This window comes from Cricetulus griseus (genome assembly GCF_003668045.3).
Source record: "Cricetulus griseus strain 17A/GY chromosome 1 unlocalized genomic scaffold, alternate assembly CriGri-PICRH-1.0 chr1_0, whole genome shotgun sequence".
Classification (NCBI taxonomy): Eukaryota; Metazoa; Chordata; class Mammalia; order Rodentia; family Cricetidae; genus Cricetulus; species Cricetulus griseus.
In genome coordinates, this window is record NW_023276806.1 from 59540298 (window position 1) to 59684476 (window position 144179).

A 144179-nucleotide genomic window follows, 5' to 3' on the forward strand; every position below is an offset into this window, starting at 1 on the left:
CCCTCTCAGGAGGAGCACATTGCACTTCTTACTAGTCAAAGAAAGAGAAAAGGTTCTGAAGGGAAGGAAAGGGGATTGAGGAAAAAATGGGGGAAACAGTAGACGTAGCAGAATGGAACTGAAGGACTGTGTGCAACATCCCTGGAATGTTTTTAAATGTCTACTTGGATTGTGGAAATAAATGAATGCTCCCAACCAAGGGATTTCTGAATCACTCTTTTACCCTGGAAATTCCACCAGGATATGAGTGCAAGAAAGTGAGAGCCAGTAACTGCCACAAAATGTTGCCCAAACCAGTGAGGCTGTGATGGGTTGCACGTGTGTTCCCTCTGGCTAACTGTGCTGGCTAGTTGTTTCATAGATCTAATTAATTTGACCCTTCATGTTTTATTATCAAATTTTCTCACCCTACTTAATTAAGGGTCAGCAGAATTTTATTAATATTCATTGCAACTAATATGCTTTCAAGGAACTTATATTTTATTGAAGGTACCTGTCAAATTAGGCAAAATACCACCACCAAAGAAACAAGGGGTCATTTGTTCTTTTTCTTCTATATTTTTTTTTCAGAAAACTAGAATGATCACACTAACTGCAAGTATCCATACAAGTTGATCAAGAATAATGTAGCATAGATCTTTGTTAGACCAGCAAATGACTTTATTAAAACGAATGCATCCGCCACCTTCCTCTACTAAGGCACTAGCTTTTTTCTCTGATTGTATTTAGCATTAAATAATAGTGTAGCACTTATACTTTTCATTGTTCTTGAGTTAAAGTTAGGGGCAAATAAAGTCTATGCTTAAACTAAGTTAATTATCTCCTAAGTAGGTATAAACATGAACTCCACTTGACTATGCCAGTGGGAAAAAAAGACCAGTTAGTTTGGGGACATTATGAAAACCATTAAACTTAAAGCTAACACAAAAGAGAAAAAAGTTCCCTTTGGGACTAAAGCTATTCTGTTTCCGAGAATAGAAGAAATGAAAGCATGGAGAATCATATTGTTACAAATGTAATATTCTAAGAGGCAGCTGGAGAGGACTAGGAGGAGCCTGTCAGGTTGGTCTCTTGATGGTTAATGCTGTGTCATCTTGATTGGGTTGATGGATGCCCATCTTACTCATAAAATATGCCTGGGTGTGTCTGGGAAGGTTTTATGGGAAAAAATTAACATTTCAATCAATAGACTGGGTGAAGACAACCTGCCCTTCCCAGCGTGGGTGGACATCATCTAATCTACTGAGACCTGAGTGGAAAAAATTAGAGAAAAGGTGAATTCTCCCCCTCTCTTACACTCATTGTATCCGGTCAGTTCTATAAACCCTAGAAGCTATGCTCCACCCCACTCCCTAGCCACACCCCACACCCCACACCCCACACCCACACCCCCACCCCACACCCCACACCCCACACCCCACACTCCACACCCCACACCCACACCCCACACCCCACACCCTGTCTGAGGCCACTCAGCCAGAGACTAGAAGTTATACCATCAGCTTCTGTAGCTCTCAGATCTTTGGACTTGAGCTAAGGAACTCTACCGGGTTTCCAACATCTATCATCACATGAGCGGGTTCCTGTAATAAGCCTCCCCATACTTATCTGTCTGTGTGTCTGTCTGCTTATCTACCTATCTAACCACCTACTTATCTGTCCATCCTACTAGTTCTGTTTCTCTGAAAAACCCTCATTAAGATAATTTCTCCAGCCAGGCAGTGGTGGCGCACGCTTTTAATCCCAGCACTCGGGAGGCAGAGGAAGGCGGATCTCTGTGAGTTCAAGACCAGCCTGGTCTATAAGAGCTAGTTCCAGGATAGGCTCCAAAGTCACAGGGAAACTCTGTCTCGAAAACCCTGTCTCCGACCTGGGACAGTTCACCCCTCCTTAGGCAACCTGGTGTCCACCTTACCAACCCTCCCCACCCCCTGGCTCCCAGCCCCCCCACCCTCCGCTCCCGGAAGGTTACCACCATATTGATGCCAAACTTAGTGTAGACACTTGATCAGCATAGCGCACTACAGCCCAGAACTCCTGGACTCAAGAGATCCTCCTGTCTCAGCCTCACAGGTAGCTGGGACTAGATAGATCCATGCCTATCACCATACACAAAACTGAAGTCCAAATGAATCAAAGACCTCAACATAAATCCAGCCGCACTGAACCTATTAGAAGAGAAAGTGGGAAATACCCTTGAAGGAATTGATGAAGGGGACCACTTCCTAAATGTAACACCAGTAGCACAGACACTGAAATCAACAGTCAATAGATGGGACCTCCTGAAATTGAGAAGCTTCTGTAAGGCAAAGGACACAGTCAACAAGACAAAATGGCAGCCCACATTCACCAACCCCACATCCGACAGAGGGCTGATCTCCAAAATTTACAAAGAACTCAAGAAGCTAGTCTCCAAAAGACCAATAATCCAATTAAAAAGTGGGGTTTAGAACTAAATAGACATTTCTCAATAGAGGAATCTAAAATGGCTGAAAGACACATAAGAAAGTGTTCAACATCCTTAGCCATCAGGGAAATGCAAATCAAAACAACTCTGAGATACCATCTTACTCCTGTCAGAATGGCTAAAATCAAAAACACCAATGACAGTTTATGCTGGAGAGGATGTGGAGAAAGGGGAACACTCCTCGACTGCTGGTGGGAGTGCCAACTTGTACAGCCACTTTGGAAATCAGTATCGTGACTCCTCAGGAAAATGGGAATCAGTCTACCACAAGATCCAGCAATTCTACTCCTAGGCATATACCCAAAAGAAGCACATTCATACAACAAGGACATCTGTTCAACTATGTTCATAGTAGCATTATTATAACAGCCAGAACCTGGAAACAACCTAGATGCCCCCAACTGAAGAATGGATAGAGAAAATGTGGTACATTTATACAATGGAGTACTACTCAGTGAAAAAAAAAACAATGGAATCTTGAAATTCACAGGCAAATGGATGGAACTATAAGAAACCATTCTAAGCAAGGTTACCCAGTCACAAAAAGACAAACATGGTGTGCACTCACTCATATGTGGATTTTAGACAGAGTAAAAGATTACCAGTCCACAATCCACACTGTCAGAGAAGCTAGGAAATAAGGAGGACTCTAAGAGAGACATACATGGTCCCCCAGAGAAGGAAAAAGGGACAAGATCTCCTGAGCAAATTGGGATCACGGGAAGAGGGGGGAGGGAGCTAGGAGAATGAGAAGGGGAGAAGAGGAGGGGTGAGGAGGATATGAGGGAGCAGGAAGTTTGAGTTGGGGGAAGAATAGAGGAGAGCAAGATAGATACCATAATACAAGGAGCCATTATAGGTTTAAAGAGAAATCAGGTGCTAGGGAAAGGTTTGGAGATCTACAACGATGACACCAGCTAACAATCTAAGTAACAGAGGAGAGGCCACTTTAAATGCCCTCCCCTGATAACGAGATTGATGACTGACTTATATGCCATCCTATAGCTTTCACCCAGCAGCTGGTGGAAGTAGAAACAGACACCCACAGCTAAACACTGAACTGAACTGGAATCCAGTTGCAGAGAAGGACGAGTGAAGACGAAAGGGGTCCAGACCAGGCTGGTGAAACCCACAGAAACAGCTGACCTGAACAAGGAGGAACTCTTGGTCCCCAGACTGATAGCTGGGAAACCAGCATGGAACAGATCCAGACCCCATGAATGTGGGTGTCAGTGAGGAGACCTCGGAAATCTATGGGGCCTTTTGTAGTGGATCAATACTTATCCCTAGCATAGGAATAGACTTTGGGAGCCTATTCCACATAGAGGGATACTCCCTGAGCCTAGACACATGGGGGTGGGCCTAGGCCCTATCCTAAAGGATATGACAGACTCTGAAGACCCCCTATGAAAGGCCTCACCCTCCCTGGGGAGCAGAAAGGGTATGGGATAGGTAGGGTGTTAGTTGGGGCGGGGGGACAGGCAGGGGAGGAGGGGAGGCAGAGGGAACTGGGATTGACATATAAAATAATCTTGTTTTTAATTTAAATAAAAAATGGAGAGAAAGAAAAAAAAGATAATTTCTCACAGAGATTGAAATCCAAAGCCACCAGACACTAAGAATCCCAATGTCCTCACCTTGTTCCTTCTATACAGTTCTCTCACCTCCTCTTCTCCCAGTACACTTCAGCAGTCAACAAGACAGCAGCCAGCTGGCTTTGTTAGCATGAAATTTCCAACCCCAGGAATGGTTACAATAGGCTCTCCAAAATGCAATTTTAAAGCATACATTTCTATGGAGAAACATGAAAGGAACTGGGTTATGAATAAACCATAACACATATCTGCCAGGGTCCTCTCTCTCTCTTAAAAGGTTGGCTCTAATTACACAGGGGGGCATAAAGGTGACAGAGACGGTGGAAATGACCTGCAGAAGTTCACACCACCAAAACCAAGGGAGGGGGGCTGAAGGGGGATGTTGGTGTTTCTCTAAAAAGAAAAGGTTCCAGTGTGGCGATGAGTTTTGTGTCTCCCTTCTCTGTGACCCTGTAGGTCTTGGTCCTTTTGTGCTTTTCCATATTTGCCAGTGTTGGTACGTCAGCTCCTTTTCTACATGAGCTCTTCAGACTGATTCCAGTTTAACTGTAATGACCACATGAAGGTGCAAATCTCCACACACACACCCTTCCAGAGAAGACATCTTATTTACCATTGTCTCATTTCAAGACCCATGAAGTTAAAAAAAAATGTTGAATTAAAAATAAGATTGAAGGGCTAGAGAGATGGTTTGGCAACTAAGAACACTTGCTGCTCTGTCAGAGGGCCCAGGCTCAGTTCCCAGCACTTACAGGTGACTCGCCACATCTGTAACTCCAGTTCTGCAGGATCTGACCCACACCTCCCACCTCTGCAGGTACCAGGAATGCGCATGATGAGCATATATGCCTGCAAACAAAACACTCATACACATAAAATAAAATAGGAAAATGAGGCTAAGACCCACTTCTACTAATTCCTAGTTTGCAACCCATTGTGGACCCTTTCCTTCTTTCCCTGTCTCTTTATTAAGAGTGAAGCAAGTTCCCAGGCTCTTGGCCTCCATCTGCTGTTTCTCTCTCCACTTGTAAAGGCAAGTACAGAACAGAACACATACAGGGTTTATAGTTTCAGTGGGCCTGGGCAGAAATCCTGATTCTCAAACTTTTTTTTTTTTTTTTTTTGCAGATTTTTTTTATTTGAATTAGAAACAAGATTGTTTTACATGACAATCCCAGTTCCATCTCCCTCCCCTCCACCCTTATCACCCCCCCAACTAAAACCCTAGCTATCATATATCCTTTCTGCTCCCCCTAGATGGTGAGGTCTTCCATAAGGTGTCATCAGAGTCTATCGTGTCCTTTGGGATACGGCCGAGGCCCACCCCCATGTGTCTTGGCTCAGGGAGTATCCCTCTATGTGGAATGGGCTCCCAAAGTCCACACCTATGCTTGGGATAAGTATTGATTTACTTACTACAGGAGGTCCCGTAGAATTCTGAGGTTTCCTCACCGAAACCCATGTTCCTGGGATCTGGATTAGTCCCATGCTGGTATCCCAGCTATCAGTCTGGGGAGCAAGAGCTCCCCCTTATTCAGGTCAGCTGTTTCTGTGGGTTTCACCAGCCTGGTCTGGACCCCTTTGCTCTTCACTCGTCCTTCTCTGCAACTGGATGCCAGTTCAGTTCGGTGATTAGTTGTGGGTGTCTGCTTCTACTTCCACCAGCTGCTGGATGAGGGCTATAGGATGGTATATAAGTCAGTCATCAATCTCATTATCAGGGGAGGGCATTTAAGGTAGCCTCTCCTCTGTTGCTTAGATTGTTAGCTGGTGTCATCTTTGTAGATCTCCAGACATTTCCCTAGTGCCTGATTTCTCTGTAAACCTAAAATGTCTCCCTCTATTATGGTATCTCCATTCTTGTTATCTTCTATACTTCCCCTGACTCAACCTTTCTGCTCCCTCATGTCCTCTGCATCCCTCCTCTTCTCCCCTTCTCATTCTCCTAGCCCCCTCCCCCCTCTTCCCGTGCTCCCAATTTGCTCAGGAGATCTTGTCCCTTTCCCCTTCTCCTGATTCTCACACTTCTTAACACAGTGACCTTGGACCAATGACTTGGTAGATTTACTCCAGAGCTGGCCATACATAGCAGTGACAGAGAGCTTACATAGCACATGAGCAATCATTTTAATTCTAACAGCTGCCACCTATCTCCATTAAGCTGTAATTGACTAGTGAGAAATAGACTGTGGGTCCCTGATAGCGTGGCATAGATAGTAGCCCACCTTCCTGCTTTATAATTTTGATCAATAAATTGTACTTGGTAACACTACCACTCATCAGCAGCTGATGCATTCACAGAGCTGTGTTGATCCCTCTGGTCCAGACAGTTCTCAAACTACTTCCACCACCCAGGAGCCCTTCTCACTCTTCAGGAAGAGTCTGGAGAGGGAAGCTGTCCACCTTCAACAGAGAAACTGTCACATTTCCTCATTCCCATCTTTCTCTTCCTGCCAGCTTCCCGTGACTGTCATTCCCTCTCTGCTTCTGAATTCCACTTGGGTAGATTCCACATTATAAGCAAGTCCATGCAGTATTTGTCTTTCTGTGCTTGGCTTATTTCAATTAATACAATGTCCTCCAGATTGACCTTTGTTGTAACAAATGATGGGATATTAACCCACATAAGGCTACATAGTGTTCTGTTGTGTCTATATTATAGCTTTCTCTTTTTGCTGTTTTTGAGATTGTGTCTTGTTGTGTTGTCCAAGGGAAAATTACCCTTCCACTTTTGCCTCCTGAGTAGCTGGGACTACAGATATGCACTTCCATGCTCAGCATATTCCACATTTTCTTTGGCTCATTCACTGATGGACATTTAGGTTGTTTCCATATCTTGACTATGATCAAAAGGTAGAAAGCTTCACAGAGATGGAAGTTTTCAAGACCTGTTGCACAGTTGCTTGACTACAGATAATAATACAGTATGGTCTAGGCCGTCTCAACTCAAAGATTTCAAATGATCATCAGGAAATACAATAGGGAAGATGAATGTGTTAATTGGCTTGATTAATATTGCCAGAATGCATAGATACAGCAAAACATAGTATCATACTCTATAAACATATATAATTATGGTTTGTCAACCAAGAAGTAATGTTAATCAATATTTAAAATAACTAATTTTAAAGAGAGGGGAAATAGAGGCAGACACGGTGTTCCAGGTTTTACATAGAGGCAAACTGATGCTCACTCAGAGACTAACCCAAATCCAGACATGGATGGTATAAAGGATTATTCAGTCTTTTGAGGAGCACATCAAATAGAAGTGCCTTCATATTACACACACACATATACACACATGCACGCACGCACCAGACAAGGTCAACTTTTCATTCTATGCACATTTGGCACTCTGTTTATCTCCTAAGCAGATGATGTTTTATGTGTGTTTATTGTTTCTTAAGTGACTGTTTACAGGAGGACAGGACCTATGTTTCACTCTTTGACCATTGTATTTCAAGCCAGTGCCTCTACAAGCACCAAATAAATATCTGCTGAATAAAAAGAAGGTATGGTGAGTGTATACTCAACACTAATAAAACATTTTAATAGATATAAAAAGTTTAGCTGGGAAATTAATCTACTGCCAAAACAAGCATCACAACACTTTCCAAAGCCCAAAGTAAATATTGTTTTGAATAATCCTGACAACTACTTCATAAATAATCAGAAAAGGACCATGAACATCTCTAACCCTCCTTGCTAATGAATCTGCTTCCCATTTAGGACATCAGCAGAATATTTTCTTCCTGACTCCAGATTGCCAGATTCACTTAGACAAGTGTTGTACCACAAGCTTTGTTTCAAGTTGGAACTGAAACTCCCCCCTCCCACTGAATAACTTTCATGATGCTTAAAGGTGCTAGGCAGGCTACTGGCGAAGAAAGTCAGCAACGATGCTACATTACCAAGCTACCAGGCAAGATATGCCGCTGGAGCAATAGTGGTATGACTGTTATGGGTGTAACCAAATCACTTTCTGATTGTGTTTAAAACCCATTCCACAGCTGGGAATTCATATCTGGTATGTAAACATGGTCAACATTTTGTGGCTGGGAAAGTCATACACCCTATGGGGGGCAGGGGCAGGGATCTATTATGGTTGTTTTGATAAATAGATATGTGCTCATCAAGTTATCTTCTAGATATTTATGTTTGTGGCTATAGATTACTCCTGGTGTCAGGTTTGGTCAGAGAACCTTCTTTTTATAGCAGGTAGCAGTAAGTGACTGTAGAATACACAGACCTAAAGGGAATATGTGTAACACATACCCCACTCTAAGGCTCAGAGGACATCACAGAAAGAGGGGGTGAAAAGAAGTTGAATGGAGTGATATGGAGCACTGCCTTCCGTCATGCCATGGTCATCACATTCATGAACTACCAGCACAAGGTCGGTCCTTCCATTTTGGGAGAGGCGCTCATAAGGTTGTACCCCTTCCTGAAGATCTATAAGCAGTTAATGGTTTCTGGAGGAAGGAGACTCATTTTCTTCAGTGGTGTAGCACCTAGTAAGTCTCCCATGATTCTGTGAATAACCCCTTGTCCATGCTTCTATAAGCAAGCCAATGAAACCCACTGGGCCAAAGAGGAGAAAAGACACAAAAGTATAAAGAGATCTAGCTGGGAAGAAGGAGGGGGCTAGTGGGGGGAGGAGTGAGACAAGCGAGAGTAACTGGAATTTAATGTGATAGAAATGCATTATGTACATGTGTAAAAATGTCATAACAAAACCCACTATTATGTATAATTAATTTATAATAATTAAAGTTAACTATGATCATTCCTCCAGATTAATTTTCTTCACATTTCTAGAATTAACAGCATGCTATCCTTATTCCAATAATTTTATTCTTAATGCTTCTCCCAGAAGACAGACATTTTCTTTCTTTTCTTATTTTTTTTTGTCTTCAAATTTTCTTGGCAGTGACTCTAAAAATAGTCAGAGATACGCAATGCAAACCCTGAGATGGGCTCTATTCTTGGCCTTACTCTAGATTCACTGCAGCTGTGCCCACGGCATCCAGCAGGGTCAGACGGCATGTCAAACACACCGTCTATAACCTGTCCTGGCAGTGGATGCCAGAAGCTTCTTTGGTCAACTTTTATTTTCTATGCAGTTAGTGTATGAGCATAGAGCCTTTCCTTGTGACCTTAGTGTAGGACACAGAATCTGTCTCTTTCATCTCTTTCAACACCTGAAGAAGAAATGGTGTGGTAATAAGGTCTTTCTAAGTTGGTGTGCTATAAAAGATAAACTATTCAGGACCGCTGTTGAAATGGCACCACACAAGCTCCTTAAAATATTTTTATGCTTTGAACTGTATAGCATATCTTGTGTTTCTATCAGGTATCCTTGACCTGGCTTTTGAGCCCCTGCACCCAGTATCAACCAGTTGTCCAAATAACAAATACAGGTTCTGTAAGTGTTACAGCTCTGAAGGGAAAGGCATCCTGGCTATCAGAAGCCAGGTGATCCCTACAGCTCTGTTCTGGTGGCATGGTTTCCCCACGGGAATGTAGCGGTCCTGCTCTGCTCTGGGGAGAGCCATTTCAGATCTCCTCTCCTCTCCTCTCCTCTCCTCTCCTCTCCTCTCCTCTCCTCTCCTCTCCTCTCCTCTCCTCTCCTCTCCTCTCCTCTCCTCACCTCTCCTCTCCTCTGCTCTGCTCTGCTGTGCTAAGGGAGTTTCCCTGCAGAGAGGTAGCATTCTGCTCTTCACGGGCTATCATTACTACTCTGCCTGGCAAAAATTGTTACTTCTCTGCCCGGCTCCGCTTGGGCAAAAGAACATTATTTCCCAAACCTCACTCAAGAGACGTATTGGGGGGGAGGGTATCCAGGGGGAGAGCTGCCTCTGCCAGGGTGAAAGGGGGCAACTCCAAAATGAACAGGTACAGGGTTTATAGAGGGTTTCTTAGAGGCAGAGTTTTTCCAGGGTGAAGATTTTCAGGGTGGGAATTGGTCAGATTTCAATCGACTGGATTGGTTGGTTTTCATGCTCAGGGATTGGTTGGTTTTCATGCTGCGTTAGTGAGGGTAGGGTATGTTTCTTTAGCTCTCTCGGGGTCAGGGTGTGTTTCTTTCATTGGTCCCTTTAAATCCTTTTGGCTCTGGTCTCAGGGCCAGTGAATTGGTTCTGGTCTCAGGGGCAGAGTGTGTTTCTTTGGCTCTGGTCTCAGGGGCAGGGTGTGTTTCTTTGGCTCTGGTCTCCTAGGGGACAGAGTGTGTTTCTTTGGCTCTGGTCTTGGGTGCGGGGGTGTTTCTTTGGCTGGCCCTTTTACCCTTCAGGTTCACCTTAGTACAAAATGAAAGGAAAAACTAACTGTCCTGCTAAGCACACATCATGTCTCTCCAGAGCTAAGCACAGATCCTTTTGGATAATCCAGGCTACAGCTCCACAGGTAGTAAGGAAGTCCTCCTTGGGTACTTACTATGTGCCTGGAACTGCTTCTGATACCCTATACATGCTGCCTATGTGGTCATCTCAAGTATGTTATGGTGTGTGAGTGCTACAACTGAATAGTTTTAATTTTTTCTTCGTATGTGTGAGTGTTTGTGCATATGCACTCGCAGGTGCCCATGGAGGTCAGAAGAAGGGTCTTCTTGGTTACTTTTTGTGGTTGTGAAGAGACACCATGACCAAGGCAACTTATATAAGACAGGGTCTATTTGGGGTTTACAATGTCAGTGTGAGTCCACGACCATCATGGCCTGGAGCATGGCCGAAGGCAGGTAGGCACAGCACTGGGCAGTAGCTGAGAGCTTACACCTTGATCTACAAGCACAAGACAGAGAGAGCTATCTGGGAATTGTCTGGGCTTTTGAACCACCCCAGTGATACACCTCGTCCAACAAGGCCACACCCCCTACTCCTTCCCAAACAGTTTAAGTAACTGGGAAGCAAGCATTCAGATACATGGAACTATGGGGATCATCCTCATTCAAACCACCACACAGGGCGTCAGATCCCTTGGAGCTAGAGTTACAAGCATTTGTGAGCTTCCCTACGTAGGTACTGGGATCCAAACTCCAGACCTCATGATAAAGCAGCAAGTCTTAACCACTGAGCTGTCCTTCCAGCCCCTAGCTTAAATGTAATGCTGCAGATTGAGCCCCAAGCAAGCCCTGTGCGTGCTAAGCACAGTCTTCACCAACACGTTCTCTCTCCAGACCCTAAACTGTATCACATCCATAAAGAAACTAAGGCGCATAAACCCCATCAGCTTTCCTGAGGTCACACAGCAAAGATGGTAAAGTGCAGATGTGAATTAGCTGGCTTAGCCATTATCCTCACAGTACTCTTAAGTCTCCCTGGGGTCGAGAGATGGCTCAGCAGTTGAGAGCACTTGCTACTCTTGCAGAGAACCCAGGTTTGTTTCCCAGCACCCACATGGTGCCTCACAACCATTCCTAACTCCAGTTACAGGAGATCTGAACCCTTCTTCTGGCCTCTGCAGGCACCAAGCATGCACATGGTACATACATATATATATATATACATGCAGGCAAAACATACATAAATTTCAAAAAGTTTTAAGTATTTGGGTGTGGGTGGGTGAGTATGTGTACAAGCATTCACATCCATGTGAGCTACATGTGAGTGCAGGCATGTGCTTGACACAGTACTCCCCAGGAAGTCAGATGAAGACAATCTCAAATACCAGTCCTCACTTTCTCCATTGTTTGAGACAGGGTCTCTTGTTCCCTGCCTCCTACACCAGGTTGGCTGGCTTGCAAACTCCCAAGGATTCTGTTTCCACCTCCCATCATGACTTAGGAGTGCCATGATTACCTCTGCATGTACCCAGCTTTACATGGGTGCTGAGGATCCAAACTCAGGTCTCCACCCTTACAAAGCAAGCACTCTACCCACTGAGCCATCTCCCCAGCCCCTACACTCACTGTATGCTGGGAAAGTGGCAGTCGGCATTTAAAAGCCAAGTTCTTTACGTTAAGGCCCCAAACAGGCATCCTCACCTCAAATGGCAAAAACATATTTAAAAGGATGAACTTGCCAAATTCCTTATAGTTAAATAGGCTCCGAGCCTGTTGACAGAGCCTTAGAATACAGAAAGTACTAAGCCGTGTTGGTAGCCACCCTTGCACTCTAACCAACCACAGTCTTCCGTGAGGACTCTTTCACCATAAAGTTGTAGCTGCTGGATCCAGGATAGAAGTTCCTCCGGACTCTCCACTATTCAGGATTTTGCAGATAGACCAAGAGAAGAATGGCGCCTGCCCGGGAACTTGACATCTCTGTTGGTTCAGCTATCCTACCAGATAGTGCCCAGGAATGGGGCTCTGGGGGGGGGGGGGGCAGGCCCAGCACGACAGCTCGCAGCTGCTTCCCACCGTGCTAGAACTCCACCAGCCCTGGCTACAGCAACAGAGGCTTCGGTAGCCAGGTCTGTCTCTGATTTGTGGGTCTGTGAGTTAAATTCACACAATCCCAGGCGTAACTCTTAGAATAGATCCTGAACAACGCTAACCAAAACATCCCCAGAGTGTGTCTGTCTCCTGCTCCCTAGTCTCAGCGGTTTCTACCTTTGCTTTTCTGTCACATAAACCTACACACACTACATTTTCTTCTGCACTTTCATGATTAACTGTTACCTCGGATGCAGGCAGGGGCTCAGCAGAACTGTGTAGGACCAGTAGGAGGGCAGGCAGGTCTAGGAGAGGTATTGGGGGTGTGGCAGAGGATACTAGACTTGGATTTGATCTTTTGGAACTTGGGGGGCAGTAGACAAAGATTCCAGTCATGAGAAGGGCTTTGAGAGAGGAGGAGGGAAGAGGGAAAAGGGAAAGAGGAGGAGGAAGAGGAGGAGGTGGAGGAGGAGGAGAGGAGGAGGAGGAGGAGGAGGAGGAGGAGGAGGAGGAGGAGGAGGGACAACAACCACAACCTTCCGTGAGTCGTCTGAGCCCACCAGTATAGTGGGCCATTGGAAGACCATCGCAAAAATGTTGGCCATTGAATAAAAGTTTACTACCACCACCACTCTGCCCCACGCTGCCGTCTATCTTCCTGCCTTGCATTCCCTGTCTCTTCCGCTCCTCCTGTGAGCCCATGCCCATTTATTCTGGTGTGATTCAAGAATCACCTGCCGCTCTCAGGCTCTAATGACAGCCTACAGCTGTGGGAAGCAAAAGAGAACCAGCATCGCCCCCTAGTGGTCCAGGCTCACACCACTGTGCCAGGCGGTCCTTTGCTGAATTACTCACGCAGGAGGTAAGAGCGTGCTGTTGATGCTGACATGATTTCCTGGTTTCCTTGGAAATTCTGGCTGTTACACGACTAAGGTCAGAATGATGAGGTCCAAATGGCATCGCCTCACTCCCTCTACCTTCTCAGCTAGTTTTACACACAGACAAGCTATAGCTACCTACAATGCTACGATGTGATTTGTTGCGGTGGCTTTTAAGATATATTTCTTTTTATTTTATGCATGTTGAGTGCCTTGCCTGCAAGTATGTAAGTGCACTAGGTGTGTGCTTGGTACTTGTGGAGGCCAGAAGCGGGCACCGGGTCCCCTGTAGCTAAAGTTTTAGATGGATATAACTACGTAGGAGTGGAACCAAACCCAGGTCCTCTGCAAGAGCAGTAGATGCTCTTAAGTAGTGACTTCTCTCCAGCCCGATACAATGCATTTTGATGACAAATAGTCCCTGGGAGGATTTTTTGTTTTTGTTTTTTTTAATCCTCATGGTTTAGTAATTCAGTAGACCAGCTCTGAACAGGAAAAGAAAAATCTATCTTTGTTCCCATTTGAGGCCAGTCAGCCAAGTTGATGCAGGCTGATTTTCATTCATCTTAAACCCAAATAAATAAATAAACCTCTTAACTCAAGCCCCATCACAGACAGACCCCTAAAGAATAATTAATATGGCAGAAGAGAAAAAACCCAGAAAAATCGCTGCCAGGTATAGGACGGGGGTGAGGGGTGGGGGTTAACTGCGCAAACCAGGTAACTTCTCAAGAGCCAAGACAGGAGAATAGAGACCCTGTGGTCAAGTTAGGGCAATCTCTGCCAAGCTCCCATTTGCTTTCCTGTGCGTATGCAGGCAAATCATCGTCATAGCAATCGTGTCTGTACTCCTGAAGCTTCACCACCTGTAAGGTCACTGTCCCCACAGTTCCTCCCCTGCTTCTGTGACGAGAAAGTAAGAAACAGGTGGACACAGGAGAGTGGTCTGGGCACAGACACAGCCCCAACATCTGAGGGCAGGGCCTGAAGTCTAGACCTATCCTGGTCACCACAGAGGCTGGGAGTGAGACAGGCAAAAGGGAGCTAGGAGCCAGCCCGTTTCCATAGATACCGATTTCACTTGCATTTTATGACAGCTGTGCCAGGCTGCCTGGAGAGGCATTGTTTGGATGCCTGGGGACAGGCTCAGAAGAAAAATACAGTAAGAATGATTTCTTTTAAAATCTTATGCTTTCCCATCCCATCTCAGGCCAAGAGCTCCCTTGATCTCTGCTGATCTTGTGGCAGGGAGCACCCCAAAGACCTTTGCCTTCACCTAAGCCGCTGTGGAACCTGGTCACCAGACACCACAAGGACCAGTCAAAGTGGCCTTTACAAGCAAGCCACTTTCAGGACCTCTCAACCCTGAGCCCAGTGTGACAGTGTCACCGGGGCTTAAGGTGAAGAGTCTCACCCTGGTCTCCTGCAGGGATTCCAGGAAATCCTTGGAAAAGTTCCCCTGGGCCCGGCTCGAGCCATTGGCTCCCCCAGAGTGCTCACTGTCCTCTCTCACTTGTCCATCTTCCTCTGCGTCTCATCTACCTAGACACCCCTTCTCTGCCTTCCAGGCACACCATCAGTTTCTCCCCTTGCCAGGACGTCAGAAAATAGACTGAGATGCATCTCCTGTGCTCAGCAATCTCGGGACTAAAGGGGTGCAGGGGGCAGACACATAGACAAGCTATTAAAATAAACAAGAGGAGTCAGAGGACACTTTCTGGAGAAACTAAAGTTCAAATGAGGCCCCAACAGACAAGCTGGGAACTTGTCAACATAGGGGAACATTACCTGGGGCCTCCCAACAGAGACTTAATTGATAACAAGCCAGAGAGGTTTGGGTATAGGAAGGACATGGCCAGATTTGTGTTTCAAAACACTGTTCTGAGTGCCAGACCCCCACTTCCAGTCATTCCCAAGACCAGTCTACTTAGCCTTGGACAAGTTCTGACAGTAATACAGTTTACATTTAAAAAAAAAAAAAAAAGAGGCTCTAGTTGCCTGCTCTGGGGGTAGGAGGGAAGCTCCCCCAGCCCTCACCATGGCATGAGAGAACTGGCCCCACCCCTCATCTGAGTAGGATTGTCCAGCAGCCTGGACTGACCAACTCAGCTGCCACCCAGGCACACATCCAGGACTTTGGGTTGGCACACTCCAACATCTACCCCATCTATGACCTGCTAGAGGGTGTGAAGGGACTGATCTGTGGAACCATAGCCACAGGGTCTCCATGACCCAGGGCAGCAGCAGGATATCAGAGAGGAATGTCAGTGGGGGTTCAGTATTGATGGTGCACCAATGCTGGAGGCCTTGAACCTGACCCACCTCACATTACACAATGAACATTTGCAGGTAAAGCTGTTTGGACCAAACAGCTTTATATACTACATGATACACAGCAGCTCCCAGTGCCACCAAGATGAATGAAGAGTCCTTTGGCAGGAGGGCGGAGGAGCGAAGTGTTTTTTTTGGTTTGCTTTTTTGTTTGCCTTTTTTTATCCATGTTTTTATTTTATTTTTATTATTTCTTTTTAAATTTCCTTTGAGGATATGTTACAAGGGTGAAGGGCAGATACTGAGGGTCTGGGAGATGAGTGCAATTGTGGTGCATGATGTAAAATTCCCAAAGAATCAATAAAAATTGTTTAAAAATAAATTAAAAACAAGACATATCAGCGCTTTCCTGGATGTGTGAGACCCTGGGTTTATCACTAATACCACACCAAAAAAAAAAAAAAAAAAAAAGGAGGAAAAAGAAAACTTCCTTGTAACATCTACAGGTACTGTTACATTTCCCTTATCCAGAGACCTCCCACCTTGGCTTCTGGAGTCATTTATTCTCTGGCTGTGTTGATGGTGCCATCTAGTGGTAGAACTGTGGCTTGACCTCAAGCTAGCTTCCAAAAAAAATTACCTAAAATCTTGTATTAACTTGTTTAAGCCCTCAAACAACTCAGTGTCTCAGAATCATTTCCATATTAAAGGCTAGAATCCCGAGGAATAGTACAGTTTTCTTGGAGTCTCCTGGGGCTTAGATACTACATTCACTGAGTCCCCATTATCCCCTCTTCAAAGGTGAAGAAACTGAAGCCCCGATGATTGGCAGACTAACTAAATTGAGCCATAGGCATCAATTCTTCCTGCACCCATTTCTTTCTTTCCAGAAAAATGTTGTCACATTCAAAACATTAATTTGAGTCAAAATGAAATGAAACAGTAAAGGAAGAAGACAGGCTTCTTCCTTCCTTTTCTTTTCTCCTTCCTTCCTTCCAAGACAACTGGCCCAGGCTGCAGTTATTTTTGTTGTAATGAATGTCAGCCAAGGTACAGCTGTAGGCTAGACTTGAGTGTAATTATAAGGGGGATAATTGCAACCAGAATATTTGAGGCTGCATGAGCCTGATGCCAATCAGCAGTTAAACAAGTTTTGTTTCTGTAGACTGTGGGGCTGTCTACAAAATGCTTCTGAGGATCAGAGAAAAAATGTGGGATTGTAGCCCAGGAATCACAAGTGTGTGTCTACAGTGGTCACATCTGCAGCAGGATTAGTTCAATCCTGTCAAGTTCCACGTTTATTGTGATAGGTCCTGATTGCTGCTACATCGAGTCGTCACAAATTCAGTAGCTCAAAACACTGAATATTGTTACCTCACAAATGTTTAGGTTACAAGTCTGAAGTAAAACTCTCACTGGGATAAAAATCAAAGCCTCCTCGGCCTTTGCTCCTGTCTGGAGGCTGGAGGGCACCATTTTTCCTGCCTTCCCCAGCTTCTGGGAGCTGCTCACATCCTCTGACTTCAGCCTATCATCAAAGTCAACAATGACCACTTTTGTGCTTCTCTCTGTGGTCTCCAAGTCTCTCCATCTCTCTTTGTCTCTGGTTGTCTAAGGACTTCTGGAATCATATCAGTTTCAGCTATCCTATAAGAATAATAGCCTGGGACTTGGGAGATGGCTCAGTGGGTAACGTGCCTGCCCCAGTGTACCAGAGTTCAGACCCCCCCAATATAAAACTGGGTGTAATGGCCCTTGTCTGTAACCCTGAAGCTTTCGGGCAGTCTAGTCAATTACTGAGCACCAAGTTCAGTGAGATTGTCTCAAAAGATGAACGGCAGAGAGGGATAATAGAATATACCTAATGTCGACTTCTAACCTTTGCGTGTCCACACTGGTACACATCCATCCATGCACACGTGTGTATATACTGAGTCACACACACAGGATGGGGGCGGGAGAGAATAATATAGCCAGGGCTGAGTTCAGGCATACAGCTGGATGTGCACATTTGTTTGCTTTGCAAGCATAAGAACCTGAGTTTGATCCCCAAACAAAGGTCTGTGTGTTTGTAACCCCAGCACCAGGAAGGCAAATACAGGAAGATCCCAAGACTTGTTGACCTGGACTCATTAGAAAGCCCCAGGTCAAGTGACAGACTCTGACTCAATAAACATGGCAATGGCTGCTGAGGAATAACACCCACAGCTGGCCTCTGAGGTCCCCATGAATGTGTACATACGTGTGCATTCCCTCCATGCTCACGTAGAAGTGCGCACGTGTACATACAAGTAAATTCACAAAAGAATGCTGTCCCTGTGCCAAGGTCAGCAAGTTATCAGCATACTCACAGGGTCCAGGGGGCAGAGTGTAGCTATCTTTGGGGTCCATTTTTTCTGCTATCCACATACACTGAGAAGTAAAAGATGGAGTCCATACAAAGGGGGTCAACTGAAGTCACATATGGCAGTACACACCTGTAACCCAGCACTTGGGAGGTGGAGAAGAGGGAGATTAGGCATTCAAGGTCATCCTTGGCTACATAGTGAGTTCAAAACCAATTACATGAGACTCAAAAAAAAAAAAAAAAAAAAAAAAAAGGAGGGGCCAAGGGTAACGTTACATGCCTTTCACTCCAGCACTGGGGCAGGAGAGGCAATTGGACTTCTGTGAGGCCAGCCTGGCCTACATAGCCAGTTTCAGACCAGTCAGAGATACATGGAGACCCCACCTAAAAAGAAAAAGATGGTCAGCCTAACTGCTCAGCTGTGCAGTGGGAAGCATAGTGTCGCGCTCCTCAGTGACAACTTTAGAGATAACAAGGCAATTTTAAAGGGAAAAGAAGGAGTAAAAATCTTGCAAAGCTCCTTCTTTGTAGAAAGGGTAGAAAATATGCCTTCAAAGAAGAAAACATCGCCCCCCCTCCCCCGCAGCCTCTGTGAAACAAGTGTAACTCAAACATCTAGAGTGACAGAAACAACGCATCGCAAGCATCAGGCACAGGCGCCCCCAAGTTCAATGTTCTTATTTGCAAGGAGGAAGGAGCCGATGCAAGAGGTGATGATGATGGAATCTGTTGCCAAATGAATTTGGTGAGATGATAAATAAAATATGCATCCCTGTTGAAAAAGAAGGCTGATTTGCAGGGAGAGACACTCTTAACGGCTCTAAAACATTCGGCTATTTTGTTTTGTTTTAAGATACAGGCTGAACTGATGGACAGGAGCTGCTCTGACAAGTCTCCTAACTGAACTTCCTGAATTTTAACGACATATGAAGGCCTTTCTATGCCAGGCACACAGTCAAGAAACCATAAATTTTTAAAAGATGGGTTTGAATTGATAAAAATATAAACTCTCTGAACAGCAAAACACACTAAAAGCAAAGTTACAAGATGAGTAATCAGTTGGAAGTTTTACAACACGTCTAAAGAGGAGAAGTAGCCATGGCCCATAAAAAGGGTTTATAAATCAACAAGGGCGAGTGCGCGCACACGCGCGCGCACACACACACACACACACACACACACACACACACACACACACACACACGCAAAGCCAGGAGTAAACAATTCCAAGGAAAAGAAATAGAAATAATTAATGAACATTATAGAAGTAAATTCATCTCTCAAGTAATCAGGAAAAATGCAAATTAATAGGCACTTCCCTGCCCATCTATTGGAAAACTGAGATGGACAACGCCAGTGACAGTCAGAACACAGCTGAGGTCCCCTCCGGTAAACTGCCATGTTGTCAGGGAGTCTGTTTGAAGAGCAATTGCTGTTCTCAGCAACTTTTCAATTCCTTCTCTTCTGAAAAGTTAATTCTGCCTTGAGAAGTTTTCCTCCATCAGCTCAAAACAGATTCACACACACACACACACACACACACACACACACACACACACACACACACACACAAAATAGTATTTTAAAAGTTTGTAACAGAGAAGAAAAATGCAGGTGTCCAAAGTGAAATAGATTACAGTACTTAGCAAAGTGTTCACAGTGGTGTTGGTTTTTAAAAACAATAGCAAAAAAAAAAAAAGAAAAGAAAAGAAAGAAAGAAAAAAGAAAGAGGAGGGGGAAGAAAAGGAAGAGGAAGGGGGAGGAAGAGCTGAGTGGGTGGGGAGAGAGAATCACAACTCTAAATGGCCTTCACAACAGGCTGAGTAAACTGCCAAGATGGACCTTATCCTAGAACATTATTTGGGGCATTGGGCAAACGAGGCTGATTGGCATATGCTGCAAAGATCCGCAGGATTTAAGTGAGAAAGGCGAGGACACAGCCATGTGCGGCACACTGGTGTCGTCTACGTTTACGTCCATATGCGTGCCCGCAGAAATCGGGCTGCAGCTCACAGCAAACTGCTTTGGGTGCTCGCAGTAGTGGATGAAGAGCCCCTCACTGTTGAATGGTTTCACCTGTATATTCGGCTTTTTTCCCCAGTGTATAATATTTGTACCTTATGCTTGTCCACTTGAAAATATAGGTATTCAAAGTGAAATAGCCTGCAGTATTTAGAAAATGTCCACAGTAATGCTGGTTTTTGCAGAACAACAACAAAATTTCAACCTTTCAAATGTTAACTGACAATCACAGAGATGGGGGACCCCAGATACTAGGAAAGGTCAGAGGCAAATCGTCTAATTAAAGGAGACAGCAAGGGCAGCCTGGAGCAAAAACATGGGCTCCGAGTCAGCCCTGGAACTGCCCTTCCTTCCTGTGCCCAGGACCTAGACCTTGCCGAGTCTCGGCAAAGTGGAGAGAGAAGTGTGTGCCCCTTGGTCTTTGATGGCCGTATCATGTTTCCACTCCTCCCTGAGTAAGTGGTAAGTGCACACGGTAAGTACATGCTAAGTGTGGGGTGAATTAATGCAGCACCTGGGAAACTTCAGGCAAGTCATTACAAGAACTTCTCCCTGTTTGGAAGAACCAAAAAGAAAAAAGGACAGAAAAAAGTTTCTAGGGCTTATCTGGACAGTCTAGGCATGCTGGCAGTATGGAGAAGGCAGGATAAGACAGATTCCAGGATGAACCCAGAAGTGAGTGATGGCCAGCAGAGGACCCAGCATTTTCATGCTTTAGAGTCTTGGGAAGGGCTTGTAATCAAGGTTTCCACCCTGGGTTTCTAATTCCTCGAGATCTAGGGTAGATCTCGGGGGGTTATCACAGATGAAACTGCAGATATAGTGACCACGCTTTAAGACCCGCTGACCTGAACAACAAAGTGACATGGCCTCTTTCTTTACCTCTCCCTGAAACTTTGATCTAGTATTCTCTCTACACACCCCCAAGCACTAGGGATTCTGACCAGAGGCCAGCTACTGTCGCCTGAGCCAACTCTGTCCCAGGTGGTGATGGGGCAGTTAAGAGAACCCAAGATTTTGAGTCTGGGATAATTCTGCGAGCCAGACCCATCTCTGGCCTGGGTCCTGCATGGGTTACGTGCTCAGCACAAGGACAGGAAGTGTGTCCCCCTTCTGTCTAAGCAGATTGGAAAAGATAACTTTGTTAGCAGAAGGCTGGGCTGAGGGGTCGTGTTCTATAGAATTGGCATGGTCTGCTCTCATGCATGAACTGCTCTGTTCAATAGAGGGCCTGCCTTGTCCTGACAACTGTCTGGGCTGGAAATCCTCTCTAGAGTGAGAGTGCCCCCCTACTCCCCCTCCAGCCCTCCCTGTGTCCCCCAGGGCATGGGAGCCCTTGAATTTCAGCCAAATGGTCTGATAATGAAGAATCTAGCTTAGGAACAAATAAGCCAGGGAAGAAGGACTCAGAGGCAAAGCTCGAAGCCTGGTCCTCTCCAGGAGGCACAACCTAGAAAAAGCAAGCATTGAGCCCCATGCTGGTGAAGCAAAGAACCTTTGATCTCTCCAAGAGGTGCCCTGACCTTCTTCCTAGCAATGGCAAGGATAGCAGTTAACATTTATCAAGTGATACCTGGCCAGTACTGGGCTCAGTTTTACACATTGTTTTATTTAATCGCTGCAACTGTAAGGTTAGTCCTGTTCCCTTGGGGTTCAAAAGGGAAGTCTCTTCAAGATCAGGCAGCTGCCTGGTGCCGGGATGAGACCACTCACTGCGAATCTTCACATCCACCAGTTTGCTGTTCAGGTTTCTGTAAAATGACAGGCAGGTCTAGGGTTCAGCACCCAAAGGGTTTTCTATGTGTGAGCCCTCTTTGCACACTCCATGTACTAGAGGCATCACACCAGGAACCATGCTGGCATCCCCGGCAAAGTGGCTGCTTAACAAAATCCATGGTGGAAAGGAATGGGCCTGTCACATGTTGGATGTGGTGGAGTATCTCATTTCTTGATGACGGCAGGCTTTGGAACATACACCAGTAAGAAACTGTACACGGATTTAAAAAAAAATCAAGGAATTTAAAAATTACACTTCTCAATGGTTTTGCCCTTGCCACTCACTCTGTCTCAGCCACTCCAGGCTTTTTGTGGGGTGGAGCCTTCACCCTGGATTGCCCATGCCCTCATGGACCCAAATCTTACACTGTCAATGACATCTATCTGAGCACTACCCTCCCCTACCAGCCCTCCCAATCCCACTCAACTCAAGGGTGAGTCCTCAATAGACACTGAGTATCCAGGCCCTGCTCACTAAGTCTCTAAGAAATATTCAAGAAAGTGATCCAATTTGCACACAGCCCTCTGTGGTATTTCTCGGCTTCTTGCCTCCTTGCACACAGCCGAATCTGAGAACTTGTTCATCTTCCATTCCCAGTCTCCAGCAGGATGGACTGAGGGTGGTTCTCGGGCCCCTACATCTTTGTGCTATCTGCTTCTGCCGAAAGAGCTCTGTAACTTAAGTGACTCTAGCCTACATGTAGGGACACCAGAACCACAGAGAGAACATAGGCTCAGCCTGTATCCCAGTATTCTTCCCAGTCCAAACCTTGGTTCCCTTATCTGAAAAATGAGGGGATTGAAGTTGGTAATGTCCTCCTGACTTTCCCATCTCTGAATTCTCCCCATAGGAGTGGGACAGGCATGATCTCAGCCAAGATGGACTTGGGAACAAAACAAGTCTGAGCACAGGACAGCAAACATGACCAACAGGGGGCAAGTGGATCCCCCCTGTACCCAAAGCCACAGAGGTGGTAAGAAAAGAGACGCTGGGAGGAGCTGAATGACTCTACCAACCACTAGACAGCCAGGCTCACAGCTTCAAACTCCATGGTCTTTCTACACATATCTGCCTCGGTGCTTCCAAAAGCAGAAGGCCAGCGGATTACCCAAGATGCCATGGTCTAATAATCTAGATGGTTTCAGAATTTAAAGTTGAAATTTGCCTTTAAATTTAGATTATGCCTGGTGGTTTTTGAGATTTAGTAATGCAATAGGGTGCCAAGTGTGGTTTAATCCCAGCACTCAGGGGACAGAAACAACTGGACAAATCCCTGTTTGCTAGAAGACCACCTGGTCTTCCTATCGAGCTGCTCTCAGCCATCCAGGACTACACAGTGAGACTGCATCTCCAAAGAAAACAAAACCAAAGCAATGCAGCCTCCGTGAGAAGACTTTTCATTTCCCACAGAATGAACTACAAGATCAATTCTGACTCCTGGCAGACATAGACACGTCTTCTTCTCAGAAAGGCTAAGGTGAGCCTCACTTCCCATCTCTCTCCAAACTTTTGTCTGGAAGGTATGAGATTGGTGCTAATATTTTCAAGGGCTTGTTTGCTGCAAATAAAACCAGCAACAAAAATCAATTATCAGGAGAGGTGGTACACGACTATCATCATACTACATGGGGTTGCTGAGGCTGAAGGCTCTGAAGTTCCAGAGCAGCCTAGGCTACAGGGCAAGCAAGAACTCATCTCAAAAACAAACAGAATGGGAAAAACAATCAATTAACTTGGCCTTGTTAGTAGAGTGTTCTTCTGTGTCAACCAAGTACATAAGCAAAGAAAGTACTAAATTAGAAAGCTAAGCAGACATAGTGACTTTAGTCCTAGCACTCAGGAGTGGGAGGCAGGAGGACTGCCATTAGTTGGAGGCCAGCCTGGGCTACATAATGGGTTCCAGGCAACCTGGGCTACAGAAGAGACCTTTCTTAAAGAAAATGAATGGGAGGGGAGGGCAAGGGAGGGCAGGGGAGAGCAGGGGATAGGAGGGACGGGAAGGGAGGGGAGTGCAGGGGAGGGGAGGGAAATGGAGGGGAGGGGAGGAAGTTTGGAGAGAGAAAGGAGGAAAGGAAAATATGTCCCAAACCTATGAGACTATGATCCGAGAGCTATTTGTCATCCTGCCCATCTGTGCTCAAACACATCCTCTACAAATGTCCTCACAAAGTGGCACTTGATACCACCCACCACATTAGCCAAGGTCATATGGTCACCCCTAGATGGGTGGGTCATTTTTGACAACAATCACTATAGGTTCTGGAATTTCTTAAAGAAAGCAAAACTTCATGAGTGAACATGTGAGCCAACCTTCTCAAAAGGGTGATGTTCCCCTCCCTCTTCTGGCTCCTCACCTCATTGACACCGAGGGAACAGTCTTGACCACCCACTGTCAATGGAAGGGTTCCCTGGAAGGCATTGTCCAAGTGCATGTGGGCCCTCACTCAACACTTGGGAGCTCAGAAGTGTGACGTAGAGAAGGTTGTGGGTAAGTGAACATTTTAATTCAGTGGAACCTGAGATCACACGGGTGGGTAACGCTCTCCTTCGCACCACACCACTGAAATGAGATATGTCCCTGGCCACTGAAAATAGAAGGAATGAAGAGAGTAGGTGGAGGTGGTGAGCATGCACTCAGCTTTTAGGGAGTCTGTTTTACCCTTAATGTGAATTTAACTGAGGAATCGTGCCTTGTTAGTTCCTGAAAGAATCCAAATACCAACTATTTTTGCCCTATTATTTCCATGAGTAAGTTGGTAGAATAAAATATCCCAAATCCCAGCTACTTGGAAGGTGAAGGCAGGAGGACTGCACATTTGAGACCAGCCTGCACCATTGAGTTAAACTGTGTCTCCAAAAACACAAAACCCTGAGACAGCTCAGTGGTTAAGAGCACCTACTGCTCTTGCAGAGGCCTCAAAATGTATTCCCAGTATCCATGGCAGGAAGCTCACAACCACCTGTAACTACAGCTCCAGGGGCTCCTGAACCCTCTTCTGAACTCCATGAGCACCTTCTCTCTCTCTCTCTCTCTCTCTCTCTCTCTCTCTCTCTCTCTTTCACAGACACACACACACACACACACATGCATTTTATATACACATAATTAAAAAGAAAATAAATTGTTTTAAATCTTTCATTGGGAAACATGGTCAAAACAGTCACTTTTACAGCTGTATGATAGTCAGTCCCGGACAATGAAAGGGATGTGGGTCTCAGACAGCACATGTCCATGCCTTCTAAGGTGACTTCCCAGTGTCATTCTTTATGGGGCCACAATGAGACTCCAAGACCATCTTGGTGAGCAAAGCATCAACCATCATTCACAGAAAGCGTTTAACTTTGCGTAATGCCTGCACTCACATGTAACTGTAGGTGATGAGGTGAGAAATAACACAAAATTAGCAAATGATACCCAAGCCCTTTAGAGTTCAAAGCTTACTTTTTTATTCATTAAATTTGTTTTGAGATAATTATACACATGTACACAACACATACTGACCGCTCTAACCCTACCTCCCCACCAACTTCTCCCATGCCCCTCCTCCCAACAAAGCTCTCCCTCGTATTCATGGCTATTCCTTTTGTTCTGTGACCCACTGAGATGAACCAAGGCTGTCTGTATAGCCATGAGTTTGGTGCTATCTGTTGGAGCCTGGTAGGCTCAGCAGAGGGTACACAACAGAGAGAATAGTTCCTTCTCTCTCAGAACCTATCAATAGCCAATAGATCAGAGGTAAAGGGTGGGACCTCATTAGCCCCTCCCTCTTCCTTGACTGACAGTTGATAGGGACAGTCTTGTGTGGGCCCAGTGCAGGTAGATACAGTTGTTGACAGTTTAATAATGACAACAGTTGCATTAAGTCTAAAGAAGGGCGATTTACAGCCCTTAGCCCATCTCCTGGTTCCACATACTTCTCTTTTTCGATGTTCCCTGAGCCCTAGAGGGAATGGAGTATCTATCTTGTTTAGGCTGGGTCCACAACTGTTGCTTATTCTCAGCATCTTGGGAATCCCTGGGTCTCTTGCATTCACCAATATTCTTTGCAGGAAGAGGCTTCTCTGGGATCAGCTTTGTCTATGAGTAGAAGCATAGATATTTAGAAGGCGGTTTGCTTTGTCAATTTAGTTAACTATCAGTAATAAGTTCCCCACTGAGCCCATTCTATATGGAGAGATACCTTGCCCAGCCTAGACACAGAGGTGTGGGGGTGGAGAGGTACCTTGGTCCTGCCTCAACTAGATGATGGAACAGATTTAGTAGACTTCCTATGGGAGGCCTTACATGTTCCAGGGAGCAGATGGGAGCAGGGGGCAGTGGAAGGGGTGGGAGAGAAGGGGGGAGGGGGAACTGGGATTGGAATATAAAAAAATAAATTAATTTTAAAAGAGAGAGAGAGAGAGAGAGAGAGAGAGAGAGAGAGAGAGAAAGCTCCCCACTGGAGCTAGTAGTCTCCCTAGATCTCAGTTGTTAGCTCGGCTTAAAGTACCAGGAATGGATTGTTCCCCACTACACAACACTCCAATTAGAAGGCATTTGGTTACCCCCTGCACCATCAAGCCACCTTTGTACAGGTGAAGCAGGCCTATTTTGCCCAGAAAGCTGAACTTTTGTTTCAGAGGGTTCAGAGCTTGGCAAGACCAGTGGTGCCCTTTCTCCTGCAGCCTCCTGCTCAGCCCCCACTGTGATCTGATTGCTAGCCAACATGGAGGGAATTCTAGCACAGTGAGTTCCTCCCTGTTGTCTCTCTCCCCTCCAACCAACGTGTGTGGTGTCTTGGGTGGTGTGATTTAGCCTCTAGTTCTGGTGGGCAGCGTGAGGAATGACAAGAGCCTGTGTTGCTTTGGGAACTTCTGGTGCTTTCTTTGACTCACCAAGGTGTGTGTCTCACACTTGGGACTGAGAACTGTGCTCAGCACCCCACTATTTCCAGTAACAGCGTCATCAGGGAGGCTGCATAGTCACAAGACCAAACCCCGAGGGAGGATGAAATGCCATCCTTTGCAAGGAACCAGCCGCTCTCATTTAGTCGGACTTGAAGCAGAAGGTAGCACACGGGTCCCTTCTTACTCTCCCTATATCACTAAGAGTCTCCAAGATGATAGTAGCTTCAAGGGCTGGGAAACCGAAGATTTCCTGTCGTGGAGGACACATCTGTAGCTAAGAGAAACGTTTGGAGCCTGCAGAAGCCCCAGCTAAGCTTTCCCACGTCAGCTTTCCTCCACCCTCCTCCCCCCGGGGTGCCCAGCACAGCTCTCCCATTCTCTCACTCCTATTGTTCCCCAAACATCCCTCCCTTCATAAAAGCTGTCTGGCTGGGAGCTTAAAATATTGCTGGACAGTAAAACCTACCCATCAGGACTGATCCAGTCATATATGCTCAGTCGTGCAGCACATTAGGGGCGGGGTAGAGAAGTAGGAGGTGGGCTTTTAGGTGGCAAAGGAAAGACACCAAAGTTGCCATTTTACTGCTGAGCACCAAGAGAGAAAGACCGCACCTGTTTCTCCGTGGGACCCTACTCATACTGGCAAGTTTTCCTTGGGTGGCGTTACAATGTAACCTTCCCTTCGCTTCTTTTCTAGCCTGATCAGGACAGTACATAGTTTTCTCCAAAACGAAGAAAGTTGCCACCAAGTTCTATTTCTGGGCTGAGATGGCCGCGCTTGGACCATCTGGGAGTTCAAGGGTTTACAGAGGTTGGGAAGTGCCTGGATGTGTTGGGTGTGGATAGAGATGTTCAAACTCCAACTCTTGACGTCTTAAGGTCTTTTCATTTTCAGAAAGAATGAACGCGCCTCCAGGAATCCAGAGGGATGTAAACAATTGGTCCAGTTACCAATGCATTTTTTTTCCGATTTTTTTCACTCACAGCTCTGAGATGGAAGGGCAAGTCTCAATGGTTGAGTGCTGTGAGTGGAGGGGGAGCCACCTGCTCAGGGTACGAAAGGTTAAAGCAGTAAGGTTAAAGCAGTTCACGCAGCACTAGAATGAGTCTGGCTAGAGGTCCTAAAACTCTTCCTGGGAAGGGTTCTGTCGTCTGTTGATGAGAGTTGCTGCCTAGTGGCCCTACATACAAAGATGGAGGCACACTTACTCCCACTGGTAGCCAGAGTGGTGTGTGCCCCGCTGATGCTTTGGGAAACTTGTAAGCATGGGTGTTTATGTGGTTCTGTGGCTCTCCAAACCCACGATAAGGCCGCACGACCCTAGAAACTCCCTTGAGGGTCGGAGTGGGGAAGACTGGGGCTCACTCACATCTGAGCTCTGCTGCTCTCCCCAGCTGTGGGCCACTTTAGGAGACTCATTTAACCCTTCATCTTGTCCCTCCCTCGTCACAGTGTCAACAATTCTTTATTTTCTGAGTCTCAAACTGTAGATCTGTCCATTTTAGCTCAGGGCAAAATGTTGACAGCCTGTGACCAAAAAAAAAAGCGACTGTAATGAAGGAAACAATGAGGTGACTTTCACACCAAGCTAAAAGTGTTCAATTTAAAGACTTGACATTTATTCTAAAACTGTGTCCACTTTAGGTTTTGTGGTCTTAAAGCCTGCCCCACCTTTAATCAAGTGAGGGTGAAATCAGACTATGACACTATTTAGTGATCTGAAACATTGCTTATTTTTAAAATAAGGGGTTGGCAGCTGTGTGCTATTTTATTGTGCTTATTGTATTTAGTAACCTGAAATCTCAATATAAGAGCCATTTGCTTAGCTCATAGCTTGTCATGAGGACTGACCGGGGACACATCAATGTACGTCACTGTTAGGAAGAGGTGAGCATCTGACATAAGTTGCTGTTTCAGTTATCACCCTTACCCACAGTGCTTGAGTGGGAAGTAGCCAGGAAAATATGGAGGTCCTGGGACTGAGGTTTGAAAAAACCTATTAGTTTCATTTACATATGTACTAGATTGGTTCACTCCATTTTCACAAGCAAAATACAGCAGAGAGGACAACAGAGGCGAATGGCTCTTTTGGTCCCACTTTCTCCATGCTCCAGCTGGCTACTGTGATTTTACTTCTTTAAACACCACTGTGCATGCAAGTAAGACCAGGGCTGGGGTGTAACTCAGTCATACAGTACTTGCCTGGCATGTTTAGTCCAATCTTTATCCATGGAGGGGAATAAAAGACAACAATTCAAACACAAAAATTTAAGGAGGGGTGGGGGGGTGACGAGAGAAATGGCTCTGTGGTTAGGAGCACCTGCCGCCCTTCCAGAGGACCTGGTTTGAATTCCTAGCATGCATTTGGCAGCTCAAATCATGTGTAGTTCCAATCCCAGGGGATCTGATGACCCTTTCCAGACCTTGCAGGCACCAGAAGCACATACATGCAGGAAAAACAGTGCACACATTAAATAAACATTATTTTTTTCTTTTTCAAATAATTTATTTAAATTTAAAAGGAGAAAGGCGGCAAGAGAGTTTAGTAAGTCAAAGGTTGACTCCTGCCACCAAGCCTGATGACCAAAGTATGATCCCAGAAACCAGAAACCCAAATAGAAGAAGAGAACTGACTCCCAAAATTGTTGTTTGACCTCTACACACACACACACACACACACACACACACACACACACACACACACAGTCTAAAACATATTGTAATAACCCAAACACTTCCCCCAGCATCTTAAAACCTCTCCTGGGTGGCAAAAGTAACCTGTTTCACTGCTATGCTAATAGAAAGGTTTTGTTCTAAGTTACAGTTGCCTGTAACTTGGCACAAAACTCTTGAATAGACATAAGGAAAATTTTTTCAAAATTCAAAACAATCCTAATGTAGCAGGCAGGACACAGCTTTGCTCTGGCTTTCATTTAGAAATCATTGACATAATTGTTAGGAAGGTCTTGAGCCATGACCGTGTAACACTGTGTGTTAAGAGTCACTGGTTTACCCATTTATAGCCTGATGTTTCAGAAAACAAGTACCATCCACCCCAGTTTATGAGAAGGCTTATTTCCCTTTGTTTTTGGCTCAGGGTAGCTAGTTTGGATTATCTTGCTTTTTTTTCCTGGTATTTGCATTTCCTTAAAAGTTCTCTTTTTTATTTTAAATTTTATAAATATTGATTATTATTTACTGTGAGTTCTTACTCTAATTACCACTACATAGAAGACTGGAAGTCCCTGAATTTTGATGATAATTGTCTTTTGGGGAGCTGAGAGTTTCAGATCTTAAAATCATCACCCTCAGCCCCATCCTCTGGCACCCACACTTTGAAGTGCTTTGTTCTATGCTGTGATGGATCATGGAAGGCGAAAAAGTGATTCGCCTTCTGAGGCGAATGTTCTATTCTGAGATAGTAAGATTAAGTACACAGTAATAATAAGCTATCAGATTAGAATACATTAAAGCTAAAGTTTTGTCTTACAAGAGAAAATAGATATAACTATTTGATAAGAAACCCACCTCCCTGGGTCTGTCCCAGGTGTGGGCTTGATGCTTAGATGGATTACCCAACTGTGATGTTTCTCATTTATTTATGGATGGTGGCCAGCAGAAACCCAGAGAAAGGTCCTCCAACAGGAGCTATTGCCTTGATCTAAGGGCAGGCATGAGTGAGTTCTACAGCTCCAGAGATGTTCAGCTTGGAGGGACAACTGACCTAAAGTAATGTGACGGGTTTTATTTGCTTTGTTTACATTACAGTCCTGAATGAGTGGCACCATTTGTACACACCCTCCCTGTCATTTCAGCCCCTGCTACACTAGAGAAATTATATATCATTGTGTTTAATAATCTTTTCCCTACAGATTAAACATCTGTATTTAAACAACCACCTGTAACTAACTCTGCAGCCTATTTGTTTTGTAAAACATTGAACACGTCCTAGCAGACTTCTGTAACACAGCTCCCCCTGAAAGCACTCTCTGCTCTTGGGATCTAAAGGGTTGATAATAAAAATATACTGTCCTCAATTTGTAAAACTATTAAGAGGGGTTTCCAGCTCTCAACCTCAAGAAAGGAAAGCATAAATTAGGACTATAGAAATCGGAGAAATGTGTAACCCACGTTTCAGGCAGTATTTCTTAATGGTTGGAAAATCAAACCTTAGGGATCAGGTACCAAACTGCAAGTGTTTTGCTGTCTGATCTAAGGCCATCTGTTTAGCCTCTAAAGCTCCTGTTTTCTCATATCTTGAAAGCAAGTTGTTTTTTTAAAAAATCAAATAAAGTCCTATGTGCTGGGTTGTGCGTGTGTAGGCATTGGCTATGCAGCAGTAAATGCAAGAGGCACACCCCTATCACCTGAGCAAGAGCTTAAAGTCTAACCAGATTGAGATAAAAGAAATAATGCAACATCAAAGTTATGTCCATAAGAAATGTTCGATAAATATTCATTCCCTTCCATTTCTTTTCATATATGTGATCATTACATATTCCAAAAGAGCCCAAAGCAAGGTGGCTACTTACAATTTAATTCACATAAGAATATTATTAGGAGCCCAGGAACTCATAGTATAGGGGATTGTTTTCAGTATTACAATTCATGAATCTCCCATCAACGTGTGGTCTTGATTTAAATCTATGTAACCATAGCTTCCTACTTCTGGTCCATATTCAAGGAGTTACACAGACACTGATTCATGGATCCTTTCAGACAGTTTGTGAGGTGAATGAGAACAGATAGTATTAGTAACACTATTTTATAGATTAGCATTAAGCCCACTTCAAGGTCCCTTTCGTCCCTTAGCACTAGTCCACACAGACAAGGCACTCCATAGAGATATTTACCCCATGACTGCTCCATCAGTTCGGAAAGGAGCACACTCCAAGAGCTGGGAAAGAGGTCACCTCGGGGTTGTACTACAGCCACTTAGGTTTTGCCTTCTGCTTCCTAGGTGGTGAGCAATGGGTGACTGGAGTTTCCTGGGAAACATCTTGGAGGAGGTGAATGAGCACTCCACCGTCATTGGCAGAGTTTGGCTCACAGTCCTTTTCATTTTCCGCATCCTCATCCTTGGCACCGCGGCCGAGTTTGTGTGGGGTGATGAGCAGTCTGATTTCGTATGCAACACCCAGCAGCCAGGTTGCGAGAATGTCTGCTACGATGAGGCCTTTCCCATCTCTCACATCCGCCTCTGGGTTCTGCAGATCATCTTCGTCTCCACTCCATCGCTGATGTATGTGGGGCACGCGGTGCATCACGTTCGCATGGAAGAGAAGCGAAAGGACCGCGAAGCTGAGGAGCTGTGTCAGCAGTCCCGCAGCAACGGGGGTGAGAGGGTACCAATTGCCCCGGACCAGGCTAGCATCAGGAAGAGCAGCAGCAGTAGCAAAGGCACCAAAAAGTTCCGGCTGGAGGGCACGTTGCTAAGGACCTATGTCTGCCACATCATCTTCAAGACCCTCTTTGAGGTTGGCTTCATCGTGGGCCACTACTTTCTGTATGGTTTCCGCATCCTGCCCCTCTATCGCTGCAGCCGGTGGCCCTGCCCCAATGTGGTGGACTGCTTTGTGTCCCGGCCTACTGAGAAAACCATCTTCATCCTGTTCATGTTGTCCGTAGCTTTTGTGTCCCTCTTCCTCAACATCATGGAGATGAGCCACCTGGGCATGAAGGGAATCCGGTCTGCCTTCAAGAGGCCTGTCGAGCAACCATTGGGGGAGATCCCGGAGAAGTCTCTCCATTCCATTGCGGTTTCGTCCATCCAGAAGGCCAAGGGCTACCAGCTCCTGGAAGAGGAGAAGATCGTGTCCCACTACTTTCCTTTGACTGAGGTCGGGATGGTGGAGACCAGCCCACTCTCAGCCAAGCCTTTCAGTCAGTTTGAGGAGAAGATCGGCACAGGACCGCTGGCAGATATGTCACGGGGTTACCAAGAAACCCTGCCTTCTTATGCTCAGGTGGGGGCCCAGGAAGTGGAGGGGGATGCGCAGCCTGTCGAGGAGGCTGTGGAAATGGGAGAGAAGAAGATTGAAGCAGAGAAGGTGACCCCAGAAGAGCAGGAGACGGTTGTTGTGCCAGATGGGGAGAAAGTAGAGACCCCTGGAGTCGGGAAGGATGGCGAGAAAGAAGAGCTGCAAGCTGAAAAGGTAGCCAAGCAAGGTCTGTCCGCCGAAAAGGCGCCTTCACTCTGCCCAGAGCTGACAACCGACGACAACAGGCCCCTGAGCAGGCTGAGCAAAGCCAGCAGCAGGGCCAGGTCAGATGATCTCACCATATGAGGTGGTGCAGAAGAAAGGCACCCCACCTCCAGCTAATACAGACCGAGATAAAACCAGCTGGTACCAATATACTTGGAGCCTTCTGTGTCACCCCCACCCCTAGTTGGATAGATGCTGTCCTAGAACAGTGCATGCTGTACAACTAGGAGACTGTCTTTCCCTTGTGTATGGGCTACCAAGGTAAACCCGCTGTCCTAGTGAAGTTCCCAGTCTCCTATGCCTGCCCTGGGGGGGCTTTGCTCTCCTCCTTCTCCACGGCAAACCATCAGGTCAGAACTGTGGTTACCTCATAACCATTTACTAGTCTTGTCTCAAGCTCACTGACTCAGTCAGACTCTGAACCCAGCATTTCCCTAGCAGAAGCCACTGATCCTACATGAATGATCTCAAACTCAAAAGCCTACAGCATCCAGGCAGGTGACTTAAATAGCTTAAGTGACCCAACTGTAATAGGATGACAAATGATATGTGAAAGGTGGACAGCAGGTGCAATAGCTGGCCACTTCCAGGCAAGAGTTTCCTTGATACCTGGACATCTGTTTTGTTTTTTGTTTGTTGTTGTTCTAGTTTTTTTTTTTTAGTTTAGTTTTGTTTTAAGAGAAGCCAGAAATTCAAAATATAATTTAAATTTTAGCAACTTAATGTTAAATACAATATGTGGACCAAATGCAATGTATCCAAATTTAACCTGTGGGGTATCAATTTACAATATCAGTTTAAATTAATGAGCCCAGATTTGCTAAGGAATTTGCCTGACTTTTTTTTTTATGGTCTTGGCATATTTTTGTAGCTTCCCAACCTCATTTTACCAATTTGAAAGATCTCAAGTTGTCAGTCCAGGAGATACCCAGAGTTCTTGCTGACCGTTCTGTTGGGTCACTGTGCCCCCAGGTTTAAAGCTGTTTTGTCTTTGTGTCAGCAAGAATTCTGCCCTGAGCACAGTAAGAGAGCGAGTGAGCTATCAAACCTCTCCCTGTGAAATGAAAAGGCTTTAGACTTTCAAGCCCGGTTGCAGTTTTCTTCCCTGAAGCAACAAAAATCCTTTTTAAAAAATTCTCCTCTTCCAACATCCGTATTCAGCCTAAAATCTGCATCTCCTTTTTACCAGAGCTGGGAACAGAATCAGTTCCAAGCTGGAGGATGTCTGCCCACAGGCCTTTCCTGAGGGAGGCAGCGCTCAAGTCTTGTTCAGGCAAAATGAGTACCAAAAGCTATCTGTGGGGAACTGACAGGGGAAGAAAGTATCTTAATCTATTACCTACAAACTGGATGCTCAGTCAGTATCCAGTCCACATTGTATCCCTAGGGACACAGAGGCTAAAGGGGAATCATGCCCTATAAGCCTTCAACCAACCCACCTCAAATACTGAGTCCAATCAGGGAAAAATATAAGGTACACATGCATATTTCATACAGGGAACAATTTTACTCAATTGATTTCCAGAATAGATGAATGATAGATAGATAGATAGATAGATAGATAGATAGATACAGATAGATGACAGATTAGCTAGATAGATGATATTTAGATAGATAGATTGATAGATAGATAATGAAGATAAGTAATGGTGACCTTAACTCCTACCTATCTGATTCTTTTAAAGAGAAGGCAGAAATTCATGATAATGGGCTTCACATCCCACCCAGGACAGCCATGAATGCAGCACAACACAAAATCATAAGCTTACTGTCTTTGTTTGGGCTACTATTGCTTTGATGAAACACCATGACCAAAAAGCAAGTTAGGAAGGAAAGGGTTTATTTGGCTTGCACTTCTGTATTGCTGTTCATCGCTGAAGGAAGTCAGGACAGGAACTCAAACAGGGCAGGAACCTAGAGGCAGAAGCCGAAGCAGAGGCCATGGAGGATGCTGCTTACTGACTTGCTCAACCTGCTTTCTTATAGAACCCAGGACCACCAGCCCAGGGATGGCACCACTCACAATGGGTTGGACCCTCCCCCATTAATCATTAATCAAGCAAATGCCCCACAGGTTTGCCTATAGCCCAATGTTTGGACAGCATTTTCTTAATTAATGTTCCTTCCTCTCAAATGACTTTAGCTGGTGTCAAGTTGACATAAAACTACCCAGAACACTTAGTTAAAACATTATACGATTTTTGTAATTTTATTTTTTGTGCTTCAAGCACATGATTCTCTAGGGTGAACTTTGTAGGTGATGGAATCACAATGTCGAGAGGCTGGACATGCCTGAACACTGACTGCATCACGAGCTAAGGATGGGTAGGAAGTGGAGAAACTAAGTCAGCAGTGCAGAGACCTGGACATTGCACCAAGATACCAAAAAACCAGCCAACCAAACAAACAAAAACCAAAAAAATGCCCTTAGATTGGCCCTACTTCCTGCCAGCACCATCTCAAAGTGGGAAAGTCCTCTTGCGATCCTCTGGATACCACCCTCATTTTAACATATTTATTCTGGATTAAGCCTCGGAAAACTATCCCTCCCTATGAAAGTTAATGTTCTCATTGCCTGGTGCCACATCCTAAGCCAAAGCAGTTTCAAAAATAATTCACAGAAGGTTTGTTTTCTTTTTAATATAAGTATGCCTAGTAAATCCGTGTTTAAAATGAGGAAGGTAACTATGTATTTATCTAAAAACCCAAAGTAACAGACTTTCAATGGAGGAATGCATCGGGGATGAACAGTTGAACAGAAGGAAGCTTTTATGTTCTCAACATGTGACTTTCTGGTTCTTACTGAAATCTTCCCCCTGCCAGGTAGTAACAGTCCAGCACAAACCTTGTCGTGCACAGTGAGAACAGTAGCAAAACTCCCAAGCCTGAGACTCCAGAGTGTTCTCAGCCCTCATTGGCTGCCTGATTACCCCTGCGGTTGTGCTTACAGTTCAAAAAGAACCTTCTTTCTTGATCAATACCAGGGGTGTGATGGGTGGGGTGGGGTGGGTGTATCTCTGCTAGGACCTGATACATGATGGGTGTGGCTCAGTGGTAGAGTGCTTGCCTGGCAAGTGTAAGGCCCTGAGTTCAATCCCCAGCACCCCAACTAAGACCAAATTTTAAAAAGAATAAAGAAAAAGCTAAATCCTGTTTTAAGGCGACATTGCCAGGGCTGCTGGGAGCCAGTTGCAGAGCTGTGGGGAGGGTTGTTGGGCTCCTTGTCTTGGCTGCATGTGGGTGTGAATGGGGCATTCCCTCAGATGAAGTGGTGTCTCGCTTCACTGCCCACACTTGCTTGGGCCCCCACATCGTTGGACACTCCCCTTTTGACCTTCCCAACAAAAAGAAGTCTATGATGATGAGACAGACACAAGCACCCAACAGGGATTGTCTTTCTATTTCTGCCAGTTAGTTGCTGTGTTGTCATTGTCTCTTATACTCTCTATACCTCGGTTTTCTGTCTACAAACAAGCAATGGCACTCACTGCCTGCCTACCTCCAGGGGTATCAGAAGGACTGATGAGTTGGCTGCCAGGCCTGGAATCTGCTTTATGTTGCCACTTCCTGAGAGGTTCCCCAACAGCAGTAAGACAGGGTGGGGACAGATAAGTGGTGAGAGTTTCCACCTACCCCCTCAGTTACGTGGTGAGAGTTTTTCAAGGTAGACATCCTAGAAGCCAGTTTTCTCAGAAAAGACTCCACAAAATTTTGATTCCATACAATGACCCCCGATAGATGAGCAATTACTTCAATGATTGGAATGAGATTCCTCTTTAGCTGCCACATAGCTCCCATGAGGTCCCATTCAGAGGTACCTGTGTGTCCGTGTTCTTCATGGGGCATCCGTGCTCTCTGTTTGGGGGCAAATAATCATGACTGACCCAGGATCATGGTGCTTCTGAGTTCTCTTAGTCCAGCTTTACTTCCAACTCGGGCCCTCATTAAATAACCCCCTAGAGCACATGGTCCTGCCAATAAAAGATGACTAGCAAGATAACAGAAGTGTGGCTCCCAGGGGAAAGGGGCTAAGGACTTGATAGTCTTAACATCACCATCGGGGAGATCTGCACCAGGAAAGCTGAGTCACTCAAAGTTCAGTTAGAGAGTTGCAGGATTGCCTGGGTAATCCCTAGCATCTGTGCTTTGTAAAAAGACCTATCTGGGTTTCATGACTTTAGCCCTTGATGTTCAGGTGATGTATCCAACACAGCACTGAACAAATATTCCTGAAGATTAATATGGCTTGGAGGCCCACAAAAAATCATTGACATTTTGTGAGGTGTGGTGGCTGCCTCTTTTTAACTCTGGGGATGCCAAGTTGTCATTCCTCTGCTCTCTGTGACAGTGTTCTCTAGGTGAATGGGGAGTATAAGCCCCCTCCTTCACAAGGTCTAATTCTTCTTCTGAAAAACTTACTAATGTGGAAATGAAAAGAAGGGAGGCATTGCCAAACCGTAAGATGACATTGTAAAGTACATCCTGAAGCAATGATAGGTGTCACTCCCTAAGAGTGCACAGCTCATTAAACCAAGAGGCTGATAAAAAGTGGGACAACGAGTAAAATGAGGGGATGGCCCTGAACTCCTAAGAATCACATTGCAAACAAGGAGCACCTTTAATCATTCGAGAACCTGTTGTTGCAAGCGATGCCAAGGAGCTCATCTTAGCAGAGTTCCTGTGCAGAGAAGGAAGGATGTGTCAACCTCTAAGACTGATTCATGGCAGAAGAAAGATAAGCACACAGGAACAGCTCGGCTGGAGCCACGTGGAAAACAAAGGGCAAGACTAATGCAGAGCAGTGCTCCTCTTCAGTTCCTGAGGTCTGACGGACACTGTGTGGGCCAAGAACAGCCCAGGACCTCAACAGCACCTCCCATTCCATCCTCCTCTTATCTCCCTCTGACTCAAACTAGCCCTCTATGCATTTCATGTGAAATGATTGCCCAGCCAAAGTTAGTACAGACTAGATAAAAACGTGTAGGGACAGGTTGGATGGAAAACTCCTCTGAGTGTAAATATGTTCTATAAGATGTAGTGTGTGCTTAGAAATTACGATGGAAGAGACAGGGAGATTTCCCTTTCTTGAAATTACTGTAGTAAAACTAAAAATGTCTTTGGGGAATGGAGGGGATAAAGGAAAGGTAACTCTAGATCCAACAATTAAGTAAAGAGAGAAGCTATCTGAAAGACAACTCAGACTCCACTGCTTTTGACACTACCACTCCCAGAGCCTGGGAGAGGATGCCATTCATCTCTGATAGTGGCCACCAGGTGTGAGTGGGACAGACTAGAGTCCCACAGTCTTCAGGAGATTGCCCGGGCAGAAAACAGATTCTATAAGAATCCATCCATTTGCCTGGAGAGAAAAGGAAACTACTTTTTTGCCTTCTCTGTGTGCTTTCTTGTCCATCTGGGAAACACCAGTAAAGAGTGAGCTAAGAGATGCATTCAAAGTTAACTCCACCAGGAAATGGCTCATGAGTGGCAACACTGGGATGGGGATCCTGTACTTTCCAACCCTCTCCATTCTGGTGTCAGAACTAATAACTACATGGTAGATTGTTAACAAAACAAATAAAACTAACTTGACTTTTAATCACCTTTGTTTTTTCTTTTGACCTATCAATCAAGTAAAAAGACTGCCTCAGTTTCTAATTATTCTTCTTTTGAGTTGGGGTCTGGGAAAGGAAGGGAGTATGGTATGTGAGTAAATGTTGAATAGCTTTCTCCAAGGTAAAGAAGCCCTGGCTTGTGTGTGTTTCTTACTTGACTTGTGTAAATTCTTTCACTGTTATCAATTTTGAGCTACCCGTACCATATCACTGGCAGAGTAATAAAATGTCCAGTGGCACATTGTGACGTTTCCTTATCATACACTGTATATGCAATGTTCTGTAGATATAACTAACCTCAGTGCTGTGGTTTGAATGTCCTCAACAGTTGATGTGATAGGAGGCTTGGTCCCCTATCAGCTGGTGGAACATTTAAGAGGAGGGACCTAGTTAGAGGTCCTTAGGTCATCGGTGGCATGAAGTCATTCTCACATGACCCCACAGTAGTTCTCATCTGACCCCTTCATAGTTCTATGAAGAGAGTGATTACAAAAGGAGCAACCCTGGTCCCTCTCAGAAATCTCTATTTCCTGCTTGAGATATGACTGCTTACTCCAACATATGATTTTGACATTTTCCATCTGTCACAGAGCCCTCACTGGATTTGAGCTGCTGCAAGTGCTATGCCACAGAACTTCCCAAACCGTGAGCTAAACAGCACTATTTTCCTTTACTCATGGCCTGTGTCCAGTGTTTTGTCAAAGTGATGTAAAGCTGACTCATGGACTAAAGCTAATAATAGAAGATAGGAAGCTTTGAGTGTATGTTACCTTCATGCCACTTTTAGGTTTATACAGTCTAGTTGTTAATAGTGAAAGAACTGAAAAGCTGGCTTACAGAATTCCTGAAATTTGGCAAACGACTTGCTCAGCAGCTCCAGGAGACTCCTAGGTGAAATGAGGGTGAATATGATCTAGCCAGAGCAGAACGATTCTCCCAGTCAGCTGAGATTTGCTCAGTACGCTTCCTCTCCTACTCTAGCAGGGAAAAACATAAAGGCACGCCTGGTTAGTCCATGGAGAGAAGCAAAAAGATAACATGTGCTTTCTTTCTTGCCCCTGAGAATTTAAAGAAGAAATGAAATGATTCATTGAGTATGAAAATAAACTGATAACCAGGTAAAATTAGTCAGAAGCTTCTGCCTGGGATTTATCCTGTCTCCGCTCTTGTCAAAACTCTTTAGTAATTCTTCATTCCCTACTATGATTGACACAGTCGTTTGTAGCTTGTGCCTACTCACTCAGATAAGAGCTCTTTTCACCAATTGATATTCTCTTCTGCTCTAACAGCCCAATTTATGCAAGGAAACCCCCTTCTGCAGGTGGGTATAGACCTGGCAGATCCTCCTCACACCCCACCACTTCATTGTGTGTGTGTGGTGTTTGCCTGCAGGTATGTCTGTGCACCGTGTGCATACAGTGCCTGAGGGAGGCAGAAGAGGGCATCAGATCCCCTGGGATTGTGAGCCACTATGTGGGTGCTGAGAATCAAACCCAGATCCTCTGGAAGAGTAGCCAGTGCTGTTAAGTGTCGAGCCATCTCTCTAGCCCCTCTTGATGGATTCTTAGTTGATTTCCTGGGTGGAGGTCGGCTTTGGGGATCCACTGGGCTAATCAGTCACAGTCCCTAGAATGTTACTCACGTGTGGAATAACAGGAACCTGAAAATTGGTTGGAATTCGTTTATGATGGCACAAGTTCTTGAACATCCAGATTTTCAGGAAATACCTGGTACTTATTTCTTTCAGACTACGGATTTTAGCCTTCCTTCAATTTGCTAAGCTGCCCCAGAGTTCTCGCTCCCTCCCCCATTTAACATAGCCCAAATCACTCACATTGCTTGCCTGCAGCAATGCTACATGGATGTACCACCTTGAAACCTCATCCTCCACGTCTCTCTGCATGCATTTGCCTTAGTCTGAAGGAACCAGCATCGAGTGTCCAGTACAGATAGTTCTGGCACACAGAAACCAATAAATGCTGTATCGTTTCAGAGCTGTGTCTTTGTTTATGAAATTTCACAAATTCTAAGAAAAGGTTAGTTGTTACTTCCTTTGCAGAACTTTGATACCCATGAACCCTTCTGTTGTTCTTACTTACCAAATTGTTTCATTGGGGCTGGAGAGATGGCTCAGTGGGTAAAGGCACTTGCCACCAAACATAAGGACCTGATTTTGAATCCCAGGACCTACATGATGGAAGGACAAGTTGTCCTCTGACTTACAAACATGCCATGGTGTGTGTGGTGTGTGTGTGTGTGTGTGTGTGTGTGTGTGTGTGTGTGTGTGTGTACCTATATGTGCACACACACACGGGGGGGGGGGCACTAAATAAATACATGTAAATGTTTTAATGTTTTAATTTGCTAGGGCAGAGATTTTATCCTACTTATCACTGCATATTGAATACTTGGGACATAGTCACATTTGATGAATACATAAATGAATTACTGAGACCACCCAGGACAGGAATAAGATAAGTGGCCAAGCTCTACACAGCAACAAAGCAGGCTGGCACTAACTAAGGCTATGTCTGAAAAAGTGGTTCCCTAACGGTCCCAGGTTTCCAGGCTTGAAAGCAAACAGGTTTCCTTTGTCATAAATAAAGGAAAAGAGGTTTGCATATAAATTCCTGGATGTTGAAGATAGAAACCATCATGTTAAAGATGCTTTCACATATGTTATCCTTTTGCTTCTCTCCTGAGAAGGCCAACCAGGTGTGTATAAAGTGAGTGAAGATGATCCATAGTCCATAAGGTCAAGATACCTTTATTCAGATAAATACCAGCCAAACGCAAGCCAGAGTGTGCCCAGGGCAGCCGAGCAGTGAGGCCTGAGAGAAGGGGCCTCCCATGTGCCTGCCACCTCTTAAGAACCTATCCCATGTCATCCTGACCTCACCTTGACCACGCCCTGACAGGCGTGGCCAGACACACCTGCAGCCAGCCTCTAACAGAGTGGCCTACAATGTGTGTGGCTTTTGTTTGTCCCTGAGGCCTGTTGGAGTAGGAGAGGAAACACACTCAGCTGACTGGGAGACTCTTTCTGCTCTGGCTGAATCATATTCTCCCTCATTTCACCTAGGAGCCTCCTAGAGCTGCTGAGCAAGTTGTTTACTGAATTTTTGATAATTACTAAATACCTGAATCCATTTAAGCATATGGTGAATAAATGCAATTGTTGTGAGTGTAGTTACAAGCTATAACTTGAAACTTGTATGTTATATATTAATAATTCTTATATAGTAGTTATTCTTAATATTATACATTGTATAATGTTATATATTAATAATTCTTACATGTATTACTGTTTCTTTAGACTACATATTATATAATATAGTATACTAATAATTCTTAATATATTTTTTAGAGGTTTGAAGTCTTAGGTTATATGAGTGTAAACTTAGGAACTGTAAATGGAGCTATCTCTGAATATCATCTTAGGAAGATGTCATCTTTGGACAACTGGAGATCAGAGGGCTCTCCATGCCTACCAGTCCTCATTATCTGAACTTCTGGACAATGCCTGAATAAAAAACTAAACCTTTCTTGTATAAATCCACTGAGATGTCAAGATTGACGTTATAGTAGTTATCATGATCTGTTTCCAGAAACTGATACATTGAGGTTAAGTAGGTCTGAAACAAAAACTCAAAATCCATAGTGTTTGCTGAGTAGTAAAGAAACAAAATCAAGGCTACATAATAAACCCTCAGATAATTCCACACAAATATACAGCAAAAATATTACTTGTGATGACTTATGTTAGTTATATATTACTGTGTAATAACCACTCCAAAACATAGTGGCTTCAAACAAGAACGTATTATCTCTCAGCCTCCCTGTGGGTCAGGCCTGGAGCAGTCTAGAGATGTCTCGTGAGACTACAATCCAGTATTGATCAGACTGATGTTCTCAAAGACTTGACAGCTATGGGGGAATCCACTCACTCAAGTTGATGCTACCAAATTGGCCCTCCTCAGGCCTCTCCATGAGGCTACTTGAGTGTCTTAATGACCTAGTGGCTGATTACCCTGGAGCAAGTTACCCAAAAGATCAAGGAGATCTTCAACGTCTTCGGTGACCTAACCATGGAAGTCATATACCATCTCCTCCAACATATTTGAGTGGTCATTTCCCTCAGATGGCTCCAAATATCAGGGGTAGAATAAACTATAAATAACAAGATTAAGTTTCCAGGAAAAGAGGAAATATATGATTGTACTTTTGATGACATTGTACTTTTCATAATCATATCAAATTTTAAGAAATAATGGGATGTCTACAGGACACTGAAAATGAAAATAGAACCCAGGAACTCCAAATAGATAAAATTTCACTCAGGAGTCAGTGCAACCAGAAGGTACTTTCTGGCCAGTGAGGGGGTAAAGGAATTTGCCACCAAGTTTGATAGCCTAAGTTCAATCTCCAGACCCACATGGGGGAAGGAGACAACTGACTCCTGCAGGCTGTTCTCTGACCTCCATGGGCACACTATGGACATTAGCACACGCAAATGCACATACAAAATGAATGAACAAATGAATTTAAAAAGTAAGTAAATAAACAAAAGACACTCTAAACCGTACAAAAACATAACTGCAAAACATCTTCAAAGAAAAAATATTTTGTTATTCACTCAGGCCAAAGATAAAGGAAATGCTAAAACAATCACAGAGGCAAAGTGTACAAGAAGCAAAAGATAATTACTAAATACATTTAAGTGTATGGTGAATTACATGCAATTGTGAATATAGCTACAAGCTACAACTTATATATTAGTAATTCTTAAAGGTTTGAAGTAATAGATTATAGGAACATAAACTGAGGAGTTGTATTGGAGGGGTTGGGGGAAAAGACAAACATGAGAAAGTAGAAGTACCTGATTTCTTGATTCTGTTAGCATACAGAAAACATGGGATCACATGTGTTGCTTGAAAGCAATCTGTCTTCTAAAGTTCTAAGGGTTAAAAAAATATCTGTACAACAAATAAAGACACAAAACAAAGAGACCAGAATCATCAAAACAAGTGTTAATTTTCATTGATATAAATTATAATAGCCACATAGACATAGTATGAATCATTTATGCAGAAAAAAATTAGGGTATCAAAGTAGGTAGCCATCAGAAGTATGAACAGAAATACAGCATCTCTGAGAGACTTGACCATGCCCACTTGGTCTTAGGCGATTGGTAGAAGACAAAACTCTAAAAGCAATTGCTAGGTAGATGGCAGCCTTCTCACCCACAGTTCATCAGCCACCCACTACTCTGTTGCAGAAGTCCACAGCCTCAACTCTAGCTGCCACAGGAGCTAGCTAAAAAGAGTTCAGTATGTGTCCAGGGATTTGGGGACACATACAGTGAAAGTCCCTTGCCTAGAGAAAGTTGAAAGTTTAGATAAATTATTACTTGATGGGGGCAGTCCTTCTGTATATATGTCTCTCTTATTGGTTGATGAATAAAACACTGTAGGCCAATAAGGCAGGAAGATAGGTGGAACTCAGAGATGAGAATTCTGGGAAAGGTAGGCAGAAACAGATGCCTGTGAGACCGGAAAGAAAGGACACACCAGGCGTTCTCCAGTAAGATAAGACCATGTGGAAATACATAGATTAATAGAAATGGGTTAATAATTACGACAGAGCTAGCCCAATAAGAAGCCCAAGCAACCGGCAAACAGTTTTATAATTAATATAGCATCTATGTGTTCATTTGGGACTGAAGCAGCGTTGGGACCAGGCTGGCAGGAACGAATCTCTGTAACAATTACTTGTGGTTCATAGTCTTTGCCATGTAGAAGATGGACAGGAGGCTCAATAAGTAAAGTGCTTGCCTTACTGAGGCACACCTGTAATTTCAAAGCTAGGGAGGAGGAGACAGAAAGAACCCCTGGGCTCACTAGCTGTCAGTCTAGCCTCCACGAAAGCTCCAGGCCAATGAGAGACATTTTCTCGAAAAAGATGGATGGAGTTTCTGAGGATGACATTCAAGGCTATGTCTTGTGTTTTACACATACACACACACACACACACACACACACACAGACACACACACGTGCATATATGCACACACATGCATTAAAAATAAAAAAATATTTTATCACATAATTGTATTATAGCAAACGATACGAAAAGCATCAAACATGAAGACTGAGGAACTGGGGATATGACTCAGTAGTAAACTATTTGCCACGAGAGCATGCAAACCTGAGTTCAGATCTCCTATATCCTAGTAAAAAAGCCAAGCAGGGCAGCACACAACTGCAATCCCAATGCTACAGAAGCAGAGACAGGCTTGCTGAGCAGCGAGTCTAGCCAAATTGGCAAACTCCAGATTCACTTAAAGACGCCGTCAAAAAAAAAAATAATAATAAGTCAGAGAACATGGAGAAGGGTACAAAAAGACACTCAAGGTTGACTGTTACGATAAATCTTTCTGCTAAAAGCCGCCTGAGCCCCACCGCCACATGTGAGCTTTACGCCAGCCGCCCACCCGAGTGAATACACAGAAACTTGTATTAGGTTTAAAGCTGCTTGGCCAATGACTATGATTCTCATCTGTTAGCTCAGTCTTAACTATCATAAACCTATACATTTTATAAGACTTATCTTATCGGATGCTTAGGCGTCCCTCATTGCTGGTGGTTCACATTGTGCTACTGGAGCAGGAGCGGAGGGGAAAAGAGGCATGCTTCCTGTTTCTCCTTCTTTAAATATGAATCTCCTTGCTATGTCACTTCCTGCCTGGATCATTCTCTACTACATGTCCCAGAATCCTCTTTGACTCCTAGTCCCATCTAACTTGCTGTCTCATTGGCCAAACAGTATTTTATTTAACAATCAATAAGATAGACATACACAGTACATTACCCATCATCTCCTCTTATGGAGACATTATAAAAGATAAGGGTAACATCTTTTATAATAACTGAAGAAAATTATAACCATAACTATCTGTCTTCAAGTCTATCAAAAACCACAGAAGGATAATATATAAACTCTAGATTTGACAGAACATCTCACTACCTGGACAGTCACCCTAAGTTCCTCTGCAATGTTGGGGCATCCATCTTCAGCCCATAGGCCACAGTGTGTCTGGCACACTTCTCCATTTTAACAGGAACCCTTCAGTTGACCGCTGGTCTCTACACATGCACACATACATGTATATGAAAATTTTCTCTACCCCCCCCACGCAGATGTAGTTAAATCACATCATGACCAAGTATTGGAATGCTATTGAGTTAATGAAAATGAAAAGGCTTTAGCATGAGAAAATGTTCATGATATATTTCTAATTGAAAACTATGACAGGTCGGGCATTGGTGCCACATGCCTTTAATCCCAGCACTCGGGAGGCAGAGGCAGGCAGATCTCTGTGAGTTCGAGGTCAGCCTGGTCTCCAGAGCAAGTGCCAGGATAGGCTCCAAAGCTACACAGAGAAACCCTGTCTTGAAAAACCAAAAAAAAAAAAAAAAGAAAGAAAACTATATGACAAATCATCTTAACTGCCTTTTTTTCAAGATAATGTGACAAAATACCATAGATTGGGTGGTTTAAACATCACATATTTATTGGCCACAGTTCTGGAAGACTGCAAGTCCACAATCGAGGTCCTAACATTGTCACTTCCTGGTGATAGTCCTCCTGCCTTACAGTCAGCTGCCTTTTTGCTGTATTTGCACATGATGTGATGGAAAGGGGAGAGGGCTAAGTAAAGGAGAAGAGAGAGGGGAGAGGGAACACGCACGTTCTAGTCTGTGTACCTCCTTGTAGCGGCACTAATCATGAGAGTGTCACCCCTCATGACTGAACCAAACTTAATTACCCCACAAGCTCTGCTTCCAAATACCATCACATTAGGGCTTCGATATGAGAATCTAAGGGAGAAAACATTTGGTTCACTGCACTCACTGTGGGCCATTTTGTGGGAAATGAAAAAGTGTATGGGCTGGTTATATATCAGGATAATAAGTAATGGCTATCTCAGACCTTGAAATAACTCCAGCATTACCCTCCTTTCTGATTGCCTTGCCAAAGTCACGGTGTCAAGTCACAAGCCATGGTAAAGGTAGGTACTTACCTAAACCGAGTGAATGCCTTGCTGGCATCCATCTAGAAAGTCATTAGTCTTGGAGCAGGAAGTACTAGCAGTAGGGAGAACTTTCTGTCCCACGCAGGCACAGAGGACAGGTGGCCAGATATTCCGAACAGTCCCTATTATTGTTTCTTTTATTTATCAATTTCAACTTACGTATTCATTTTAAATTTCATCTCTGTGTGTGTTTCTTTTTGTTCACAAATTATAGATCAGAGAGATATATACAAAATAATTTAGGCATGAGGATTATATAAGTAAAATTTCCCATATCCTGCACTATCCCATAGCTTTGAATGACAATTAAGTACCACATTGTAGGCAGCTGCCTGCTTCCTGTTATATGGGGCCAGCAACACAAAGTTCTTTGGCTTAAGACATTCTCATGGCAAGGCAGCCTCCACAGCTTCCTGGCTCTTTGGAACAGGGATAGGACTGTGTGCTGCTTAGTTTTATGTCAAATTGACACAAGCTAAAGTCATCTGAGAGGAGGGAATCTCGATTGAGAAAATACCTCCATAAAATTGTGCTGTAGACAAGCCTGTAGAACATTTTCTTAATTAGTGATTGATGGAAGAGGGCCCAGACCATGATGGGTGGTGCCACACTGGGATGGTACTTTTCCCGCCTCCTCCCCCCAAGACAGACTTCTCCATGTAACAGCCTTGCCTGTCCTGGAACTCGCTCTGTAGACCAGGCTGGCCTCGAACTCACAGAGATCCTCCTGCGTGCTGGGATTAAAAGTGTGTGTCACTACCATCCAGCTGGGCTAGTAGTCTTGGGCTATGAGAAAGCCAGGAAGCAGTACCCTCCACAGCCTCTGCACCAGCTCTGATAGTTGCTTTTGGTCATTGTATTCCATCACATCAATTGTAACCCTAACTAGGGCAAGCTGCTTCGTAGGACAGACTTCAGATCAGAGAAAGGCATCTCTCTTTATGTGCAGCAACCTGAGGGAGTGTTCTCATTTATTCATATTGTAGTAATCTGAGCCCTCCGAGTCTACATACTAGCCTTCCCCACAACACAGTCACACCCCCTTCCAGGTCTTGACTGCAGCCTTAACTACAGCCACTCCTACCCAGCGTTATTTGGAGCTGGAGCCAGTTTCCTGGACTAGGAGACCCCAGGGACTATAAAGACGAGCCAGGGTTCTAGTGGGAAAAGAATAAGCCTCACTGCAGTACATGGAATGAGGATCCTTCATTAAATGGGGCGCGGGGGCAGGGGCGATGTGATTCACTTTGTATTTGGGCCACAGCCTCACAGTCCGTTGTGAAGGGGGAAACTACTTTCTAACAATAACCCACCTTCAGACTCCTAAATAATTATTCTCTATTTTGAATTAAAATCTGCCTTCGTGAAACTTCCAGTCTTCCCCCCCCCCGCCCCGCTGCAAACATCCCTTGGGGCTATATCAGTGCAACCCATTCTTTCTCAGGTTCCCGAGCCTTCAATTCCCTCTTCCTGTCCCTTCAAAGCATCATCTTTGATCATGTTCCAATAATTTGCCCTCCCGCGCCCGTCGCTCGCCAGTTGCGGGATTCGCACGCGCTAGTTTTCCTCACTGCACACTCACTGCAGGCGGGGTACTTCTGTTGTTGTCATATCAGAGTTGGTTATGTTTGAGAAACACCTTACCTGCCTGTCCACCATGCCTCTACCTGTAGCTGCGACATTGTTTTTAGACCAAGCAAAAGCTGTAACATGGATTACAATACATGGATTGATTTAAAAGCCTAATTCATTACATTCACTTTTTATTTTTTTGCAGTGCTGGCGGAGGGGGGGGCGGGGGCGTAACTCAGTGCCTCGCGCAACTCTCAGTCCAGAAATTGCTAACTTCGTATTTTTAGCTATGATCAGTACCTTTAGAGGCAGTACTACTTAAAAAACGTTGCTTCTCGGGCCTCAGCTCCTTCTGCCTACTAAACAGACTCGCACTTGCTTTGGGATTTCAAGCCTCGCCCGCGGCTTCCAGCGAGAGGAGCAGAGCCCCGCCTCCAGCCCTGCCCACCGGGGATGCGATCGCTGATTGGCTGGCCGGGGCGCAGCTTGATGGCGTAAGCACGCGACGGGCCAGCCCGGATGGCTGGGGGCGAAGGCCGCCGACTACAGCAGGTGGACTGTCTTCCTTCCCTGAGGTGTAGACAGCTGGGCATGGGCCTCCCGAGGCTTCGCCATGAGCTTCCTGATAGACTCCAGCATCATGGTCACCTCCCAGGTGAGCCGCCGCCCGCCCTCGTGCGCTCGGGAGACCCCGGGCTTGCTCAGCGGTCCCCTAGCCCGAGTGGTTAGGGCTGGCTGGTGACCCTGTCACTCACCTAGCGTGCATGCCCCGGACTCGCGGGTCCGCTTGGGGGGGGGGGAACACTCAGCTGGCCCCAGCGTGGGCCGGGGTGCGGTGCCACGGGTGGGGGCAGTTCCCACAGCGTCCCCAGGCTTCCCGAAGAAGCGTGGCTCCCGGAGGGAGGCCCACGGCCGCGTGGCTACCAGAGCTGACTGCTGTGACCTGTGTGAGCTTAGCCAAATCCGGGTGCCGACGTGTTTGCCTCTGCGGCTTCCAAGTCTGACGTTTCCTTTGTGCAGTGGCACCTCATCCTTTGTCCCCTGCTGGCTCGTTTCTTCTCAGTTGGCCACCTCCATTCTTCTGTACAGTCGACATCCACTGTTACACAAAACTGAGGGAGTGTAAGCCACTGACAGGTCCTGCTCTCCAGTAGCTTCTTCATCTAGTGAGCCTCTTGCTTTCTCTATGGTTCATGCTTCTTTCCCAAGGGTTGCCCCCACCCCGCTAATGTTTATCACGGTGTTGACATCATGTATGTACGCATATGCATTGCTGTGTACTCACCTCCCAATGCAAGCGATCACTAAATAATGGTTAACTAGCAGCGGCTGCAGAAGCTTCTTCAGGTTATTGCTCTTACCCCTTCATCTTTCCAGTAAAATATTTTTCTCTTCGTTGCATCCAAATGTCAGGAGAAAGAAACAGATCCCTTCAGGAACCTAAGTGAGGTACATTCTTGGGTTTGGGCCCTACAAACATTTAGGGTTTGTACTGCTGCATGCTAAGGCTTCCCTCTGCGGAGCATTGCCCTTGCCTCTTGAAAACTCCGGTAACAACAATGAAAATATGAAACAAGACAAAGCCACTCCGTTTCACCGCTCAAATAAAATAGCTGTTTTTCCTTTTTCAGAATTAATACCTTTCAAGTACATTTGATGGTTTCTGTTGCCAGCATAGTTTTCAAATGTGTAAATACACAAAATTCTGGACACACAGTCTTTCTGTTTAAAACATCCCCACACCTCCTGTTCTTCTTGATAGCAACACAGGGTGGCTTTCATCTTTAGTATCGAGTCGAGAAAAATAACAATAGTTAAGTTTTAAGTGGCATTTTTTATGGAAAAATATAAATGTCAAAGGACTGAACTTGTAGCTCAATGGTGTAGTACTTGATTAGAATGTGCAAAACCCCGTGCCCTTTCCCAGCACCTTAAGAATACAAAAATAAAAGTATAAGTAGAAAAATGCCATTCACTTTTACCTGTGAGGTTAACATGAATATAATTCAAAAGTTAACTCAAGAACATGGCTTTCTAATCTTTTATGCCTTAACCTTTAATGTTTGCAAATATATCCACATGAAATATTAAATTTAACTGACCAAACTGCTGAGATCTAAAACTCAAGCAATCCTTTGTATTGAATGCTCCCTACCCATGTTTATGTGGCTACTTTATCATCATTGAGGTATTGATGAAAATAAAAATGTCACCTCAGGCCAGGCAGTGGTAGCACAAGACTTTAATTTCAGCACTCTGGAGGCAGAGGCAGACGGATCTCTGTGAGTTTGAGGCCAGCCTGGTCTACAGAGCAAATTCCAGGACAGTCTCCAAAGGTTCAGGGAAACCCTGTCTTGAAAAAACAAAACAAAAAACAAACAAAAACAAAGTCACTTCAGGGAGGCTTTACTTGCCCCTTAGCAATAACCAAAATGGCCTTTTATTCCAGCCACTTTCTTTCTCATTTCTGTTTTATTTTCTTCATGAAATCCAAGATAGTATCTTTCTGACTCTGTCTTGTATTCCTGGGCTTCTGACCCAGTTGCTGGCAGAGGGTAGAGACCTAGTAAGTCTTGTTTTAATAGAAAGGGAAATGTGATTAACTGGAAAGCAACATGTATACCATTTTTCCCATGTTGTATGAACTGAAAGGTTTATTTGAAATGAAATCAAAGGCTTCATATCAAAACCTATTGTCTCAGGCCAGTGAGATGGCTAAGCAGGTGAAGGCACTCCAGCACAAGCTGGGCAACCTGAGTTAGATTCTTGGTGGTCACAATGGAAGGAGAAAACCAAGTTGTCCTCTGTATACTGTGTGTGCACTAAAATGATCCTGCATGTGCACACACATGTAATAAATAAAATTAAATTCTATAAAACTTACTGCCTTAGACATTTTTGTTCACCATGCTACAGAATAAAGCACGAAGTCCACAGTATGTCTTACACAGCCTCTTATCTTAAAACGCTTTTATTTAGCTCTTTAGCCTTGACTCTCAGTCACCATGTCCTCATTTCATGTTAATACTTTATAGACTTCCTAAACTTCTTTTTAGTTTTGTGCCTCCAGATTTCCAGGGTCTCTTCTCTTTCTGGAATCCTCTCCCTCATCCCTTCCTCTCTTTCTCCTGGCCAACTGCTGTTCAGCCTTCAGATCTCAGCTTGGATAGCCAAGAACTTCTCCCAGACCAGGCTAGATTGATGTTTCGATTCCTGTCAACATAATACCCTTCACTCACTTCCCTATGGGCTGCCATACTGTCTTGTAATTACTTGTTATCTCCTTCGTAGGTTATAAACCTTTTAAGAGCAGCATTTTTGCTTTCTCAGTCACTAGTCTATCTCTGGCACCTGGCACATATTAACTGCTGATAAATACTAGCTAATGAATAGAAGCATGAACAAATATCCAAGAAATGTGTCTTTTCCAGGTAATTCCTGATAATTCTTCTGCCGATCATTGTCTTTTTATTTAATCTATCCTACTTTCCAAACTTTAAGTCATTTCATAAAAGTGACTGTCATCTAACTTGTCTTGAGCCATCAGTTCAACTGTTCAGACTTATCAGTCAAGTCCAGCGTACTCTCGTAAGTTCCAGCAGTACACTGTAAGCCAAGGTCAAGGGTCTAATTTGCACACTTCTAAGACTGTTCATTTCATTTCGTTTTGCTTTGTTTTTAATAAGCCATGCAGGTTCCAGTTCATTTGGAACAAAAAACTGAAGTTACTTTTCCTCTCTATAACCTTGCCAGAATTCATGATTATCCTGGATACAATAAATCTTCCAATCCCCCGCCCTTTTATTTTTCTTTTTTTAAGACAGGGTCTCACTGTGTTGCCCAAACCTGACCTCAAACTTCTGTGCTCAAGGGAACCCCCTGTGTTGCTTCCTGAGAAGCCCATACTGCAGGCCTGGGCAACCATACCAGCTTCGATTGCTCATTCATGTGCTTGTAACTTACAAGTCCTTTCAGGCTTTGTCATGGAGCACATGATAACACATTAAAGCTTTACCCCCCCATCTCTCTATCTCTGTCCCTCTCTCCCTCTCCCCCTCCCCCTCCATTCCCATCCCATTCCCTATCTCATCATATAAACATAATTTTTGTTTGTTTCTCTTGCCTAACGTCCCATGTCTGTTAGATCTTGTCATCCTTGATATGTTCCTGAGTCTGTAGCTGCCTCTTCTGTAACCAGCTTTGCCACTCTCAGTTGAGTTCCTCCAAAGCCTCCTGTAACATTTTTCTTCCTAGAGTTGTTTTCTTCAAATTGTAGATCCCTACAATCTACCATAGTTGTTACATGAAACAAAACTCGCCATGCCATTTCCTGCCTTGGTGACACTCATCTTTCCAGAATAGTTAAAGCTCCTCAGGTGGTGTGCTGGGCTCTCGGTGACTGGTCTGCTGGTTCTCCTCCTTATTCTTGTTTTTAAACTTTCTCCTTCATAGACATTATCTTCTGGCACCACCCAGCCATGTAGTTGCCAGTGTGTACCAACACCAGGTAGCGGTCTTTGTTCATGATCTTTGCTATCTAGAAAGCCCCATCCTCCTGTCCCCACCTCCTTTGCCTTTTCCTTGCTTGATTCTTTTTCTTTGTTTGTTTGGTTGTTTTTCAAGACTGGATTTCTCTGTACAATAGCCCCCCTGGCTGTCCTGGAACTCACTCTGTAGACCAGGCTAGCCTCGAACTCTCAGAGATCCATCTGCCTCTGCCTCTGAATGCTGGGATTAAAGGCGTGTGCTTTATGTAGTACATGCCTTTAGGTAATTATAAAATAATGTTTCTTTAAGGCTTTCTTGAACATCTTTGGTGTTTTTATCTCTCCTCCCTCTTTCTCCTTCCGTGTTGACCTCTTCCCAGTTAAAGTCCTTTTTTTCTATTTTCCCTTTTATATTATTCATATTCTGCTATTCTTCTCTCTAGTACCTCTTTACTTTCCTGGTTTCTGTGGTTCCTCCGGGTTATATATTCACATCTGAAGATTTGGAGCTAGGAACCTAACGATGAGAGAGAACATGTCTTGTTTTTGTTTGGTCTGGTTTACCTCACTCAATATTGTATGATCTGGTTCCATCCATTTGCCTGCAAATGTCATATGAGTTCGCTTTTCTTTACAGCTGAATAGTATTCCATTGTCTATATGTACCACATTTTCATTTTCCGTTCATCAGTTTAAGGACATTTATGTTGTTTCCGTTTCCTAGCTGTTGTGAATAGAGCAGCAGTGTACATGGCTGAGAAGGTATCTGTGGAGTGCGATGTTGAGTCTTTAGACCTGTGTCAAGCAGTGGAATAGCTGGATCATATGGTAGATTTATTTTTAGTTTTTTGAGAATTTTCCATGTTGATTTCCATAATGTCTGCACCAATTTGCCATCTCACCAACAGTGGAAAAGGGTTCCCCTTTCCCTGCATCATCCTTCAGCATTTGTTGTTGTTGGTGATGGTGATGTTAGTCATTCTGACCTAGGAGAGATGAAATTTCAAAGTTGTCTTGATTTGCATTTCCATAATTGCTAAGAATTTTTGAGGCATTTGTTAGCTGGTTTTGTTTCTTCTTTTGAGAACACCGTGGATCTGTTTTAGAACAGTTTTCTTTGGGGAGGTTCTAGTTTTTAGCTCTATATGTATCTGGATATTAATCCTCTGCCAGATATATAGCTGACAAAGATTCTCTCCCACTGTCGATTCCTTTGCCTGGTTGTTTCCATAGTTGTGCAGATACTTTTTACTTGTATGAAGTCCCATTGTTCAGTTGCCTTCCTTAATCTCTGGGCAAAAGGAGTCCTATTCAGAAAGTCCTTACCTACACCTGTATTTTATAGGACAGTTCTAGCAGTTTCCATGTTCCAGGTTTTACATTGAGGTCTTTTATCCATGTGTACTTAGTTTTTTGTGCAAGGTGATAGATATGGGTCTAATTTTATTCTGCTGCATGTGGATGTCCAGTTTTCCCAGCACCATTTGTTAAAGATGCTATTTCTCTAGTGTATGCTTTTGGTACCTTTGTCATATATCATATCGCTGTATTTATATGTTTGGGTCTTTAATTTTGTTCCATTGGTCTGCATGTCTGTTTCAGTGCCAGTAACATACTGTTTTCATTACTATACCTCTGTAATACATCTTGAAGTCTGGAATGGTAATCCCTCTGCATTGTTCTTTTTGCTCAGGATGGCTTTGACTATCCTGGGTATTTTGTGGTTTCAAATAAATTTTAGGATAGTAAGTAGTGTTTTAGTATTTCTGTGAAGAATGAGATGGGGATTTTTTTTTCTTTTTTTTAATTGGGATTACATTGAATTTGTAAGTCCATTTTGGCATAATGGTCATTTTTTAAATTTTAATTCTACCAATCCATGACCATAGACTGTCTTTCCATTTTCTAGTGTCTTTCTTGAGAGAATTAAAGCTTTTGTTGTAGAGGTCCTTAGTTAGGTTTATTCCGGGTACCTTATTTTCTTTAAAGCCATTGTGAGTGGGGAGTGTGTATGATCTCTTTCTCAATGTTTGATGTGAAAATTTATTAATTTGTACATGTTTATTCTGTATCCTGCCACTTGGATGAAGTTGTTAATCATCTCTAGAGTTCTGTGGTGGACTTTGTGGGATCTCTTAAGTATGATATTTCATCTTAAGAATAGAAATAGTTTAGCTTCTTTTCTTATTTATATCCCTTTATTTTCTTTTCCTGCTTTATTGCTCTAACTGATGGTTTGAGAGCTATATTGAAAAAGAGTGGGGATGGTGGGCAGTCCTGTCTCATTCCTCATTTAAATGGCATTGCTCAGGGTTTCTCCATTTAAAGTGAGGGTAATGTGGGTTGTCATATATAGCCTTTGTTGTGTTGAGTTATGTTCTCTCCAGTCCTACTCTCTCTACGATTTTTATCATGAAGGTATATTGGGTTTTGCTAAAGGCTTTTTCTGCATCTATTGAAGTGATAGTGATTTTTATCCTTAAGTTCACTTATGCAATTTATTTACATATATTGACTTGTGTATGCTGAACCATCCCTGCATCTCCGAGATAAAGTTAAATGACTTTTGCATGTTTAGGAACTGAGGTGGTGATGGGAATTAGAGTCCAGACTATATTGTGGGTAAGTTTTCAGTTAAATCATCCAAAACTTTTGAGGAAAGTTTCTGTTGAATATTCCCATCTTTAGTACTCCATTCTCATTTAGCTCTTGAAACCCACCTTCATTTTCAAAATACAAAGACTCAGAATTTGGGTCCCTTCTGTGAGATTGCCTGGGGGTTTTATCATCTTGTGTTCTGTGCCCTTGGCATCCAAATCCAACCTGTGAACCACTCCCTTGTGCAGTTTGCCTTCCACCTCTTGATCGTGCCTGGTTTTGTTGTCATTGTTTTTGTTGTTGTTGTTGTTGTTTGTATGTTTGTTTTTTTCTTTCTCTGAGCTGCCTGGCAAGTTACACTGGACCAGTTCATACTACCTGCACAGACAGTTGATTTCACATGATTCATGGTCCCAGAATCAGGATTTCACAGAGACCTATCCTCGGGCTGGTTGCTGTTATGCTCGGGGCTGCAGCAGCCACTGTCACTGTCAGCATTGGCTTCCCTAGTCCCCTGCTGGTTTCACGGGTTTCACAGTGACCTCTCCTGCTTTGGACTTGAGAGTACTGTGGCAGCAGCACTCTCAGAGAGACTTCTTAGTGACATCTAATGAGAAGTCAGTTTGTTGTGACACAGCTGCCAGAAGCACATTTTTCCTTTTTATTTAATAATTTTTTCATACAATATGTTTTGATGGTATTCTTCCCCTCCCTCAACTCTTCCCAGATCTTCTTCACCTCCCTACTCACCCAAAAGTATGCTTGTTCTCTCAAAACAAGAAAATCAGTAAGGCAAAAATACAGAATCTGTTTTGTGTTGGCCAGCTATTTCTGAGCATGGCCCTGGAGTGTGGCTGATATAACCCGTTACCTCCATTGGAGAAAACTTATTTTGTCCTTTCTAGCAGGTGTCAGTTGCAAATACCTTCTTGGTTAGGATTAAAACTGTGTGTCCACTCCCTTCTCAGTGCTAGGACTTTGTCTGGTTTAAACCTGCGCCAGTCTTGTGTGTGCTGCCACAGCCCCTCTGTATTCATGGTTTTTAATTGGCTAACTAGGACCTGCTGCATTTGTTTCTTTCTGAGTAGCAGCATTCTTCACCTGTGGTCTTTTGGTTTTTATATGTTATTTTAAGAATGGTGGCCCAGGCAGTGATGGCACACATCTTTAATTCCAACACTTAAGAGACAGAGGCAGGCAGATCTCTGTGAGTCCAAGGCCAGTCAGGTCTACAGAGTGAGTTTTGGGACAGCCAGGGGTACACAGTGAAACCCTGTCACAGGGGGTGAGGGTGGGGATATGAGTAACTGGACAAACAAACAAAAAAACTAAAACTGTGGTTTAGGTACTACTGGCCCTCTGTTACTGTTCCAGCTTTGATGACAGAACAATGAAGACCTGCCCTAAATGCTTGGTGCATTCTATAGTTGCAGCTTTAATAGTATTTGTAACCCTGGAAGGTTGTTGGAGTAAGGTGTAGGAAAAGAATAATGGAAACCCATAACTTGGGTGCAGGGTGCCAGCATCAGCAGATAATAGGTGTACTCTGCAGAAACAGGAGGCTGAACACATATAATGGGGAAGGCAAGGTATGGTCCAGTAGGGCTTGGACTGGGCTATTGTTAGCAATTATCATTGGTATCTAAAGGAAACTGCAGTTGGCTGGGTTTTCCTGAACATCCATGTAACAGGTAATCAGGCCACTGGGAATTGCAATTGATTCTGTACAGACACACTTCACCATCATTCGGGAGAGCCATAAGAAGCATAATGCACCGGGATTCTTTTTCTGGGGAATAAACAGCTTTACTTCTGTGAAAGCTTGACATTCTTCTTGGTTAGTATGGCCCATGGCACCAGCCTGATGCTGAGTAAAGCCCTTGTTTGTTTACTGACTTCTCTAGCTTATAAACTGGTTTATAGCATTATACATGTATTTCCATTTTTTGTCTACTTTAAAACTCATTCTATACAATGAATAATTTAAAAATTCTAAGAGCATCTAAGTGTCTCCATTGTTATAAGTACATCTCATTTTTAATCTCTAAAAATAACTATCTAGGTAACAGACATTTTGTCATAAAATAATTTCTATGGGGCATTTGTCAAAAGAAAATATATTTGACATTTTGTCTTTCTTCTCCCCCAGATACTGTTTTTTGGATTTGGGTGGCTTTTCTTCATGCGCCAGTTGTTTAAGGACTATGAGGTAAGAAGAAACCATTTTTGCTTTAGGTTATTTAGAATGGAACAAGAAAAATGGTAGCAATTAAAAAAAAAAAAAAAGATTATGGGGCACCATCACTGCCCCATCACTGCAAAGGCAGACATATCTCTGAGTTTGAGGCCAGCCAAGGCAACACAGAGAAACCCTGTCTTCAAAACAAAATAAAACAAAACAAAAAAGATTGTGTTCACTTCCTCAAGTAGAAAATCTGTGCCAATCAAGAATGTGCAATTATGAAACTATATGTTATAATTAGTTTTGGCTAATAGATTGATTTATCTATCTACATACTAATTTATCACAGTGCTATGTAACCCGGCTGCCCTGGGACTCCCTATATAGCTCAGGCTGACCAGTAACTCAGCAATCCTGCTTCAAAATCCCAAGTAGTAGGATTACAGGCTTGTACCACCAGGCCCTACTGGTTTGGGTGATTTAAACGAAAAAAATAAATAAACAACCAAGAACAAGGAAGGTCATTCCTTAGTCATGTTGGAGCCATATACACCAAAAGCAGATGCATATTTTCAGGAGGGTATTTAATTTTAATGCCTGGGAAGTTCCCTTTCAGTCTACAATTGCCAGCCTTCAAGTTTAAATTAATACCCAAATTCCAAAGCTACTCTGATTCTTATTTTAAGCCTTGGATTCAAAAAAGAATAGTATCATATGCTGGCCATTTTCTAATAAAATTTTCACTGCCTAGTTATCTGGATACTTTGGGGCCATTGCTAAGTTGTTCGAGTTTTGGGAGTTTTGGGAACTGTCTGGAAGAGCCCAGATTCTAGAGAATCTGTATCTTATAAGGCCTCTTAGGAAAGAGTTCCAGAGCTGATGTGAGCTCTGCAGCATCTAAGTAAGAATTCCTTTTAACATTAGACATGCATGCAATGTTTTTTCTTTTTGTCACTGGCATCAGGAATCTAGATGCTGCTTGTAGCTTAGTCGTTTCGCCCTCTTGTGCTTTAAACTCCCCAACCACAAGAAGATTCCAGTAGGAGGCAGCCATGGTTCCAAGTGCTGCCCGCTTGGATTGTTTAACCCAAGTTTCTGCTTTAAAGACCGGGAAATTCTACACAGGTTTGTAGACTGGTCACTGGGAAATTATCAGTTCAGAAGTTCAGGCAAGGAAATGACTGGCTTCCACATCTGGCCTTTAACAGGTGCGCCAGTATGTGGTGCAGGTGATCTTCTCCGTGACTTTTGCATTCTCGTGCACCATGTTTGAGCTTATCATCTTTGAAATCTTGGGAGTTCTGAACAGCAGGTAAGTGTCAATCCTACATCCTTTCCCCAGAAGTATGTTGCCCTTTATTTACAGTACATTGGTCATTTGGATCTCATGGTGGAAAACATCTACCATGTAGCTATAGGTTAGTCTCAGGAGCTGCAGTGATCACTGTAGCATGAGTTCTAATTATTCTTAATAATAAAAACCCAGAGTCAGATATTAGCAGGGGGAGGGGAAGAGACTTGAAAGATCAGGGAAGCAAAGCAGCCAGCCTCTAGCTCTTACTTCACCTCACCTCAGACCAAAGGGGCTATCCCATCCTCAGATTGCATCTCCAGACTATATCTATCACCACCAAACCTCAGATTGCACTGAGTTCCTGTCTCCTGTCACCTTATATTCCTCTCTAGTGGGATTAAAGGCATTGGATCCCAAGTGCTAAGATCACCTCCGTGTGAGCTCTGTTTTCTCTTAGACTGGATCAATTTAGTGTAGCTCAGGGTGGCCTTAAATTAACAGATCTGTCTGCCTCTGTCTCCAAGTGCTGTGTACCACTGCCTGGCCTCTATGGCTGACCAGTGTGGCTAGCTTTGCACTCTGATCTTCAGGCAAGCTTTATTTGTAACATCATAAACAAAATATCACTACAGATCACCAAAAGTATTGCCACCTAGTAACAAGTTTGGCAAAGAAGTCTCTAGGGAAACTGCCCTCATCATTAGCCCACTGAGAGTGAGGCTACAGGAGCCTCCTCGGTCCTGGGTTTCACTCCTAGCAGCTTTCTGTTTCCAGACTCTCTGACTAAATGCTAGTCATGCTCCCCAACTTGTAAGATACTTGAAAAGATCAAAATTCCTCAGCTATTTAAGGACTTCAAGGAAGATTGATCTCCAGTTCTTCTATCTTACTCACCTTGGTTAATTTTATGTATGGTCAGGTGGATTGAACTAATAAAGTAACTCCTGGGGCTTGGTGGTAGAGCTCTGACTCCCTTAGCTTCCAGACCTGCTCTTTCATAACCCAGACCTTGTCTGGATGAGCCATGGAGAATGGACAAGTAGTATTTATGCTATTTGCTACATTGCTTTGTTACAACATGGATGTTTTACTACTCTCTGAGTAGAAGTTAGCAAACTTTTCCATGAAGAACCAGCCAGTAAATATTGCAGACTTTGTAAGCTGTAGGGTGTCTCCCATAACTCTCAGTCTGCCATCGTAAAGCAGAAGCAGCAGTAGGCAAGGCATAAACAAACAGGTACAGTCCTGCCCCAACAGAACATGTTTGTGAACATTGCTAGGTGCGGGGTCCTAGTTTGTGGACCACAGAATGAGTACTGGAAAGACCATACCTGCTGTCTGTGTGCATTGTGCCCTAAACTTGTAATTCATAATTAATCCTACATAGTTAGAAACAGTCTTACTTTGTGTGCATTTCCCATGCTCCTTAGCTTAGAGTGCAGGAATGAGTGCCGCTGAAGTCTGCTTCCGCTTTGATTTTATTAGGCTGAAACATGTCTGTGCATATATCTGTTTCTTCACACCAACATTTGGCCCAACTGGGACAGTCTATCTTGCATTCACTGGATTCAGAATAGCTTCCAGAAGAGAATTTTGCCTCTGACTATCTCATGGTCCTTTGACTTACCTCTAAGTAGGGGGTGTATGGCATCCTATTCAAATGCAGGTATTGTTTGGATCCCCTCCCCAAAGAAAGAACAAAACTTTATTTTCTTCTCAAAAGACCAGTTAAAACATGTGATTGGCTTTTCTTATGTGTGTTAAATGTTTTACCTGTGTTAAGTGTATGCCTGGTACCCAGGTTAGCCAGAAGAGAGCATCAGATCCTCTGGTGCTGGAGTTATAGATGTGAGCCACCCAGTTGGTGCTGGAAACTGCACTTAGGTCCTCTGCAAGAGCAGTAAGCACTCTTTAACTACTGAGCAGCTCTTTGGCCCTGTGATTGACTTTTAATTTGCAAACAAGTAACACTTGGATTTCAAATCTCCTGCCTCCTGGTTTGTTCCTGAAGCTACCTGAAGTACCATGTAGATTGCCTGCAAGATATGTGTATCCTTTGCCTCTCTAGATATTCTAACAGAGAGCAAAAAGCTGTCAGTGCAAACAACACATCTACACTAAATGACTTTGGCTCCTGTAGGCTCATGGTTACTCTTTGTTCCTGATGCTTGCCATCTATAATAAGGGAAAACAGTAAGAACAGCCCTCTGCAGGCGGGTCTCTGTGAGTTCAAGGCCAGCCTGGTCTCCAGAGCGAGTGCCAGGATAGGCTCCAAAACAATACAGAGAAACCCTGTCTCGAAAAACCAAAAAAAAAAAAAAAAAAAAAAAAAAAGAACAGCCCTCTGTAACCCATAGAAGTTTCTTTTGGAAGGATAGCATTCAGGACATTGTTAAATCCTATGAAATCTTTGAGGAAATCTCATTATCTGGGTAATAAAACAGTAGTAATTATGACTAGTTTGTTTTATTTTCTTACAGACACTATGATTTATCTGTCTGATAAAATCATCTGTTTCACATAAACTATTAGACAATTTAAAGCTAAATTTGTGTCCAACCCATAGCAAGTTTACAGAACTCTTATTTCATAACAGCCATCGGGACTAGTCCAGTGTTTACCTGCCTTTACCATTGCCACACTTTTCTCCCTATTTCCTAGTTTATTTACTTATCCTATATTTTCCACTTCTTAGTAAGCCACCCAACCATTTACCCATTTTTGTGCAACAAGGCCTGAGCTTAAACTCAGTAACTTGAAAGGACACTAATTGAAAATGAGTAGCCATCCCACAACAGGAGAAAATTATTTCAAACCACCTATTATTAAGGAATTTCTTTCTGGGACGTATAAAGAGATCTTATAATTCAGTACTAAAAGTAGCACAGTTAAAAAGTGTACAATAGTCAGAAAACATAGTTCCATAGTAGAGTAGTCACCTAGTATGCATGAGACCCTAGGTTCAATCCCCATAAAAGAGTAAGTATCATCAAACACCGAAGAAACACCAGTCAAAACCACAATGCCAGAGTACTTCCACCAAGATAGTTGAAGACATACAGCAGCAAGTGGTACTAGAGCCAAGTAAACCTGGAACCTTCGTATACAGCTGGGGACCATGTGCAATGATACAGTGGCCGTGCCTCCAAGGATTAAATACAGACCCGGCTATGGCCCAGCATTGCATTCCATCTCTGTGTGAAGAGAAATAAAAGCATGGCCGTATTACATCTGGCATAAATGTTCATAGCTTCACTACAATAAAGTTAAAACATCCAAATGTATATTGGCTCCTGAATTGATAAATAATGGGGTAAATTTTGCTCAACCATTAAAAAGATGAACTATTAATAGATGCTGTAATGTGGATGAACCTTGCAAAACACTATGCTGAATTAAAACAGCTAATCACAGAAACAGACCACATATGATAGGGTTAGATAAAATAATTAAGGTCATGGCTACAAAGATTTGTGAATATACTAAAGATCATTGGATTATACACTTCAAGTGGGTAAATTATTTTTCTAAAAAGCTGTTGTGAAAAACAGAAGTACTACATTTTAAATTTCTTTCTACTTATTTTGAGAGAGGGTCTCACTATATGGCCCTGGCTAGCTTGGGACTTATTATATAGACTAAGATGACCTCAAACTCATAAAGATCTACCTGCCTCTGCCTCTGCCTCTTGAGTACTGAGATTAAAGATGTATGCCACCATGCCCTGCATAGAAAACTTTAATAGATAAAATATATTTTATAAATATTAATGAAAGTTGTCCATGTCAAATGTTTAGATCACACTACAAAAGAATTTCTGAGTATTGCTTAGAATTGCTGTTAACATTTATTTTTCTTTCATTCTTTTTGTTTAAATTTTTATTACCTTTATTTATTGGGTGGGGGGCACATACAGATCCCTGCATACATGTGGAAATCAAAGGACAACTTCCAGGAGTTAGTATTCTTCCATGATGTGGTCCCACGAATCAAACTCACATCATCAGGCATTAATTACCAATACGTAGTCAGGTAATGGTTAGGATATATTTATTGGGGAAAATGCCTTACTTACTGTGCACTTAACCAACTGGCAGGAAAGCAGAGTAAGCCAAAGCAGCAGGGAAAAGAGGGGCTTTCCCACATGTGTCCCTGACTCTTAAACTACCCTCAAGTCACCCTGTCCACGCCCTAGGTACACCTGTAGCCAGCCCCAGGAGGCGTGATTAGAGTGACCCCTACAATCAGGCTTGGCATCAAGTGTCATTACCCACTGAGCCATCTCACCAGCCCTGTTTTGGTTTGGTTTTGAGACAGGTGTCATGTAGCCTGGGATAGCCCTCACACTTACTATGTGACAGAGGCTGGCCTTTTGATTATGCTGCCTCTACTTCCAGGTCCTGGAACTATAGGTGTGTAGGATTAAGCTTTCCTTACTTTTATTTGTACCAGGCTTTTTCTTTTGGGCCAGCAACCAGCTCCCAAATAGTGACACAGAGACTTATTAGTTATGAATGCTCAGCCTAGCGTAGGCTCATTTCTGGCTTACTCTTTTAATTTAAATTAACCTGTTTTGTTTTGTTTTGTTTTAATCTACCCTTTGCCTCCAGGCTTTTTACTTTTCTTTCCTTCTGTATATCTTACTTTCACTGTGTCTTTTGTCTGGCTGGCTGGTGGCTGCCTGGCTTCTTGCCCCAGGCATGTCCCTCTCTCCCCATTCTCTATAAATTCCTCCTCCTAGTCTCTCTGCCAGACAACCCCGCCTATCCTTTCTCATGCCTAGCTATTGGCCATTCAGTTTAAACAATAAATGCAACACATGTTTATATAATTAAATAAATGCAGCATAAACAAAAGTAACACATCTTTACACAGTTAAAGTCATATTCACATCATAAACAAATGTAACACATCTTTACATAGTTAAAATATTTCACATCTACTATTATTATTTTTATTATTGTTATCATTATTGTTGCATTTAGAGTATGTGTTTTATCCATATTGCCTAGGAGTATGGTTGAAGAATTAACATTCATTTTAAGATAGAAATCTCAGGTCATGTACTATTCAGAAATTTATATAGTTTTTGTTTCATTGGTTTTGCTTTTTGTTTTGCAAGACAAGGTTTCAGTGATATCACCTAAGCTGGTCTTGAATTCACAGTCCTAGATCCTCTTCCCAAATGCTCAGATTATAGGCATAAGCCACCAAAGGAGAGAGAGGCAGAGACAGAAAGAGAGAGAGAGAGACAGAGACAGAGAAAGTTTTAAGACAGGGTATCTCTCTGTAGCCCTAGCTGTCCTGGAAGTCACTATGTGAGACCTGGCTAGCCTCAAACACACAAAGATTCTCCTGCTTCTGCCTTCCAAGTGCTGGAAGTACAGGTGCCTAGCTAACAGCCTATTGGCCAAGTAGATGGGGTGTATTCAGTTTGGTCTCCGAGAGCAGGGCCTTTGAAGTACTAACAGAATGAGACTTGCCGCCCTTCCCTCCAAATGTCTTTGATGTTGATTTCAGCTCCCGTTATTTTCACTGGAAAATGAACCTGTGTGTAATTCTGCTCATCCTGGTTTTCATGGTACCTTTCTACATTGGTTATTTTATCGTGAGTAACATCCAACTGTGTGAGTATTTTGCCTTCTTACATCAGCACATTGATGGGATACATGTTACTGGGAGTGGATTACAGACAGCTTAATTTTTGTATTTTTATACTGGTGTCTGGGGACACGACAGCATCTTAAAGCAGCCATAAAATGAATTCTGTCTGAAAAAGTAGGTTGTGTCTCCTGCCACAGATGTATTTCTGCTTCTACTATAATGTCTCCTTGAACTCAGTCCACATTGTAATTTTAGCAACATTTTTTTTTTGTCACCGTGCATACTTTATTGGATCCACTGTGGACAGATATATATGAAAGTAACATTTGCATATGCGTAGGGTAAACAAAGGGTGAAGGCCTCAGCCTGGGGCGGGCAGCCATGGACTGTGGAGCACAGGGCAGGACTAGAACCCAGAATGTGGCACTCTTTGTGAAAAGGCTTGAATGACTGCCACAGAGGTGGTGGAGACAATAATGATGCAGATAATGACCATGAGGACACTGAAGATCAGGGAACTGATGTTGAGGCACTTGGCAGTGAAGGCGTAGGCCTGGGCTCCAATCACATCGCCCACCATCTTCCTGTCCCTGGACTTCACAGAGTAGGCATAGGCAATGAAACCCAGGCAACAGAAGTTCATGAAGAGCGCGTTGAACAGGGACCAGACCACATGGTCAGGCACAGCAACGTCTCTGGGCATGTTGATCACGGTAGTTCTCACAACAGCTGAGTTGTGGGGTTCCCCCAGCTCGGTCACCCCATACTCCTCTTTGATTGTCTCATAACTTGGGGGAAGTCCGGCATTGTTGGTGTAGAAGGCTTGGGAATTATGGCTCATGGTACTGACTCGAACAATCACCCCTTCTGGAGGATGGCTGCTGCTACCTAGCAACATTTTTTTAATGATGGGAGAGGATCTGGGAGGGAGTTACAGGAGGAAAAAGAATATGATCAAAAATATGAAAATTTTCAAAGAATTAAGTGAAAACAATATTTTTTAAAACTGAGTAAGAGAAGCTGGGCGTTGGTGGTGCATACCTTTAATCCCAGCACTTGGAAGGTAGAGGCAGGCAGATCTGTGTGAGTTCGAGGCCAGCCTGGCCTACAGAGTGAGTTCCAGGATAGGCTCCAAAGCTACACAGAGAAACCCTGTCTCAAAAAACCAAAAATAAGTAGAAAAATAAATTTAAAAGATAATTAATAATTTTGTTTCTAATTCAAATTAAAAAAACTGAGTAAGAGAAGAAATTCTTTTCTTTTTTAAGATTTTATTTATTATGTATATAACATTCTGCTTCCATGTATATCTGCACACCAGAAGAGGGCACCAGATCTCATAACGGATGGTTGTGAGCCACCTTTGGTTGCTGGGAATTGAACTCAGGACCTCTGGAAGAGCAGTCAGTGCTCTTAACCTCTGAGCCATGTCTCCAGCCCGAGAAGAAATTCATAACTAAAATATAAATGTTCTAATTATACACACAAAAGATTTTCTGAGAATCTTTTTGCAAATCTTTTTGTGGTAAGAATGCTTTTGCAAAGAATTGTGTAGTTCCATCATTTGCAATGTAATTGCATAATTCATATTTGTAATAAGCTGTTTAGTAGCTGCCCTCCCTAACAGTCCCGTGTCCCGTCTCAGTGCACAAGCAGCGCCTGCTCTTTTCCTGTCTCCTGTGGCTGACCTTTATGTATTTCTTCTGGAAGCTGGGGGATCCGTTTCCCATCCTCAGCCCAAAGCATGGTGAGTAGAGCCAGAGTGGGAAGAGGGGTTGTTTCGTTTTCTAATTTAAAAAATAACCATTTAAACTTTGAATGTGGGAAATAGAGCAGGTTATTTCTCTCAAAAGTATCTGATTTGGAAATAAAGTTTTTCCTTCTTTCTAAGGGCATCAAATGCTAGTTCAGCTACATAGGAATCACAGGGCATACATGGATGCCAGCCAACTTTCTGTTGCAGTAAAAAGCAGGAAGATTTAATTTGCCTCACAGTATTAGAGGTTTCAACCAATAGTCAGTTGCCATGCTGCTTTTGGCCTGTTGCAAGAAAGTGCATTATAGTGAGAGCTCGTGGCACAGGGGGTGCCTGGGTGTCACTGTTCTGGTCAAGTGCATGCCTTCCTGATAAGCTCTTTTTTTTTTTACTTTTTATTTTTTGACACATGTGGTGGGTTTACACAGGCCAAGGCACTCTCATGGAGGTCAGGGGACATCTTGGAAGAGTCAGTTCTCTCCTTCTACCATGTGGATCCCAGAGATCAAACTTGGGTCGTCTGCCCAGCTGCTCACCACCATACACTGTTCATGTCTCACGTGGGCATGCCAGTTTGGTGAAACCTACCAACACTTAAGCCTTAGCTTCAAGAAAGTCTAGGAACGCAAGAGCTTTGTGCTTTCCAGATACTGAAGTACGTGAGGAAAAGCTCAAAAAGAGTGGAATGAATTCCAGGGGCACCAGTGTCTACAGTCTGCTCACCTCCTAATGTCCTTCTGTGTTCACATCACACAGTCTGCTCACCTCCTAATGTCCTTCTGTGTTCACATCACACAGTCTGCTCACCTCCTAATGTCCTTCTGTGTTCACATCACACAGTCTGCTCACCTCCTAATGTCCTTCTGAGTGTACATCACACAGTCTGCTCACCTCCTAATGTCCTTCTGTGTTCACATCACACAGTCTGCTCACCTCCTAATGTCCTTCTGTGTTCACATCACACAGTCTGCTCACCTCCTAATGTCCTTCTGAGTGTACATCACACAGTCTGCTCACCTAATGTCCTTCTGTGTACATCACACAGTCTGCTCACCTCCTAATGTCCTTTCTTCCATGTGTACACATCACCTGGTAGCTTGGATCTGGGGAGGAACATTTTCCTTCATTTGGGTCAGAGGAAACATGTAGTTTCTAAAAGCACATAGCCATTTGGGGTGATGGCTCAGCAGGCAAAGGCGTCTCCTCCAAGCCTGATGACCTGAGTCCATCTCTAGGATCCACACAGTGGAAGGAGAACGCTAGCTCCCACATGTCCTGTAACCACGTGTGTGCTGTGGTGCAAATGCATGCAAACAAGTAAGCAAATTAATAAAGTAATAAAAAACAATTTTAATGGAAGCATATGTAGTTTAACTATATTTAAAAATAAATAGCAATATCTGTTGCAGCATTTCAAATAATAAGCAAAGGCAAAGTTGAGCAGCCTGTCATTAATAATGAAAAATATGCTTGCCCACTGGAGAGCTAACTCCGTGGTTAGAAGCGCTGCTGCTCTTGCAGAGGACCTGGATTTGGTTCCGAGCACCTATGTGGTGATTCACAACCATCCGTAACTCCAGTTTCTGGGGATCCAATGCTCTTCTGACCTCTGCAGCACCAGGTTTACACACAGGCAAAATACTCATACACATAACAAATCTAAAACACAAGTTGTACGAGACTGTATAAGCTGCAGGTACTGGTTGATATTTTAGGTAACGTTGGCTTTCGTGGTGTAGGGTGAACCGCTCTGTGTGTGTTGCCTGGCCTGATGTGTTTTATGTTTTTAGGGATCTTGTCCATAGAACAGCTCATCAGCCGGGTGGGCGTGATCGGGGTGACGCTCATGGCTCTGCTCTCCGGGTTTGGTGCTGTCAACTGCCCGTACACATACATGTCCTACTTCCTTAGGTAATCATACTGCGTTTCTTTTCTTCTTCACGGTTACTGGAATGTGTGTCCTGCCACATCTTTAATATTCACATATTAGGTCTAGGACTGCTTCTTTATTCTTCTCTTCCTCTGTGTCCACGGGTGTTTATCGGATTCCTTTCTAACAAGTCATTTTCTTTTCTCATTCTTTTGAAGCAGCAACTCAGCAAGTAGCCATTGTTGGCCTTAAGTTAGATTCTCCACCCTCAACCCCCTGGACACTGGGATTACAGGCATGTGCCCCCACATCTGGCTCCTTTACTTTCTTAAGTGGGCCTATGCCCATGCTATTTAAATGCACATTTCCAGTGGATAACAGTGTGAACTTCTCCCAACTTCAGGAAATTGGTTCTTCCTTAACATCAAATAGTAGAAGATATTGCCAATTTTTAAAAAAATTTATTGGCTCTTCCAGAGGTCCTGAGTTCAATTCCCAGCAACCACATGGTGGCTCACAACCATCCATAATGAAGTCTGGTGCCTTCTTCTGGCATACAGGCATACATGGAGGCAGAATGTGTTGTATACATAATAAATAAATAAAATCTTTAAAAAAAATTTATGTGAATGAGTGCCTGTATGTATGTTCATTGTATGTACACTTGGTGTGCTTGTGTGTATGTATGTGCATTATATGTGCACCTGGTGTGTATGGGTATGCATTGTTTGTATGCCTAGTGCCCACAAAGAACCTCAGTTGCTACTTTGGAACTGAAGTTACAGACATTTGAGCCACCATATAGGTGATAGGAACCCAGGTCCTCTGCAGTAGTGGCCAGTATTCTTTTTTTTTTTTTTTTTTTGACCCTCCCAGGTTTGTTTGTTTGTTTTCCAGGTTTTGTTTCAGATTTTTGTTGTCATTATTGTTTTTCAAGACAGGATTTTTCTTTATAGCCCTAACTGTCCTGAAACTCACTCTGTAGACCAGGCTAACCTCAAACTCACAGAGATTTGTCTGCCTCTGCCTCCCAAGTGCAGGGATTAAAGGCGTGCACCACCACTGCCTGGCTAGTACTCTTAATCCCAGACCATCTTTCTAGCCATTAAACACATTTTAAATGTGTCTGGGTCACAGCTAAGAAAGACTTTGAGGGTTTAGGGTACCCTCTGCTGCCCTGGACAACAGAAAAATTCACTATAAGAAGCAATAGTATAAGCATTTTAGCCTAATGGAGTCATTTTAATTTTTTTCTAGCAAAAACGGGTCCTTGAAATGTTGAATAACAATTGAGGTTTATGTTTCGACAGATGGCTGGCATTATGCCCTTGGGAGGGGCCCCAAAACAGGCTAAGTTTTTGCTCATTGTAGGAACGTGACTGACACAGATATCCTTGCACTGGAACGGCGACTGTTGCAGACCATGGACATGATCATAAGCAAAAAGAAAAGGTGAGGCTGACACACCGTGATCTCTGAAAAGGGCTGGAGGGTTGCCTTCTCACTCCTCTTCATTATAGGGTAATGTGCCACCCAAGACTTAATCTCACCTCAGGTGAAGAAAAGTCTCAAGTTCTTCTTTCTGAATTTCAACATTTCCCTTTAGATCAGTTGTTAGAATAATGCTTGATATTCGGAGAATGGGTTTTTTATTGCTTTCATTTGTTTGTTCACACATTTATTTAATGTCTCTGTGAAAGAACAAGGATTACAGCAATGTTTTTAGCAGCTTTATTCATAGAAGCCCCAAATTAGAAATAAGTTTTCATGAGTGAATGGTTAAAAACACTGGTACAGCCATACTATGTAATGTTATTTAGAAATAAAAATGAACAAACTGCTAATGCACACAACAACCTGAACAAACCTGCAGAACCTTTTGCTTAATGGAAAGAAGGCCATTCACCCTAATCATATTCACATCCCGGAATTGACACAACTGAAGAAATGGAGGACAACTTAGTCATTGCCAGAGGTTGAGGAAGTGGTGGTGGGTGAGCAAAATGAAGGTCCTTTTAGTGACCCATGTTATATTCATAAGTGTTTGAATGTTTCTATATCCTGTTGCAGCAGAGTGGAAATCTGGGTAGAGTACATGAACTCTCTGTACTTAAAGCCATTTGTGAGTGTACATCGTCTCTAAAATTAAGCATTCTAATGGGCTGGTGAGATGGTTCACCAAGTACAGGTGCTTGCCGCCAAGCCTGGTGATGTGAGTTCCATCCTCAAACCCACATGCTTGAAGGATGCATGCACACACACACACACACACACACACACACACACACACACACACACACACACACACACACACAAACAAATAGATTTTTTTTTAAAGTTTAAATAAAGTAAATGCTGAGCTAGAAATAGGAGCCATAAAACGATAGGTGACATGTTTAAAGTAGGGTAGAGTGCTCATGTTAGCAGCGCTCGTGCTAAAATTGGAATGGGACAGAATTAGCATGGCCCCTGGACAAGAATAACACAAAATTTTGTTTCATATTCTGTAAAAAAATGGAGTAGACATTTTTCAGCCTCTTCCCATTCACTCTTCTGCCAGACCTCAGCCACCTGCTTGTAGTTTTCGTATTGGGAGTTTTTGAAGGGCACAGCCAATAGCAAATAGCTTTCTTCTTGTTACAAGATGACCTTACCAAAGAAGACCTAGAATTTATGGCTATCCTGCTACTTCCTACTCCCACAGGATGGGATACATCCTTTTAGAACTTATTTATTTTATTATTGAATTGAAACTAGGCTTCCTATGTGTATCCTAGGATGCCCTCCTCTTGAGTTTAAGAGCTTCCTAGAACCCTGGGATGAGTAAGATCATCTAACTTGACTCCGAACCTGAGATTTCAGCCACTCTAGCCTGTGCCTCCCTGCCAGCTGTATGAAATTCTGCCCCAGCTGCACCTACCTGATCTTATGATTGAAGGAGTTCCCACAGAATTTAGAGCATTCCATGTACAAAGATATAAGGCTGTCTTCTTTGGTGTTAAATTGAGACTTTCTGGTATGTCTGTGTGATGGTTTGATCAGCAATGACCTCCATTGTCTCATATTTGACTGTTTGGTCACTAGAGAGGCACTACTAGGAGGTGTGACCTTTTCAGAGTAGATTTGGGCTTGTTGGACAAACTGTGTTACAAGAGTTGCCATTGGGGGAGGGCCTAGGCCCTGCCCCAAATGACTTGACAGATTTTGATGGGAGGGAGAAGGAAATTAGATTGTTTCTAATTTAAATCAAATGTACAAAATCATTTCTATTTAAATAAAATGTATAAAATTGTTTCCAATTTAAATAAAATTTATGAAGAAAAAAAAAAAGATGACCTTACTAGAAGAGGCAATAGGAAAGCTGAAGCTAAAAATGGCTACAGTGCTTGTGTGTTTGTTTGAATGCATCTCAGAAAGTTTGATCCTGTTCATCTTTTCTTAAATAAATGTTTATTTTTGTCTGCAGCTTATTTGCCAAGAGCAAAACTGGGTTAGAATTAGGTGATTAAAATCAAAAGTAAGAGTAAATTGTCTAAGACTGGGGATACTGGTCTGTGTACACCCAACTTTCACTTCTGGTTATTCTGTCTGTCTGTCTGCTGAGAGTGCACAGCACAGCGCCTCTCACCTTTACACAGACAGCCAGTGCCACACCGGAGCCTTTAGATGTCGGCAGGGACAATAGAAATGGCTTCTGTGCTCACTCTTTCAACTGCCTTGCCGTAATCCCAGATGTTGAGCCCAAGAACTATGAACTGCATAGCACAGAACCTCATCACATGCTTGTCCCATGTTCCCATTGAAAACGGACTGAATCGTGGGCTTGAGCCTTTTCTTGGTTCCTTTTGTCTTCCCAACATGCCGTGTTATGGGGACTATGCCAGGAGAGACAGGAAGTGCAAGTGTGGACTTTCCTTCTTCCAGTATCCAGGCAGAGCTCACTGAGGAGGAAACTGTTTCTGTAGCCATCAGTGTGAACGACCTTTTAACTGGTGCTTTCAAAATTTAGCCCACAGAAATGCCACTTGGCACTTGGTCCCCTGGTGCCATTTGTAGGAGTTCCAGACATGAAACCAGTGCTGCTGCTTCCTCGTAGCCAATTTTATCCCTTGTCACCCAGAAATGTCCACCTTGAATTTCTCTGTAGTGGGCTTCTGTCTGTACTGGATTCAGATTCATCCTGGTTGATTTTAGGCCCATTGTACTCTTCAAATAATCATTTGTATGTTTTCTAAGCTCACACGGACCTTGTTCTTAATAACTCTGGGCAGACTGGAACTTGCCAGCAGCTTCCCATGTGCCACGGAGTCCTCCACAGACAAGGAGGGGTAGAGGGAGTGGTGCCATTGTGTCACTTTATCCAGCAGCAGCTCGGGTAACCATCATGGAAAAAGGTGGTCTTAGTGAGTTAGGAGGCTCTGTTTTTGTCATCTTCCTTTTCCTTTTTGTCATCTGCTTTTCCTTGTGTTCCTTCTTGTGTCTGGCTCTTTATCTAGATTTGTTAGCTACTTTGTTTGTTCCTTAAATGATATTACCACGTGGCAAGGATGGGGTTGACTGTTACTTTATTAATCTTCACAGCCATCCAGAGTGAGGAAGGAAGGAAACTGTAGCTCTCTCAGCTTTCAGGTTGCAGGGCCAGGCCTCAAATTTATTGCCTGCTCCACATCCTGTGCCCCAGACCAGGCCACGTCGCCTCTATCTAGGAGTGTCCTCTCCCTCATAACTCCTGAACCAGTGGAAATACAGCTGTGATGTGGGAAGGTGGAGGGGACGAGGCCAAGGCACACTTCGTTACTCAGGCTTCTGTTTTCTTTATTTCAGGATGGCCGTGGCACGGAGAACCATGTTCCAAAGGGGGGAAGTACAGAACAAGCCTTCAGGACTCTGGGGCATGCTGAAGAGCGTAACTGCGTCAGCCCCAGGAAGTGAAAGTATCCTTTATCCCCTTTGACTCTTCTCCACGCTGGACCAGGAGCAGAAAAAAAAAAAGTAGTGCTGGGTCAGTCCCCGCTAGGGTGCCTGACTGCTTCAGGATCCATGCTGGCCAGCGCTGGGCATAGGAAGTACAGTGGGTACAACATCTTTCTTACACTTGTAGCTAACCACAAAAGCAATGTCCCTGAGCTGGAGGGAACCTGTAAGGTCATTCTTTCCATTTTACAGCTGAGAAATAAACCCAGAGAGGTGAAGTCACACGGTGGTTTGTGGCAAATGTGGGAGCAGAACTGTGGCCTCAGCTTGTTAACTTGTTCCACTCTGCTGTTCTGTCTCCCATTGCTGCAAGACCACAGAGCACAGTGGCTCCCTGCAGCAGTGGGTGGTCCATGCACATGGTGGCAAGGGCCCATTTCTAACCAAGTTATAGTGCCTACACAGATTTCAAGTAGCACCACGTCTCTCTTAAAATACTTGGTGACTAGGTTAATAGATTGTTCCTAGCCCGCTATCTTAGAGGCTCACTAATTCCCATATGGGGATAACCACATCTGTGTTTGAGCCCCACAGGCTGTCAGGTGAAACTGTTTCCCTCTCACCCGGGTGAGCTGGTTGGAGAAGGCTGCAGGCTGTTGTGGCAGACCATGCCACACCATTCTGATGTGGCCGCATATAAGAACCAGACAGTGAATGCCAGGTGACTGGCAGAACAGGGGGAATGAGTAATGGGACTCGAGAGATGGCTCACTGGCTGAGATAGTGCACTGCTCTTGCAGAGGACTTGAGTTCTGTTCCCAGCACTCATATCAGGTGGCCCATAGCCACCTAGAACTCTGTTTCTGAGTAGATCAACACCTCTGCCTTCTGAGGGCACCTGCACACATATGCATGCCCCTCCCACCCCCCCACTTAACTAACAGTAAAATCACTCTTTTTTTATTTAAAAGAAAAACAAGTAATCCCAAAGCATTTGTTTTGTGTCTCCTATTTCCAGGCAGAGTGTTAAGTGATAGGACAATGAGCTCCTCAAGGAGTTCACTCTCTACTTAAAGGAGACAGAGACCTATGACTGTTCCATTCTGATGCTGAGGGCCATAGGCCTTGCTGGCAGCCACTGTTGAGGGAGGAACTGAAGGACACTTATTCATTTCACAAAGGAAGGAACACTTGAATTACTGGGACTGTCTGTCTTACTGTCTTTATCACTTTAAAACTCATCAAAGACCAAAGTGTAGGTTAAGAAATAAACCAACAAGCATGTCAAGGTGATTTTAGCCCTCTGAGCTCCTTTTTTCTTAATGGGGAGAATAGTGACCCTGCTCACTGAGGTATGGGAGCTAGCGTCTAGCAGTGGGAAGAGCAGGCCCACGTGTAGGAGCAGAGGGAAGAGCAGGCCCACGTGTAGGCAGATGGCACCTAGATGTGTGAGTGGAGTTGTTTAATTCTCGGAGCCTCTTTCCTTGTCTGAGAAATGGAACAGCTGTCTCGTGGGAATGTGGGAGAGTAAAAGAAGATAGCATCTGGAAGAACTGAAGAAGGCAGTGACTAAAGGCCAGCCTGGTGACTCAATGACCACTTTGCTGTGCATTCCCAACACAGTATTACTCAGATGGCGTGGAGCTGCTGTGTCATAGGTCTCAGAGGTTGCATTTGACTTAATAGATAAAAAACAAAGACCAAGCACAGGGAAGCATCTGTCTGAGAAACCAGATGACTGTGGGGGTGCTCCTTCACATCTCTGTCAGGCCAGAGCACTACCCTGACACTATTGGCTGAGGTGGGAAACTCGAGATACAGGCAATTCCCAGCGTCTGCCCTATAGAGAAGCTATAGCAAGTCCCTTTCCCGGCTGTTTTCTGAAATTTCTCTGTGATTTAAACCTTGATGCTCACTTTCTGCCAGATCTGACTCTTATTCAACAGGAAGTAGATGCTCTGGAAGAACTAAGCAGGCAGCTCTTTCTGGAAACAGCTGATCTGTATGCTACTAAGGTACGGAGCAAGGAGACAGCTATGATTTTACCACATGGTTGAAGAGAGGATAAGACCTCCTGGCTTGTCAGAGCCATCTGAGCAGGCATTGCACCTGTGTAAGCTGAATGGCGTTAGGAAAGAGGGCTTATGTTTAGGAACTCCCTCCTGTGACTGCAAAATCATTCCTGGAACCCTCTCAATAAAAGAATTGGAGAGAAAGAGGAGACTTGGGAGGTGGGGGGCTGGCCCACTCCAGTTCCTACTTCTGGCCCAGGATAAAGATGGTCACCCCTAGATCTTCTCATTGTGTCACAAATTAGCCCCATCACAAGAGTGATAGGTCCCTGTCTTACTGGTAGCTTCCCAAGGCACACCTGAAATGCAGTATGATGGAAATACACAACCTTAATCTTTTCTGAGGGCAACTTCTTGGGTGGCTGTAAAGGGTAGAGTTGCCAGTGCTTTGGAGACAGGCCTGAGTCCACTCACCACCTGACCCTGAGCAAGTTGTCTAACCTGTAAGACTCATCTCATCTGTAAGTGAAGATTCTGCAACGTACCTCATGAGGGTTGTGGAGATTAGGACGCTCACGGGAATGGATTGTCTTGTCTCTGAAAGTCAGCAGTCAACTCAGGTTTCCTTAGTAGCATCACTTAATGTTACTACCAAGTGTGTCATTTTGACTCACCCTCAACAGTGACTCATGGGAATGCGTTTGTTGAAAATGTTTGCCTTTGCTAAAATCTGTGTTTTGTGTTTGGTTTTCCTTAGGAAAGAATCGAATACTCCAAAACATTCAAGGGGAAGTATTTCAATTTCCTGGGTTACTTTTTCTCTATTTACTGTGTTTGGAAAATTTTTATGGTACGTATGTTATAGATTTTTTGTTTATTATTTATTATTATTTATTGATTATATTGATATTTACTGTGTATTATTTCTATTATTGTTGTGTGTTAGTGTTTATTAGTTATAATAAAGTCTATGGGTGAGTTCATGTTCACATGTAGAGGGCAGAGGACAGCTCTGGGACTCCGTTCTCTCCTCCCTTTGTTGGAGCAGAGACTCTTGTTACCACCTGAGATTCCAGCTAGCTGGCCCGTAAGCATCAGGCAGTTCTATGAATCCACCTATCTTGGCAGAGGAATGCAAGGGTTCCAGATTCAGGCTATCATGTCCAGTTTAGGGTGAGGCAGAGGATCTGGGACTCAGACTTTGGGTCCTCAGACTGGCAAGTGGCAAGCGCTTTCCTCCTGAACTGTCTCCCCAGTGACCATGTTTTTAGTGGTCAGAATTTGGTGACTTTTCCCAGGAGTGGCAGACATTAGGTGAGCTCAGTCGCACCTCTTGAGTCAGCAGAGAACATCACCGTCACACCACCCAGCATCTTGTTTCCCCTTTCCTTTGGGGGCCTTAGAAAGAGGGTGCATAAGCTTCTTGTTTTACACTTTCCCATAATGCCTGTGAGCACCTGACTATCTCACCTCAACCCCAGCTTTCAACTCAGAATAGAAGTCACTTGCCAGTTTTGATGAGGTACACCTTAAGTCCAAAATTCTCAAATGTGCATTGTGGGTCATACGTGTTTTCTGCCCTCTGGCTGTCCCTCAGTGATCTATTCGTCGTGTGTTTATTTCTCTGCTTCTGACTTAGCTGTGGTGTCCATGAGTGTCCTGTGGTTGTAGGAAAAGGCTGAAATGATGTTCTTGTTGGGTGAGTTTCCTTCGGGGCCTGTTTACACAAAGAACAGCTTTGTCAGCTCGTTGGCTAATTTGGATCAGTGTCGATGCGTGGGGGCCTAGAATCAATGGAGCTAATGTCGGTATCACTCACATGACATTTTCAAATATGATTCGTCCCATGAGAGAATGAACAGAGGTGCTGTGCTCCAATCCTTCCTGAGCTGCAGCCTCTAGGGAGCATGTCACCCGTTTAACAGCTGCGCCCAGGTGTAACTGACATGTGCTAAGACACATGTAATGCACAGTTTGGTAAGTTTGACACCGGGCAATCTGTACCACAGCTGTTACTCAGTTCAGATAGCGAAAACCCAACATGGCCAAATTTCCATGCACCCTTTAGAATGCCTCCGGTCCTGAGGTAGCGGCTAGTCTTTTTCCTATCACATTGTATTAGTTTATATTTTCTAGACGTTTATATAAATGTAATCAGACAGTGTGCATACTTTTTTTGCTTTGCTTTTGTTGCTTTGTTTTCTTTTTTGTTTGTTTGTTTGTTTTCTATCTTCAGCAGGATTTTTGGAGTATGTCCATGTTACTGTGTGTACCAGTAATTTGTTCCTTGTTACTGCTGAGTAGGCTTCTATGGTGTGGCTGAGCCACGGTTTGCACCACGGTTTGCATATCTGGTTGTTTTCAGTTTGGGGATGTTACATGTGGTGCCGTGAACACACATGTACAAGTATGTGTGTAGACATGTGCTCTCTTTTCCTTTGGACTAACACTTTAGGGCAGGGCATCTGACTAATATGACAGACACATGCTTCACTTTTAAATTTCGTTATTAAGGATGTTGTATGCCCAGGCACACCTGTGGAGGTCAGAGGGCAATTTGGAGGTCTTTCTCTCCTCCCACGTCAGTGAGGGTCTGGGGATTGAACTCGGGCTGTGGGGCCTGAGAAGCAAGCATAACCAGTAGTTGTTGGTGTTTTCAGAGTTGTACAACCATCACCATAGTCAAGTCTGAACATTTTACCAAACTAAAACCATTTCTTCAGTCAAGTACTGAACATTTTTATTAACCCAAAAGAAATCCAAATTCACTAGCAATTATGCATTTGTCCTCCAGTTCCCATGCCCCCAGGCTCGGGAAGCACATGTGTCTGCATTTTCCTCTGCTGGAATTTTATGGCTGGAATCACACAGTTAAGTCCTTGATTTAGCAGAATGCTTCTAAGGTTTCTCCATTCTGTACTGCCCACATGCTCTAAATAGCTAAATGGTGCTGTTCTCTTCTTAGAGCTACATGGTGTTCTGTAAGGGTAATAATACCACATTTAGTTTATCCACTTATTGGTTGGTAAGCATTTGGCATGTGTCCATTTATTGGCACTTATCACTAATGCAGTTGGGAACATCCATGTGTAAGTTTTTCGGTGAACATACTTTTATTTCTCTCACACATGCCTAAAAGTGTTGCTGGGTGATATGTTAACCTTCTGCAGACCTGCCAGACAGTTGCCCTTAGTGATAACACCAGTGTATGTCCTGCCAACAGCAAGTGAGGATTCTAGCTTCTCTATCACTTCTGCTCTCGTGTGTGTGTGTGTGTGTGTGTGTGTGTGTGTGTGTGTGTGTGTGTGTGTGTGTGTGTGTGTACATGCATGTACTAAAGCCACATGAAGAAGTAAGGATTATGGTGGTGTAATGAAAATATCCCTTACTTTCTAGAACTTCCGGTGACCCTCACAGGTAGTTAATAATATACCTTGAGGTCACTTAAGACTGCTAACCTAAGCTTGTTTGATCAGCGTTTTTTGTTGTTGTTGTTGTTGTTGTTGTTCTTTTTGTTTTTTCGAGACAGGGTTTCTCTGTGTATCTTTGGAGCCTGTCCTGGCACTCGCTCTGGAGACCAGGCTGGCCTGGAACTCACAAGAACAATGTAACAACTAATCCTACTTGCCTTGGGTTTCCCAGCGTTTACAAACTAAGCTAATGAATGCATGGTTGTGATCTTAGGTTGTGTACTCTTCCATGCCCCTGGCCCAGAAAGCAATGCATGTGTGTTTTTATGTGTACAGCAACAAAAAGGGGGAAAAGCAACCTTATGAAATGAATATTCACCATGTGTGTTGGAAGTAGCATGCAGATACTGCTAGATAGCATTTGTGTGTTTGTGTCAGTTGAGGTTGTTAGAGTAAAGTACAATCCCTGATAAGACTCAGTTAAAGGTTCTATGGAGCATCCTAACCCTTCCCCATGTGGTACTTTCTGTGCTGTTCAATAAAAACAGACAGACAGAGCCCTTTGTTAGGGACACATTAGACAGCAGACAGGCAGGTGCAAATTCAGACTCATATAACAGAGACATTACAGGCAGATCTGAAACTATAAGCTCCATAGAGATGGAAGACATGGGGAGCTAAGTGGAGAATTCAAACTCAGGTTCTCTCTAGCTTAAGTTACTTCCAAGGAGAAGTGCTTTGGCATCTTTCCTTAATGCGACATCAACAGATATTGGTGACTCTGAGTTTTTCGCTGATGTGTTTATCCAATGCAGAGGGCAACTTTTGTGAGTCTGTTCCCTTGTACTGGGATAGGGCCTCTTGTTTCTGCTGATGTGTGTATCCAGACTGGCTGGCCAGCCTGTGTACCCTCAGACCATTCAACTCTGCCTCCCACCTTGCCACTAGGAGGGTTGGGATTACAGTGGTATACCACTGTACCCAGCTTTTTATGTGAGTTCTAGACTTTGAACTCAGATCATCAAGCTTGTACAGCCAAGTGGTTTTACAGCTGAGCCATCTCAATGGCATTGTCTTTGTCATAGCCCTCCTAATGGCTTCGAGGCTCAGTCTATCTCATTTTTGATATTGGTAACTTGTAGCTTTCCTCTTTTTTTTTATTGGATCCATAGAGTTTTATTGATTTTTATTGAATTTTTCAGAGAACTAATAGGGGGTTCATTAACTCTTTTCTGCTTCCTATTTCATCGGTGTGTGTGGAACCCTTTATTATCCCCTTCTGCTTGTTTCGAGTCAGCTCTTACGATGAAACTAAGGACTTTGATTGGAGACTTCTCTGAGAAAGGTGTTCTTTGCTATAAATGTCTTAGGTGCCATCTTAGCTGCATTTCACTCTGAGGTATATCTTTCAGTTCCAAATGCTTTCTGGTTTTTCTCTTGATTTCTTCTCTGTCCCATTGTAGTTAGAAGTGTGGAATAAAATATGTAGCAGTTAGAAATATAGCTTATTTGGTAGAGTGATTGCCTAGAATACTTGATGCCCTGGGTTTGAGTCCCAGCATTGTGTAATCCAGGTATAGTGGCACATACCTACAAATCCAGTAATTGGGAGGTAGAGGCAAGAGGATCAGATAGGAGTTCAAGGTCATCCTCAGCTACATAGCTCTAGACCAGCCTGAGCTACTTGAGACTCTGTCTCAGAAAAAAAAAAAAAAAAAAAAAAAAAAAAAAAAAAAAAAAAAAAAAAAAAAAATCTGGAGATCTTCCAAATATCATTCTCCAGTTGATTCCTAATTTGAATCTGTGCTCTAAGAACATATGTTTTTTGGATAGACACTATCACCTAAGCTCAGTATAGGGAATGTTAAGCATACCCTTGAGTAGAAGGTGTACCCACTCTTCTTGTCTAGTATGTTTCTTAAATGTTCGTCCATGATATTAAGGTTTTCTATAGTCCTACCAATTTCCTGGGTTGTTTATTTGTTTTGTGTGTGTGGGTATTTGGCTTGCATATATGTCTGCGAACCACATGCATGCCTGGTGCCCATGGAGGCCAGAAAAGGGATGGATCCCCTGAACTGGAGCTGCCTGTGGGTGCTGGGAACAGAACTTAGACCTCTGCAAGACAGTAAGTGCTCTTAACTGCTAAACCACCTCTGCAGCTCCTGGCTTCTTACTTTATCTGTTATTAAGGGGGGGAAATCCAAGTCCTTTTGATTTAGGCATTTTTCTTTTTTTCTATCAGTATTTACTTATTATATTCTTCAAGATCTATGTTTATTACTTTTAGGTAAGTAGGTGTGTGTGGGGGTGGGTGTAGGTGTGTGTGTGTGTGTGTGTGTGTGTGTGTGTGTGTGGGTGTGTGTGTGTGTGTAGGTGTGTGTGTGTGTGTGTGTGTGTGTGTGTGTGTGTGTGTGTGTGTGTAGCCAAAGGACATTGGATTCCTGTGGTGCTGGAGTTACAGCTGCCTTATAAGACACTTGATATAGGTGCTGGGGTCCAAACTTGGGTTCTCTGCAGGAGCAGCAGGGTCTCCTCATCTCTGAGCTTCCTCCAGCTCCCTGCTTCAACTATTTTTGAGGCGTTGTTGTAGTTGTTGTTGTTGTTGTTGTTTATTTTTTGACACACACTTATTGGATTTTGCTTTGGGACGGGGTCTCATGGTGTAGCCTTGGCTGAATTGGAACTCACTATGTAGACCATGCTGACCCTGAACTCAGAGGCTTGCCTGCCTCTGGCCTCCAAATGCTGGGATTACAGGCAAGCACCACGATGAGCTCCCTTGCTTTTTGTTGTCTTTTGATTGACACATACTTGCAGACTGTGTGGGGTGCAGTGAGGCTGTGATTATGTGTGCATTGAGGAGAAGCCATCAGCCATGCTTCACTTGTTCCTCTCATCTTAATTCCTCTCAAGACATTTTGAGATGTATAATGTGTTATTTCTCAATATTCTTAGATTTTAGTCAATGTATGAAATAATGGGTTTCATTGTAACATTCTGAAGGGTTTTTTTAAATCAACTATAAATGTTTAGAATCATTGTGTTTTCTTTGTGATTATAAAATGACCCTTCTAACACCACCCTGGCAATGTTTCTGCTGCAAAGTCCATATGTGATATTAACAGAGACACTCTGCCTCTATTGGATTAGTGCTACTATAATATATCCTTTTCCATCCTTTTACTTTGACCTATTTGTATCTTCATATTTAAGGTGAGTTTCATGTGAACAACATATACAGTAATCAGGTTTGTTTTTTGTTTGTTTGTTTGTTTTTTTAACTCAGTTTGACAGTCTGCCATTTCACTGATGGGTTTAAACCAAAGATTAACAATCTCTGGTCCACAGGCGAACCCCAGCTCGCTTTGCCTTTGTAAATAAGATCTTATAGGGACAGAGCCAAGCCGGGTCCTTTATTGTCGTGGCTGCTGTCACACTACAGAGGCTGAGTTTGCTAACCCATGACTTAGACTCTTTACATTTAGTGTTACTATTGATGGCTAGATTAAAAGCTCCCATGTGGGTATTGGCTTGGCATCTGTCACACCTCTTCCTGCCCTTCTATTTGTTAAACTGCCACCACTGGGATTCACTGGGTGTCTTTCCTTCCAAGTGCTCTCGTTTGTTAGCTTGACAGCCATACTCTTGTTGTCATGGCTCTTAGAGCAGCCCCAGAATCACCACAGGAATTGACCCAGTGTTTCTTGGTTCTTACTCTAACTCATCTGCCAGGATACTAGCTTTCTGACCTCTGAATCATATAGTATGTATGCTTTATCGCCCTTGACGCTTTACAGAAAATAAATATGAGATAGACTCATTTGCCTATGTGTGAGTAGACAAAATGGATTTCCTATTCATGATTTTGATAGGCAGTACAGTTAAAATGTATTTTACGAAACATCTACTTGTAAAGATATGTTCACTAATTCATGTGGAATCATTTTTTATTAAAATTTTTTTAATTACATTTGTTTATTTTGTGTGTGTATGTGTTCGGGCACATGTGACATGGGGCATGTGAGGTGGTCAGAGGACAACTTAACGGGTCAGTTCTCGACTTCTGCCATGCAAATCCAGGTATTACATTTAAGTGGCCAGGCTTGATAGCGAGTGCCTTTGCTCCCTGAGCCAGTGGGGCTGTGTGTCAGTGTCACTATTTGAGACAGTGATAAGAGGTGTTTTAACATAAAGCTCTGTCTCTACAGGCAACCATCAATATTGTTCTTGATCGAGTTGGGAAAACGGACCCTGTCACCAGAGGCATTGAGATCACTGTGAATTACCTGGGGATCCAGTTCGATGTAAGAGCCGTTCTAGATCGTGGCTTGTTTCCTTCTGCTCCAGCCAGCCGTAGCTCTACACCCAGGCTTTAACCCCTGAACTTGGAGTCCATTTGTCCTCTGTGTGTTGACAACTCACATGGCACGTTTGTAAACAGCCAGGTTTAGCTTTCTTAGTGTAGAGCCATAAGCAGTGACCTGGGTGTGACCTGCTGCTACAGGTCTTCCTCAGCCTGCCCTCGCCAGTACAGCCTGTCCACAGCCAGCCACCGATTTGCCGGTTTCTCTGCGCCAAGTATTCAGATCTTGTCTGTGATACTCAGTGAGCTCTTCAGACTCACAATTCACCTTTGATCTCCTGATAGAAAAGTAACAACTGAATAACTAATTAGTGTTCTGAATGGAGCTGAAATGGTTTCTACTGTAAGAAACGGTCTTTATCAGTCAAGGTAGACCTCGGACTAAAGTTAAATTGTTAACTATGCACAAAGTTAAGGATTGTTTTTTTTTTTTTTACTCATTTCTCTCTATTTCATAAACCAGGCATAAATACACCTTATCTCAAGTTCAATGTCTTTATTCATAGTGTAATGTGCTTTCTAGATGACATCATTCAGGCTGATGAACACTTTGGCAGTAAGACTGATGTCACATTTCTTTGTCCTTTGTGAGCTATTAAGCTTATCCGAGCCTGATGTGGATGTGTGTTGCCCTTGGTTCTGCATCTCAGCATAGCAGGTCCCAATCTCAAAGGCAGCTAGGTAAAATGACCAAGCACACTTGAGCTGCTGTCCTGAAGAAGCAACGCCACGGATGACTTTGTTCTTTTTTTAGGAAGATCTCACTGTGTAGCACAGGTTGGCATCAAGTTCACAGTCCTCACTTCACCTCATTTCTTAGTAGGGGTCTCTTACTGAACTTGGGGCTTGACATTTCAGATAAACAGAATCTGCCTGTCCCTAGCTGCCAGTGCTGTTGTTCAGACACACATGGCCATGCCCAGCTTTTACATGAGTGCTTGACATTTCAGCTCAAGTCCTATTGCTTTTACAGCAAGCACTCTTACTCACTGAGCAGTTTCCCCAGCCACTAGTGTATACATTCTTAATGATGGATCAACCGAGTATGCTTTCTGTGTGTGTCGATGGAGGCATCTTTTCCTTCATGTGGAATTCCAGAGTTTTATTATTGAGGCCTGTGTGAAATTTCACGTGGCTTTCTGGGCTTGCTGTGAGTGGCGACACTAGGGAGGCAGAGGCAGGTAAATCTCTAAATTCAAGGCCAGCCTAGTCTACATAGCAAGTTCCAGGCTATGCAGGGCTACACAGTAAAATCGTGTCTCAGAAACAAATGTTTTCTTTACTGGGCTTCACTTTCAGGATTGAGCACTCTGAGGCTGCTCGCCAAATCTGTTCCAACCTGATTCATCTACTTCCTCCATGTTTATACTTCTGAATAAATAACCAGCCTTTTGGATGTTGGTATGGCCTCAGCCTCACATCCCTGAGAACAGAGGCAAGCACAGGTTCCCTGTCAAGCAGTGCAGAAAAAAGAGCTCCATTGTGTGGTTCAAGTGAAATTCACTAGGAATACCTGTGTAGTCTCGCTGTAATGGCATTGATCTTTACTCCTGCAAGTGCTGTGTGGTCATCAATCCTTCATTCACAGACTTGAAAACAATGAGTTCATTTCCTGTTAATCCCTCCTTCTGCACTCCTCATAGCAGGACCATCTCATCAGCTGTGGGTTTCCTCACAGTAGGACCATCTCATCAGCTGTGGGTTTCCTCACAGTAGGACCAGCGCACCAGCTGTGGGTTTTCTGATTAGTGTTTTCTCCCTCATTTCTCTGTACTTGCTTTCTTTGACCCTTAAGAGTTGATTAAGTCTGCTAATTAAGGGATCCAATGCAATCTTCCCAAGATATCTTCCACCTATAGGTATTTACTTCAAAACCAACCAGAGTGACCTCCTGGAATCTCTTCTCCTAGTCACATACGTAATCAGAACTCACATTAGCTCTCAGCTCAGCCTGGAATGTAATGGCCTGTTCTTCCTGTTCTGATGGCAGGTAAAGTTCTGGTCTCAGCACATCTCCTTCATTCTGGTTGGAATAATCATTGTCAGCTCTATCAGAGGACTGCTGATCACTCTCACCAAGGTATGTTGCCTCAGAGTGTTCAGTGCCTTTTTAATTACATGATTTCTGACTTAGGTCCTACACAGTAGTCTTCAACAACTCAGAAGTCATCCAGAAAAATAAAAAGACTGATAAACTTTCTCTAAGTTGTGGGTAAAGTAAGATGACATCTACCAGCCATATATCATCCCAAAGGTAACAGAGATAAGGGATCCATTCTGTTTATTGAGCTGTCATCCATTCTTCAGTTGAGGGGTATCTAGGTTGCCGCCAGGTTCTGGCAATTACAAATAATGCTGCTATGAACATAGTTGAACAGTTGTCCTTGTGGTTTGAGTGTGCATTCTTTGGATATGTGCTTGAGAGTGGAATGGCTGGGTCTTGAGGTAGATCATTCCCATTTTCCTGAGAAACCACCATACTGATTTCCAAAGTGGCTGTACAAGTTTGCACTCCCAGCAACAATGGAGGAGTGTTCCCTTTACTCCATGTCCTCTCCAGCATAAGCTGTCATCAGTGTTTTTGATTTTGGCCATTCTGACAGGTGTAAGATGGTATCATAGAGTTGTTTTGATTGTATTTCCCTGATGGCTAAGGATGTTGAGCAATTCCTTAAGTACCTTTCAGCCATTTGGGATTCCTCTGTTGAGAATTCTGTTTAGATCTGTACCCCATTTTTTAATTGGATTATTTGGTAGTTATCTAGTTTCTTGAGTTCTTTGTGTATTTTGGAGATAGCCCTCTGTCAGATGTAGGGTTGGTGAAGATCTTTTCCCATTCTGTTGGCTGCTGTTTGGTCTTGTGGAGTTTTTGGCGGGGGGAGACTACATTGATGGATTTTCTCATCTATAACCAAACTTGGCACATGGTATTCAGCAGATACTTAGAAAAATGACAGGCAGACAAGATATTCAGGGTTAGAGTGATTGTAAGTTCCATGTGAGGAAGACAGGGGGCAGAACACACAGCTGTTTTCTGAGCAACATAAGGAAGACCACATGGTGTCAGAAAATGAATCCTCTCTGGTAGAAGAGCCAAACACTAAGAGAAACTGGGAGGAAGGGACTCCTGACATCTAGCACAATCTGGGGAGATCTCAGGAGCCCCTTGACAGCTACGGGTGCTTGGAGTGCTGTGTTGTGATGTCGAGGGCATTATAGTTTCTGAAATGTAACGACAGAGGGTCACTTTGTTGTGTCATACACAAAACCACCAACCATCTCAGGGGGAAACTGGTTTTTCTTGTATTTTAAATCCCTCTCTATAGCCTCAGCCTCTGAACTGGCTGTACTTTTTATGCCATGGAGGAGATGCTATTGAAGGCTCATCGTGTAGCATGTTGTTCATGACAGGAATCTATCTGTACCACCCAAGTTCATCTCTCCTCCCTTTCTCAACAGTTCTTTTATGCCATCTCCAGCAGTAAGTCCTCCAATGTCATTGTCCTGCTGTTAGCACAGATAATGGTAAGTTTAATGACCTGCCTTTGTGTCTACAACTGTAAAATGCCAAAAATGTGATTTTGTTGGGGACAGTTTTGTTATATGAGACAAGGTCTTGTGTAGTCCATGCTGACCTCAAGTCTTCTGTGTAGTGAAGGGTGGCCTTGAACTCCTTCCTGATCTTTCTGCTTCCCAAGTGCTGGGATTTCAGGCATGCACCACCACACCCAGCTTAAAACACAAACATTTCTGTTTGGGCGTGGGGGTGTTTGTGTGTATACATGTGAGTCCAGTTGCCCCTGGATTTGAAGTTATAGGCAGTGTGCTGGGAACCAGACTTTGGTTATCTGCAAAAGCAATACATGTGCATGTAACCATTGAGCTATCTAGCTCTCCAGCTAGGAACTATTTAAATTGTTTTAGTTGGGCCAGCATGGTAGCTCGCTCAGTGGCTCCCGGTGGTTGCCTTCAGGCCTGATGACCTGAGTTCAGCCCCAACAAAAAATTTTAAGACTAGTATTACAGTTTGCTCTGGCTTGCCCTGGAAATACTGAGAGTAACTTATGAACTAATTGGCCTAAACTCACAGGGCATGTACTTCGTCTCTTCCGTGCTGCTGATCCGAATGAGCATGCCCCCAGAATACCGTACCATCATCACACAAGTCCTCGGAGAACTTCAATTCAACTTCTACCACCGCTGGTTTGACGTCATCTTCCTGGTCAGTGCCCTCTCCAGCATACTGTTCCTCTACCTGGCTCACAAGCAGGCACCAGAGAAGCACATGGCACCCTGACCTCATACCCACTGCAGACTGTGAGGCTCAATGGGTAGTACCTGTACCAGGGCCTTAAATTCTTTAAACAGAGGAGCCGCTGGGGCCGTTTATTCTGCCTGCAGTACATGCCTTCTTCCTCCCACAATACTGAAGTCATAAGGAGCTTCGAATAAGGCGCAAGAGGGCGAAATCCCCACAGCATTCAGCAGGGGTCAGAAGCTATGAAATGAGGAGGGTGAGGGTCAGGGCCTGAGGACACCCTGGTGCTCCTGAGTAGGTGACTTCCCTTGAAAATTTTAGTAAAGTCAGAGTTTTAACACTGTGGCATTGGGTTTGCTTATCAAGCCCGGCTTGGTGTGCTGTTGTGGTGGTCTAATGTAAAACGCATCCCTCCCAGCCCAGTGGTGGTGGTGGTGGTGCACGCCTTTAGTCCCAGCACACAGGAGGCAGAGGCAGGCGGATCTCTGAGTTCTTGTAGACCAGCCTGGTCTACAAGAGCTAGTTCCAGGACAACCTCCAAAGCCACAGAGAAACCCTGTCTCAAAAAAAATCCCTCTCTCCTCACCCAACTTTACCTCATAAAAATAACCAAAAGGTTATCTGTTCTTTTCTGGGATGATAGGCATCTGAAACAGATTTTACCAAGATTTTAAGTGTGTCCTTTTATTTCCTTTTAAATTAGTAGAGTGAATGCCCTACACTAATCCAGCAGTGCGGTCTGGCTGTCTCCCTCTGCCTCTTGTGTTGTGGGATGAGACAGTGAGTAGCTGTTATCTGTTCAACAAGCCCTCTCCTGTTCTGGAACACAAGCTCTTGTTTATAAAAGGAAGGTGTTTTTTATTATGCAAATGCAATATAAGAAAATTCTGAAATATATTGCCTGGAAGTCTCCTTTCATCACTAAGGTCATAGTGTGTATGTTGCTGTTTGGGGCGTCTAGAAGCAAATGAAATGTTTATACAGAACAAAGGCACTATTCAAATTCAGACCCTATTAAGCCAACAGGGAAGTTGCAAGCAACTCAGAAAGCACCCAAATAATGCTTCTTAGCCACAGCATTGCTACAAAAGCACACCTCTGACAGGATGTCTGCTTGATGCTTTAATTAGCCACACTCACACATACACAAATGAATCATCTCCGGTGCTCGAGAAGCACACAGAAGAGCTTTCATCAACAGAAATGGAAAGCTGCACTTTGGAAGATATCACATAGAAAGAACCTGGCAGCTCCCTCCCGCTAGGTTGAGCAGCCCTTTCAACAGCAGACAGTCACGTGGGACAAGTGATTCCAGAGGTCTAATGGGGTCACAGCAGAGAGCTCCTTCCTTGGAAAGGCAGTTCCTGGGCATGTAAGAGGAATCCAGCAGCCAAAACCATCGTTCCTTCTCATCACATCTCTGTGTCCTCAGAGTTGGAAGAAGAATTCGAGGCTGTGCTGTGAGTCTGTGTAAAAGAAAACCAAGGTTTATACCAGCAGAGTGTGAACAGCAGGGAGGAGAGCAGTGCACCTCTAGAATGTCTGTCTCTATATATATGTTTGTGAATATATGTATACAATCAGTTTTCTATAAGACCACTATAGTACTATAACTGACATTCCCTATCAGTGGAATTAATACGATGGAAAGGAAAAGTGTAGTGAGACTTTTCATCAGAAAATTTCCTTTTATTAACTTGGATGTCGGTTCATTTTTGAATCTCAATCAAGTTCATCTATGAAGAAAAAATTGACTAGAAAAAATTGACATTTTTTGACATAATACCTGCCATTTACTTAATACTGACCCTGACCGTGAGTTTTCACTGACTGTGAGCCAGGCACTGTTCTGAAAACAATTGTGCACTTTATCCCTGTCTTATAGGAATAATGTAAACAGTAGAAAAGCTAGAGCACAGAGCAGAAAATCCCCTGATGTGCAGCAGAAACAGAGCTGGTCCCACAGAACCGAATTGGGTTCTTTTGGTAGTCTCCATCATGATTCTTCATTGACTGATTGCCAACCGCATGCTAAGAAAATAACTTCACAAGCCACAGTCCCAGCACTCAGGAAGCAGAGCCAAGAGATCTAGAGTTCTAGGCCAGCCTGGGCTCCACAATGAGGCCACATTTCTAAGAAGACAGTGTTCTTGTACTACCTCTTATCCTCACAAAACCCTGACAGGTTGGTTACCCTGTGTTAGTTTTGAGGAAACAGACACTGGGACTGGATCCCAGAGAAGCAAGTCACCACTCACTCGCTCTTTTGCTGGGTGGGAGTCATGCCCTGACTCTGTTGATGTTTCTCCTTGGCCATCAGTGCAAGTGACCAGGGGGTCAGCCAGGGAGGAAACAATGGAGATTTTCTTAGCTTGGAAGTAGTCGTAGGCCTTCTTTCCACAGACCAGGAGAGTGACCTCCTCTCCGCTGCTCTTGATTCTGACCACTACATTCTCGTAGGGTTCGTCTTGCACGTTCTCCCCATTCACTTCAATGATGATGTCCTCATCCTCCAGCCCAGCCTTGTCAGCAGGGCCACCCTTCTGTACCTGCAAGCAGAAGGTCCAGGGGTCAGTTCCAAACATGGGTTAGGGTGATGATCCCTCCTGAAAACTTAACCACATCTTTCTCCTTGGTGGGCTATACCCTCTCCTCCACCCTGGCCAAGCACCGTACTGAACATCTTTGGCCTGAAGGTATTGGGATCCCAACTTGAGAGCTGCAGTTGTCTCACTGCCCATCCCTACAGGGTACAGGCACTATGACGCATGCACAAAAGCAGACAGGTAGCACTCCTGGAGGTGGGGAATATGACCACCTCTGCAGCAAGCATCATGTCTATGCATGGCTTGCACTGAAAGTGCCAATCCTAACTGGCTGTGTTTGCTGGGCTGCTGGGACCAGTTACCATACCTCTTTGACAAAGGAGCCTGGCTGACCCTGAATGGCATTAAGGTGAAATCCATAGCTGTTGTCAACTTTAATCAGCCTACAGAGCTTGGGTTTATGATCTCCTGCATCTTCTGTAGTGTCTGGACTTGTGGCCTCCAGAAGAGCAGGCACAGGAGCTGGAACCTCCTTGACAGAACCATTAGGCAGTTCTTGACTTTGGCAGTAGAGAAGTGGAGAAAAACGAGCCTTTTGAAAATAAAGGGAATATAAATAAGGGAAAATAAAATACACATATGAGCAGTTATCCATCATTAAACGTGATAGCTTAGTACACATGTCATACATGTCTATTATTCAATTGTAGGCTCTAAATTTCTCCACCATAGCCAGAGATAGAAACATGTGTACAGACACATACAAGTGTGTTAAGACAAACAGAATAGATTTCTGTACCAAACCCTAAGGCTATCTAACAAATTACTAGCTTAACTCCACAAAAGCAGGCAGATCACTGAACAACACTGCCCACACTCTCCCGTGGGGAACACCTCTAAGGGGCTAGCCCAAGTAGGCCCGCTCTCCCTATCTTCAGTAAAATTGTCTTTAAGCACACTATAGAAACTAAAAGATAGCGGGCAGTGGTGGCACACACCTTTAATCCCAGCACTCGGTAGTCAGGGACAGGAGGATCTCTGTGAGTTCGAGGTTAGTCTGGGCTACAGAGCGAGTTCCAGGACAGCCAAGGCTACACAGAGAAACCCCGTCTCAAAAAACCAAGGGACAATTCTGTGACTAACTGAAGACTCAAAGACATCAGAAAGACCAACTCCACACACTAATGGGAGAGGCGACCACATATAGAGGCAAAGGTGGACCCTGTCCCTCAGCAGTTGCTTGCCGTCGCCAGCGCTGGCATCGGCGCTCAACTTTTTTGTATTTATTGTAATTATCTTAGCACCCCTCTCATGCCAAGCTTCCTCCTGACTGTAAATAGTCTGCTCCCTCTCACTCTCATGGCCATTGTCATGAAGACAGCAATATGATGGTCTTGAATAGAGAGAACAGGAAATGAACTGTTCTTTACTCTGGTGCTCGAACACACTCATCCCTGACGCCTTTCTTTGTGTTTGGTCCAGCTTCCTCTGGCAGTTTCCTACTTTCCTTTGTGTAGTTATCCCCAGGAGCACCTGCTAAGCCTGAATCTCACCCAGTACTTTAGCCTGGCCTGCCAAGCCTGCCCCAGGGGTCTTATCTTTGCACCGAGACTACAGTTTTTGTGCCACCATGCTCAGTATTTCAGCAAGTGTCCTGGGGATCAAACTCAAGTCCTTGATCTTTTGAGGCAAAATTGAGCTCAATCCCCCCATCCCTGATGTTTTTTTAATTTGTAGTTTAATAGAGTTGAGTTAGCTGGCTAAGGATTTTTCTTGAGTTAGGGGCTTGTTTTGGGTTCGCTTTGGACCTACTCAGCAGTTAAATTGAGGTCAACAGGTGTCCAGGACATTTGTTAAACATCAAGCAACGAGGGAGGAACCTTGTGTCCACCTCACCACTGTAGAAGCTTAGCAAAAAAGATGTGGGGTCCATCTGCCTTCCTGCTCACATTGCCCTTCGGAGCCAGGTACCTGGCAGCTCAGCCCCATGTAGCCCTCAGAGGTGTTTACAAACACTCCACTTTCATGCAAGATGATGTGGGGAAATCAGAGTGACTCACTAATGTAACTCTGAGCTCTCCTCAGCAAGCAGAGCAGCTATGTCTGCCTGGGGATGGACTGCTGGTGTCAAAGCACCCACCATGAAAGAGGAAGCAGGGAGGCTTTGCACCACCCCCTGGAGCACTCCCGAGTCTAGCCCCCATCAGGAATTGCTAGGGGGTTTGACATACTCATGGCTGTATCTCACCTCACCCCCACACCAGCTATGAAGCCCACCTTCGAGAGTGGGCAGACTCCCCTCTCACTTTAACCAAAACCAGGAAAATTACACTGACATCATTTATCTAATTCCCCCACCCCCAGGAATTACAACAGAACCCTCAATGCCAGCATCAATTTACAACATCAAAACAGTGGCTCACAGAAGTCAAGTTGTCCCACTTCTGACAGCTATGGTTGCTCGTAAGCCAAAAATAGCTCCCTGTACCTTAAGTCACATGAACAGCCTTTCCAATTATTTTCTTTCTTGAAAAAGCAAAGCAAAACAAAAACAAACGAACAGGTGTTTACCGCCTGTCAACCTTTCACATTCTCAAGACTTTTCCTCTCCTCGGGAGCCTGTCCTGCTACAAGGTGCCTCCCAGCATCTTCCATCCCCTCCGTCATCACCTTTTTGGTTGGAGGGCATTTGTCGGACTAGGTTCTCAGAACTGGACATGATGTAAATTCAGTAATCATACATGTGGATACCCGCATGTGCTAAGTAGTAACTGAATGAGTGTTTTCCCCACCCTTCATGGTGCCTTACAACAAGAAAGCCAGTACTCAGACAGCTCTCCCGTGCTTCTATTACTAGTGTTTCCTGGCTGGTCTGACTGACTATCTCTAGAAGCCAATGAAGTCAACCTTAAGTTGTTTGGTTTGGCAGGAGCAGCTTTTTGGAGTACCAAATCTGTTCTCGACATTTCCTGACATTCAGTCAGTTTGCTTTCAGTACTTTGAAGCCATCTCTGTTGTCTTGTTGTTGTTTATTCTTCCTAATCTGAGTAGGAGGGCGTTGTGTCTGTGGCTGGCATTCCTTGGGTAAACATCCACCTTGCCTCTTCTGTGGCAGGGTCTGTCATTGACCTGGCACTCCCCCATTAGGCGAGGCTGGCCGGCCACTGGGTCCCAGGAACCCTCCTGTCCCCACCCCTCCAGCACCAGAATGACAACACACACTCAGCCACAGCTGGCTTCATTACAAAGGTGGGGATCAAACTCAGATCCTCAAGCCGGCAAGAACTTTGGACTCAGCTAGCGCCCAGGCTCTGGCTGGATATTTTCAATGTTAATTACATCCTCCTGTCAATCATCCAGCATTCCTTTACATCCCCTGAAAATCCATCAAACATGTCTCCATCCCAATGTAATAAATCAGGATAGGAACAAGTAGTGTGTGAGAGAGTGTGCCATAGAGACTTCTGTCCGGGTTTACATTATCCCAGGACCAAAGATTCTGTAGGTGTGATTATTCAGTCTTGTTTACAAAAGTATCTTGAAAAGTCTGACCAAGATTTAAGAGAACATGTATGGTCTAATGAATTGAGTCTGAGGACTTGAGTTCAAATACTGATTTGTGTCTCTGCTAAGCTGAGTGTCTAAGTCATTTAGTGTCTAAGCTTAGTTTCCAAGCTATAAAAGGAGGCCAGTGTCACCACCATACTCTTCCTCCCATTGCCATGGCTCTGAGGTGCTTTTGTAACTGTGTAACCAAAAGAAGACTATTATCTATGACCAACATTCAGCAAAGCAGACGGCACTTTGGCCCCCAGACAGCTGTTGAAATGGACTGAACATCCATTTTCATGATAACGTATTATAAAATGTTAACATTGGGAGCGGAGATGCTCAGTGGTTAAGAGCACATGCCACTCTTACAAAGGAGCCAAGTTTGGTTCCTAGCACCCCATCAGCTTACAGTTGCCTGCAACTCTACTCCAGGGGACCCAACACCCTCTTCTGGACTCTGTGGGCACCTGCTCTCATGTAGACATACCTACATACAACACATAATTTAAAAATTACATTTTTTTTTTTTTTTTGGTTTTTCGAGACAGGGTTTCTTTGCAGCTTCGGAAGTTGTCCTGGAACTAGCTCTTGTAGACCAGGCTGGTCTTGAACTCACTGAGTTCCACCTGCCTCTGCCTCCCAAGTGCTGAGATTAAAGGCGTGCGCCACCAATGCCCGGCAATAACAATTTTTTTTAAAGCTTTGACAGCAAACAGCTGTCAGAAGAAGAGGGAGTGAGGATCTTCATCAGCTTGTTTTGTTCTGGGTGAACCTGTTCCCACTGCTTACTAAGGACAATGCGAATGAGAATTCCTGTTCAGCCACTGCATCTCCACCAGTTAGAGCTTCCAGCCCTGTGGAGAGGTTGGGATACTGCAAGTCCAGAGCCTATTTCACTAGGGCGATCTGTAGCCTAAAAAATGATGCCTTACCCACCTCTAACATTCTGATAAACAAGTTGGAATGTATTAATAAAATTGGTTCTTCATCAACCAAAGGGCTACAGCTGTCACATAGCCTGAGACCTCCACCTCACTATAATCTACCCATTTCCACAAATGTGTTTTTCAGACCTTCATTTGTACCTTTCTTTGTTCTGTTACTCTAAAAACTCTGTGTCTTGTCTTTGAACCTTGAACAGTGACCACACCCCTTTGGGTGTGGCCTCAGGCGGAGGGAATCGGGAAGAGGGAAGCTTGAGACATGGCTTCTGTTTGTGCGCTCTTCAGGTGGGTCAGCCAACCCTGTAGGAAGGACAGAGAAACGCTCCCACGGTTCTTTGTATTTTTCTGTGTAAGTGTTCCCCAATAAACACCCATTTATCATTTATCTCGGGTCTAGTGAAGTCATTACCTCCTCACCTTCAGAACTCCATTAAACGGCTTCCATGTTGGAATGTGGTGGGACCATGGCCACTCAGATCTAACTCCAAAACAAATTCTTATTCCTTCTGAGGTGAGAGCTGTGGTTTTGCATTAACAACAACAACAAACTAATAGACCTTTCTAGGTCTTTACTCAAGACTGAAGAAGTACCAGGCGTTGATGGCTCTGGGAGGCAGAAGCAGGCGGATCTCTGTAAGTTCGAGGCCAGCCTGGTCTCCAGAGCGAGTGCCAGGATAGGCTCCAAAGCTACAAAGGATTTCGAGAAATCCTGTCTCGAAAAACCAAAAAAAAAAAAAAAAAAAAAAAAAAAGACCGAAGAAGCTTTCTGACCAACAATATCACATCTACTCATCAGGGCTGGAGAGATGCTCAGCCATTAAGAGCACTCACCTCTTGTAGAGGGACCCTGGTTCGGTTCCCAGTACTCACAATAGGTGGCTCACAACTTCCTGTAACTCAAGTTCCAGATCTAACACCCTCTTCTGACCTTGGCACCTTCGTACACATTCAAATACACACACAAAGACTTACACATAAAAATGAATCTAAAACCATTTATGTCTGTGTCAGCTCTGTCCATTTTGAGATTCCTGCTCTTCATAGCTTATCCCAGATCAGCAAGACTAATTATCTTCAGCTAATTTACAAATTAGTTTTTAGTCCAGGAATTTATAACTCATTTAACACTCTCCTGTCACTACCAATTTGAGCCACAATTTGGCCTTAATAGTTGTTATGCCCCATTCCAGGCTGAAGAACAAAGTAACTCAGCTCAAAGTCAGAGGGCATAAGTGAAGGGACCCAGCCTTAATGCACGAATACGTAGTCATTATATTGAATATTTGTGTTACTGGAATTACTTACCAGTCTATAGATTTCATCCGCCTCTTTGTCCACCACCAACAGTGTGGCCTGGTCTCCACCCTTCCTAATCATTTCCACCACACTGTCATGATCAAGGTCTTCCACAGACTCGCCATTGACAGCAACTACCAAGTCATTGTTCTTCAAGCCAGCTGCCTCTGCTGGGCTTCCAGATTCTATGTCCTTGATGATCTGACCTACCCTCCCCACACAAAGCAAAGTTACCAGAAAGGCCCCCAAGCAAGCAAGCTCTGGGATTTCTGGGTCTGAAGAAGTAGGTATAAAGGCATGCTGAATCCAACTCCTCCCATCTCTCTGCACCCCAGGGGCCTACAAGTCTACTTTCCAGCCTGTTCTGAGAACAAACCAAGCCTCAAAGAAGAGGATCTTAAAAGATGGAGGACCCAGTGTTTACTAAGTGTCTGATGGTTACTTCTGACAAAGTGGCAGGCTAAGAAACCCCTAGGAAGTCAGTGGGCATACTTACCAGGCACAAGTCATACCAGCAGGTAAGCCACAGAATGGAAAGGGAAGTGGAAGTGGAAACAGGAGAGCCCCATGGGAACAGCTCTGCCCCTCCCCCTGCAGTTCCTGGTGGGGCTGAGCTTGGTGAGCCAGCACTGAGGCTGAGGGACACGGTCTGCTGGCCTAGTGCCTCACCTTTATGCTCAGCACCTGCCCTCAGATAGAATCCATAGCCATTGCTTCCCTTCTTGATGACCACCACCCGGGGCTGGTGGGGCAGCAGTTTCAAACTGGCTGTTTCCCTCTTGAACTGTGTCTTCTGTTCACTATGGCGCTTGGCAGTTTCCTTGTCCACAAGGAGGAACATGACGCGGCTCCCTCCCTTCTTCACCTGCAGCAAGACACACAGATGAGGAGCAGGGGCCTCCATGAACAATGAATGCTGGGAGCAAGGCCACGGTGCAGTGCAGAAAGCCCAGGGCACGTGGCCTGATCATGAGTGCTGGGGCAATGCTTCCCCCAACCTGACTGAATGTATCTGTCTGCTTTGAAGGAAAACATCCAGCCACACAGACTAGCTGAACTCAAGCGGGAGCCCAAATTCTCAAAGCCCAGAAAGATATGCAGGTGAGAAGGGCGGGATGGGATTTTAGAAAAGGAAATAGTAAAGGTCAACTTTGGAAGATCATTCTACTAAGAGGTTGGTCCATTTTCAAGGTTCCATCAACAAGACAGCCCTGCTACAGGGTCAGCATGCTGTGGGTCTTCCAATACCTGGCAGGTACAGTTTGTTACCCATGGCCATCCACACATGGAAATACTAAATGGAGACTCGAGGAAATTCTTACAAGCTTAACACTGTATTCTGTGTTGAATGATGAAATCCATCCCTTGCCACCCACACCTCCATCCAGAAGGTATCTAGCAGACCCATCTCTGAGCACTATACCTGCCACTGAACGAAGCCGCCATCCACAGATAGCGGACAATAAGCCTCACCTGTGCTGTTCCTGCCTCTGTCCACATACCTATGATAGTTTAACTTACAAGCTGGACACAGTGACTGGCAATAAATAAGAAATAAACTATAACAATGTATTGTAGTAATAGTTGTTTAAAATTACGAACCACTGATTTCTGGAAGTTTCCATTATTTTCAGATGTGGTTGACTGCAAGTAGATGTAGAAATGGGAACTGAAAGGAAGTGGGGGGGAACCAGCGCCCTGTTAGCACTGCCCATGCCACCAGCGACTCTGCACCCTTGATGCGAACACCTAGATGGATGCTCTTCCATCACACGCTCATCCAGCAGGCCCTACCGTGCCCCTCCCTGTCGCTTCCAGTGAGAGCAGAGGGGAAGGGAGGGGAGAAATGTGCCCTTTAAGGGTTACCTTTTCCACCACGTCCTCGTGGCTGTAGTTCTCTACATTTTCTCCATTCACTTCAATCAAGTGATCATCGGCCAGGACCCCCGCTTTCATGGCTACTCCCTGAGGTGTTATGTCAGTCAGGTACACACCCTTTTTACCTGAAGAAGAGTTGGAGAGAGAGTATTGCACAGAAATCTACACACCTGGCAAAGAAGTTTCCTCTGGGTACCTTTAGAGCTGACTCAAATTGTCATCGGCCTCGGCTCTCAACTCAGTTACAGCACCTAGCACAAAGCTGGGCACTGCTGTTACTCAGCACGGGTCTGTTGAAGAGGAATTTTCAGTCTGACTGAAGGAAAGTCAAGACTCTTGGTGAAAAGCCAGTGAGTTGGCTCAGAGGGTAATGTCACCCGATGCCAAGTCTGACAACCTGGGTTCAATTTCCAGGTCCACATAGTAGAAAAATAGAACTCCTGCAAGTTGTCCCTTGACCCCCACACATTCAGCATGGCACATACACACACACACACCCCAATGGAAATTTTAAAAATAAAGGGCTGGTGTTGACCTCTTGAACCAGAAAGTACTGATCCATCTACCTTTGCATCTGTGGAATTGGAGGTTTTCCTCTCCATCCTCCCCATCACAGACTGCTGGAGTCCGTAAACCTCTGTTGCAGCCCAGCAAGGTTAGCGGAAGGAGGAAGAGGAAAGGGAACATTGTGTGTGGTTGATTTGCTAGTAACCTTTCTAGATGTGAACGTTCCCATCTATTCTGGGGATAGCTTTATATGACCATATGTGTTACTTTAAGGAGTAGGAGGTCCATCAACTCAGCTTCCTGGAACACTTAACAGTTCTCCTATTGCCCACTAGACACAAAGATCCCCCTGTGGAGATCCTCTTCAGGTCTCCCTGTTGCTCTCTCTGGAACAGAGATAAAAGCACCTGTGACGGGACTCTTGACTTAGGACAGGGTCCTCCATGCTACTGGTCACACATGGCTGTGTTGAAATAATTCCATGGTGCAAAACTTCTTACCATCCCTAAAAGGTAAGAAAACACCTGACATTTCCTTCGCTCTGGGCTCAGACAGCTCCAAAAGCTAATCGCTGAAGAGTCTCCCCTAACCCCCACCGCCAAACTTCTCATGTGGTTGGCTCATTCATTCACTCATTCTCTTTCCTCTCCAGGCTCTAAAGAGATACCTGTCCTTCCCTTTAAGACCCCACCATGTTTGACTCTCCATATATTGTGTTGTCCACTGTTCCCTCTCCCACCCGAGGCCCTCTCTCAATCTAATAAACCTCACTCTGGAAGAGAATTGTGTGTCAGCTTCTTCTCTAAGCCAATTGCTGCGTGGCTTCTTTTATAGTCATCATTATCTTGTAGATTGTCAGGAAGTAAACACTCTCCCCATAAAAGCTACTCACTGAGTGCATCCGCACAAGAGCCAAGGAAATAGACTGTGAATTTTGACTTTTTAGGTTGTGTGTGTTTACACACACAAACACACACACACACACACACACACACACACACACACACACACACACACCATAACATGTATGTGGAAGTCAGAGTTGGTTCTCTCCTCCCACTGAGGCTCTGGGGATTAAACCCAGTCATCAGGCTTGGCAGCCAACACCTTTCCCACCAAGCCAGCTCACCACCACCACCACCCCCCCACTTTTGTTTAATACCATTTTACTGTTAATAGATTTCTAAGAAATGCCAAGGTTCTTTGGCCCTCCACACCAGTGTTTAATAATACCAATGTGAGGACTGTCTCTCATGGTTTTAATTTCTGTCTCTTGTTAGAGGTCACATAACCTCTGAAAGCAATTTAAATTGTCAAATGGCCTTCTCCTTTACCTTCCTCCAAACATGACCTGCCATCAGTCCTCTCCAGGACCAGAGAGAATGTAGGCAGAGGCAACAATAGTGTTAGGTGATGGGCTAACACTCACTCGTGGCTCTTTCTCATAATAAAGCTAACTTCTGAAAGATAGTTGTGTGTCAGCATCTTTTCTGAACCTACCAACCTCTTCTCTGTTTAACAAAATGGAGCTAGCCAGGTAGCATGGCTCCCAATTCCTAACAGTTTCCAAGGGGAAACACTAAAGAACTCCAGTAGACAGTACAGCATGGTGCATTCCTCTGAAAACACAGAAACAGGACCTCTAGGACTTCCTGAGGGCTAGGAATTCTCAAGTATGTCCTTTGCAGGATAGGTCAGGGACACATCTTAGGACAGTTGAGACCAGGATTCAATGGAGAGTACTATACGGTCATAGGAAGACAGGGTGTATGCAGCAACTCTGGGATTGTAATATGGCAACAGATGCTCAAAAATCTGTTGAATAAGTGAATGAACTCTTGGTTTCTCTGGGACATGAAAAGAGATTTCAGTCTCACTCCAGGTAGCTATTATGAAGAAGCTGCCTCCCCTGCATCTTCAGCCTAAGGGAGCTGGAAAAGAACAATAAAGCCAGACAGTAGCAGTGCACACCTTTCATTCCTGCACTTGGGAGACAGAGACAAGAGGACCTCTGAGAGTTCTAGGCCAGCCTGGTCTATAGAGTGAGCTCCAGGACTGCCAGGGCTACACAAAGAAACCCTGTCTTGAAAAAACAAGGTAGAAGGCCCAATCCTCAGGCCTGGAGCAGTGTCAGTAGAGGCCCAAACCACCCGCCTAGAAGCAGCTTCAGAGGGAGGCCAAAGCCTCAGGCCCAGGAGTGGGGAGCGACCACCAGGTGAGATGACAGCGTTGGTTTCCAGCAGTGGCTTCCAGAAGGTATTGCAAGAAGTTCCTCTGGGAAAGATCACCTGTGTCCCAGCCAGTATCCATTGCCATTTCTTGGTTGGAGATACGCCACTGCTCCAGTGATCACGAGACCCTCAGCCCCACCTCCACCTAGAGGATGGTCACTACAGCCATGACCCTGTCTTCAACAAGAGGAGCATGCACTGGGCCTGTAGTCCTACCTACACCTCAAGGATTGACCACCTGAGCCTTGGGCCCACTTCCACCAAGAGGAGCAATCACTGGAGGCTCTGCTCTGCTTGCACCTGAAGGAGTGGTCAACAGAGCCACAGCCCCCAACTGTACCAACTGGAGAAAGAGAGACCCCCTGAAGGACAAGCTCCACCTATACCAATTAGAGGAAGAGATGCGTAGACAACAAGGTAAGAATACACTCAACAATATAAAGAACAATACTGCACCACTAGAAACTAGTGGTGCTACAACAGCAAGACCTGAACATCCAACACAGATGTAGTAGAAGAAAACAACCTAAAATAACTTTATGAGGATGATTGAGGCCCTTAAAGAGAAAATGAAAAATACCCTTTTTAAAATGGAGGAAAAAACAAACAAAAAATTGGAAGAAATCAACAAATCCCTTAAAGAAAATGAAGAAAAAGCAATCAAACAAGTGAAGGAAACAATTAGAGACTTGAAATCTGAAATAGAGGCAATAAAGAAAACACAAACCAAGGGAATTCTAGAAATGGAAAATCTGGGTAGACAATCAGGAACCACAAATGCAAGCATAAACAACAGAATATAAAAGATGGAAGAGAGAATTTCAGGCATTGATGATATGCTAGAGGAAACATCAAATCCTTAACACAAAACATGCAGGAAATCTGAGACAGCGTGAAAGACCAAACCTGGGAATAATAGGGATAGAAGGAGAAGTCCAACTCAAAGGCACAGAAAATATATTCAACAAAATCATGGAAGAAAACTTCCCCAACCTAAAGAAGGACATGCCTATGAAAGTACAAGAAGGGCTGGAGAGATGGCTCAGAGGTTAAGAGCACAGACTGCTCTTCCAGAGATCCTGAATTCAATTCCCAGCAACCACATGGTGGCTCACAGCCATCCGTTATGAGATCTGGTGCTCTCTTCTGGTGTGCAGATACACATGGAAGCAGAATGTTGTATACATAATAAAATCTTAAAAAAAAAAAAACAAAGAAGCTTACAGAATACCAAATATACTGGACCAAAAAATAAGTTCCCTTGCCACATAATAATCAAAACAATAAACATACAGAATAAAGGAAGAATATAAAGAGCTGCAAAGGCTAGGTAACATATAAAGGCAGACCTATCAGAATTACACCTGACTTCTCAATGGAAACAATGAAATCCAGAGGGTCCTGGGCAGATGTTATGCAGACACTAAGGGACCATGGATGCCAGCCAAGAAGAATACTATACTCAGCAAAGCTTTCAATAACCACAGATGGAGAAAACAAAATATTCCATGATAAAACTAGAATTAAACAATATCTATCCACAAACCCAGCCCTAAAGAAAGTACTAGAAGGAAAATGCCAACCCAAGAAAGTCAGCTACATCCACAAGAACACAGGCAAATCCCAAAGAAGGGAATTGAACACACAAAGCCCCCACCAACATAAACAAAAATAACAGGAACTAGCAATCACTTGTCATTAATATCCATTAATATAAATGGTCTCAATTCACCTATAAAAAGACACAGACTAATAGATTGGATACGGAAACAGAATCCATCCTTTTACTGCCTACAAAAAAATATACCTCAAACTCACAGACATTACCTCAGAGTAAAAGGTTGGAAAATTTTTTCCAATCAAATGGACCTAATATCCTAATATCTAACAAAATAGACTTCAAACTAAAATTAATCAAAAAGATAAAGAAGGGCATTTCATATTCACAGGAAAAATCCACCAAGAGGAAATTCAATTCTGAACATCTATGCCCCAAACACAAGGGCTTCTGCATTTGTAAAAGAAACATTACTAATCACAAACCAAGCCCCACACACTAATCGTGGGAGACTTCAACACCCCACTCTTACCACTGGACAGGTCTGACAGAAGCTTAACAGAGAAATAAGGGAGCTAACAGTTGTTATGACTCGATTGAACTTAACATCTATAGAACATTGTACCCAAACACAAAAGAATATACTTTCTTTTCAGCACCTCATGGAACCTTCTCGTAATAGACTACATACTCAGTAACAAAGCAAACCTCAACAGATTAAAAAAAAAAAAAATGGAATAACCCCTTGTATCCTCTCAGATCACCACAGCTTAAAGTGTAGAATTCAACAGCAACATTAATTTCAGGAAGCCTACAAAACACATGGAAATTGAACAGTGATCAACAGAATCGCCACCAGGCCAAGGAAGAAAATAAAGAAATTAAAGACTTCCTAAAATTTAATGAAAATGACCACACAATATACCCAAATTTATGGGACACAATAAAAGCAGTGCTAAGAGGAAAGTTCATAGCACTAAATGCCTACATAAAGAAGCTGGAGCCGGGCACTGGTGGCGCACGCCTTTAATCTCAGCACTTGGGAGGCAGAGGCAGTCGGATCTCTGTGAGTTCAAGACCAGCCTAGAATGAGTTCCAGCACAGCCTCCAAAGCCACAGAGAAACCCTGTCTTGGAAGAAAAATGAAGAAGGAGAAAGGAGGAAGGAGAAAGAAGAAAGAAGAAGCTGGAAAAATCCCACACTAGTGAATTAACAGAACTGAAAGCCCTAGAACAAAAAGAAGCAAACTCACCCAGAAGGAGTAGATAGCAAGAAATAGTCAAGTTAAGGGTTGAAATCAATAAAATAGAAACAAAGAAAATACAATCAATGAAACAAAGAGTTGGTTCTTCAAGAAATTCAACAAAATAGAGAAACCTTTATCCAAACTAACCAAAAGAGAGAGAATATCCAAAATAACAAAATTGGAAATGAAAAGGAGGACGTAACAACAGACACTGAGGAAATCCAGAGGATCATCAGGTCATACTTAAAAACCTGTACTCCACAAAAATGGAAAACTTTAAGGAGAGGGACAATTTTCTAGATAAGTACCACATACCAAAATTAAATCAACAACAGATAAACAACTTAAATACACCTATAACCCCTAAGGAAATAGAAACAGTTATCAATAGTCTCCCAACCAAAAAAAGCCCAGGCCCAGATGGTTTCAGTGCAGAATTCTACCAGATGTTCAAAGAAGATCTAATACTAATACTCCTCAAATTATTCCACACAATAGAAACAAAAGGAACATTACCAAACTCCTTTTACGAGGCTACAGTTACCCTGATACCCAAACCACACAAAGAAACAACTAGGAAAGAGAACTACAGACCAGTATCCCTCATGAACATAGATGCAAAAATACTCAATAAAATATGGCAAATTGAGCCGGGCGTTGGTGGCGCACGCCTTTAATCCCAGCACTTGGGAGGCAGAGGCAGGCGGATCTCTGTGAGTTCGAGGCCAGCCTGGTCTCCAGATTGAGTGCCAGGATAGGCTCCAAAGCTACACAGAGAAATCCTGTCTCAAAAAAAAAAAAAAAAAAAAAAAAGGCAAATTGAATCCAAGAACACATCAGAAAAAATCATCCACCATGACCAAGTAACTTTCATCCCAGAGATACAGGGATGGTTCAACATATGAAAACCTGTCAATGTAATCCACCATATAAACAAACTGGAAGGAAAAAAAAATCACATGATCATCTCATTAGATGCTGAAAAAAGCCTCTGACAAAATTCAACACCCCTTCATGATAAAGGTCTTGGAGAGAATAGGGATACAAGGAACATAACTCAACATAATAAAGGCAATATACAGTAACCCAACAGCCAACATCAAACTAATTGGAGAGAAACTCAAAGCAATCAACAAGATAAATGGCAGCCTACAGAATGGGAAAAATGGGTTCTTCACCAACCCCACATCTGGCAGGACTGATCTCCAAAATATACAAAGAACTCGAGAAACTAGACATCAAACTACCAAATAATCCAATTTTAAAAATGGGGTACAGATCTAAACAAAGAATTCTCAACAGAAACATCTCAAATGGTGGAAAGACACTTAAGGAAATGCTCAACATCCTTAGTCATCAGGGAAATGCAAATCAAAACTACTCAGATTCCATCTTACACGGATCAGAATGGCTAAGATCAAAAACACCAATGACAGCTTATGCTGGAGAGGGTGTGGAATAAAGGGAACACTCCTCCATTGCTGGTGGGAGTGCAAACTTGTATAGCCACTATGGAAATCAGTATGGAGATTTCTCAGGAAATTAGGAATCAACCTTCCTCAAGACCCTGCAATACCACTTTTGGGCATATACCCAAAGGAAGCACACTCACACCACAAGGACATTTACACAACTTTGTTCACAGTAACATTATTCATAATAGCCAGAACTTGGAAACAACCTAGTTGCCCCTCAACTGAAGAATGGATAAAGAAAATGTACATTTATACAATGGAGTATTACTCAGGATAAGAAACAATGGCATCCTAAAATTTGCAGGCAAATGGACAGAACTAGAAAAAAAACCCTGAGTGAGGTAACCCAGACCCAGAAATACAGATATAGTATTTACATACTCATAAACAGATACCAGACATAAAGATAACCAGCCTACAACCCACAACCCCAGAGAAGCTAGAACCTTCTTCTACAGATACAGATGGAAACAGATACAGAAATCCACAACTAACCATTGGGCCAAGCTCCTGGAGTACAATGAAAGTGAGGGAAGAGTGATAATATGAACAAAGGAGTCAAGACCATGGTGGGGAAACCCACAGAATCAGCTGACCCGAGCTAGCGAAAGATCACAATCTCTGGTCTGACAAATGGGGAAGCTGCATAAGACCGAACTAGACTCCCTTAACATAGGTGACAATGGTGCAGCTGGGGCAATAAATGAGGCCACTGGCAGTGGGGCCAAGATCTAACTCTAATGTACAAAATAACTTAGTGAGGCCCATTCTATATGGAGAGGTACCTTGCTCAACCTAGACACAGAGGTTGGGGGAGGTGCCTGGATCCTCCCTCAACGAGATGATGAACAATCTCAGTAGACTTCCTAGGGGAGGCCTTACCCTTCTCCGAGGTGCAGATGGGAGGTGGTGTGGGGGAAGTGGAGGGAACAGGAGGACAGGTGGGAGGGGAAACTGGGATTGGAATGTAAAACATAAATTAAGAAATTAAAAAAGAAAGAAAAAACAAGTCAAACAAAACAATGAAGAGGCATCCGTCCTTGAACCACTGGCCTCAAACAGCAGCCTGACAAACACTAGGGAAAGAGTCCCCCCACTCAGCCCTCGCTGCTGTCCAAAGTTGGATCTCTCTTTGTACAACTGCAGAGAAAGGATCCGTGCTGAAGACAAAGGAAGAGAGAGTGACATTGCTGTGGACATTCATAGCAACTGCAAAGACTGTCGTTACCAACACAGGGCTTCTGGAAGGCTAGAGCTCAGCCCACCCTAAGCTCACCTTGGATGGTTTTCAGAGAGAAGCCGAAGCTGTTGCCCTCCTTCACCAGGTAGCAGAGCCGTGGCTGGGCGCACGTCTCCACAGCTCCGTTCATCAAAGGGCTTGGTTTCTTATCATTTGAAGCCGGTTCCTTCTGGCTTTGACCCAAGTTGTTCAAGTCTACCTGTTTTCTTACAGCCTTCTCATAGGATTTTCCATCCAGAACCAGCAGAGTCACTGAATTCCCACTCTTTCTCACCAGATCCACCACCTTTGAAGAAAGGGGAGTGTTTAAAGGATACCTTGTCCTGTTAACCTCCCCCCCACACCACCCCGCCCCCATCAACCGTAGGAGGAAGATGTTTGTCATGTGCCTGGCAGCTGACCCAACACCCATACCCTAAGCAGAGGGGTACTGGACACCTTCACCCCAACACTCCCAATATATCAGGGAGGATCAGACTGGGCCCCAGCACTGTGGGAATCCAGAAAGCCCTGACAAGGATTGGTCTTTCCCAGATACGAATGCGCTAGAGCCGTGGTCCTCAACCTATGGGTCATGACCCCTTGGTGGATTGAACGACCCAGTTTTTTCATAGAGCTCATGTGTCAGATACCCTGCATATCAAATATTTACAATTCATACAGTAGCAAAATTACAGCTATGAAGTAGCAACAAAAATAATTTTATGGTATGGGTCACCACAACACGAGAAACTGTGTTAAAGGGTCGCAGCGTTAAGGAGCTTGAGAGAGGACAACAGGGCTTCTCAGGTCTAGGGGGTGGTGGCGTGGTGTAGTGAAAGGGGAACAATGCTGAAGTGAGGCAAGGCCTACCTCTCCCATGCGGTCACCACATGACAGTTAACAAGCTAAGTCACCTACACATGGCTGCCTCATCTGTGCGGTCACACATGCCTCACAGGCTTGTGCTGAGGGCTACAGCTTACTCAGATAAAATTGTCTAGCGTGGGCAAATGGGCAATGAACGTTTGACCTGACACTACCACAGTATAGCATTTTTTAATTGATTGCTTTTATAACAGGGCATAGGCCATGGCTCATGAACAAGGACACTTGTGGAAATCAGTTCTCTCCTTCCAACATGCAGGTCCCAGGGATTGAACTCAGCTCATCAGGCTTGGTAATAAGCACCTTTGCCCACTGAGTCACATAATAGGTTTTACAGTTCTCAGTTAATCATAAGCAATTAGACTAGTCACCATAAAATGTGATAGAACCTTGCCAGTGGTAGCCAGAAGAGAACCAAGCTCCACTGATCCCCAAAATCAGAGTGGGCAGAGATGTGGAGGCTGAAGAGGTGGCTGGAAGAACCCAAGTGTCTATTCACCTGTGCATGCTCTTCCTTGTCGACAAAGACACCATTGATCCTGAGAACTCTGTCCCCATCCAGGAGTCCTGCCTTCTCCGCTGGACTCCCCTTCTCAATCACCCGGACCAGGTGGCCATCAGTGTCCTTCTCAATGCGCAGGAAGAAGCCATAGTTCTGCCCCTCTTGTTTGGACAATTTACACTCTCTGGGATTGAAGGTGGAGGCCATTTCTGTGATGAAAAACAAATGGATAAATCCACAGGCAAGGAAATCTAGTTGGACGTTGAAACCCTGAGTCTCCATACTTGCTTTTCAAACCCTCGTGTTCAAATGAGTACTTAACACAGATGCTTTAACTTCAGTAGCTCCAACCAAATTCATCCTTGTTCCTTGTCCTAAGAGGTTATGTCTAAAAACACATGGTCCAGAAAGTTTAAGACGCCATATCTATCTTCTTTTAATTACCATGCAAAATAATAGGCTTCGTTTGTGCATGTGCTGGGTTTTTATTATTGGTGGTGATGGTGGTGGTGGTGGTGTGTGTGTGTGGGTGTGTGGGTGTGTGGGTGTGTGGGTGTGTGGGTGTGTGGGTGTGTGGGTGTGTGGGTGTGTGGGTGTGTGGGTGTGTGTGTGTGTGTGTGTGTGGAAATCAGAGGTGGTGTCAGGTGTGTTTCTCAATCCTTCACCATCTTATTAATGAGACAGATTCTCTCATAGAGATCTCAAATTCACAGATCTGATAAAGTAGCTGGCAAGCAGGTCCAGCAGTCCTCCATCTCTGCCTCTCCAGCATGAGGACTGCAGACACACACCACTATCTCCAGCCTTTTACAGGGTTTATGGGGATCCAAACTCCTGTCCTCCAAGCTTGCACAGTAAATACTGTCTTCCTGGCCCCCAGGAGTTTCATTGAGACATTCTCACACATGTGCTCTGGCTGTACCCACCTCCAAGAAGCACACTTTCACTCAAATATCTGATGAGCCTTTCTGATTCTAGATGTTGAGGATAAACCTGAGAATAAGAGGAGCTAATCACTAGGAAGATATCTTTTTCATAATTACATTTTTAAAACAAAATGTGATATGCCGTGCTGTGGAAGAACTGGGAGACATAGGATGACACAATGAGGTCTTTGGAAAGAAGGGATGGGCTGGGGAGAAATAAGACTAGCTCCCTGGAGAAATGACTTTCCAAGAAGTACAGGGCTAGTGGAGTCAGGTGAGGCAGGACAGGGCAAGGCAGGCTTCGAACAACTGGAGGGAGGGAAGGAGGGAGGGAGGGAGGGAGGGACAAAGCTAGCCCTCAGAGCTAGCTCGTGTATTGGTAATGCAATGAAAAGACAGGGGCACCCCTGGCTTGTGCAAGCAAACTAGGTAAATGCAGTGGAGCATACAACAAAAATAAGTGAAAAGGGGTTTGGAAAGTAGGGGTTCAGCAGAAGAGGACTAGAGGGTAACCAGGAGATATGATCAAAATACATAACATCTACATATGAAACTGAAATAATAAGTGAGATAGGAAGAAGGAAAATGGCCATAACTGATCCAGAAGTTTCTAGTCAGAGTAAAGTAAGGATGCCCAAGAAAAGACTCGAGTGGCAGGTTAAGGGCTCTCCCTCCCAAGGCCTCTTCTGTCCCCTCCCTTCCTGCCCCTCCTGTTGGGCCACTAGAGGAAGGGGGCTGGGAACCAGAGGAGAAGAGGACCATGTGAGCAACAGTTGTGTCCTTACTGCTAAGGGAAGTGGGGAGGACACTGCCAGGGGCTCCAGGGGCTCCCAGCTCACCATGTGCTTTCATAGGAGAGTAGGAGTGGAGCCAACCCAGCAAAAGGCTGACATGAAGCGAAGGGCCAAGATGTCTGCTGCCAGCTCCTTCAGTTGTCTTCAGAGCAAGCTCTGTGTTCCCTCATCACAGCTCCTACTTGTAAGCATGTCCCTTTGCTCCAGAAGGACAGGAAGAGGTGACCATATAAGACATGGAGGAGGCAGAATGAAGAACAGGCAGCAAGCCCCCTGTGGCAATTCAAGATGCCATTTGACCTTGGTTCCCACAGAGATGGGCAGCACCAGCAGGCAGGAAGATCTCCACTGCCTGTGGCTCGGCCACCTCAATTGCATTCTCTCTCTCTCTCTCTCTCTCTCTCTCTCTCTCTCTCTCTCTCTCTCTTTCTCTCTCTTTCTCTCTGAAAAGCTGAGTGTGAAAATGTTTGTGGTCAAAAAAAGCCAAGAAATAGGCCCCATCAGGCCCCGAGAGGAGAAAAGTGAAGCTGTGTGCACCAGTGGCTATCTCGCACACCTTGGGAGAGCAAAGCAGCTCTCCCACATCAAAAGACACAACCCGGAAAAGGGCCCCTTGGGGAGGAAGGGGCCAAGTGCAGACACCACCAGCCGGGGCTCCTCACTTACAGACACCTGCTTCCAATCTGCTCTGACTTCAACTTTTTAACTGCTCTTTCTGCTCAGTCTGAACACGCCATCTCTGTTTCCCACACATGCAAGCTCCTCTCATGACCCTGGGTCAGTTCTCAACTCCACAGGGCTGAGAATCTTGAAAAGATCAGTCATTCTTTAGGTTCCTTCAGGCAAACACTGGGCAACCTTCTCCAAATGCTTCAGATGCAGAATGTGCCTTTACAACCAGAATAAAGGATGCTGGGTTCTGTGCGCTCCTCAGAAGAGGTGGCTGTTTGTGGTCAACAGATGAATGTTCCTTTTTAAGGCACCCAACTTAAAACTCAGCTGTCTCACACCCTGGGGTGACCACCACAGCATCTCTCCCTCTCTTCCTCTGCAGGCCAAAGATGAAAAGTGAAATCCCTCCCCCCAGAGGAGGCTGTACTGGGGGATGTTTTCCCATCTCATTGGAGACCCGAAAGCCGGACATGCTGAAAAGACTTGGCTTTACTCTTTCATGGCACAATCTCAAGCTGTGTCTGGTTGGGGTGGCTGTTCCAAGTTTCTAAACAGCTAGACTGAGAACAGTGAGACCTGTACCCGAGGTTTAGAAGACACTCAGCATACACGAGGTCACCGTTTCTTCCCACAGCTTTGGTTGAAGTCAGGGTTAGAGCCAGTTCATGGCAACAGCAATTCTGAAATGCCATCATGCCTACAGGGAGATGTTAGTGCTTCTAACTCTGTCCATCTCCTGCCACTCCCGCCATTACAATGATCTGGCCACTAAGGGAATAATGCTGGTCCATCCGTCGGCAGGTGCCCCCCACATAGATTAGATGGTGAATACTATCACCCCAACCAAAGCCACATAAAAAACGCCAAATGCCTGGTCCTACGTGGGACTCCCTGGGGCACAAACCTCTTTCAGTTACAGTATTGTAGAAAGCCAGCTCACTTTGGCATCTAAGGGGCCCTGATCCATTCCACCTCCCTTCCTGATTCTGTCTAGTCCACATCCTGGTTTTATGTGGCTCCCACCTCAGACGGGGCCTGACACTTGAGCACAACTGTCTGTGTCACTGCTGCCTGAGGGGATGTCTGGACTCTGAGCTAAGACCTAACTAGGAGGACATTGTGCTTAAGGAGATGTTTCCTGTTTTGTAAACCCCCAAGTGGCTACTTCTTGATGAGGAAATCTGAGGGGCCAGGCTTTGATGGTGGGTGTACAGGTAATTAGTAAAGACTTGGAGAATTGCTAGAATATCCCAATGTGTCTCTATTCCCAATTAACAAAATACTGGAGATGAAAGAAAGCTATGACCCCGGTCTGAACTGATATGCAAAAGTCAATTCTTGGCAACAATGTTACTTGTGTGTGTGGGAAAACAATAAATTTCCTGTCCAGGCAGACAGGAAAGAACAAAGGCCCTGGCCAGACAAACAGCAAAAGCTTAGAGTCCATCACTCTTTTTGATAATGTTACTCTCACCTTTAGACTCCATTTCCTTCCAAAGCAATTGAATTCTTCCTATCAAGAAAGAATGATACACCTAGGTCCAGAAGAAAATCTGAGCATTTTGCAAATTAGGTAGGCAAGAAAATGAACACAGAGGCATTAGGAGGCTCTTCTGCCAGGGGTCAGAGTAGAGAGGATTCAAGCTAGTAGGCTTTTTTCCCTGCTCAGAAAAGAAATAACTGACAGGGCCAGAGGATAGCTCCTACACCCAAGGCAGGCCAGGGCTTCTCGGCTTCCATCCTCACCATAGATCAATACTCTTCACTAACTCCTCCACACTGGCCAGCTGGAAGCTGTGCCTGAAGAGGTCAGGGCCACTGAGGCCCAAACAGCCAGCAGGTCCAGCTCAGTTGGCAAAGGCTAAAAGGAAGTCTTGCTTTGGCCTCAGGTTGTGTGTCTGGGGCTGGAAGCTGCAGGGCTTTCCACACGCAGCTCTGTGGAGGAAGGTAGGACACTGTTTTCGTTGCTTCCACTGTGAGTGGGGCTTGTGGGAAGGCCTGCCTGTCCTGCCAGACTGCTCCATGCAAAACTCCATCCGAAGCCTCTGTTCCAAGATAATGTTTCATGTGGGTGGAAATGTCCTACTAAGAAATGTCACAGGCATGAATGCTCATAAGCCAACCCAGACAGGTGGGGGTGAGGGATGGGGGTAGGGGTTAAAGTCATTTAAACATCAGCTTCATGATCTCACGAAAGATTTGGAAATCTCAGCTTCAGTGGGAACCTGACAAGAACACTGACTGTGCTCCAGAGACATGGACACAGGATTCCCGGAAACATTTTATGCTCAAAACACAGGAGTCAGATGTGGTGGGCACGCCTTTGATCCCAGCACTTGAGAGGCAGAGGCAGGTGGATCTCTGGGAGTTCAAGGCCAGCCTGGTCTATACAGCAAGAGCCAGGTCATGTAAGGGCTCAGAGATGGGTGCTGGCTCTTGCCTTACAAGCCTGAGGACTGGAGTTTGATCTCTGGTGTGGTGATTCGAATAGGAATGACCCCATAGATTCATGTGTTTGAATGCCTGGCCCATAGGGAGTGACACTATTAGGAGGTGTGGCCTTCTTGGAGTAGAAGTGGCTTTGTTGGAGGAAGTGTGTCACTGGGAGGTGGGTTTTGAGGTTTCAGAAACTCAAGCCCAGGTTCAGTGGCTATCTCTACCTGCTGCCTACCAATCCAGATGTAGAACTGCCAGCCAGCACTCCAGCACCTTGTCTTGCCTGCATGCCACCAGGCTGCCCTCCACAATGATATCGGACTGTGAGCCAGCCCCACTAAATGTTTTCCTTTTATAAGAGTTGCAGTGGTCATGGTGTCTCTTTACAGCAATGGAAACCCTAACTAAGACACCAGAGAACCATTGGTTATAGTACACACACTTGTAACCCCCGAGCTGGGAAGGTGGAGACAGGCAGAATCCTGGAATTCATTAGCCAGCCAGCCTGCTCCAGGCCAGTGAAAGACCCTGTCTCAAAAAAACAAAATCACTGAGAGTTGGCCACATCTCCATATGCACACCCCATACATGAGCACCTCCACAGACACATGCACTTACATGCCAAAAAAAAATCTGGGTTTTGTTATATATATATATATATATATATATATATATATATAGTATTATTAATATATATTCTGAATGTATATGTTATATATATTTTACAACATATATATTTTATATATTTTGTATTACATATATTTTGAGACAGGATTTCTCTGCATAGTCCTGACTGGTCTGGAACTCGATCTGTAGACCAGGCTGGCCTTGAACTCACAAAGATCCACCTGCCTCTGCCTCCTGAGTGCTGGGATTAAAGGTGTACACTACCACTTGTGATCTTATTTTGGTTTTGTTTGGAGTTTGCTGTTTTGTGGTGCTGGGGTTCAGACCCTAGGCCCATGCTCTACCACTGGCATTCATCCCAGGCAAATCCTTCTTCCAAGGAAGGAAGGAACATAAATGGCAAGCCCCAGAGAAGCAAGGTTGAAAATCACAGCATCTGCTCCTCATCCCTGGGAGTTATCCAGCTGCCTTCATCCATGTGAGAGACAGATTTTAGGCATATGGAAGAAAAAAAACCTACCCTTTGACATCACCCTGCATTATTTAACTCCTGTCCTCTCAGGGACAACTCTCCTGGGTCACAGAAGAATGTCATGGTTGGATGAACTATTAACAGTCACCCGGAGCTCACCTTTACTCCCTTTAAGAAGCCCTGGTCGGTCTGGTTAGGAGAGGCCCTTGGTCACCCTGAGGAGTCCTCATGATCCATCTCTGCCTCTAGCAAGTGCCTGATCACAGTGCCTGGGACAGGAATACATGGCGGCCTAAAGGCCGTGCCTGCTGTCTTCCTCCCCACTTAATAATTCCAAGCAGTTCAGAGCCAGGCAGACCCAGGGTTAAGCAGATAAAAATGACTTTTAACCTATGGATTTTGAGAGAACTCTGATGCTGCCCCCAAACTTAACGTCCTTAAAAGTTAGCCAGACGCCTTTATTCCCAGCACTCAGGAGGCAGAGGCAGGCGGAACTCTGAGCTGGAGACCACCTGTTCTATACAGGGCATTCCACACCACCCAAGGCTACATATTAAGAACCTATAGAGGAGGAAGCTAATGCCACCCCTTCTCCCTCACCCAACTGCACTCAAGTCTGTCTGAGAAATCTAGCCAGCTGCTAGCCCTGAGGAAAATTGACAACTGCAGTCCTACTTCAGCTTCTTGCTACATTCCAGGCCTTCTTTCCCCCACATACAGCCCTTTCTGTCAGCATGCTCCGGCAGGGAAGTCTGTTTAGAACTAGGAACATAATTCCTTCAATTTTCCACTGAACACCAAAAGGACATATCACCCCATATCCAACTCGTGTGTTTATACCATGTCCACCCTATACTAATATATAAAGCACCCCAGTTCTCAAGGGATTTCAGAGTTGTGCTCTTCCTGAAAAGCCACCCAAATGTGGGGATTACAAGTGTGTGTCACCACATCTGTTGAAAGCTGTCCCATACTGGTGTCCTTTGAGTCCTACACCTCATGAAGGTGATAGAGCTGCTGTAATAGAATTCTATAGAGTGACATTTTCTTGAAGGTCTAGAAGCCAGAAGAACAAGATAAAGATATCATTAGGGTTGAAGCCCTCTCATGCCTATGTCCTTGGCTTTCATGGTGGCTGCCTTCACTGTGCCTTCAAATGACCTTCCTCTCCCCCACCCCCCAGTATGAGGGCATCCTCTCTTTTAAAAGAGAGGTCAGCCCTGCTTGATTTGGTCTCCTCTTCATGACCTAATTTAACTTTGTCACTTTAAAGTTCCAATCTCTGAATGTGGTAGCATTGGAGATTGTGGTTAATGTTCATGCTTATAGGCAGGGCCACCATTCCGTCCATACTATAAACGGAGCCTCCAGCTGGAAGGTGGGAGCAAATATCAGGGCTGATTAGAATAAACTAGATAGGGTAAGAAATTCAAGGGGAGCTAAAAAAACCAACCCTTATGGGGAAGCAGACAGGTTATGCAGATGGCTGGAGAGCAAGCAAGGACCAGGGAAGAAGCGTGTGGCTGCCTGGAAATGAATGCTCCCTACATCCCAGTGCCATCATTCTGTCTTTTCCAAGGAGTAAACCTGCTGTTGGTTATTTAAAGCAATTCAGTTATTTTTCTTTTTGTCAGTGGTTAGTGGGAGGCAAGGATTGAATATATTTCCAGTTCACCAAGGAACCTTTTTTTGAGATGGGACCTCACTGTGTAGTAGAGGCTGACCTTGGACTTAGGGATCCACCTGCTTCCCAATTGCTGGGCTTATAGACATGTACCACAACACTCTGCTTCAACAGGGAACTCTTAATTTGTACCCATTTGGGGAACCTAAGGAACAAGCCAGAAATGCCCAAACACAGACACCAGACTCGGGGTAGGAGAAGTTAAGAAGTCATGAAAGTCACTTAGAACAGAGTGTTTCCTGTAACGGGAGCCACAGCTATGCGGAGCTAATAATGTGTGGTTTTCTATCCACATTACCATGGCATTCTACTCTGGGTAAAGGGCATCAGGAAAGACCAGAGTTAAACCTAGATCTACCTAGCTTTGAATTCCAGGGAACCCCTTGCTAACTGGGAAGATGTAGGTGAAGATGGCAGTACCCCTTAATGGAGACAGTGACACTCCAGATGGATATGGAAATCTCCAGAACCCGGAGTCTGGAGCAAGGATGTTCACTCCACTGGAGCCATTAGCCTTGCCCTCTGGTGGGAGAACCAACACAATGGCATTATTCTGCAGCATCAGAGCAGTGGTATGGATTCTCTCTTTGCCGTGGAGGAGAACTGGGACTGGAGAATACTCAGGCACCATGATCATCAGGCAAGGCTAGGGATCCTCCATCCACTCACTCCTGATAGTCTCTGCAAAGCTAACCATAGCTGCTGGGCAGAGCGGGTGCCTTTGTTCCCAGGGAACCACCCAGATAATGCTGAGACACACCCTGACCAGGGAGTATCCTGTCTCTCTATCAAAAGGCTCTAGCTGAGCTTAAGTTCTCAACATGGCCCCTACCAGAACACATGAACTCTAAGTGGAAGCCAGCAACCTGGGATCTGAAGAACACAAGTAGGGAGAAGCTGGAGTGAACAAAACACTACTTTATACACTGATATCTGGCCCACGTGTGGACCGTGGTCACCAAGGAGTACTTAGGGAATAGTCCACTTGACTGGAGAGCATCATCAAATTTCCAAAAGATTTGATAAAGAAAGTAGGATAAACATGGACTCTGCCTGTAGGTGGGGAAATGGGGGCTATGGTCAGCAGTGGTCTCAGGAAAGACAGCCCAAGGGCTGCCCTATTTGCCGGTGCAATAGTCTGGGTGTAGCAGGACTTTTTTTATGAGCATGGTAATCTGCTATCATTAGTCATAAGTACCTAGGCTCACCTTCATCTTATCTACTAGTAATTAGAAATCAATTGTGTGATCAGAATTACAGGGATAACAGAGCCTCTCCCCACAGGCACCAATATAAACATCTGTTCCAGGAGGCAGTTTTCCTGAAAGGTAAAAGCTCGCAAGCCAGCTAGTGAATAATGTTTAACCTAGTCCCTGAGCCAGTGGAAGGGTCCTCGATTATATAACGCAGGACAGAGCCATGAGTGAACAAACGGTCTGCTTCACTAAGGCAGAAGGGGGTGGGGGAAGCAGGGTCTATCTGGCAACATAGACCTGATTCACCTTGGCTGACCTCCATGCTTGTTATAAAACCCGAGCAACTTCAGCAAACTCCCAGGACGTTTAGCCAGGTGCTGCAGCCCACATGTATCTGAGAAGGTGGTCACTCCTGCATCCACACATACCTGTGTGACCCCAAAGAACACGAGTTGCCAGACTTCTGCTAGGAAAAATATATATATAGTTGGTGGAGAATGTGGGGCTAAGTCCAAAATTGCAGACATTCCCTCTTTGGCAACCCTGGCAAAGAGCTTCCCGCCCAGACAGCCACATTCATCTCTGTCAGAGCCCAGCTCAGGCTGCTTCTGCAAACGACATTAAAGAAATCATGCTGTGGGGCTGGAGAGATAGCTCAGCAGCCAATAGCACTGGCTGCCCTGGCAGGGGGCCTGAGTTCAGCCCCAGCACCCACGTGATGGCTCACAACCATCTGTAATTGAATTACTGTCTTCTGAGCCCCGTGGGCCCTGGCACATATGCAGTGCATGTACATGTATTTAGGCAAAACACTCGTACACACGACATAAATAAACCTGAAAGGGAGGGAGGGAAGGAAGGAAGGAAGGAAGGAAGGAAGGAAGGAAGGAAGGAGCGAGCTATACTGCAGCTCAGCTGATACTGACAACAGAGTCTGGCAAGCAAAAGCACTTCAATCTTATCCCTAAAATCTAATTTACCTACAGCATATCTTACAATTTTGATGCAGGTGGCAGATCTTAGGCCACCAGGGCCCCGGCTTTGAAAAGCAACACCTGTGGAAATTCAACCAGTCAAGGATATTTGCACAAATAGCATCAAAACAGAAGGAAAAGCAAGGCCCCCCAAAAATACAGATATGCTAGCTGTACCTCCCCATTGGGACAGCTGCTGTTTGGACTTAGCTGGGGATAGATTTAAAATGCAGGGATTTATGGAGGCATCCCACTGAAAATTATCTAGAGAATAGTGATGACAAGGCCCAGTGAGTAATTTTATTTCTTTTATGATAAAGACTAAAATTTCTTATATCAAAGGTCATTTGATCTGCTGGTAGCTAGTAACCTCCCACTGCAGGTTCCCTAAATGACATTTGTACTATATGGATGGCAGGACTCTAGTCTGGGAGTTCACTGCCTTCCATACTTTGATTGCTTACCTAAGAGTTTCAGGAGCTGAGAGAGATGGAGCCAAAATTGTGTGAGAACACTGAAAGAGGACACCCTCACACTGTTGATGGAACTGGTTCCCGAAATAGCTAAAGCCTTCTGGAGGTCGGCTGTAATGAGGGGTCCCCAAAAAAGCAGCACAGCACTTGTTTCATCTTCTTGGTGCAGGATTTCACAGAGCCCAGACTTAAAATATACCTTCAACTTCAGATTCTCTTGCTGCTACCCGAGTAGCAGTCACAGGTGTGTACCACCACACTTGGTTTATGTGGGGCTGGGGACCAGGCCCAGGGGCCTGTGTGTGCTGGGTTATTGCACTACCCAATCCCTGAACTTGCTTTTCTAGACACTTAAATTTTCCATATGCCTGGTCTATTGTCCGGGTCCTCCTGCCTCTAGATAAACTTTCCAACCAGTGCTCACCAGTAAGCCTCTAAAAACATCAGTCAAAAAACAAAAGTATAGCTTCCTGCTCAGGCACCGAGCACATGTTGCTCTTTCAGAGGACCCAGCTTCTATTTACCACACTACCCTCTATTGCTGCTTGGGAAACACAAAGCTGGGCCCTGCATGACCACCCACACCCAGCCTGCCCTTTGCTCGTGCCCCATGCTCTGCCTGGGTTACCTTCCCCAGTGCTGAGTATTCATTCACAGGAGATGCCAAGTAAACATTTTTTCCATGTGAATGAATACAAGACCTTCCCAGGTCCAAGTCAATGTTCAAGTCCTTGCATGGACTAACACACTCTATAAGTTATCACCCCTCTTTATGCATTCTTTTTTATGTTCATCAAGGTACATTTTGCATCTACAATGAGGCAGGTGTCAGGCTCAAACTAGAATCAGCAAGACACTATCCTGCCTCCAGAGAGCCCAGAATCCAGTGGAGAGTGTCACAAAACAGACCTACTAGCACGAACACAGCTGCTAGGATAGTGAATATGGGCTATTGTTAAGTAAACACTTATTAAGACCTTTCTAGGCTACATACTATTTATGAGTACTGATTGAAACCTAGTGAGTCATTTCACGTGGGGGTAAAAAGACTCTAGATGGCTAAGTTGGTTTCACCTGGTTAGATGCCCAGAGCCTAGACTCCAATGTGAGGTCTGGGTTCCTTCTACTTCCCAGCCTCAAGGGGTACACTGTGCTGTGGGATCATGTAGGCAGAGTAAGAGGAGCAAGACATCCCTTCATGAAACAATATATATTCAGAATCCCCTCAATGTATATACAGGATGAAAGAAGGGAAATGGGTCAGGCTAGACAGTGAAGCACCTTGGACTCGGGCCTAAAGATGACATTCCAGTCGTTGCATCAGTGCCCCCATCAAGATAAGCTATGTGTGGAGGAGGCAGAGCTCCTTGTGGTGTTTTCATACTCTATATGTATTCCATACAGCTGGTGGGAATCTCATGAGCTATTCTTATTTGGGTTAGGGGCAGTTGTTTTCGTTTTGTTTTTAACTTTTGTCTCCATGGTTCTACCCAGTTTCATAAATACAGTTATCTGTTTCTGGCCAGGCTCAGGTTGGTGGCTGTTTCAAACCTAGAGCAGGTCTTACAGCAGCTATCAATAGGTAAGATGCCATCCTTCCTATTACAAACCTCTTATCACTGCCAGATGTCCTGTGTTCTCTGGAATCACACATATCACAAGGGAACTAAAAACCATCATGGTGTTGCATGTAAGATGCTTGAGCACTTAACTTTCCCAACAGAAGTTGATCCCACCATACCCGTGAGAAAAAAAACAGAGGCTTGGAGAGCATCTTGGAGAGCATCGCACACATCCAACCTGGAGCATAGGCTTCCAGTCCCAATGGCTGTGCTGTGCTACACACACACACACACACACACACACACACACACACAGAGGGTTTCTCTATGCAGACCTATCCTGAAGCTGACTCTGTAGACTAGGCTGTCCTCCAACTCAAAAGATCTGCCTGCCTCTGCCTCCCACATGCTGTGATTAAAGGTGTGCATCACCACCAGCTGGCCATGCTCTTAACCACTTATCTAGGACACCACCCAGGCAAGAAGATTAGGGAAAGCTGGGTGGTCTCTCCTGAAGAACCAAGAAGAGAACTGCTGAGAGCTTGAGGGAAACCTATATCCAGCTTACTACTCTCGCCCATCCTCCACGGAAAAACTAAGAGTCATTTAACCAAAATGAGAGTGGAGAAGTCCATTTCCACATTCAGTCATCCTGACAGGGTATCCAAGTTCCTCAGCCTCCTCTCCCAAGGAGTAACTGCTGAAAACCCATGTCCCAGCTCCCTCCCCTCTGTGCCAACTTCCATCCACCCAAACGTGTAAAGCATCTATTCTGAGACAAGAATTGTCCTAAAATCTGGGACCACAACCAGCAGCAAAGTCAAGAGCCCCACTCTCTGGAAGCTTAACATCTGACTAAGTAAACGGATTTCTGATGTTACAGAGTAATAGGAAATAGTGATGAGATGGGGGAGGCTTGATTTAGGAAGGCCTTCTTGGAAAGTAACATTTGAATTCATCCTTAAATCCCAAGGAGGCCTCCTTCAGAGCACAGCTTCCCCTTACACGTGAAAGGACCTCAGTGAACATCAAGTGTCAACTCTTTTTAATGGTAGGCAAGAAAACAAAGGCTCAATGACACGGAAAGACTCAGACAAGGTCTCCAGCGAACTGCATTAAGTTGATACACTTATCTGAAGAGCAGGTGTCTTGGATTTGGACCTTCAGTTCCCTCAAACACATTCATGTTTACAATTTTACTTTTCAAAACCACCCTTGGGAAATGATGTCCGACTTCCCTTCAACAAATAACAAAATAGTGGTAAGGAATGTATCTAATGACTTGTTGTAAATGGTTTAAGACCTTAGGCATTGGTTTTCATACCTGTGCTCTCTCCCTTGGGTGAGCAGCAGCTGTATACTAAGTGGTCTAGGAACATACGACAGCATCAACAAGTTCATATGACAGACCATGCAAGAGTCAAAGACGAGAACAATTTGCTCTGCCATAACACACAAATTCAAAGTCCCCAAGTTGTTTGTACATGAAAGAATACGTGGCTCTGAGACCAGGTGACTGCAGCCTGAGGCAGTCAGGACCTGTGACTTATGGATACAGGATGAAGTTTTCTACACCAAACACACCCCAAGAGTCTTCATAACTAAACAACCCAGACCAGCAGTCTTCAGAACTAGTGGGCCTCTAGATAAGGGTCCTGATGCAGAGGGAAAGGCTTCCTCCCAGACATGTCTACTCACACAGAATCATCTGGGGAAGCTTCAGAGTAACAGACGTTTCAGGTTCACATAAGGCACAGAGATTAAGAGGTGCCCCAGAGGGACAGAGGGACCCAAATTCCCACTCACCCAGCCCAGGAATCCATGGCTCTCCTCATGGCTCATCACTGGCCTGGGAGGTAGAGAGGCAGCGCTTGTTTTGACTAGCAGGAAGGAAGCTGGGTTAGGTGGGCTGCCTACCTGCCTTTGGGAGAGTCTTCCCTTACACCCAAAATGCTTGGGTAGCAAAGTCCCAGGAGAAACTTCTCCATGTCCTATGAGGTCTGTTCTCTCTCTTTGTCTCTCTCTCCTCTCCCTCCCTCTCTCCTCTCCTCTGTCACCTCTTCCTCCCCTCCCTCTTCTTTCTTTCTCTCTCTCTCTCTCTCTCTCTCTCTCTCTCTCTCTCTCTCTCTCTCTCTCTCTCTGCATCAAATCTCCATACAACATCCCCCAACCCCCACCACCCCATCTCTTACAAGCTGAGGGAAGTGAGCAGCTCTCTCCAATGCCTTTATGAAATAGAGCCGAACCCTGACATTCACCAGCAGACAGTCTGCATCCCCTTAACCTGCCCTCCTGCCACCACCAAAGGCCTCAGCCCCTCCCCACAGCCACTTGCTAGAAAAAAAGAAAAGGGAAAGAGCATCCCCAAGCCAGGTGGCAGGTCACAGAAGCCATTTCTTACCTAGGGAAGAAGGAGCCACCCGGCCACTAGGACTCTCTCTGCTGTGAACACTACTAGTCTTGGAACTCACTGGACTTTGGACAAAGATTGATTTAAAAGCTGATGTATTTAACAGGGACGTGTGGTCTGGGTTCAAGTGACCTCTGTCCTGCTCCCTGCCAGCTGGAAACCCTCAAGATCCCTCAGCCAAAAGAAGCCCTGCCCCCACCCCAGCTAACAACGTGAAAAGTAGGAGGACTGCTTGTCTATGCTCCCTCGGGACAACAAAGGGGGAGAGAAGAGGTGGGAAGGGCCGCTGAGGAGGAGGTGCCTCTGCATTTCCAGTTCTAGCCAATGAACAGAGGACTGGGTCACACCCAACCAATCCCCAATTCCAGTAGGAACCCCCACTGTCCCTAGCCCAGGATCAGAGTCGGGGCTCATCACCAGCCACCTTCCGCACTCAGGCCATCCTGAGAGTAGGGCACAGCAACTCTACCCAGAAATCCACCAACAGGCCGATAACGCCCCAGTGACGGCAAAGCCCGTTTACTCATCCTGCTTCCACTGCCCTGGGAGCTCGCACTTGCCTGCTCGCTGAGGTCAGCAGCAAAGCCCAGCTTTAATGCTCCCTCCTCTATCCCCAAGGCTGATTTCTGTTCTCCAGCTACTGATTGATACCTGTCTTCCTCTTCACACTCTGCAGTCTCTCAGGAAGGCAGCCTGGCAGTGGACGGCGTTTTTACAAGTTCGCCTGTGGGCCGGTGCTGCTCAACAGGCCGCCAGAATCAGCCCGGGCAGCAGCTGATCTCTATCAACCACACCCACACAAACCATCCTCACCTGGATTCTCAGCCCACACTCCTAATCCAGGGCAGGAGGCTGCTCACAGCGGTGAGGCGAGGCAAGCTCCAGGCTGTGGACTGGGTGGCCTCATACATTCCTCCACTCATGGAAGAGCTAGCCATTTCTCTTCCCTGGGTCTTGGCTTTGCCCTCAACCCACTTGTGACCTAAGTCAGTGGGTAAGAAGTTTTAACTGAACGACATCAGAGTCACAACATCATATCCGACTGCCTTCCATCTTTAGGCTGTATTCTCTTGACCTTTAACAGAACTTTCAAAGCATTAGGGTAGGTAGGCTAGGGTGCTGGAGATTTTGGATCAGAACACCTGACTCTTCCAATTTCCAGATGTTTGATCTGGGCTAATTATCTTTCTTACAGTGTTGTGGGTGGAACACAGAACCTCCCACACACATGATAACAATCATAAAATTTTAATATACCTATAAGTGAGTCTGACCTGTTTAATTCAAGAACAGTGTAAGTCCTTCACTGATTGTATAGATCTAGCAGGTTTATCTCTTATGTGTCCCGCAAGGCCTTACATTCTTTACTCTCTTCAGCCCTCATCATGTGACATGATATTCATCTTCTAGATAAGAAAGCTTAGATTTATCTGTTTAACCTGCCCAGGATCACCTGACCAGACGGACAGAAGCACCTTGGACTCCGCCCCTGTCTTCTTAGTTGAAGAAGCTGTGGTTAGGAGAAGCTTCCTGGCTCCTTCACCTTCCCCAATTGTATTTGAGCAGGGGCAGAGTTCTTCTAGAAGGTGTTCTCCATTGTTAGTGAGACAGAACTTCAAGATTAGGTGATCCTAAATCTGCTGGGGGATTTTGTTTGTTTGTTGAGACAGGGTTTCTGGATTTGGTTGTCCTAAAACTTAATCTGTAAACCAGGCTGGCCTCGAATTCAGAGATCCATCCACCTGCCTCTGCCTCCCGAGTCCTGGAATTAAAGGCATGTGCCACCATTGCCTAGCTAAATCTGCTGGGTTTTAACACACACACACACACACACACACACACAGAGAGAGAGAGAGAGAGAGAGAGAGAGAGAGAGAGAGAGAGAGAGAGAGAGAGGCCTGCCCTTGAGGCTGTGCAGTGTAAGCTCTGATTGGTCTGTAGAGTTCTGCTGGTAAGACGCTGTGAGCACAAGCTGTAGCTTAGGATATGGAGGTGGTTTTGTTTCTCAAGATTCAAGCCATGGAACCAAAGGTCTTACTGTGCTGGGCTAATGCTCTTACAGCCAAGCCACAGCCAAGCCCTGGTTTTAGCATCAAAAAGATGCAACATTGAATCCTTAATATGTTGTTTCTTTTCTTTTGTTTGTTTGTTTGTTGGAGTTGGAGATGGCTTTATCTTTGCTCAGGGAGCATCTGTCTACCCGCAGAAAGGTAAGGAGACACTCAACATTCTTCAATCTGTGTCACTTACTTACCCTGGAGTTTCCATTAAGCAATCATGGCAGGAACACCTCAGCCCCAGCACCTCCACTCCCAACCCTCATCCAAGGCAGGTCTGTGACATGAATTGGCCAGAGAAACTTCTTTTTTCTTCCCACAGTCTGAGCAGAGATGGCCATTTTCTTGTTGGCTCCTTGATCTCTTTATCCCTGCTCCATTTTGTTCACAAACCCACCCTGTTCCAGCACGCTCCTGTATTTATATTATTTCATCCTTTGTCCCTCCTACCAGAATATCAATTCCTCGAGGACAGAGATTTGGGTTTTTAGATTTATTTTTTAATCTTATTCATGTGTATGGGTATTTTTGCCTATGTGTATATCTATGAACCACATTCATCCTTGGTGCCAGGGAGTCTAGAAGAGGACACCAGATCTTCTGGAACTGGAGTTACAGACAGTGGTGAGCTGCCATGTGGGTGCTGGGAACTGAACCCAAGTCCTTTGGAAGAGCAGCTAGTGCTCTTAAATGCCCCACCATCTCTCCAGCTCCTAAGATTTATATTTTTCTCATTTTGTCTCAGACAGATAGATAGACAAACAGATAGTGGCATTTCCAGTGAAAGCTCCCTCATGTGTTGGTAGAACCTGGATAGGCTAGTTTTAGAAGTAAAAATAAGCATAAGGAAGGGAGCCAATGAGCTGGCTCAGCAAGTAAAAGGAGCTGCCACTCAAGCCCAAAGACCTGAGTTCAATCCCTGAAACCCAGAAAAAGGAGAGAAACAACTCCACAAAGTGTCCTCTGACCTCCACCTGCACGCACATGTACACACACACATACACACACACACACACACACAGAGAGAGAGAGAGAGAGAGAGAGAGAGAGAGAGAGAGAGGAAGGAGTTTCTATGTCTGTATATCAAAACCACGCAGTAAATGGTGACATTTACTACAATATGATCTGGGGACCAGGTAGGCAAATGAATAAATTAGAATGAAATAAACCAGAAAGCCCCAAAACAGATCTAAACATATACAAATAGTTGATTCATGACAAAAAATAAAGAAAGCTAGGCTTTTTTTCATACAAAAATGTTTTATTTCTTTCAATCAAATATTTGTGAGATTCAGCCAAGTTTATAGTGTACTTTGTTTTCAGTTTATATTAATATTTGATACTACTATAACATTCCATTTAGGATAGTATCTGAATATAGGGCAGAGTATTGTGACTTGGGATGCTCATCTGATTTCTGGGATGTGGCTGAGATTCAGGCTTCTCTGCTGTGTGGTGGCTTCCTGGGGCTGACAACTGTCTTGTCCCTTCTTTTTTCTAAATATGTATTTGACCATGGGGTTAGGAAAGAAGTTTAAAGTTTTATTTAAAGTTTTATTGTTTGTATGATTATTTGTTTTTTTATGTTGTTTATTTGTTTTTGTTGTTGTTTTTGTTGTTGTTTGTTTGTTTGTTTGTTTGTTTTTGAGACAAGGTCTCTATGTATCGCTGGCTGTCCTGGAACTCACTCTGTAGACCAGGCTGGCCTCAAGCGCATCCATCCAGCAGTGAACACGTTGCTTTCAGGTATCTAAGACCTGCTTTCCCTTCTTGTAACCCTTGGATTGCTACAATACCTTTGCTTCGTTGTGTGTGTGTGTGTGTGGCGGGGTGGGCACATAAAGTCAGAGGACAACTTTTGGAAGTGGATTCTCTCCTCCCATCATATTTCCTCAGTTTCTTGATTATGAAGCAAAACCCATAGAGATGAAGTGACTTAACCAAGGACGCCTCAAGCTCATGGCAGAGATGTGGCTGCTGAAGGCTTGTGCTTTTGTTTTACAACCAATGCCGTTTCCACAATTCAAGTCAGCTTGGCCACAGGGGACCTGAGAAACCCCAATCTGTACTTCAACATTTGATTGTCCCACATTACTTTTTTAGTAGCTCATTAACTTACTCCAACCCTGGCATTGTAGATCCTGCTGTCCTCTGTCCCTGCCCTGAGTCAACTTTATGACTGTCTCACTTTACCTCTGTGTTACTGGCCTCCTCCAACATCTATGGAAGCTGCTCATGCGGGCTGTGCACCTTTAGAAGAATTTATTAGGTCAGGGTCCAGATGCAGGACAGAGATAAATGTTTTACAGCTGTGTGGATAGATGGGTGGCCTGGGGAACAATGTCACCCCTCCTTGCAGTGGTATGCATTGAGGCCCCATGTGGTTGCTGATCAGAATTTTCTAGTTTTTTATAGGAAACAGACGTCAAGCCAGACAAAGCCTGAGAACCCCTGGAGAGCTGTGAGTTGGTAAAAATTGAAAGTTGGCTATGAAAGATCTTTTCCTTTATTTTTATTTTATAAAAGTAGATGTTTTGCCTGCATGTATGTCTGTGCACTGTGTGTGTTGGATCCCTTGGGACTGGAATATAGACAGTTGTGAGCCACCATGTGGGTGCTAGAAATCAAACTCTGGTCTTCTAGAAGACCAGCCAGTGCTCTTAATTGCTGAACCATCTCTCCAGCCCCATGAAGAATATTTTTGGGGGTTTTGTTTGTTTGTTTGTTTGTTTGTTTGTTTCCGAGACAGGGTTTCTCTGTGTAGCTTTGGAGCTTATCCTGGCACTTGCTCTGGAGACCAGGCTGGCCTCAAACTCACAGAGATCTGCCTGCCTCTGCCTCCTGAGTGCTGGGATTAAAGGCATACACCACCAAAGCCCAGCGAAGAATATTTTTATAGTCATTCCCTCTCTCTCTTCCCAGCTGAGAGATCAGAATATACAGTCTGCTTCCACCAAAGGTAAATTTACTATGGCATACAGCAAGAGTATAGCCAGATCAGTCAGTCTAATACTCTGTGTGTGTGTGTGTGTGTGTGTGTGTGTGTGTGTGTGTGTGTGTGTGTGTGTGTGCGTGCGCGTGCCAAGGGAGCCTTGAAGGAAAAAAACAGCATCATTTACTCCTTACATACAGGCTGGGTAGGCCTTCACCGTCTACAAGTCTGAGACAGTCCAATGAAGTGCGAAGATTGACTTTGGCATCTTTGGGAGCAGTGACAAAAGAAGGCAGGAGGTGGATGTGAGCTCCTGCAATTAATGAGGGAGCGTGGCAGTCTGGACTCTGTCCACAGGAGCATTACAAGGGAAAGAAAGCGTTACAACTACACCATCAGGCTGTATGCGTGACTCAACAGTAAAACACTTTCCTGGCATGCATAAGGCTACAGGTTCAGTGCCCAGCACTGAAGAAAACAAAACCACAAGAAATAACCAAAAGAATTAGAGATATTTAACCTCCAAAAAAGAAACATTAGGGAGAATAAATTCTTTTCTTTTGGGGGGGGGGTTTCGAGACAGGGTTTCTCTATGGCTTTGGAGGCTGTCCTGGCACTCGGTCTTGTAGACCAGGCTGGTCTCAAACTCACAGAGATCCGCCTGCCTCTGCCTCCCAAGTGCTGGGATTAAAGGCGAGCACCACCACCACCCTGTGAAAATAATTCTTATTTTGTTTTTATTTCACATTACAGCTCAGGCTGTCCTCAAACTCAAAATCCTCTTGAATCCACTTGAATAACCTCAGTGCTAAGATTACAGGCATTTGCTACTGTGCCTAGGCTGGGAATAGTTAACTTTCTTCAGAGATCTGATAGACTGTAAAGTAAGCAATGGAATGAAGTAATTATAACAGCCAATATCCACTGATGACTTACCCTGTTGAGGACCAGGCCCATTGTTTCCCATGCTTTGTCTCAATTATCTAAATATCAATCATTATCCCAATTCTAAAGGTGAGGAAACTCCAGAGAACTTGGATGACTTGCCCCAAATCATACAGTAAAGTGGTAGAGGCAGAACATGAACCCAGACAGTCTGACTCTTAATCATCAAACACAAACATGACCATGAGACCCATGTTGGAAGTCCAAGGGAGATAAGATGACAACTTGAGGAAGAGTTTTTCAGTAATAACTGAAGAATTCAACAAAGAATATCAGGTGTCCTGCAGACATACTTGCTCATCCAACTTTAGTGCCTCTCTATTCATAATGCCCAGAAATGAGAAACATCCCAAATGCCCATCAACTGATGACTGGATAATGGAAATGTACTACATTTACACAGTAGAAGATTATTCAGTTGTTGGGAAAAATAAAATTTGCAGGTAAATGGATGGAGCTGGAAAAATTATCCTGAGTGAGGTAAGCCAGACCCAAAGGGAGAAATATTATAGATTTTCTCTTATATGTGGATGTTAGCTTTTTTCAATATATGTGCTACAATTGGGATAACCAGAGGTTATAGTTACCTAGTAAGGGTGTGGTGATGTATTATTTATGATTTATTAAAGCTTGCCTGAGGGTACAGAAAGCAAGGATAGCCACAAGCCATAGAGCCAGGCAATGGTGATATACCACACCTTTAATCCCAGCAGCCATAGAGCTAGGCAGTGGTGCCACATGCTTTTAATCCCAGGACTCAAGAGACAAGCAGAAGGATCTCTGTTAGTTCAAGGCCATAGTGAGCTACATGAAATTTATCCAGTCCTAAAGAGAAATAGCCCACATAAAGGTGATATCAGCACTTGGGATCACACACCTTTAATCCCAAGATTTGAGAGGAATAAAGGAAAAAGGCAGCAGTCTGAGATTGCATTCTGAGGCCTGGTGGAGACAGGATTGCAGTCTGAACTTTGGTGGAAACCTTTATTCTCCAGCCACGCCGAGGAGAGGACAGCCCTTTCAGCCTGAGGTAGAGGTGAGAACTAGTGGCCAGCTGTTTTGCTTTTCTGATTTTCAGCTTGAAGCTTGAACCCCGATATCTATCTCTGGGTTCTTAATTTTTGTGTTACAGAAGGGAGAGGAGAGGAGAGGAGAGGAGAGGAGAGGAGAGGAGAGGAGAGGAGAGGAGAGGAGAAGAGATCCCAAGGAAGGGAAAATAGAATAAAGCACTATGGAGAGACAAAGGGGAAACTAGAATAGGAGGATTGGATGGGAAGGGACTATGGGGAGGGACAACTAACAGAAGGCATCCTAAAATACGCACATATATGAAAGGAGTCTTACCAGAGTCACCAAATAATAGGTGAGAGATTGCTTCAACCAAATATCTTATGTCATCAAGTAAAACTTCCAACAGTAGAAATAAGTTACATGTTATTGAGTCGTTGACCAAAGGGGCCCCACAGGAACTCCCAAACATCACAGGCTATTGCCGAGTCTATCAATTGCTCTCCAAACTCTGATACTAAGGCTCTACTGCTGAAGACAACACTTACTTATGTCCTTGAACATGGAGAAATCGAGCTGGTACCTAGCTAGAAGCTTCACCCTACCCTGCATGCTACTGGAGAGGAAAGGTAATTATCAATATTACCCACCTATAAACCCTGCAACCTACAACAGCAACCTGCCTGCAAGATACACTGGTGCAACAGCGTCATAAATGTTATGGGTACAGCAACCTCCTTTTAAATGTTGGACTTAAGGCCCACTTCATGAAATAGATCTCATAACTGAAACTGCTAAAGTGGCCAAGACCCTGAGACTAAATAGGTCATGGGCTCAGAAGAGGAGATAGAATGAGTATAAGAGCCAGAGGTAGGGCTGGAGAGATGGCTCAGCAGTTAAGAGCACTGACTGTTCTTCCAGAGGTCCTGAGTTCAATTCCCAGCAACCTTGAATAAGATCTAGTGCCCTCTGCTGGCAGGCAGGAAGAAGACATAATAAATAAATAAAATCTTTAAAAAGAAAAAGAAAAAGAAAATGGGCTGTCCTATTTAAAAGTTGAATGAAAATAATCTTTGATCAAAAAATGAAAAAAAAAAGAACACAGGCACATGCCTTTAATTCCAGCACTCGGGAGGCAGAAGCAGGTGGATCTCTGTGAGTTCGAGACCAGCCTGATCTACAAAGAGCTAGTTCCAGGACAGCCTCCAAAGCCACAGAGAAACCCTGTCTCGAAAAACAAAAAAAAAAAAAAAAAAAAAAAAAAAAAAAAAAAAAAAAAAAAGTTGAATGAAAATAATCTTTGATCAAAAAATGAAAAAAAAAAAAAAAAAACCAGCAGGTGAGTAGTTTTGAGGGTAATGAGCTATACACCACTAGAGGGGCCAAAGCAAGGATGCAAGACATGGAACCCTAGTGATGGCACTTGCCTTTAATCCTAGCACTAGACAAGGTAAGGCAGGCAGATCTCTGTGAGTTCAAGGCCAGCCAAGACTACATAATGAGACCTTATCTCAAAAAAGTAGTAGAAAAATAAGGAGAAGAAGGGAAGGGAGGAAAGAAGGAAGGAAGGGAACCACTTGCAAGCAAGATCATAATAGCAGTGTTTCCAAACCTAGGCTCACAGCCTGTACCCTCAAGAAGTCAGTTAAAACAGAAAAATTGATAGTAAAATTCAGAAAATGGAGTTTTATTCAATGTATTCACATTGGAAAGAGGGACAAAGAGATCCAGTGACCCTTAAAGTCCATCTCTGGTCCTGAAGTGAAATTTAAGTTTAAATAGAGGGCCCAGAGACTGGAGAGATGGCTCCATGATTAAGCACAGTCACTGTTCTTAAAGAATAGCTAGGTTTGGTTCCCAGCACCCACCTGGCATCTTAAACTGACTATAGCTCCAGTTACAGGGATCTGATACTTTTTTTTTTCTGATCTGCAATGGGCACCAGGCACACATGTGGCCTACAGAGAAGCACAAAAACAAAATAAAACAAGTAAAAAACACTCATACACATTAAAATAAAAAGAAATAAATCCTTTAAAAATAGAGGTCCAAAGATAAGCACCTCCCAGCAGTGCCATCAAAGTGTGGTTCTGCCAACCATTGATGCACCCTTCTCTGGGCTTTGGTCCTGTCCCATGAGGTGGTCTACAAGTTACTAGAAGCCCTCGGGATCTTTCTGGAAGATAGTGCTCTCCCTCAGGCCGGGCTGCTGCTTTTGGCTCGCTTGCTTCACCAACCTTCTAGTCAACTTGAGAGACCCTGTCTGTCTCTACAGTCTCTTCATTTCTGACAGACCCATTACAGTAGAGACAGAAGAAACTGGAAGAGCAGCTGGAAACAGAAGAGAGACATCTGCTTGGCCCACTGCATAGGCTGTCTGAAAGGTCTCATACGTGTTTCAAGGGGCATAAATGAGGCAGATTGTCCTCTTGGTTAAGATGAGTTCTCAATGCTGTAGACATTTAAACAGACAGGCAGAGACCAGCATAGTCGGGGTTGTGGGGAGAGTTCAGTCCCTAGGGTCACTGATGGACAGACCGCATGATGGGGGCTCTAATGGAAATTCAGGCCTGTGAGGCAGGGCCAGTAACTTTCTCCATAGGTCTCAAAGGAGGAAGGTTCCTGGCATGAGTCAGTATACAAGAGAAGAGAATTCCAGAGAAAGAAGGTATAACTCCTAGGATACGGGGGAAGTATGGAAGAGGGGTACTCTGGTTGAAGGGTACCCATTGTACAGGTGTGTGTGCTGGCATGATGTCAGGGAGTGTGTTTACTGACTCATAGACATGCTCTTCCTATGTCTCCCTATGGCAGCAGGGATCCCAGAGTCTGCGTGAGAACAGAGGGCTGCAGATGGCTGTAATCGGAGGAAGAAGTCTGGGGCTCTCAGTGAACTGCTCCTCGGTGGCTGTGAGGCTGCAGGTGAGCGCAAACTGATTAGCCATCAGTGTAAATCTAACACCAGGCCACCTAGGATGTTTCCTTGCTGTTGTTACTGTTGTTTTGAGGCAGGATCTAAGGCCCAGACTGGCCATGAAGTTCTGATCCTCCTCCAGTGCTAAGGTTCCAGGTCTGTCCCATCTGATTTATGCAATGTATGGATCAAACCAGGGGCTTTGGGCGTGGCAGATGAGCCCTCAAGCAGCAATGTAAAGTTCCCAGAAAGCAGCTGACCCTACCTTGAAACTGAAACCTCCTCAAGGCTGATTGACAGATTAGAACTTCAGTGATTGTTTGGAATGTTACAGGTCAAGAGCCAATTTACAACTTATCTGGGACTATCTTTGGCTTCCCAAATAGCTATTCTTTGTCCAGCTCCCAGTCAGACTGACAACTTAAAACCTCTTGGAAAAATTAACAGAAGCCCAGCTTCCACCAATCAAGGAGCCTAGAATGCTGTGGGCTAGCACCTTGGGACCACAGCAGTTCTCCCGGCCACCCTGCCACCTCCACCAATGTACTTGAAAAGTGCCCTGATTTATGACTTTCTGTTTCTATAAAAACTTCATGAAACATTTTCCACATCAGAACATAGGACTTGGGATAGGTGACCTAAATCCATATCCCCAGGCCATGGTCACTCATATTTGGTTCCAGAATAAACACTGATTCCCTTTGTGGTGAAGGCTGTGTTTCTACATCAACACTGAGCTGCAATTCCAGACCCTCAACTGTTTTAACAAGCCCACCGGGCCATTTGAGAAGTACTAACATGGACATTTCTATACATCATTACAGGCTGGACTAGCAAGCCACTGTGGCTCTTGTCTGTCTTTTGATTGTTATTTACTTATTTTGTTTTTAAGAGCCCAGGCTGACCTTGAACTCAAAATCTTCCTGTGTCTGCCTCACAAATGCGGTGATCACAAGCTTGTGCCAACACACCCTGGTAGTTCTTCCAATTCAGAAACTCCATAATTCTATGGAAAATAAAAATATGATTTGTTATCCACCCAGTTCGTTTCTTTTTATTTTTCCTCCTTTTTTAAAAACATTTTTAAAAAGATTTATTTATTATATGTACAGTGTTCGGCACCAAATTTCATTACAGATGGTTGTAAAGCCACCATGTGGTTGCTGAGAATTGAACTCAGGACCTTTGCAAGAGCAGGCAGTGCTCTTAACCTCTGAGCCATCTCTCCAGCCCCTCTGCTTCTTCTTCTTCTTCTTTTTTTTTTTAAAAAGCAGGCAGAACACTTACTGTTTTTCTCTTGACAACAATGCAACCTTGGCCAAAGCGTTTAACTGAACTCAAACACTTTAACCACTATCACAGGGACAGAGAATAAGAATATTGGGACTGGGACTGGAGAGGTGGCTCAGTGGTTAAGAGCACTGACTGCTTTTATAGAGGTCCTGAGTTCAATTCCCAGCAACCCCATGGTGGCTCACAACCATCTATAATGAGATCTGGTGCCCTCTTCTGGCCAGTAGGGATTCATGCCAGCAGAACACTGTATACATAATATCTGTTTAGATAGATATTTATCTAGATAGATATATAGATATATAGATAGATATTTAAAAATCTAGATAGATAGATAGATAGATAGATAGATATTATAAAAGAATATTGGGACACCAGAAACAGGCTACTTTAGCAGTTCATGTCCATGGCATCTGCTGTAGTGAGAAACATGGAGAGGAGGTGAACGTGGGTTCTCATCAGCCAAGCTCCTGGAATCTACTCATCATGCCAAGAAAGCCAAACACTAATGGACTGATACATTCCTGAAGTCTGTCTCATCTGAAGACGGCGTCAGTGAGGCAACTGATGAGACCACAAATGCTAGAGGACTTCACTATTTAGAACTACAGACTCTCACAATAATAGGGACAACTTCCTTGTCACTTTATAAAATAAATAAATAAATAACAGGAACAGCAATGGTGGGAGTGCTCTCCAACAGCCATGAAAAAATTTCCCCAACACCACTTCTTGTGGATAACCTGGATAACCTGGCTGGTTGGCAATTGTGGCAGGTGTTTCTGAACCACAGGGCTTCCTGCTGCACTGTGCTCAGAGTGGGACAGGTCAGTCCCCTCTAAACTACTCCAAATCAAAAGGTACTCACAGGAGTACCCTGAGAGAATGCTCCGTGTTTACACCTTCTGGCCATTTCTCCATTTCTATTACCAGTGTCATCCTTATCAGTTAACAAGTAAAAAAAAAAAATCATTTCCCAAGGTAAAGAAACTTATTTTAAGAGGTGATTTTTCCTGGCCCTCTCAGAAGCTTGGTGTATTTCTGATAAGAGAGTAGTAAGGACAGAAGGAGTTGATGGAGAGAAAGCAGAGAGGAAAAACTATAGGGGTGGAGGAAAGAAAGGCAGGAAGACCCCCTAGCTGCTAAAAACCCATTCTGTGGTTTTTCAAAGATCAAATATGAGAGTGATGAGAGTATGAGCTATGACGGAAGTGGGGAGATAGGTTTTTAACATGAGACAGAGACAGAGAGAGAGAGAGAGAGAGAGAGAGAGAGAGAGAGAGAGAGAGAAAGAGAGAAAACAGCATAGGAACAACAGTCAACGGGAGCCCTGGCAGAGATCGAGGAAGAACTTCTGTCCTGAGGTAAAGGGGCCTGTGGGGAACTTGGGCTCTGGGAAGAAAGATGAAACACTTGACAGAACCGCTCCCAGGAGGCCACGCTCTCAATTAGGCCACTGGCTTCTCAAAGGGAAATAGATGTCCTCTGCCCTCAGAGGCCCTAAAAAGAGAGTGGCTACTGATGGCGGTGAACCGGCGTGCTCACCCTTCCTTTTGATGAGCCTCAAGCCCTTGACTGGTTCAGACATGCCTTCAAGGGCAAGGAGCCACAGCATACGCTTGGGAGGGAAGTCTGGCTGACCAGCTTAACTCACACATGCTGAATCCTTCAGGTTGCTCTCTTTGGTTCTGTGTTCATGAGAAGACAGTGGATAAAAGACACACGTTTCTATAAATATAAAGGAGGTGAAGAATCACAGCAAGAAAATCACCAAAGGCTGTCAAACCTTTGCTAAAGCTCCTGGGTCTGGGTTGAGTTGTGAGCTGCTTCTGTGAGGGACACTCATGTCCTACATGGTATGCACTGGAGGTGACACAAACAAGGGCAGCCTCTAGCCATGGTGTGGTTTGGGCAGAGTAAACCTCTAAATTCCTAGGTTTTTTGTTTTTGTTTGTTTTTTTTTAAAAGTAGTAATTTGCTCTAAGTTCAGTTCCAGCTACATCCTTCTATGGGAAAAGCCTTCTGCCTGTGAATCAGAGGTGGCTGCTAACCTAGGGTGTGCGACCCTCCACAAGGTCAGACCACAAATGGGATTTGTGAATCTGGGAAGACAACACATCTTTGATTTTTGTCAATCGCTACTAGGGAGTTGGTATTTGCTTCCATTAAAAATGCAGGTAGGGAGCTGGGTGTGGTGGCACACACCTTTAGGTCCAGCATCTGGGAGGCAGAGACAGGCGGATCTCTGTGAGTTCGAGGCCAGCCTGGTCTACAAAGCAAGTTCCAGGACAACCAGGACTGTTACACAGAGAAACCCTGTCTCAAACAAAAAACAAAAAACTGCAAGTATTTTCAAATCTTTTGCAGCTGTTACACTTCATTGAACTAGACAGGGCTGGAGTGATCACTCAGTGCCTGAGAGTGCTAGCCCCTCCTGCAGAAGACCTGGCTCACTCACATGGTGGCTCACAACCATCTATAACTCCAGTTCCAGGGGATCCAATGCTTGGATCTTCTGGCCTCCATAGACATCAGGCACACAAATGGTACACAGGCATACCTGTAGGCAAAACAACTATACACATAAAATAAAATATTTTATGTGTATAATAAAATAAAATGTTTAAAACTTATGCTTTAACTATTTTAAAAAGAGAAATTATGTTATCAGATAGACATTAGATCCAAAGAAGGATGAGTTATCTATTATGCATTCCTATAATTGTTCTAACAGCCTTCATAGAATTTGTTTCCTTTTTATCTTATACATTTTGTTTTATTAATTCTAGGCTGATTTTTGTATTTTATATGTTATGAATGTTTCACACACACACACACACACACACACACACACACACACACACACACACGAACACATACACACATGCCCCCTACACATATGCAGTGCATGTGAGCCTGGCGCTCACAGAGACCAGAAGAGGGTATTGGGTGCCCTCAAAGTGGAGTTACAGACAGTGGTGCGACCCTGTGGGTGCTGGAACCCAGCCCTGTCTTCTGCTAGAGCAGCGAGCCATTTCTCCAACCCATCTTCTTAATTTTTCTACAAAGCATTTTAACTAATTTATTCCTTCACACATGACTGAAAGTGATTTACTACAGCATAGTAATGCATAGCAAAATAAATTGGAAATTAGCAAAAGTACATTGTGACTATATAGAAAACTGTACAGGTTTGCAGATAAACTCTACAGGATTGCGGGATCTCTAGTGTTTCCATACATTCTCAGAAAGAGAAACAAAATACCTAAGATTAATGGGGAAAATAGACAAACCACGTGGATTTGACTCCATTAAAACCATCATTGGAGAGTTCTGGCTGCATTCCTATGAACTCAAGCCCCGTGTGCTTCACGGGGTCTTCGAAAGGCTCCTCGGTCCCCTTTGAAGTACAATTCCACTATACTGACTTACTGTGTGTAGGTCCGTGTGTGTATATATATATGCATGCTGTGCGTGTGAAGGTCAGAAGACAACTTGCAAGAGTCGGTTACCTCCTTCCACCGTTGAGTCTCAGCCGAACTCAAGTCCTTAGGCTGTGTGGCAAGCGCCTTTACCAGCTGAGCCTTCTGGCCCTCCATGATTCCTTGTGAGCTGAGGTTAGGAGGCTGTGCTCCAGCTCAATGAACCGAGTTAGAGGAGCAGGCTGAGAACACCAAGTAAGTGCGCCAAGGCTTCCCCAGAACTCTGGTTTCTCATATTTAGAGATGAGGGCGTTCGCTGCTCTCCTCCACCTCTTATCAGGGATTCCTGAGAGTCCAGAAGTCCCTAAGGTCAGAGCAGTTCAAGGAAGACTTAAAGGCGAGGATGCCAACCCTATCTGAACCCTCCAGAGTTCACCGCATTCCGTGAGGGAGGCAGGACCTGCGGCTGGGGAGTAATGGACCCAGAAAGTTCGGCCCTCTCATACTCCACCTCTCTTGATGCATGAGAGCCATTTGCAGCTTCGAGCTCAGTCCAAGTTACTAGGCCCACCAAACTCAATCTTGCACTCTTCTCCTCTCCACCTAGTTAAGGTTGTCGTCCCCGCCTCCGATCTCGGGCCCCCGCCATTCTCCCTCTCCTCGGCCTGGAGGAGTCGGGACTGCACTGAGCTTGCAACGCGGATACGGTCACACGCGGGGCTGGGAGGCATCGCCCTCTAGCGGCGAAAGCTCTAGCCGCCTGTGCCTGCCCGCGACACAGCAAGTGCTCCTCAAGATTCTCCTCTACCAGGGGAGTCCTCACCCCACCTTCCCCCTGCCTCGCCTACCCCCAGCCCGGCTGAGGAGCCCAAACAGACTTACACACTCCGGTTCTCTCTCTCTTTTGGTTTTTCGAGACAGGGTTTCTCTGTGGCTTTGGAGGCTGTCCTGGAACTCTCTCTGTAGACCAGGCTGGTCTCGAACTCACAGAGATCCACCTGCCTCTGCCTCCCGAGTGCTGGGATTAAAAGTGTGCGCCACCAACGCCCTGCTTTAAAAGAATCTTTTTTTTTATGTAAGTTCTAAATGCATTGCTATTCTTACTTTAAACAGTTGTCTTTTAATTTATGTGTATGGGTGTTTTGCTTGCATGTATGTATGTACACCACATGTGTGCCTAGTGCTCAAGAAGGCCAGCAAAGGGCCTCAGAAGCCCCGGGACTGGAGCTACAAATGGTTGTGAGCCACCATGTGGTTGCTGGGAATTGAACTCAGGACCTCTGAAAGAGCAGGCAGTGCTCTTATCCTCTGAGGCATCTCTCCAGCCCGTGACCCTCTCTTTTAGCAGGCCAACCTAGAGTTGGAAGCGGTCCCTACTCCGCCCCTCCCATCCCACTGCACAAGTCTCTGAGAACACCAGTCCTGGAGAAGAGGCAGGACCTTCTGGCATCTCACAGCCAGCAAGTGCACAGCTTGGCCACAAGCCAATTCTCCACCGTCCTTCTCCCACCACATCCTTCTGGTACCAGTACCTAACGCCCGCAAAACGGCCAGGGCCTAACTCTGCTGCCATCCTGCAACCTTCCCAGAGCCCCAGGTCTGAATTTTCTCCTTTTCTAAACCTTGTAAATTGCATCCCCAATTCCGTTTTTGTCACAGCCCTTTATGCTTCACTGTTTGAGAATGAGGAGAGATGTCTGTAACGGGAGGCGCCAAAGAGACTGACTCCGAGCAGGTTAGGATCCCAGCTCCCCACCCAGTCTCTGCGAGTTTAAGCAAATCACACAGCTTCTCCAAGACTACCGCACAGACACATGGTTAATGACAGCTCAGAGTTTTATAAGAACTAAATACAACTGTGTATGTGGATATGAACTACAGCCTACTGTGTGGCCATAAGAATAATCACAGCTAGCTTTTATTGAGCAGTTGAGCTACGCCAAGCACCATGCTATGCTCACAAGGCTGCCAATTAACCCCCATAATTAATTACCTTGGGAAGGGAACACTATTATCAACTTTTTATTCATCAGTAAACTCATTTTCAGAGAGAGTAAGGAACTTTTCCAACATTAGACAACTAGCAATTGTCAAGCCAAATTTCAAACTCGACCTAAGTGGCATCGAGCCACACAGACTCCGGTGTAATGATCTGTCTGTCTGTCGGTCTCCCCACCCACCCCACCCCTGCTTAGGTGCCACGTGCTAGATGGGACGTACTAGTCAGATGTTTTCACTTCTCAAGGGCTTAACCTAAGGTCTAGCTCCGGAGCCTAAGAAGCTTGATGACACCCCGGAATACGGTTCTTAAGATGTACCTTATTGTTTTTGACAATAAGCTAATTGCTCTGAAACAGAATCTGAGATTTGCTTCACTGGCTAGCACACTATTTTTTGTTGTTGTTGTTGTTTTTAGTTTTTTTGTTTTTGTTTTTCGACACAGGGTTTCTCTGTAGCTTTAGAGGCTGTCCTGGAACTAGCTCTTGTAGACCAGGCTGGTCACACTGTCTATTTTTAAACTGTTTAGTTTGGTTAGAAGAATATGTGTTCTGCAATGATTTGATGGAAAGGCTACTGTATTTCCTTTGGGTCGGGTGTTGTTTAAATCTGTACGTACCTTTTTAATCATTTAACAGTTGAGAAAGCTGGGTTGAAGTATGGATATCAGTGTAGTCCTCATTTCTTCCAGCAGTTTCTCCAAATTTTACTTTATGTAGTTAGGGGTTATTACATAGTTCCGGGTTATCTTTTTTAAAATTAATTTATTTGTATGTGTGTGGGTGTTTTGCCTGAAAGTGTGTTTATGCACCACATTCGTGCAGTGGGTGTAGATGCCAGCAAAGGGTGTCAGTGACCTTATGTATTTCTTTATAAAACTGTATACCTTTTGCCTTGTATTAATTTAGTTATGCCAACAATACTTAACTATCATTTTTCATCCTTATAGTTTTGAATTTCCATGTCATTACTCTTTAATGACATTTATTTTTATTTTAGGGTGTATTTGAGGGAGGACACCATACCACAGCACTTGTATGGAGGTCAGAGGACAATTTTCAGGAGTCAGTTCTCTCTTTCTATCACAGAGATCCTAGGGATCAAACTCAGGGTATCATGGTTAGTGGCAGTCGGCTTTACCCTCTGAGCCATCTCACCAGCACTCAGTACTCTTAAATATTCCTCTTACATGTAGTATATGGTTGGATTTTTTTTTTTTTGGTCTGAGACAGAGTCTCACTCTGTAGACCAGGCTGGCCTTCAACTCACAAGGATCCACCTGTTTCTGCCTCCCAAGTGCTGGGATTAAAGGTGTGAGCTACCACTACGCCCAGCTGTAATGAAATCTTATTCCTCTGGATTGTAAACTCAAACTTTCTTCTATAAGTTGCTTTGGTACTGATGTTTTATCAGAGCAACAGAAAAGTAACTACTACACAACATGGGAATATATTCTTGGATCTGAAGAATTAATGTCACAAAATTTCAGTTCTCCCTAAGTAAAAATATAAATTGAACGTAACCTATTTTAAAAAATAGCAATAGGGGGAATATCCTCTTCTAGCCTCTACGGGCACTACATGCATGAATACACATGCAGTCAAAACACCAATACAAGTAAAATAAAAATGGAAAAAAGGAATTGGACTTTCCTGGATTGAAAAGGGGAATAGGCTGAGCGGTGATAGCCCACACCTTTAATCCCAGCACTAGGGAGGCAGAGGCAAGCAGATCTCTGTGCGTTCGAGGCCAGAGTGAGTTCCAGAACAGGCTCCAAAGCTACACAGAGAAACCCTGTCTAGAAAAAAAAAAAAAAACGGTGAGGTTGAAGGCTAAGAGAAGGCAGCGGTAGAGATGAATATGAATATGAATATGATCCGAGTCTATGCATTCCAGTAAACGTCCATGGATCTGGGACAGACATTCTGACACTGTGGGCCTTTGGATCGGATTTTACACTTTCACTACCCAATACGTTTTTTTCACTTACCCATCACCAAAATACCCACGATAGAGTTGAAAGTAGAACCAAGTGAATTTTATACCTTCTTTCATGACACAAGTGCCCTTTACCTGAATCCAGTCCTTCCGCAGTCCCTAATGTCTACCCTCTCTTCTCCTTCTTACATACTATTTGTTTACACACAAGCACAATGGTTTACATATGCATTGCATGTATACATACGTCTATATGTATGGATGTATATGACAGGAGCTATTTGCCAAATGAGCCCAGGAAAAATAGGCAACATCTCTCAGCCCATGCCCACCCACAATTCCTCTCTCCAGCTATACACCTCACTTGACCTTCTAAATCACTTCCACACTCTCCGCATCCTGAGGCTCTCTTCATCTCCATCACACTTTGAGCAACCCCAACAAATGCCTAAAGCAGAGAGACAATCTTAGAGGCCTGGAAGGCTTTATCTAATGTGTCTCTGTGCTTTCAGGAGTGTGAGCAGAGCCAACATTTACGTGAAATTCCTGGGGCTGCCGACAACATGCAAATCCTGATGTCACCTGGCCAAAGCTGCTGTGCCCTGGCCATCCTGCTGGCAGTTGTGGACTTCCAACATGGTGGTAAGGATAGGTCCTGAGACAGAGACAGACTTTAGGAGAATCCAGGGCTCGGGGAAAGGATGCTCCCCAGGCATGTTTTCTTGTAGGGAAAAGTCTCAACACAAGCGCTGACTTCTCTGTGAAGATTCCCTGATTCTTTCAGGCATGTGCAGGAACCCATAAGCCCCCTTAATCATAGTAATTGCATAATTTGGTAGTAATCTTTTATTTTGTGGTGATAGATAATAGATAGATGATAACGGATGATAGAAGATAGACAGACAGACAGACAGACAGACAGATTTAAATACGGTTGGTGTGTCAGGGAAGGGGCACTTTCCTGCCTGCTTTGCCCACTCACACATTCTGTGATACCACGTGCTTTACCCACCTCGATGCTCTGCAATGCCAGGGAAAGCTGCAACCTGTGAGGAAGAGATTTGTGCCCACCTGGTGCCTTCAGACCATGGGGCCAACCTTCTGGGACACCTTTAAGAATATGTCGTCATATACTTTGACCTGTGCCTATTAAGGTGCAAGGAGAACAAGCGCTTGGAGACATCCCACCAGGGCCACAGAGGCAATGCTCCCTCACAACCACCTGGTTTTGACCCTGTGGAACAGGGGTTCAAACCTTCATAGGCACTGACTTGCGGCATCCCCATTCATGTCTGACTCTGTCCTCTAAAACCTGTACCAAGTCTAACCACACAAAAGGAAAATAAAAACATCCAACTCGTGAACAAAACAACGTACAATTTAATTAGGATATAAGATTTCTGATGATATAAAACCATCTGTTCAAATCTCTTTGGAAATCCGTACAACACTTACATGTAGATGTAAGTTCTCAAAGCAGCTGAAGGGCTGGAGAGATGGCTCAGCATTTCAGAGCACGAGATCTCTTGCAGAAGACCCAGCACCCACATGGTGGCTCACAACCATCCGTAACTCCAGTTCCAGGGGTCCATCAGCCTCTTCTAATCTCCTCAGACACCAGGCATGTACATGGTACATATAGGTACATGCAGACAAAACACTCATACCTATAAAATGAACAAATCTTTTAAAAAATTTAATGCGGCTTAAGTAATTTTCTGATATTGTATTTAAAAATCCCTAAAAAACGAAAATAAAACCCTGTGCTGGGAAAACAACTTAACTGGTAAAGCACTGGCCAAAGAGACACAAAATGCCAGGGATGGTGGCATGCACTTGTAATCCCAGCACTGGGGAGGTGGAGACAGGAGCATCCTTTGGGCTTCTCTGTGAGGCTGTCCTCTGACTGACACACACACACACACACACACACACACACACACACACACACACACACACACACACACGTGCGTGCGCATAAAAACAATCATTTCCCTTTGAGGTCTTTGTCCTTTGGAGATGGCTAGGAGGGCAGAGCAACAGTGATCGGGCTTCCACGCAGTCTTGTAGCAGCACCATCACTGTCTGGAAGCCGTCCAGACTGCTCTGTGACAGGAGGCAACAGGCGTGAGGCATACCAGCTCCATTGTGATTAATCGGTCTCCCAAGGTGATCCATGGCTACAGCAGCATCTATGCAGACGCTGAAAGTAGTACAATAACATGTAGCAGCCCACGCAGGGGTTTTCTACATACACAGACCCTTGACTCTTGGTGTCAGTGAACCAGGTGAATCCCCTAGCGTTCCGACACCACAAAGATGCCCCGAGGGACCTGCTTGGTGGCCATCATGCTCCTGTCTTCCATTGACAAGTCAATCTTCATGCCTCCTTCCTTGCCACTGTCAATCAACTCATTTAACCTTTTCCTTCTTCAGATTGCTGCTCAGCTTTGCTCCTCCTGGGACTCCTTTGGACAAGGGAGAAACCCATGTTTGCTGCTGTTGCATTCCCCCCAACCCTTATTTTTGGGGGCCTGCTTGTCCTTGAGGGGTTTCTGCAAGGCTTGCCTGGCCGCAGCTACCTTGGTAGACTCAAACCATGAGAGTAGAGTTTTTAAGGCTTTATTGCTTCTGATCTTTGGCTTGAAAATATGCCTGAGACCCTCTCCTGGCACACGGATCTCCTGTCCTACCTTCCTGGAGCTGCATCTCATGCCCCCACCACTTCATTTCCCTCCTTACTTCCTGTAAATTCCCACCAAGACCTTCCCAGGGATTTGATTTTATGATGTATAACTGATTTCTCTTCCCAAAGTAGGAAAACATTTCAGGGCACTTGTTTGCAGTAATACAAGAATGGATTTTCATCCTGCAAACGTTGGTATAGGGCCTCTCCCCAACTCATCCACTCTGCCACATCCAGACCCAAGGACATCACTGCCACTGTCTCCTCTACCAAGAGGGGTTCGTATGTCTTGCCTCTAGCCCTGGCTGCTCTGTTACTGCCTGGAATCTGGAGTGCAGTATTTTGTGAATCTTTTAAAATTTATTCTATTTTATCTATTATTATTATCATCATCATTATTTGGTTTTTTGAGGGTTTCTCTGTGTAGCTCTGGCTACCCTGGAACTCACTTTGTAGACCAGGCAGGCCTCAAACTCACAGAGATCGTCTGCCTCTGCTTCTTTAGTGCTGGAACTAAAGGTGTGCACCACTACTGCCTGGCTTATAATTTGCTAATTTTTTTAAAGATTTTATTTATTTATTATGTATAAAACATTCTGCTTCCATGTATATCTGCACACCAGAAGAGGGCACCAGATCTCATAACGGATGGTTGTGAGCCACCATGTGGTTGCTGGGAATTGAACTCAGGACCTCTGGAAGAGCAGTCGGCGCTCTTAACCTCTGAGCCATCTCTCCAGCCCATAATTTGCTAATTTTTACACTGGGCTGTACACCTGAGAGTAGAGCTTTGATGGTTTGAATGAGATGTCCTGAATAAGTCTTGGCATTTGAGCACTTGATCCCCAGTATTTGGGAAGGATTAGGCTGTATGGCCCTGTTGGAGAAGATGTGTCACTGGGGGCAGGCTTGGGGTTTCAAAATCCTCTTACCATTCTCAGTGTGCTCTCTCTCTCTCTCTTGATTATGGTTTAAGATGTGAGCTCTCAGCTGTTCCTGCCACCATGCCCTCACTCTGCCATCATGGATTCTATCCCTCCCTGAAAAATGAAACAATTTCTTTTATAAGTTGCCTTGGTCGTGGTGTATTGTCACAACAATAGAAAAGAAACTAAGACAGGTGCCCCAGCATCGTGGTGTAGACCCTTTACATGTATGTATCTTGTCCCTTAAGTCTCACCTCCCAGGAGAATTAGAAGAGGCAGGCAATGTGCTTATTGTCACAGGGACAACCGGGAGTTGGGTTTCCCATCTGCCAGTGTCACTGTCAAAAACTGTGCCTACTGACAGGGATCACCTAGGTGTGACGTAAGGAGCTCCCCCTGGATTCTCAAGGGTAACTCCTGCATTCTAATTCCAGGGTGCATCCATATCACCAGCTCAGCATCCCAGAAAGAAGGGCAGCTGGACTTCATCTGTACTTTATGGCACAAGAAAGACGAAGCCGAGGGGCTGATACTCTTCTGGTGCAAAGACAGGTCTTGGGACTGTTCCCCTGAGACCAGCTTAGAACAGCTAAGGGTTACAAGGGATCCTGGGATCGATGGCATCACTGAACAGTCATCTCAGCTGGTGTTCACCATAGAGAAAGCCACACCATCAGACAGTGGGGTCTACCAGTGCTGTGCCAGAAGCCAGAAGCCAGAAATCCACATTCATGGCCATTTTGTCTCTGTTCTAGTTACAGGTGAGTCCCTAATAACCAAATGCCACCAGAGGAGCAGTGAGCAGGACTGACAGTGGGAGTTTCAAGTAGCAATTTGAGATCTGAGAGAGCAATCCCTTTGAGGGTCCTTCTTATCTGTTACCTAGTCCTCTGCCAGCCCCTCCCTCGCTGATATACCTTATGTTAAACCTTTCTTTGAAGTATATTTACAAAGGTAATCTCATCTTTGTCTTTATTATTCAGCATCTTTCTAGAATGTTCCTTCCATTCTCATTAGAAGACTGAGTCACAAGGAGGTGAAGAGATGTATTTAATGCCACATATTGACTGTACTAGTAAAATTACAGGTCTAGAACCCAGGCCTTTTGATGCCTACTCTGGAGTTCTCCCAGAGAAG

General features: G+C 44.4%; 4 protein-coding genes, 1 long non-coding RNA gene and 1 pseudogene across 5 annotated transcripts; 3 read left to right on the forward strand and 3 right to left on the reverse strand.

The window, feature by feature from the left end:
• The first annotated feature begins 31586 nt into the window (after positions 1-31586).
• On the forward strand, positions 31587-32903 carry Gja8 (gap junction protein alpha 8). Its single transcript, XM_035450533.1, has one exon. It carries the CDS (start codon positions 31587-31589, stop codon positions 32901-32903), a length of 1317 nt encoding a protein of 438 aa, XP_035306424.1.
• A 3251-nt stretch (positions 32904-36154) lies between these two features.
• Positions 36155-45107, reverse strand: LOC118239187. Its single transcript, XR_004771599.1, has 3 exons — positions 43317-45107; positions 39275-39414; positions 36155-36677 (listed from the first exon to the last, which is right to left on the reverse strand). It is a non-coding gene; the product is annotated as an uncharacterized LOC118239187 (long non-coding RNA).
• Positions 45108-48705: 3598 nt separating this feature from the next.
• Positions 48706-87466, forward strand: Gphr (golgi pH regulator). The gene is made up of 14 exons (NM_001246813.1): positions 48706-48759; positions 57339-57398; positions 58580-58683; positions 64186-64292; positions 65915-66016; positions 67816-67936; positions 69267-69347; positions 72720-72829; positions 74736-74824; positions 75579-75671; positions 82443-82538; positions 84588-84677; positions 86057-86122; positions 86688-87466. Exons 1-14 carry the CDS (start codon positions 48718-48720, stop codon positions 86892-86894), a joined length of 1368 nt encoding a protein of 455 aa, NP_001233742.1. The 5' UTR covers positions 48706-48717; the 3' UTR covers positions 86895-87466.
• On the reverse strand, positions 64529-65177 carry LOC100752397 (interferon-induced transmembrane protein 2). Its single transcript, XM_027393730.2, has one exon. It carries the CDS (start codon positions 65165-65167, stop codon positions 64676-64678), a length of 492 nt encoding a protein of 163 aa, XP_027249531.1. The 5' UTR covers positions 65168-65177; the 3' UTR covers positions 64529-64675.
• On the forward strand, positions 70307-70402 carry LOC113833226 (annotated as a pseudogene).
• A 418-nt stretch (positions 87467-87884) lies between the features above and the next one.
• Positions 87885-106904, reverse strand: Pdzk1 (PDZ domain containing 1). Its single transcript, XM_035450534.1, has 8 exons — positions 106695-106904; positions 105365-105614; positions 97060-97196; positions 95863-96058; positions 95203-95399; positions 89769-89993; positions 89114-89404; positions 87885-88321 (listed from the first exon to the last, which is right to left on the reverse strand). The coding sequence occupies exons 1-8, from the start codon at positions 106902-106904 to the stop codon at positions 88268-88270; spliced, it is 1560 nt and encodes a 519-aa protein (XP_035306425.1). The 3' UTR covers positions 87885-88267.
• Between the last annotated feature and the right edge of the window lie 37275 nt (positions 106905-144179).

What these genes read in the sequence shown, in the direction of transcription:
- Gja8 (XM_035450533.1), top strand. Translation starts at nt 31,587, where the DNA reads ATGGGTGACTGGAGTTTCCTGGGAAACATCTTGGAGGAGGTGAATGAG.
- Gphr (NM_001246813.1), top strand. Translation starts at nt 48,718, where the DNA reads ATGAGCTTCCTGATAGACTCCAGCATCATGGTCACCTCCCAG. An exon ending in CTGATCTGTATGCTACTAAG is followed by an intron (nt 74,825 to 75,578) that starts GTACGGAGCAAG and finishes GGTTTTCCTTAG; the next exon opens with GAAAGAATCGAATACTCCAA. An exon ending in TGCTGTTAGCACAGATAATG is followed by an intron (nt 86,123 to 86,687) that starts GTAAGTTTAATG and finishes CTAAACTCACAG; the next exon opens with GGCATGTACTTCGTCTCTTC.
- LOC100752397 (XM_027393730.2), bottom strand. Translation starts at nt 65,167, where the DNA reads ATGTTGCTAGGTAGCAGCAGCCATCCTCCAGAAGGGGTGATTGTTCGA.
- Pdzk1 (XM_035450534.1), bottom strand. Translation starts at nt 106,904, where the DNA reads ATGGCCTCCACCTTCAATCCCAGAGAGTGTAAATTGTCCAAACAAGAG. An exon ending in CGGATGAAATCTATAGACTG is followed by an intron (nt 89,994 to 95,202) that starts GTAAGTAATTCC and finishes TATTTTCAAAAG; the next exon opens with GCTCGTTTTTCTCCACTTCT. An exon ending in CCCACCCAGCAAAAGAGCGA is followed by an intron (nt 88,322 to 89,113) that starts GTGAGTGGTGAC and finishes TCTTTTACACAG; the next exon opens with ACTCACAGCACAGCCTCGAA.